The sequence below is a fragment of the Mesocricetus auratus genome, unplaced genomic scaffold (assembly GCF_017639785.1).
Source record: "Mesocricetus auratus isolate SY011 unplaced genomic scaffold, BCM_Maur_2.0 Super-Scaffold_100027, whole genome shotgun sequence".
Lineage (NCBI taxonomy): Eukaryota > Metazoa > Chordata > Mammalia > Rodentia > Cricetidae > Mesocricetus > Mesocricetus auratus.
This window is the reverse complement of record NW_024429208.1, coordinates 7,177,382-7,312,413: the sequence shown is the minus strand read 5'-3', so window position 1 is coordinate 7,312,413 and position 135,032 is coordinate 7,177,382. Positions and strand designations below refer to the sequence as shown.

At 50.7% G+C, this 135,032-nt stretch overlaps 4 protein-coding genes and 1 long non-coding RNA gene across 7 annotated transcripts; 3 read left to right on the top strand and 2 right to left on the bottom strand.

Moving 5' to 3' along the window:
• The first annotated feature begins 12,499 nt into the window (after positions 1 to 12,499).
• On the top strand, positions 12,500 to 15,206 carry Tff2 (trefoil factor 2). Its single transcript, XM_005070871.3, is given in 5 exon segments — positions 12,500 to 12,654; positions 13,264 to 13,413; positions 14,292 to 14,398; positions 14,400 to 14,439; positions 15,043 to 15,206. Coding segments are annotated over 5 exon segments (390 nt in total). The 5' UTR covers positions 12,500 to 12,575; the 3' UTR covers positions 15,057 to 15,206.
• A 13,474-nt stretch (positions 15,207 to 28,680) lies between these two features.
• Positions 28,681 to 32,773, top strand: LOC101828538 (trefoil factor 3). The gene is made up of 3 exons (XM_040732398.1): positions 28,681 to 28,827; positions 30,573 to 30,719; positions 32,589 to 32,773. The coding sequence occupies exons 1-3, from the start codon at positions 28,746 to 28,748 to the stop codon at positions 32,600 to 32,602; spliced, it is 243 nt and encodes an 80-aa protein (XP_040588332.1). The 5' UTR covers positions 28,681 to 28,745; the 3' UTR covers positions 32,603 to 32,773.
• A 9,677-nt stretch (positions 32,774 to 42,450) lies between these two features.
• LOC101828269 (trefoil factor 3-like) lies at positions 42,451 to 46,419 on the top strand. The gene is made up of 3 exons (XM_040732260.1): positions 42,451 to 42,572; positions 44,341 to 44,487; positions 46,237 to 46,419. The coding sequence occupies exons 1-3, from the start codon at positions 42,491 to 42,493 to the stop codon at positions 46,239 to 46,241; spliced, it is 234 nt and encodes a 77-aa protein (XP_040588194.1). The 5' UTR covers positions 42,451 to 42,490; the 3' UTR covers positions 46,242 to 46,419.
• Positions 46,420 to 51,728: 5,309 nt separating this feature from the next.
• Positions 51,729 to 106,915, bottom strand: Abcg1 (ATP binding cassette subfamily G member 1). 2 transcript variants are annotated; one of them, XM_005070670.4, is made up of 15 exons: positions 106,758 to 106,915; positions 100,685 to 100,928; positions 75,159 to 75,276; positions 72,515 to 72,647; positions 69,280 to 69,330; positions 64,643 to 64,788; positions 63,231 to 63,354; positions 62,699 to 62,813; positions 60,872 to 61,020; positions 60,664 to 60,765; positions 59,750 to 59,918; positions 58,502 to 58,602; positions 58,134 to 58,292; positions 56,590 to 56,708; positions 51,729 to 55,564 (listed from the first exon to the last, which is right to left on the bottom strand). In XM_005070670.4, exons 1-15 carry the CDS (start codon positions 106,797 to 106,799, stop codon positions 55,336 to 55,338), a joined length of 2,001 nt encoding a protein of 666 aa, XP_005070727.1. In that variant the 5' UTR covers positions 106,800 to 106,915; the 3' UTR covers positions 51,729 to 55,335. The 2 variants fall into 2 exon arrangements, with proteins under 2 accessions (XP_005070727.1, XP_040587978.1); XM_040732044.1 differs by lacking the exon at positions 106,758 to 106,915 and adding an exon at positions 101,167 to 101,309.
• Positions 105,264 to 106,265, bottom strand: LOC121134222. Of its 2 annotated transcripts, none has more exons than XR_005871269.1 (2): positions 106,199 to 106,265; positions 105,264 to 105,603 (listed from the first exon to the last, which is right to left on the bottom strand). It is a non-coding gene; the product is annotated as an uncharacterized LOC121134222 (long non-coding RNA). The 2 variants fall into 2 exon arrangements; XR_005871268.1 differs by having other exon boundaries at positions 106,173 to 106,246.
• Positions 106,916 to 135,032: the final 28,117 nt, after the last annotated feature.

The window sequence follows — 135,032 nt, the reverse complement described above, 5'->3', positions numbered from 1 at the left end:
ACCAAATGAAGGGGCACAGCGGCCTCTTTGCAACATCTTCACCCCTGCTAGGGCAGCCACGCTAATGCTTTTCCTACCCCTCGATGGAAACTGCCTTAGGATGTGAGCCCGCAGTCACATGACTGAATGAGTTAATAAAAAGATGGTGTGGTCATGTGGTCCTGTGTCAAACCAGCCCCCAGCAAACAAACGAACTGGAAAACAGATTAAGAGCCAAGAGACCCAGAGGCTGGCTGGAAGCCCCTTCCTCACCTTAGCTCAGACACAGCCCAGATAAAGGGACTCAGGGTCACCTGGAGCAGCCAGTGCCATTTCCAGCCTGGTACGGCCGTGACAGACGGGCAGTCTCGTTGAGGGCGATCACAGGTGACACTAGCTCTAAGAGCTTTCATGGGGTAAGGAAAAGGGCCTCTTGGAGGCCGTCAGCCCACTCTGGGGAGCACAGCTAACCAGTCTGGGGGCATCCAGATCCCTCCTCCCACAGGACTCCTAGGTGTTTATGGCTCCCAGGGGGAGACGAAGGGAGGACGGAGCCCTGGGCCACCTCTCTCTTTACGTTAGTCAGACATCAGGATGAGGAGGAGAGGAGTGAGAGCAACCAGAAGAACTTGGGACAGAAGGAGTCTGTCTCCTATAACAAGGGCACACAGTCATCCTTCAGTGTCTCTGGGAGACGAGCTCTAGGAGCTTCCAAGGACAACAAACTCTGTGAACTCACAATACGCTTAGGTGGAATGGTGTGGCAACCGGCACAAGACCGACATTGTCCGCTTACGTGGCTGGAATATCCGGTTACTCAAAACACCAGCAACAGTGGAAACCCAGTTCTAAGTGGCAGTGTTACCATATCTTTTGGGAAATGATGACAATATTCCGAATCAGAGCTCACGGATACGGGCAGCTGACGGCACCCATGCTCTGCAATCGCATGTTCTGTGTCATGCATGTGCTGTTGGGATCAGAGGGGTGCTCCTCACCTCTCCGGTGTCTGGGGACTACCTAATCCATCCAGTCTGCATTAGTTATCTTGTTGCTGTAAGAAAATACCTGACAGAAGCCACTTAAGGAAGGAGAGCTTCATTTGGGCTCGCAGTCCATCACGGTGGGAAAGGCAGGGTGGCGCGAGCTCAGGGGTCACATTGCATCTGCAGTCAGGAAGCAGAGAGAAAGCTTCCTGCTGCTGCTCACCCAGCTTTCTCCTCTCTATTCAGTGTAGGGCGCGCCCTGAGAACGCTGTCTTCCGGTTACGGCGGGTCTTCCCACGTTGGTGAACCTAATTTAGAAACTTCTTCGTGGGCATGCCCGGAGATTTGTTTTCATGGCGATTCTAAATCCGGTCAAGTTGACAATGACTTTTTTTTATTGCTGTCCTACCAAGGCAGTTTATAGAAGGAAGAGCGCATTGGGCTTACATTTCCAACGAGATGAGTCTATCACGGCAGGGAAGCGTGATGGCAAGACGCAGGTGTGGCGTCGGGAGCTCCCGTTTTTTCAAACAGGCACGAGACAGAGCGGACAAGCCGGAGGTAGCACGAGGCTTTTCATTTCGAGTGATACGCCTCCTCCAGCAAAGCTGCAGCCACCTCCTAGACCTCCCCAAAGACTGACGCCAACTAGGGACCAGGTGTTCAAATGCCCCAAATGGGGACACGCTCATTCAAGCTACCACAGGCTCTGCTGCTGGCGAGAGATGAACCACCTTTGGTAGGACCCCACACACCTCAGACGGGGATAATCTAAGCAGCCTCTTTGGGCCACAGTCCTGGGTCAAAGAGCTGAGGGTGTGCATCATGCCTCTGCCTCCCACATTTTGCTGAGTCATGCTTGAGGTGACTGCTCCAGAGTCCTCCGAAGGCCAGCCAGCAGGTACACCTCATTCTGTCTCCTCCCAGCAGCTCTTCAGCGGCAAGAAGGGGGTCCCCATGGCATCTCGCAGCTGGTCTGTTCTTGGGTACTCATCTCCCACATGCTGCCTTCTTTCTCACTCAGCCTTCACTCAGGGAGAATGAGGAAAATTACCCCCTTTCCAAATCCTCTCAGCTAGCGGCATTCCTGATCCAAGCGGGCATCTGTGTGAAGGCCGTGTGGAAGGAACTTGGGAATTTTCTACCTTGTTGAAGAAACAGTGTCCCCCGGGTCCCTGGACAGCCCTGAAGCCTGCCTTTGGCTGCTATGGTATGGAGGTATAGTGTGTTGCAGGCAGTCATTCTGTCATAATGAGTTGGAAGAGCCCAGAGTGAGAGTCTGAACTTCCTTGAGCTTTTGACTCGACCTTACCACCACACACTCCCAGACTTCGTGTTAAGTAAAGTCAAGTGTTGTTAGAGCTTAAATCATTGAATGCTGGGATTTCTGCAGGAACTCAGCACATTCCCAAGGCCTGCATCTTCCTTCATAATTGATGAAGTGCACCTCCCCCTGCAACATGAGCAGATTTGGCAAGTCACATGGCCAGCGTGCCTGGCAGATCAAGGTGACTGAAGATAGATGTTTGTCTTTTGTTTGTTTTGTTTTGTTTTACATAGGACCAGTGTGTCAGCTTCTTACACTCAACCTTCACGAAGGGTCTGGTCTGATGGTGCAGCTGCATGGTGAGTGTTGGTGAAGCCATTTGGGGTTTCTTTTAGACTGTAGAGCCTGTGCAGCAAAGGAAGCTGACCTAAGAGCCATCACACCTCTGCAAGCTGAGCAGCTGATGGCATTTGACACTGATTCTTAGGACTGGACATGCTCAGTGCCGACCTTCATTTGTGAAGTTGCAATGTACTGTTTCCATCCTGGTCCGCCTGTTCCTGGGATCTGTGCTATGTGGCGTCAGTTCTGATGAGAGGTTCTCCACTCCCAAGAAACAGTGCTTGGATTTTGCTTTTGAATTTCCTTTTCCTTTTACAAACAGCATTACTGATGGTGTTAAAGCCACACTGTAGGCCAGCATCCCATCTGAGGGGTGACTTGATAGCCTTTTAAATTTAGTGCAAACCATGGATAACAGAAAGGCTTATGTTCTTTTCCTAAGAGATTTTATGTGTGTGTGTGTGTGTGTGTGTGTGTGTGTGTGCGTGCGTGCGTGCGTGCGCGTGCGCACTTGTGTGTTCTGTGTGCAGGTGCCTTAGGAGGCCAGAAAAGGATGTCAGATCCCCAGGAGCAAGAGTGACAGCTGTGAGTCCTGGGCACTAGATTCGGATCTTCTGCAAGATCAGCAATCGTTCTTTATTGCTCACCCAGATCTCCAGCCCCAACTGATTTTCTTTAGGGTTTATAGAGCTCTAGGGTGCTCTATGATTGTGCAAGTTACTGGCATAAACACACATGTTGGTTCAAAGCCCTGGGAATGGTTTTTATTTTAAAATTCTATTTCAACGAAATTGCTCTTTGGGCTCATTGTCTTGTCAGAGTTTGAATTAGCACCTCTCATGGCAGGAGTAACTTCCCCATCTGCCAGGACCACTGCTGTGATGTCTGTTTAATTAAAGCACACTGTCCCACCTTCCATGCACTTAAAAATCTACAAGGTTGGCCCCAACTAACAATCTAAGCAATAGTCGAGAGGCTACCTTAAATACCCTTCTCCAATAATGAGATTGATGACTACCTTACATGCCATCCTAGAGCCTTCATCCAGTAGCTGATGGAAGCAGAAGCAGACACCCACAGCTAAACACTGAGCTGACCTCTGTAATCCAGTTGCAGAGAGAGAGAGGAGTGATGAGCAAAGGGGTCAAGACCAGGCTGGAGAAACCTACAGAAACAGCTGACCTGAACAAGGGGGAGCACATGGACCCAAAACTGATAGCTTGGAAACCAGCGTAGGACGGTTCCAGACTCCCTGAATGAGGATGTCAGTTTGGAGGTCTGGTTAATCTATGGGGCCTCTGGTAGTGGATCAGTATTTATCCCTAGTACACGAATGGACTTTGGGAGCCCACTCCACATAGAGGGATACTCTCTCAGCCTAGACACATGGGGGAGGGTCTAAACCCTGCTCCATATGATATGACAGACTTTGAAGATCCCCCATGGAAGGCCTCACCCTTCCTGGGGAGCAGAAAAGGGATGGGATAGGGGGTCAGTGGGGGACAGGGGAGGAGGGGAGGGAGAGGGAACTGGTATTGTCAGGTAAAACAAGCTTGTTTCTAATTTAAATAAAAAAGGGAAAAAACACAATTACAGTCATGCTTTCAAACACGGTGACTGGTTTCTAATGGCAGTTTCCTTTGGCATATGCGGTGACACACCCCTAAGTACAGGGTGACATGGCTGTGTACACAGGCCACCTCCTCGGGGATACAGAAACAGGGTTCTGATTTTGAGTGACACAGTGCTACTTAAGCTATTAATGATGAAAATTAATAGCGTGTTGTGCAATCGCCACGTCACCCAGTCATTAATCTCTGCAGCTGAGTCGATCCTGGGGCCCACCTATCCTTTGTGGTCAGAGCTCTGCCCCGTGCTCGTGGCCCCTCTGCTTTTTTTGGCTTCTGTTCCCTACTTTTCAAGGAACCTGAGGCTTATGAATGTGAACTAGGGAGTCAACTTGTCGTCTATTAGATCATGCAGAATTCTCAGGATCTAGGACTTTAAAATCTAAGATCTGTTAAGAACTAAACACCTCCAACAGGCGCCCGAAAACATGAACCCCATGGTGGAATAAGCTCAGACCCGCACACTTGATCTTAACCAAACGCCAAGACTTACATATCCTTAAAGCCTGTTGGCACAGTTACACATGGGAGACCACTTCTGGTGCAGTGAACAGTTTCACGAATAAGTCACTTTGGAAACAACGAAGTGAATGAGAAGAAGATATTCTCTCCAAATGCAGGCAGCTCAAAGGCATTGGGGTCATGCTTTAGATTGTGGATCAGGGTCATGGAGGACAAGCTCAGCATACACTAACCCAACCTGGTGATTCAAACCTGGAATCACAGCTATCTAGGAGACTGAGGCAGGAGGACCACGAGTTCAAGGCCATCCTAGGGTACTTAGTGACTTAAAACCCCGGGACCCTGACCAAAGCACTCATCAAAGGTTTGATGTCACAGCTGTTTATTATTTCAGACTGGCTAACTCTCCAACAAATGGGACATCTGTAGAACGGAAGAGGCATGGTGTAGACAGTGGGCACCCAGAGACATGTGTGAGGCATGAGTGACATTCCTAAGATTTGTTCCTTGTGGACGACAAGTGAGTTGGTAATCTCTAAGACTTGCCAAATGTCAAGGAGAAGGAAGGAGTCAGCAAGACAAAAATGATGGAAAGGGTCAGGCTCAGTGGTCCATGTCAGTAATCGCCACTCTTCTGAAAGTCGAGGCAGGAGGATCATGAGTTCAAGTCCTGTGTAGGCTACAGAGTGAGTGCAAGACCAGACCAACTAACTTGTTGAGACATGTCTCAAAATAAAACATAAAATATAGACTGGGATTGTTCAGTGGTAGTGTGTTTGCCTAGTATATGAGTGGGCCCTAGAATCCCCAGCACTGAGAGAGACAGAGAGACAGAGAGACAAGAGAGAGAGACAGAGAAATGGAATGGGCCACAGCTTTACCTTGCCTGTGGTAACCTCACATCTGGAACCCACCAAGGCTGCATTAGGGCCATGAGTACTCAGCCTAACACTCAGTGTAGAAGTCCGGTGCCTTGTGAGTCATGGCAATGACTTGGCATTCTTACCCCCGAAGCAGGGGTGAGTTGAGAGCATGGCTCATGTTCCAGGTTGGGCCTTTGACTGAGTCTCCACTCTGGAGCTTGATCCCATAACCCTGGGGCAGGAAAGGACCCATGAGTATCCCATAGCTAAGAGTTCAGGTGTTTCCATCCAGGTACCTGAGCCCCAGAGAGGACTGTTAAAATATTCTTCCCCTCAAGGGTGATATAACACACTGTGTAGTTTGTACCCTTGCTTGGTCTGTGAGCCCTGCTGCTCCAGAGCACTGAATCCAGGTAACTCGCCACACAACCCTTGGGCTTCTATTCAGTGTCAAACGGAGGGTCAGACCAGGAACTATCGCTCAAGTCAAGTTGTGGCTTTTCATCATGTTTGTAGGGTCATTTGTAATGATAGCACTAACTTAAGACAACATCCTTGACTGCGAAGGTGGGGAGGGGCCACATGTTGAACTATTTGCTGCTTGGGAGCCTGGTGGGACATTAGCTGAGGAGGAAGACATCAACGTGGCAAGTGCCAGCCATGGAGTTCCTTGGAAGGTTTGGACAGCCACCAGATTGTGGCCAGGGGCCCAAGGACAAAGAATGGGACTTCAAAGGTGTGTCTTGACCTCTTTCCTCAGTTCTTAACACTGAGCTGGTCTTTTCTGAGGGGCAGACAGATTCAACAGGCAAAGCCATCACATGTATGCACACATGTGCTGGGCAGGAGTGAACCTCACTGGAGTTAGAGGAGACCTTGGAAGGGCATGCCTGAACCCTTTCAGGAGGTGAGTCCATTCAGTCTGAGAAGGGCCAATACTTCATGCTGCTTTATATGCTGACAAGTCAGCAAGGTGGAGTGTGTGTGTCAGAGCCTCTCCAGTGCTAGCAGGAGCCTGGCTGTTCCTGGGCTAGAGGCAAAGGCTTTGCTGCTTGTTGTCAAGCAACTAGCACCAACAACACAATGCTTGGGATGCTTCCTTGGCCCTGTACCACCTCCCTAAGATGACAGGACAGGCTTAGGGGGCACCTGTGTCATGGGGGTGGAACCCTGCCCTTATGGACCCTTTGAGACATCTTATCTACATTCCAGGGTTATCTGTTCTACAAACATCCTTGAAGATAGTCCAAAGACAAGACTGCATAGCTCTCTGGAGAGGGAGGGACCCCTTCCTAGAGCACAGGGTTGGTCAGGCAACCTTTTACCCAAAGTGGAAGTGAGAACAATGAGTTTGTGACTCACACACTTACGATTGGGAAAGAATGACACCGCACTCTCGCAGGGCCACATGGGGAGGGGCTCAGGCTGGTGTGACTGGGATCCAGGCTCTGCAGCATCAAGGTGCGATGGCCAGTGTTTCTGCAGATGGACTGCATTAATGTCTTTAAATTGTTCTGTGGGTGGGCAGCGGGCTGGAAACCCAACCAGCTACTTCAGGATGAGCATGGACAGGTGACTGGTCCTTCGAAGAGAGGTACCTGTGAGCAAGAGGAAGTGGCACTTGTGTCTGGGCCCCTAAAAACTCCCAAATCCAACCAGGATTCACGGAATCCTTCAACCTTGAGCATTAATTTTAGGTCTTACATCATGTGGGTGGCTTTTCATGTGTAAGCCCGGGAACCACGAGCCAAATAAACCCTGCCTGCTGTAAACTGCTTTTACCAGCTCTTTTGTCGCGCCAACATGGCAAAGAATTGACATATTGGCTTGAAACCATGGCACTAAGGGTTCTGAACAGCAAGGTGTCAAGTGGGATGAGAAATAAAGAAGACAAGAGGTAAGGAAGACAAAGGCAATGACTGGGACCTCTTGCATAAGCAAGAGTATTAATAAATCCAGCAGCCTATATATTATTTGTGGTGTGTGTGTGTGTGTGTGTGTGTGTGTGTGTTGGCCAAGATCAGCAGAGAGTGAAATCAGATAATGCCAGCAAAGAGAACATGGGATATCCCAGACACAGCTGCCTTAGGGCTGATAACCACAGTCCAGCGAGAATAAGCTGCCACATTGAGTCCTCTGAGGCACCGGTTCCAGCCACGGACCAGTCTTCCCAAGTCCACTCCTGGACAAGGACACAGAATTAAAGTTCCCTTTGTCTCGAGAAAGTCACAGGTCAGCCTGGCTCTCCACAATGTACAAACCAAATAAGAAACTTACAGACTTTATTAATCTGTATATTGAAAGCTAACAGAGTCAAGCAGGTGCCGTCACTGAGCCGGCTCAGCCTGAGGGTTGGGAGAAAGGCTGGGTGGGGCAAGGTGGAGAGGCTTCAGCCTGGATTCCACGTGGAGTTCCTTGGAGTACAGGTTTGCAAATAGCAACTCCTTCTGTACATCTAAATACAACACTCTATTCTGAGGGATGTTTTCACAGAGTGTAGTGCTCTAACTTGGTCCAGCTTTTTACAAGGTTCCATCGCTTCTGGTTTTCATTGTTTAAGGAAAAAGTCAGCCGTTTCCCTGGCCAGTTTAAGAATTTTCTTAATTAGCACTTTCCAGTAATTTGATGCATGTTTTTTTCTTTGAATTTATCTTCCTGAAAGTTATTTGAGTTCCCAGTATTTGTGCATATATACCTTTCTAACGGTTGTTGGATGCAATCTCTTGCTTTGCTGTGTGTATGGTAGATTTTGATTTTTGTAGTACGCATTGTCATAGTTTGAGTCTGAAATGTCTCTTACAGGTTCAAATGTTTGGACACTCTCTGGCTTTGGAGGTTGTGGGACACATGAGAGATGGTGCCTGCCTGGTGGAGCTGGGCTACTAGGAGAGGCTGTGGAGAAGGATCATCTTCTGTCTTAGTCTGAGGCCTCTGACTCCTGGTCTGGATGCCATGTGAAGAGTTCTTCCACACACCCTCACATCCGTGAAACCACTACACCACACTTGCCTTCTTTGCTAACACAGATTAAAACCCTCCTCACACTGTGAGTCAAAGTTAACATTTACTTCCAAGAGTTGCTTCTGTCAATATGTTTTTTTCCTCTCCAATAGGGAAATTAACTAACACAAAGACGGTATGGAGAGAAGCGTCGTGATTAAACCTGACCTCGTGGGTCACAGCCCTTGCCACCTGTCTGAGAACATTGTAGAGGAGTTTGTAGATGGCATTAGACACATCCTGGAACGATGGGTTCAGAATCCCTGCCAGGAAATAGAAATGATCACAGAACAGACATGCTCCTGAGAGCTCAGATGAGAAGAAACCTCACTTGGAATTGAGCTAGAGTCCATTTATATTCTAACCTGCCAAAGACTTTGGATACATTCTTCCCATGTTCTACTCAATCAAGTGACTCTGAACTCAAAAACATGGACTAATTTTCTTTGGTGGAGGAAATTTCAAGACAAGATATCAATCAGGCTATGGTGTGGCTGTTACTTGATACTCTTACCCAAACTTACGGTGAGAATCCAGAGCAAAACAATAAGAACACTGTGGAGTTTGGTGAGGAAAGGAATGCAATATTTAAAGTTGTACACAGAGCAAGGCTGGAGGAAGCACATTATTGCCAAGGAATTTAGTGCCACCAAAGTCTACATTGGAACAACAGAGAGGGTGACCACAGGGCAGGATCCTGCCCTTCAAATACTCCCGAGTGTGTAGTTGCAAACTCATTTGAAGACCTCATTAGAAAGAAGAGTTGCTGCAAAGGGGGAAGTTTACAGGAGAGAGGCCCCAGGGTCTGTTGTTCAAAAAGAGCCTTGGGAGAAATCAGCTCCCAGGTTCAGCTGTGTAGGCCCTGGGGGTCATGTTAGCAGTGGTCCCAGTGATCATGGCTACATCATCAGTCCGTCGGCTGATCAATCCCTTGGTCACTGCTTCTGTAAAGTGCAGCATGTCAGAGTCATGGGACCATGGAGGCTGGCACCAAGTTTCTGGGAGGAGGGGGAGAGCCTGTGAGGCTAGGCAAGAGTCTCTGAAGAGAGGCCCAAGGGGCTACTAAGTGAGTTGGTAAAACAGAAATGTGAGTCGCAGTGGAGACCCCTCAATGTTGGAGATGTTAGCGATAGAGGATGTCTATCAGGGAGCACTGCAAGCTGTTAATAGAGCTGGCCAAGAGAAAGACTGTGTGTGCTTTTTAATAAGTAGGGCTATTAGACGGAGTGGTCCAATCTGATTAGAACCCCAGTGATGACACCACTGGTGCCAGGCATAGAGTTGTTGGACTTTATGTTAGCCTGGCTAGTTCCAGGGTTTTCTTTGGCCCAATTTTCTTCCCTATAACCCCTTCCCCTTTTAGAATAGAAGTGTTGAGTCTATGGCATTGTATACTGAAAGTATGTAATTTTTAAAAAAAATTTTCAGGGACTCACAACTGAGGACCTTGAGTCTTGGTAGATACTTTGGACTTTTAGACAGTGTTGGGACTCCTAAGACTCTGGGGACATTTGGAGTTGGACTGAATGCATTTTGCATTACATGGTGGCCATGGGTCTAAAGAGGGCCAGAAGAGGAATGTTGTGACTTGAATTTGAAATGTCCCTCACAGGCACATGTGTTGGAAAACTTGATCCCCAGCTGGTGTCATTGTTTGGAGGTGGAGGCACAGAGCTTTTAGGATATGTGGCCTATCCGGAAGAGGTGGGTTGCTAGGGGCAGGCCTTGAAAGTTAAACCATTTCTAGTTCTGTCCTGAGCTCTCTGACCACCCCTGAGGAGCCCACATCCCACCGCCATGGACCCACGCTGCCAATCCTGCCTTGTGATGCTGGACCGAAATGCCTCTGAAGCTGTGAGCCAAGTTAGTAATTATGGGTCAATAATTAAGTCAGAGATAGCCAATGAGAAATAGCAAATGGCCAACAGCTTCATAATAAATATAAATATGTGTTATTTGAGGGCTAAAGTGGCAATGGGACCCAGGCAGCTGGCAGGAAGACTACACTTTACAGCTATGAATATAGTTGAGCAAATGTCCTTGTGGTGTGAATGTGCCTCCTTCGGGTACATACCCAACAGTGGTATTGCAGGGTCTTGAGGTAGGTTGATCCCTAATTTTCTGAGAAACGGTCATACTGATTTCCACAGTGGCTGTACAAGTTTACACTCCTGCCAGCAATGGAGGAGTGTTCCCCTTACACCACATCCTCTCCAGCAGAAGATGTGATGCCCCCAGACGATCCTTTACTGTACAGGATAGTTTTGGCTACCAGTGATCAGTTCTTAACAATATGAGATCAGCTGAATATATTGTGATGCCTAGAGTATCATTTTCAGGTGCATACCAGTTTCTGAGCAATTTGTATGTCAACTTTATTACATGGGTTGCAGTTATAATCCTATTATTTATAAGTTTTCAGAATAATGATTAATAACTAACTCTTTATCTATAGAGATTAGGTTTCTTTGTTCTTCCTGGGAATTTCTAAATGTGCTCCTTTAAGGGAAACTAGAAGTATCAATAAAGAAATCTAAAACTTCTAGTCCATATATTCAGTTCATATCCTGGTGCCAGAAAAATGTCTGACCTTTCATATCTTATCTCTTTTTCCTTCTGTGTTGCCATGAGATTTTTAATGCCATCCTTTAAGAAACCATTTTCTTGGTACTTAAGTTCTTTGGAATATATTTATCTCTTTTTGGTATTGAATAAGTACTAATCATTAACCTTAGTGAGCTCCTCCTCCTTATTCAGGATGACTGCAAAGGCAACCACAGGGATAACTGGGAGAAACTGGTTTCTGTAACAGATCAGAGAAATTTGGTTTTTCTGTAAAAGCTTTTGTTCCCAATAAACACTGACATAATCACAACTAACAAGGCAGAACCAAGAGTTTCCATGAGAATAAGCATAGTGAAAGTTAGTGAAGCCTGAAGTCCATGAGCTCTCTAAGATCAGTGCAGGAGTCTACAGTATAGTATCCACAGGTCCTTGACAAATGGATGGGATTCTCCAAAGGGCCTTGCCATCTAAGGTGCTGGATGCATTTGTAACACACCTATGCACCGCCCCGAGGGTGACAGCATGGCTTCTGCCAGTCTGCTCTCTGCAGCCTGGCATGAGGTCAAGGCTTTCAGAGTCTGTATCGCAATCACGGACCCTGCAGCCTGTCACCCACAGCTAGGCAGATCCCTTCAGCCCCAAGGAATATGCGCACAGCTCCTCTCTCCTCCACCCTGTCATTTCTCTTTTGAGTTGCCACGATCCCCTGGCTTCTGTTCTCTGTGTGCAATTTACAGAGCCGTCCTCCAGGGTAGCTCACTGTGAGCATCTCAGTGCTGGGCACCATCCGAGGGAATGCAAAGTATTCCTGTGGGAGAAAGGATGTCCAGTTTCAGGGGTTAATAAAAACTGCCAGCCCCGACCGCTCCTTTGGGCCCTGTCAACTGATCTCAGTGGACAACAGTCCTAGAGGCTGTCAGGGAACAAGGTGAGGCAGGGTGTGCCCTGCCTCAGGGTTGCAAACTAGGTACCTTGGAGGTGCCTCCCACAGACCTGTGAGATGCTCTCCCCCACCCCTGCCCAGAGAGTCTAGGATGGAATGTCCTTTTACCACATAGCCTCACTCCAAATATTTCAAAACAAAAACTCAGTTGTCTCTATGATAGCCACAAACTTTATCCAGGGTAACGCATGGCTAATCCCTTCCTGGGTGTGACCCTGAGAGTACCCAGCTCCAGCTGCACACGTGGCCCATTCCCCCACGTCAGTAGCCTGGCACGGGCAGGGGGCAGCTGCTTATGGAGGCCTGCCTGTCCCAGCCTGGAAGCCTTGTGTGGCTGCACAAGGTATTCCCCCCCCCCCACCTCCTCCAGGCCTCCACGTGGAGCTATGTCACCTCCTCTGCACAAAGGCTTCCAAAGAGCTGGGGCCACTGGTAGGGGGTGGTTATCAGAGCCCTTGAGTAAACAGACGGGAGCCAATAAAACACCAGCCAGTGGGGAGCTGGGCATTGTGCGGGCTGCCCAGGTACAGTGGAGCAGACATGGGACCTCGAGGTGCCCCTCTCCTGGCAGTGGCCCTTGTCTTGGGGCTGTGTGTTCTGGTGGAGGGCCAGAAGCCTTGTGAGTAAAAGTGTATGGGCGACCCCGAGGATGGGAGGTGAAACCTGTTGAATGAGAGGTGGTGGGCTATAGCTCCTCCATCACCTGCACTAGGTGGCGCTTCTCTATATGCCCCCTCAAAGGATAAAAGCAAGGTGATAGTTTTCAAGGAGCTAGACAGCACCCTGCAGTCTGGGTGCTGCTGTGTGAAGTGCACCCAGAGACCCTTACTCAGAAGGGCCATGCCCACAGGTGTCAGCCTGCTCAGGAGGACAGGAGGGCCTGCCCTCTGCCGTCTTGATCATCTACCTCGATCTCTGCCCAGATTCCCAGGGCCACCCATCATCTTTACAGAAGATTCGTGTAGCCTTTCTTTCTTTCTTTCTTTCTTTCTTTCTTTCTTTCTTTCTTTCTTTCTTTCTTTCTTTCTTTTTTCAACAAATGAAGTTGTTTCATCAAAAGCCTGTGGTTTCCTCGGAGGAAGCCAGACAGCTCTAACATGAGCAAAATAAGACCCCCGCGTCACTCCTTGGGCCATGGGATTTTAGGAGGTTCCCGATGTCCCAGGGCAGGTTGGGGCAGGCACATAGTGCACTGGGCAGGGCTGACCACGGATGGATCTATTCACAGCCCCCTGCCAGTGCTCCAGGATGACACCGAAAAACAGAAAGAACTGTGGATTCTCCGGCATCAGCAGTGACGAGTGCTTCGATCGAGGGTGTTGCTTTAACTCCAGCGTTCCTGGGGTCCCCTGGTGTTTCCAACCTCTTCCAAAGGAAGGTAAACTTTGGAGATCGGGGTCTTCTTGCCAGCTGTCAGCTCAGGATCTGGCGCTAGGCAAGGTCTAGAGCAAGTGCTTGGGAGCCTGGCTGTTTGTCTAGAGCTAGCCCAAGCCAACCGAAAGGAAACCTTAGTGCCTCTTCTATATCCCCCATCCGCCCCCCTCCCCCGTGCCCCCATACCCTGTATCTACACTTGCCTGTGAGCAGACCCAAATCCCATCCCTCCAAGATTTAAAACCATATTTCCAAAGGAGCCTCAGGAAGGAAATGAAGGCAGCAGTTAAGATGCCATTATCATCCCTGCAAACCATCTTCAGACATGAAGAACGATGTTGAGGCTTCTATAGCAGCTCTTTTGGAATGCGTTTCAAGTCAGGGCAAGCTGTGAATACAGCGTGCACAAGGCTATCTGTGTGTGTGTCCACCGCAGGCACGGACCTTGCCCTCAGGGCACACTCATGGTGGGGAATGCTCCCCCCTTCAGCGTGCTTTATATATAAAAGACCAGGTAGGTGTGTGGCTGCGTACAAGGGCCCTTTCAGGATCAGTGTCTTCAAGCCTCTCCTGGGCTTGGTACAGTGGGCTGCTCTTATTTCACAGAGCTGAACACTGAGTCAGAAAAGGGTAACCTGGTTTTCCCCCCAAGGTTCCGGTTCTGCAGATAGTCCCACCTGTGATGGCCTCCCCATTCAAGTGCCCTTCTGTGGGAAGGACAGCCAGGCCCTAGCTATTACTGTCCTGAGAGATACCAACCTAAGGAGTTCCTTGAGACACACAGAGGCTGCAAGCCCAGTATCTCTGGGAAGGCCGGACTGGTGGCCCTCAGTGGGCAGCCAGCCTGACAGAGCCTTGTATGTTGTTTTTTCCCATGACCAGAATCAGAGCAGTGTGTCATGGAAGTGTCAACCCGAAAGAACTGTGGGTTCCCGGGCATCAGCCCCAAGGAGTGCGCCTCCCGGCAGTGCTGCTTTTCAGACTCAATCCCCCGAGGTGCCCTGGTGTTTTTACCCACAGTCTGTGCAAGGTAAATGGTTGCGGGTGGGGTCCACCTGGGGCCTGGCATGAGCCGCTCCCACCCATCCCCCCCACCTGCTGAGGGCCCCTCCCTCGTGTGTGTGTGTGTGTGTGTGTGTGTGTGTGTGTGTGTGTGTTCACAGGTGTGGGGTGGCCGGAGTTTGACATCGGGTGTCTCCCTTAGCCCCTCTCCATCATCGTTTTCAAGACAGGGTCTCTCTTTGAACTTAAGAGTTCACTGATTGGCTAGGCTGACTGGGCTGTGAGCATCAGGGGGGTCTGTCTATCCCCACCCCACCCGAAACCAACACGAGGGTTATAGACATGCCCCATCTCACTTGCGTTTTATGTGGACGAAGGGGATCCCCGAGCTCAGCCATCCCCAAGTGGTTGGCTGTGTGACCACACACGCGGGTCAGCAGGCCCTCCGTGTGAGAAATTTCTAATGGTTTGGGGAGGACGAGTCCTCAGAGAGTGCTGAGGCTTGGGCGTCGTCCTTCTCCCGCTCTGTCCTCCCTCAGACTCTGTCAGTTATGAGCGACCGCACTTCCGAGGGCAGGCACGTGCGGCCCCTCGGCATTCTTTACCAACCGCCCTGCTTTTCTGCCCCCAGATTGTCATTACTGAGAGACACTGCCGCCCAGCCGCTGTTTTCCCCGGGGGCTACAAACCAGAAGAAGAAAGCCTCAACCAGACTCTATCAGTTTCTGGGTTTTCACAAACCGTCTTGACACAGCGTTTTTTCCAAGTAAAGAAAACCTTCAAGTCCTGGCAAAATTTTATTTTGGTTTCATCAAGACAGTGTGTATGTGAGTGTGTGAGTGTGCCCACATGTGTGTGGGTGTGTGTTTGTGCTTGGGTGTGAATACATGGTGTGTACACCGTATATATATATATATACACACACACACACTCACACACACCATGCACGTACATACGTGTGTGCGCAAGTGTGTGAATAAGCACATGTTTGTAAATACATTGGTGTGTGCACATGCATGTGTGAGCAACAATGTGTGAATGTGTGCATACACACATGTGTGAGAGGTATAGTTTTAGCACACTCTCGTCCCCTCTGAGAGCAGCAAGCCACTGAACACTTCTAAGTCACTCCAGTAACGACAGTGCTCTGCCCATATGAATTTCGGCGTCGGCCGTCTCTGTGGTCCCGCACAGGCCATTCTCTTTAAAGAGCTCAGTGGACTCAGGCCCCAGACCCTATATTGGAGTAATGCATGATTTCTGACCACAACTCCCCAAACCCTTCACTTGTACCAAATGTTCCGAGAGCTACTCTCTTTTGACAAGGGTCCCTGTCCACTGCTTGCCCCCTGATGTGAACAAGAGAAGTGGGGGCCTGGAACATGGGCATGCTCCCTGAACTGTGTTTCTTGGCCCAAGAGCATCCCTTATAACACACTCCAGTGGAAGTTGCTGAAAGAGGAAACAGTGTGTTACAATTTCAGGCAGATCAGGGCAGGAAGCCTCCAGCAGGAACCCTGTCCTTACTGCATTTTCTAAGGCTTCATTCTCAATAGGTCATGATCCTATTGGCAAAGCTCTATCTCCAAAAATATTTCTATTACGATTCACAACAGTAGCAAAATTGCAGTTGTGAAGTAGCAATGAAAATAATTCTATGGTTGGGGGGTCACCACAACACGGGGGACTGTATTAAAGGGTCACAGCGTTAGTAAGGTTGAGGACCACTGGTCTGAGGACTGTTGATGGTATCCAGCTGGCACTTAGTAGGGTGTGGTGATGGCATGAGGCTGGCTTCTGATAAATTTTTCATCCCCTTTCCTTTCCCCAGTCAAAGTATACTGGTTAGCATCACCCAGCAGCCTACTTCTGCTACATGGGGGGCATCCTGAGTTCCAGGACTAAGGCCTGGACCACTGGTTTGCCCCACTCCAACCCCTCTTCCTTCTTGGGAAACTCCCAGTGAAATGATTCCCCCAATCTTGGAGCCATCATACTGAGCTGTGAGGCCATCCAAGAACAGCGTTACAGTTTGTTTTTCTGTTGCTATGAGAAGACGCTGGCCAAAATCAACACGGGAGGCAAGGGTTTATTTAGCTTATACATTCCGATCATGGTCCATCATGAAAGGAAGTCAGGGCAGGAATTCAAAGGAAGAACCTGGAGGCAGGAACTGATGCGGAGGCCATGGAGGACGCTGCTCATTCATTGGCTGGTTCCTTCTGGCTTGCTCAACCTGCTCTCATTCACCCCAGGACCCACACCAAGCTGGGCCCTCCAACGTCAATCACCAATCAAGAAAACGCCCCACAGGCTTGACCACAGGCCAGTCTGATAGAGACCTCTTGTCAGTTGAGGCTTGTTTTCCAAGATTACCCTGACCTGTGTCAGTTTGACCAAACACGGCACGGCTGTCTTCATCGTTCTGGCTTGTGCTTGTCGGTGGTAGGCTTGGAGCCTGCTCATTCCATCTCGCTATGTCCAAATTGTGTCACTGGCTGCCTACCCCAGAGGGCCACCAACAGGCTCCTCTTGGCTCTGGAGCAATAGAAAATCAGCCTCTTTAACCACGCCCCCTCAAAGGTTGTCTTCTCCACCTCGTCTCCCGCCCCCACCCCCACCCAAGATCCCTCAGTAGCCTGGGCCTTCTCTGCCTGTCCTCCGGTGCCACCCGCCTTCATAGGCATCCTCTGTGCCCGAGATGGCATGGAGTACCTCTGAGAAGCAGAAAGGGCAGCGCCAGGTGGGAGGGGTCTCGCAGCTGTCAATCTGATACGAAGCTGATGAACAAGGGGTTTGCGAACCTCAATTCACCAATTCACCTGCCCTGGCTCTGTGGGTCTTCACCTCACCCATGTGTCTCTTCTCCCTAGTCACAGCCTGCGCACGGGAACACACACACACACACACACACACACACACACACACACACACACACACTCTCGGCCCTTCAATACTGTCAGCTGTCACCCTTTCCAGCCCTGTGGAAACAACTCTGGGAGGCAGTCCTGGCTGTCCACGGGACAGCTTTGGTTTTGGCTTCCAGGTTAATCATAGATTGGTAAAGAAGAGACCCTTGCTCTGCTCTGCAGCCCTGCTGGAGGGGACCCACCCCAACCTCACTGGGTCTCCTGGGGGCTCGGAGGACAGGGCACAGTCCTCGGTCATTCACAACTGCCAGGTTTCCCCAAAGGCTCATGGCCAGTAGCCCCCTTATTTATTTTTTGCGCAGCACTCATTGATGTGATATTCATGTAGCGCAATTAAAAAAAAAAAAGTGGCGATGAAGTTTCCCACCTGCCAGCCACTGTTCTTTGGTGCCCTCTGCTGGCCGACTCAGGGAGCAGCCTAACTTCGATCTTCTCAGTAGCTAACCACCCTGTTACTAACATAACCAACCCAGTGCCTTTTCACTAGTGAACTCATAGGGGTAATAGTTATACCATTGCCTTTTATTTCAAATCAGATGTGTTAACGTGTGAGTTATGTGCATTAAAATTTAAGTAAGTAGCTGTCCAGCACTTGGGAGGCAGTGGCAGGTGGATCTCTGTGAGTTCGAGGCCAGCCTAGTCTACAGAGCGGGTTCCAGGACAGCCAGGGCTACACAGAGGAAACCCTGTCTCAAAAAGCAAAACTAATAAAAATTAAGCAAGCAAATTCAGCAAGTTTGAGAAACGCACACAATTGTGTAAGTACTATCTCAGTCAAACATAGACTACCATTTTGCACCCCAAGTAGAGCCCTGCGTCTACTGCCTGCCCCTCCAGGAACCAGATAATCAGCTTGCTTTCTCCCTGGCTCTGTCTCTTTCAGAGCTCCCTGTAAGTGGACCCTGCAGCCGTGACTGTGCTTTCTCGTAGAGACCCCTGCCTTTCCACTCGCCAGGCTGCTGCACGTAAGGAAGCTTTGTTCTTTACTATGGCTGAGCAGCCCTCCGCAGTGGGGTGTTCGGATGGACTTTTGAGTTACATCCAGATCTTAATTATACAGGAAGCTGCCAGGAGCTCCTGGGCCCCAAGTCCTTGGACTTATTTTGGTAAATGATTGACGACTAGGATAGACATCCATCATTTCTAGGGGTATGTTGAGCTTTGTAAGAGTCAGGACAATTGAGGTCACACCATTTCTCCTGCCCACCAGCAATGGATGAGGGGACCAGATGGCCTCCGTGTTCACCCAGCTATCTTGGCATCATCAGTGCATGTGATAGGACAGCCCCCTTTTATCAATTATGAGTGGTGTTGAGCATCTCATGGGCTTTTTATTCCTTTCTTTTTTTAATGGTAGTCTTTGGCAAAAGTGTCTGTCTAGATAGTTTATTTTTATTTTCTTGACATTAAAAATATTTTTATTTGGTCATGCACATACCAGGGCAGGTATGTGGAATTCAGGAATTGGTTCCCTCCTTCCATCACGAGAGTCCTGGGGATTGAACTCAGGTCCTCAAGCTTGGCAGCAAGTGCCCTTTCCCACTGAGATATCTTTCCAGCTCCAGCTCACACATTTTTAATTAGGTGTTTATTTTCTTTTTCTTTCTTTTTTTTTGCTGTCAGTGTTCTGACATCCTACATACAACTCCTCTACCAGAACCGAGTGTGGGGGTCCACCTGAGTGTGGGGGTTCACCCAAGTGTGTGGGTTCACCCTGTAATCCCTGCACTTGAGAGGCTGAGGGCTCGGTGGCTGCGAGGTTGAAGCCAGCCTTGGCTGCAGAGCGAGTTCCAGGTCAGGCCGGGTTTACACCCAACAAACAAACAAGTCCCCTCCCTATCGCTGTGTGGTGAGCAGATATTTAATTCTGGTCGATGGCTCATCCTTTCATTTACTTTGGCAGTCTCTAGCAAAGAGTAAATTCCTCTAATTTGGTGAAATCTAGGTGTGTGCACACGCGCGAGCGAGCGTCTCACTCTCTGTGTCCTATCTGAAGACATCTGCCTAACCTGAGGTCCAAACACTTCCTGTTACATTTTCTTCCTGGAGATCCATGCCTTCAATGCCCGCATCTCCCTTTAGGGAGACCTGTGAGTTTATCTGTGGTTTCCTCTGGAGCAGCCATTGCAGCATGAGGACTTCGTGGTGTGTAAAGCCTTCAGGATGCCCAGACACTCTAAGCATGGAGACCATGAGGGGCCTTCTCCTCAGAACTCTGTTTGCTGAGTATCTTTCAGCCCTGTCTCTGCTGGGACACTGGGGTGAAGCTATTGTCTTTTGAGGAATTTACCCATCTCACCCTTTATGAAGTGACTATAACATTTCCACATTATAGAATTTACTGTTTTCTTTGTGAACAAATATGCCATTAAATGCTGGGGATGTAAGAGGTTGTGTTATTTTGGGATTCGAGTCTGATGTACACAAACACAGGCTCAGCTTCCTGATTACACTCTATAAATATGTTATGTAAATACGTTTTGTCCACTTAGCTTCTCCTATCTCAGTGTGTTTCCTCTGACAATGCTGCTTTTGGACCATTTCTGTTCCAACCTCATCGCTCCTGGATTACAGGGCAGATGGGCTTTCTCCAGCCCCCACGAGCAGGATGCTTGTCACACTTTGGCTGTAGCTGTCTGTCCCTCTTTGTTAAGCTCCATACTGTGTTTGCTTGACTTGTGTCTTGTCTGATACGAAAACTGCAGCCCCTGCTCCCAGCTCTGAGGCCTCTGGTGATTGGATGTTTTTTAAAAGCCTTTCTTGGTTATTCACGGATGCCAGTTACTCAGCATGTCTCAGGAAGAGCAGAGAGGGAACGGATTGCTGGCCAGGAAACACACAAGCTCTAACGAGGAGTATGATCACAGCCCTCCTGGTGGTCACACCGAAGAGGCGCCCAGGAGTTTCCAACAGGCCAGTTCTCCGGCAGATGGACTTAAAACTCTACAGCCTAGCAAAGTGTCCCCACAAAGGAAAATGGGATCCTGATACAAATTACATTTTGGATGAACCACCTCAGGACTCTTTTTGTCCTATTTTATGCTGTGCCACAAGTCCCTGTGTGTGACTTTAGGGCACTTTGCAAGGGTCTGAAGATCTTTTGTGTTCGTTGCTGTGAGAGGCGTGTCAGTGCAGGAAGGGTGGGCACGCCCGGCTCCTCCTGCTCCCCAGTCCTTATCACTCAGAAGTCTCCTAATGACCCACAAGTTATTTATCACCATTTCTGTTTTATGGCTACGTTGTTTGCCATGTCCCTGGGCACACAAGAGTATCAATCATAATATCAATCATAATCTAATCTCATAGCAGCAGAGGGAGCCCATCCAGGATCCTGCCTGCAGCTGCTTCCCTGGGGTCTGTCAAGACAGAATAGCAAGCAACTGTACAGCCTTGGAGACAATGTTCTAATCCCCCAGGAGCCCCATGGCTGCTCAGGGGCAGGCAATCGCTGATAACTAATATCCGCTTTTACAGTCCAGCGCTGGGACTTTTGATGTGTGTGCTTTGGGCCAGGGCATCAATGTTTATTACCCCAGCGTATTTATTCTGCTCACTGAACCCCTGCAAAGTCTATGCTCTGTCTTGTGGGTCACTAGGGAGGTGAGCAGGGAACAGCTTCACCCTCCCCCAGTAGATGAGGCTCAGGGGAGAAACTCACGGACAACTGAGGCCAACGCTCTGCCCAGGGAGGGAAGTCACTGTGGTGTGAAGAGTGGGCCTTGGCCAGCACAGTGGGGCAAGTCTATGGCCCTCATGTTAAGTGTCTGCGGAGCTTGCTATATAGGACGTCCATAACCATACCGAGTGACGGTAGCACCCCAGGGCTTTTCTGCACACCCTACCATCATCAGGTTCCGTCTGACTATATGGAGTCACGTGGCCTTGTACAATAAGCCCTTCATCTTTTAAGTCAGCGGTTCTCAGACTGTCCATCTCAACCCCTTTGGGGGTTGAATTACCCTTTCACAAGGGTCACCTAAGACCATCAGAAAACGAAGATATTTACATTATAATTAATAACGGAAGCAAAGCCACAGTTACAGCTATGAAGTAGCAATGAAAGTAATTTTATGGTTGGGGGTGTCACCACAACACGAGGAACTGTATTAAAGGGTCGCAGCATTTGGAAGATGGAAAACCATTACATTAAGTTGTTTCAGGTATTTAGACACAACAATGACCAAGTAACTAAACAGAGTTCCTTGCTTTTCCACCTCTCTCAAGGGAGGACTCAAGGCTTCTTTGTGAAGAAATCCTTCATGTAGACCCAAGCGCCTGTCTTACTCTCTGAGTTTTGTCTGCGACATCTTATGTGAATATGAAACTACCATATTACCATCTAATGAGATGCGTCTGCCTTTCTCCTGTCAAGCATCATGATCATGATCAGCATCTTCTTCCTTTTCTTCCTCTCCCTCCTCGTCTTTCTTTCAAAACACACAGCTCACATAGAAAACGACCATACGATAAAATGATTTGATATGGTTTTCAGCAGAAGAAAAGGGGGACATCTTCACATTATAAAACTCCTGTCCTTAGAACAAATTTTAAAGACTCACTTTTTTCTAAGCGAGCCAGCATCGACAGTTGCATCCAGTGACTGGTCATGTCTCATTTTTATCACACTGATGGTCACTGGGACTAAAAGGGAAGTCCAGCCTGGTCGGTTACATCCATCAATCCTGGGGACAGCACCAGGTGACACATGGGGAACTGTAACTTCCCCCACTCAGCAAACGTGAACGACGCAGGCCCTGACTGCTGTGTCTTGGCTCTTGAGCTGGGCACTTCCAGCCTGGGTGCCTTTCCACACTTAGCTCTGAGTCTCTCCCTCTGGGTCCTCCCATGTCCCGGGCCTCAGTAGCCTCTCCTGTTGCGTTCTTTATCTCGTTCCTCGGTCACAGCCCTTCAGCTCAGCAGAACCAGCTCAGAGCCATCTCCCGGATGGAGTGACAGGCTAGTGCCAAGGCCACATGGCCCTGATCTTTCCCTTCAACCCGCGGCACGCGTTGTGAAATGAGCATGTCACCCACTCAATCCTTCCCGATATATCAAGCTACCAGAGACCAGGGACCCTGTGGGTGGAATTGGTGCCCGGGGCTGGAGTTTGAGATGCCCCCCCACAGTCGTCATTTTATCAACAGTGGCCACAAGGTCGTCTTCTATCTCCCACAGCACCTGGATGGAGGCTGTGCACATGGCGGTGGCTAATAAATATTGACTGTTTGTCCTTTGTTCAATAGTATTTCTGCCTGCAGGAACTCGGCAAATATTAACTCACTGGTAAAACTCCCCCCAGGACATATAAAAACCAGCTGGCCATGAGGGCTCTGGGAGTGTGGCTAATCTGTGATGGACCTTGGTGAGCAGGTGTGAGAGATGGGACAGTTAGGGTACAGAGACTGTGCAGGTACATTTGTGATCAGGAGCGAGTTGACCCCAGACCTCGAGATTTGCTTCAGTTCCGTGGTGGGGTAACCCAGGAGAGAAATCATCCTTGGAGACGGGGGCATGCCAGTGAGTGGGAAGAGATTTAAGGTTCTCCAAATAAGTAAGCATCACACAGCAAAGTGGTTGTAGTCCCCAGTGCAGCATCTTAGCAGGTGGGAGCCATGAAAAACTTCTCCCACAAGCAGAGGTAGCCAGTGAGCTTGTCCTGAGAGCCAGTACAAAGCTGCCTGACAGGAGGGCTTGGTCCCTCTGACTCATCCTTTCTATGGCTGTGACATTTTGGCATTGTCTCTGCATTCATTTGCCCCTGAACTCAGTAAAACCCTCTACCGGGCTGTACAGCTGACCACTGCCGGCGCTGTTGGGGAAGATTCTGGTACCAGATGTGGTGGATGTTTTGAAATGCAAGGGAGTTTCCCCGCCTGCTCTTATTCTACATGAAGACATAGTTGGCATCTGTCCTCCTGTGTCAACAGGCACTCAGCAATCTTCTGTTTGCTCTTGGGACAGTGAGTAGCATTTTCCTAGAACTCAGAGCAACCACCCTGTTTTGCTCTGCGTGACTCACGGGGATGGCTCCGAGCGAGGCTGACACACCAAGGTGCACTTGGTCCAGAAAGTCTCAGTGTTGAAGGCAATCCCAGCTTCTGCTTCTCCACTGCCTCGCTAAGTCATTCCATAGTCCAGCACCCCGCCAGCTCAGGAGTGCAGTCTGGGATTCAGCTGATACAGTCAACAACAGGACAGGATCTCAGAAATACATCCTTGACCAACTGCTGTAAAAATGTCACACAGGGCACTCTCCTACACAGACTAGACGGCACATTCACTCAGTGTGTTCCTCGGATGCCACGCACACGGTGAACACGAGATGAAGGAGCCCAGCATGTTATGGCGATTCCACTCTAATTAGCGGAAGGGTTACATCTGTACTGGTTTTTATGTCAACTCGACACAAGCTAGAGTCATCAGAGAGGAGGGACCTCACCTCCTCTCTAAGATCCGGCTGTAAGGTGTTTTTCTAAGGCTTGGGTTTCCTCCTGCATCTTAGAGTTCTACCTGATTTTTTTAAACCATTTTCACTAGTATCATTTGGAGAACGGGACAATTGTCCTTCGTTTCTTGGCCAGGGATGGCCTGGTTCTGAAAGTCAGGCGTATTGCACATGGTGGCCGAGGAGAGAACAAGTCGGTTTCTTTATGTCAACCTCACCCTAAGCACACGGATGGCATATGACACCAGGACGTTTTCAACTCCATCAGCATCCCATGAGGCTGTCCTACTAAGTACCGTCTGCTGTAGATGAATGTGTCATTTCCCAGTGCATGGTGAGAGAGAATGCTGAGGTTGCCCTAAGGAGGTCCCAGGAATCAGGAGGTTAAGTAAGATCTGAGACAACTCTCTTCCCTGTGTGTGAGGCTTGGTGTTGGGTGGGACCCTCACTCCTGACAAGATGAGACTCTGGTATTGACCAGTTCTCCAGACGGGGATGTAAAAATAACTTTAAACCAGGACCCGAGCCTAGGCCTGGCTGGTCATCAGAGACTCCCCTGCTCCACCATGCCCCATTGCTGGGATTTGTTCAACGTAAACTTTAAATTTTTAAATGTGTTTCCTCAAACAATGTGGACCGCTATCTACAGGGATGCTGGCTTCTGCTTTATCTGTCTTGATGGCTCTTAATGAAGAAATGGAATCCTGAAAGTGCTTTGCCACTGTCCTTGTTTGCCTCTCTGTTGCTGTGATAAAAACACTGACTTCAAGAGCGGAAATTACATCATCTTACATTTTAGAGTCTGTCCTCGAGGGAAGCCAAGAGGAACTCAAGGCAGGAACTTGCAGGCCAGAGAGACCACAAGGGGACAGAAGCTTCCAGGCTTGCTTCCCCTGGCTTGCCCAGCTTGCTTAATTGTACGGTGCAGGCCCACCAGCCTAGGGATAGTACCGCCCGCAGTGGGATGGGCCATCCTACCTCAACCTGCAGTTTAAAGAACGCCCCACAGACGTGCCCCAGTCAGGTGGGGCAATTCTTCAGTTGAGGTTCCTTCTTCCTAGGTCTGTCAGGTTGACAACTGAAGCTAATGATGACGGCCATTTTCCTCCTCCCTCTCCAGAAGCGCTCTGAAGGCACTGCGTCTCAATCCCACATTTAATTATAAGCATCAGATGGTAATGTTTGCTAGGCTTTTTTTTAATTACCAGAAATGATGTGCAATATTTTCAATGTACACTCATATTTAATCTTTGAAATTCCCTTACATCAAGAAAAGTAGATTCGACACATTCGGGTGAACACGGGTCTAACATGCCTTGGAGCTGACTCTCTGCTGACAGACAGTTCGGGTGTGTTGTTTTCCATTTCTTCCTATTGGGACACAGGCTTGTCCACGTAGACTGTTGTCAATGTGCCTGACAGAGTGGGAGTCAACCGCTGTCTCCAAGCACCCGCACCAGCGTGCAGGCAAGGGTGTGCTGACTCTAGTTATGTGATTCCGAACTGCAAAATGAGGCTGGACCTCTTACTTACACACATTTATAGTACATGTTCCATTTTTTGTCTTTTAAAAATCATGCTGTATTTTCCCTATTTGTAATGTAGGTTCTTTACAAATTCTTGACCAATGGTCTGGGTTTCAAGCATTTTCTTTGAAAGTTCAGAGCCTCCATGATCACATGAATGTGGGCAGCTCTGTTTACAACTTTAGAGGTCATCCATTCATCCAATGAAGAGTCAGCATAGTTACCAGGGAACGAGAGACAAAAACAGGCATTTGATGGTTCGAACCACCAGAGGAGAGGCCCTAGAGGGGAAGCCACCAGAGATGAGCCTTGGAAAGCACCAGATGCTTTGACCTCCTGCCTGGAGCAGAGGCTGATGTGGACTTAGGGTCACTGGCCGCCATAAGAGGTGGGTCGCCTCACAGAGACTTGGCTCTCCAACCCCGAGGCCCATGAGTCCAAGATCAAGGTGTTGGCAGAGCACTGCTCCCTGCACAGACTCTGGGCAGAAGACTTTGCTTCACTGAGACAGGGTCTCACTATGTAACTCTGGCTGTCCCGGAACTCATTGGGTAGACCAGGATGGCCTCGAACTCACAGAGATCCGCCTGCCTCTGCCTCTCTAGTGCTGGGATTAAAGGTGTGGCCCACCATACCTGGTTCAAGGGGCGGGCGACGCTTTTGCTGCTCTTCACTCCTGGTGGCTGCTGTTGGCACTCCTTGGCTTGTGAACTTGTCCCTCCCACCTCTGTCCCATGTCCCTTGTCCTCCCATGTCACTGCATGCATTGTCCTCTGTCTCTGCGCCTTCCCCTCCTCTTAAAAGAACGCCCATCACTTGGAGTTAAGGACACTCTTCCCCCTGTTTGGTAGGATCACTGTTTACTGGATTGCATCCACGAGGACCTTATTTCTGGCCAACCCAGCACATTTCATCTTGGTTCACGGAGGTGAAGACCGGTACCCTAGAGAGACAGTGGCTCATCTGGATTGCTGGTGGGCAGCCCTCATGCGTAGGGGTTTCCCATCCCATCTGTCCAGGGGCTTTGACCCCACAACGGCTGCTTTGCTTCTGTGAACATCTGAGAAAAGCTGTGTGCCTCCTGGTCTAGGAGGGAAGCGCCCTTGGCTTCCCTGAAGACTCAAGGTCCCCACAAGGCCACACAGACTGGCTCTTCTGAGGTGGCTGCTGTCACTGCGTGAACGTGCAGGGGAAAGACGGGGCAGTATGTGTGATTCGGTGCCCTGCTGCCCGGCTGTCAGCTGCTGTGTTTTAGACTTATCTCTTGTCCCATGAGGTATTCCTGGGAGATGGTTCCATGCCTCAGCCCCACCCACCTACAAACATCTAGAACCAGGGATCTCTGTGTCGAGTCCCCCAGGGCGGCCAAAGCCAGAGCCCTGAGTATTCTTTAAGTCGGACATTGTTGTCCTAGAACACCAGGGCCTATACCTTCCTGACGGTGATGGGTGGATACTGTCTCCGTACTCAAGGCAGGAGACTCAGCCCTATGTGGGGATCTCCTTCTGCAGCTAGTATATCACATTGGCATCTGTCACCAAAAGATCGGGGCACCCCTGGACCAGCCATGGTGTTTGCCTCCCCAAACGTCCACATCTAGGTCCTGATGACTCAGAAGGGCTGGGAGGCCAAGAGAAGAATTTACAGGGAGGGGGGACCACGCCCAGAACAGCTGCAGATCGAGCGACAGGTGGCCAGCAGGAATTCCTGGCAGCGTTGCTTGGCTTTTGCCTTCCTCCACCTAACCGATGGCTCAGATAACCAAGAGCGGTAACTTGAGGAAAGGGAGAGACGGCACCATGTTCTGCCTTCCCTTGCCTCAAGGACTACATTTTTTGTGGGATGCTGGTGTCACCAAGCAGGCCGGTACCACTTCTATGCCCTTCTCATCTACGGAACTCATACCGATGCCTCAAAACCCAGTTAGAGGTCACCTCATCCCGACAACTCTTTATGTCCCAATTCCTGCCTTAAGGCTTTTTACTCCTCTCCAGGCTGTGATCTCCAGGGCACTGTTGGGTGTCATGAGGTCTCAGTATCGGCAGGCTGTGCCTGGCCTTTGATCCAGGTCCTGTGTACTCTGACCATGCTCTCCCCATTCTGTGCTCTCCCCATGTGGGAGGCTGTATCTCGGATGCCAGGACCGGACTGCAGGCTTGGATCTATCCATCAGACCCAGCACACAGAGCTGGTTTCCACTGGTCAGACAGCTGAAGATGACTCCTGGATATCCCTTTGGGTACCCATTCTCATTTGTGACCAATGTGGATGCCAAGTCAGATGTAGCCATTCTGTGGGATGATGGACAAAATGTGCCAGAGGGTTCGCAGGTGGCCCCTGTGAAAGCCTATGGATGCCACAGTGCCGTTCAGGGAGACCAGGCAAAGAGGAATCATGCCGAACTGATGGCCTGCCTCAGAGCTGGCCTCATTCAGGCCTCAGTTTCTTCCTTCAGGAGCTGGGTCTACTCATACCAGCCTCATCCTCACAGGCTGCCAATTATTGAAAGTAAGGCAAGGCAGACAGGAAAAAGATGATGCGTCTGCCCCTTAGGAGAATCAGGAGGGTGGCTCAGTGGTTAAGAGCACTGGCTGCTTTCCTAGAGGACCCAAGTTGGCTTCCCAGCACCCACAGAGTGGCCCAAAAGTGTCTGTAACTCCAGTTCTATAGGACCTGATGTTACTTCTAACTTCTACATGAGCCTGCATACATGTAGGCACATACACACACACACACACACAAACACACACACATACACACACACATTCACACTCTCTCTCTCACACACACACATGTAAAATTTTAAAACATCCGCTTGACTCTAGAGACCAGAGGTGCTGAAAACTCATGTCTCTTGACAGGAAGGGGGGACTTTCTATTATTTAATTGTAAGCACCAAATGTATACTATTTTTTATTAAAGTACACCGGATAAATGTAATTCAGGTATTTCTTAAAGTGTAGCTAATAATACAAATGGCTTTCCTGGAGATAGTGCAGAGCCAGGGTTTCTGCCTTTAAGAGCGACAGATGAGGGAGAAACCAAGGGACCCAGCACAGTTGTCACTTGATTTCAGGTGTCAGGGTCCTTTGCATTGCACCTGGGAGGTGGTTGGGACCACAAGACTGAATGTCCCTTGGTCTCTTGCAGCCTGATACAGCCTTCTTCCACACTAGGCTCATACAATGACTGACAGACCTTGCTCTCAGGCTGGACTCTGCAGTGGCTGTCCCCACCCCAGCCCTGTCCCTCTCCCTGACATCCACCCCATCCCCTGACTCAGTATGGGGGAGGAGTCTTCTGGAATTCTCCAGGACAGAAGGTGGTGGAGCTCCAGGTCAGAGTCCACAGAGCCCAGCAAACATGGGTATAAAAAGGCCTTCACAGTGACCCTGCACATCCTGTGTGCTGATCCTGAAGCTTGCCCGCTGCCATGGAGACCAGAACCCTGTGGCTAATGCTGCTGGTCCTGCTTGCAGGGTGCTCTGGGATAGGTGCAGAGTATGTGGGCCTGGGTAAGTACCTATCTGGGCCCCTGGGTGCCAGGCTGGGAGGTCTTAGCAGGGGGAGGGACACAGAACACCTGCCTAGTGCTACACCAATTTAATAACTAATTACCATTCACCAGTCACCCTTTTTCTTGCAACAGTTCTACGGAATGGCTCTTTAGTCCCATTTCACAGTCAGGATAATGGAGGCTCATTGAGATTGAACATGCCTCTCTCCTCAGCCAGAGTCTACAACTGTGTGGGGAAAAAGTTTGGGTTGGGGGATGGTTGGAGCTCATTGTCTCTCATTCCCTTCTTTACCGGAGATTTCTGAGCCGTGATGGTCTTTTCTGAGCCGTGATGGTCTTTACACACCATCCTGTTACCAGAACAAAACGGAAGCAGTTAAGAAGGTGGTAGAAGCTCCAGATAGTTTAGAGAAATGACTGAGTCACAGATCTGGGGGAGAGGAGGCCAAGAGCAGAGACATCGAATGTGACCTTCGCTGGTCACACCTGACCAGGGTGAAGACATATCCCAGGCATGTAAAAGCATCCGGTAGCTGATGCCAGGTTGAAGCTTTGAAAAGGCCACTTAGGGCCCCATTTCAAGGTCTGGAGTAGCTGAGGAAGGCATGATGGATCCAGTGAGGTGGGGGAGATGGAGAAGGTTGCTGGGTCTCCACTTTCACAGGGGAAATCAGTTAGAGGGTTGGGGGAGGCAGGCTTCGGGTCACACATGGATAAACACACGGCCAGGAAGCAGGAACACTGGAGATGGAGGAAGGTCACAGACTGACCGGGACAAGCTAACTGCCTTGTGGTGCATTTTGCAGCAGAGACATTAGAGTAGTTCACATGGCCACCTTCCCTGTGGCATGAAACCTCCTGGGACACTTTCCACTCTGGAGGGGGAGTTCTAATGGGTCAAACAAGGACGGGACTGTGTTTTGGGGTTCAGGAGCCCCTGGATTCCCATGAACAGTGACAATTGTAGGGCATCTAGATTCCCAGGGACTCTGCCAGTTGAAGGGTGTGGAGACCCGTTTATGACTTTCTGACCAGGTGGAATAGTTAAGCCAAGTGAGGGGCACTATGCAAATCTCCAAGTTCCTTGGGTTAGCTTTCAGCAGTATGTGCAAACCACAGCTATCCTCCCGAATCCAGGAGTGTGAGCAAGTTCAAAGCCAGCCTGGGCTACATGAGATGCTGTCTCAAAAAAAACAAAACAAACCAAAAAAAGATTTATCACAAGTCAATATGAGTGACTGTGGCCAGGAAACTGTCCCTTCCACCATGCAAGTTGCTGCAAGAAGGTCTGCAGAAAACAAAAGACTGTCCTAAACTGAGGCATTTGTGAAGTTCACAGATGGGGATTTCAGGGATACAGCAGAGGGTGGGAGCTTGGCTATTAACTGATGGCATTCTTGGTTTTGGGGTTGGTGGCAGCTAGGGGTCTGTTAAGGCAACACACTCCAAAGGTTTCACCTGATAGCCAAAGGATCTAGTCAGTTGCAGGGAGGGGTGGTAAACAACCAAGAAAGGAACTAAGGGCAGCCCCGGAATGAGTCTAGCTCAGGATCTCCACTCTCCGCTGTCAGGGAGATCCAGGGAGCCTCACTTCATAATGAACTGCTTTTGTGTAGGCATCCCCTATGGGGCAACACTGTCACTATCTTTGAAATCAGGAGGACGGGTGGAGAGGGTTACTCAGGAAGCAAGAAGGCAACCCAAACGTGTAGACGGGCAGCTGACTGGCTTCCATTTGCACAGCTCCAAGTCAGTGTATGGTCCCGGCGAAAGCCAGGGTGGACTGTGGCTACCCCAGTGTCACGGAAGAGCAGTGTAATAACCGGGGCTGCTGCTTCGACTCCAGCATCCGGAATGTGCCCTGGTGCTTCAAGCCCCTGCAGGAGACAGGTAAGGTCACCCGGTGGTACCCAGGGCAGCCCTGAACTTCCCTGTGGCTGGACCTTAGCAGGACAACAGCATTGTCACTGTTCCTTGTTGGAGGACTCACATGGGAGACCTCCTATCAGGGGCTTTGTGCTCAGGGCAGCAAGGGGCCAGGTTGGCCCTATCTATAAAATATAATCATGTGCTCTGAGGGCCTGGGAGAGGACCCAGTCAGTAAAATGCTTCCCACACAAGCATGAAGACATGAGTTTGATTCATGAAACCATGTCAAAGAGCCATGTGTGGAGGGTCATGCTTGGACCCTCATCACTGGGGAGGCAGAGACAGTCAGATCTGGTTTGATGGCAAGCCTAGCCTAATGGAGACATCCATGCCAGTGCAGACCCTGTCGCAATAGCAAAGCATGACTATTGAGGTGGCTCACAAGATAAAGGGGCTGCTGCCCAGCCTGAGGACCCGGATTCCATTCCTGAAACCCACGCGATGCTAAAAGGGAACAGACGCCACCAAGTGTGCTCTGACCTCCATCTGTGCACTGGCATGCTCCCCTTCACATGCGCGCACACACAAATCAAATATATATAGAGACACACATGCATGTACACACACACACAGACACACACACACACACACACACACACACACCAAACAAATGTCTCCTGAGGAACAAAACTTTAGGCTGATTTCTGCCCACCCCATTCCCCACACACATACATGCAGGCAGGCTCTCTGTCTCTCTGTCTCTCTGTCTCTCTGTCTCTCTGTCTCTGTCTCTGTCTCTCTCTCTCTGTCTCTCTGTCTCTCTGTCTCTGTCTCTCTCTCTCTCTCTCTCTCTCTCTCTCTCTCTCACACACACACACACACACACACACACACAAGCAAATGTCTCCTGAGGAACAAAACTTTAGGCTGACTTCTGCCCACCTCTCCCCAACACACATACATCCAGGATGTCTCTCTCTCTCTCTCTCTCTCTCTCTCTCTCTCTCTCTCTCTCTCTCTCTCTCTCTCTCTCTCTCTCTCTCTCTCTGTCTCTCTCTGTCTCTCTCTCTCTCTCTCTCTCTCTCTCACACACACACACACACACACACACACACACGGTGGAAACTGGTGTGAAACAGAGACACCTTGTAGCTGGTCTGCTTTTGAGTCTGTTATAGTGAACTTCTATAGTCCCTGGTCACCTGTGACAGGCTCACAGCAGATCAGCACCCAGATGACTGTGCTTGTGCCCTGGTGCCCCCCACTCTCCTTCCTCTCTTACTCCCTCTAGGGGTGGAGTGTGAGCAAGGAAAATACTTGAGATTCCCTTGGTTAGGCCATGTGCAAACAGCAGATGTCCAGGCACAAGGATGTCTTGCCAATTCTGATTTACCCAGGCCTAAACCGCCGCATCTTAGTGGGACATCTACTGTGAGCCATCTGTCACATCCAAATGCTGGTTCACCTTCTAAGAGGTTGTATCTCTGCATGGGCTGGCACCCATGGAGGCCTGATATACTGTTTGGCCTGGGTAACTGAGCCCCCGCTGAGTGGATGTGTGCTGTGTGCAGGCTCCTCTCCTTCAGCAGAGCCAGGAAGGAGGCCTGAGTATAGTCAGAGGCAGTGGCATGGTCTGTCTACTCCCCCAGGATTGGCAGGTCACTTGCCTCTGGCTCCATTCCAGGTACCATCTCACATACCCTGCCCGGACCATTGGGGTCCAGTTATCTGGTTTGGTGATGCCAGCAAGGATGCACTGTGCCTCTTGCAGGCTTTGGATGGTTCACATCCCCTGAGACTGGGGAAGAAGGCAGTCAGGTGCTGGCCTTGGAAGCCAGAGAGCCCTGGTTGGGGATGACCCACTCATCTTGACCTTTCTTTTGTTCCCAGAATGCACATTTTGAAGCAATCCAAGCTCTGGGAAGGGAGCTCTGCACCCTGGTCTCCTGCTGGAGGCAGCAGCCAAGGCCAGCGTTCATCCCTGCTCTGTTCTCTGCTGCTGCCCAATATAGGAGCCTGGAGTCCTGAAGAATAAAGACCCCACACTCAGCACAAGGCTGCTCTGATTGCTGAGACATCTGCTCTTGTGTTTATTTCTGCGTGTCACTCTTGGGGGGAGGTGGTGGTGAAGGGTCACACTTCACTGAGGACAGGGTTATCCCGGGCCCATGGGGAACTGACCCTGAGTTCCTGCAACACACAGGAGCCCTCAAGGCGAGCATCCTACTCCCCTCTGTAATGAAATGGTGTGATGCAAATCAACTCTGGGGAGGAAGGGGTTGTCTGGCTGGCATTTCCAGGTCACAGTCCCATCACTGAGGGAACTCAAGCAGGAAATTGAAGCAGAAACCAGGAAGGATGCCTCCTGCTGGCAGTCTTGGGTTCCCGACCAGTTGACGTGGTTATGAAGCTCAGAAATAGGGATGGTGCCACCCATGGTGGGCGTGGCCTTCTATATCAATGAAGAAATAAGACAATCCCTGCCCCAGCCCCAGGAAGGCCCATCTGACCTGGGAATGCCCTCAACTGAGACTGCTTTCACAGCTGACTCTAGACTCTGTCAAACTGAGTTAGAGCTGACTAGGACAGCAGGACAGCAGAACCTTCCACACCTCATTTTCTATTTAAGATGAGAAGAAAGCAAACAAATAAACTAACAAACTAATATAAAACACCTCTCCTACAAGGTTTACAAATCTTTACATCTTTCTTATTAAGAAAGCAAAGTAGGAAGACCATCTACTCTTCTGTCCTGGTTTGTATCATCTATTTAACATCTGCCTCACTATAGGTGACCCCCGTTTATCAAAGACACAGAGCAGTGGTCAGCACGTCACATCCCTACCCAGTGCCACAACTGTTTGGTCCTCCTTCGCTGGTCACACCTGACCAGGGAGAAGAGAGGGAGTCACCTGGGGACTGTGCAACTCAGCTGCCCCAGGCTGTCAGTTACATCAGAACATCTTGGAGGAGGAGCCAGGTTGAAGTTTCAAAAGGTCCCTTAAGGCCCCAGGTCAAGGTCTGGAGTAAACAAATAAGGCAAGGTGGACCCGCAGTTTAGGGGAGATGTAGAAGGTTTCTGGATTCCACTTTTATAGTGGAAATCAGTTAGTGGGTGGGAGGTGGCAGGGTCAGGGTCACACGTGGATAAACACAGGACCATGAAGCAGGAACACTGGAGATGGAGGAAGGTCACAGCCTGGATGGGACAAGCTAACCACCTTGTGATGGATTCTGCAGCAGAGACATTAGAATAGTTCAGATGGCGACCTTCCCAAAGTCATGAAACCTCCTGGGACACTTTCCACTCTGGAGGGGGAGTTCTTATGCATCAAACAAGGAAGGGACCTTTATTTGGGGAAAAGGAGCCCCTGGATACCCAGGAACCCTTCCAGTTGAAGGGCATCGAGACTTCGGGGACCTATGTATGACATTCTGACCAGGTGAGATGAATAAGCCAATCAAAGGACACCATGCAAATGGCCAAGTTCCTTGGGTTAGCATCCAGCAGTATTGCAAACCACAGCTATCCTTTTAATTCCATGAGTGTGCAGCCAGTTCAAGGCCAGCTTGGGCTACATGATATCCTGCCTCTAAAAACAAAGATTTATCACCAGTCAAGATGAGTGGCTGTGGCCAGGAAACTGTCCCTTCCACCATGCAAGTTGCTGCAAGAAGGTCTGCAGAAAACAAAAGACTGTCCTAAACTGAGGCATTTGTGAAGTTCACAGATGGGGATTTCAGGGATACAGCAGAGGGTAGGGGCTTTGCCACAGCTTTGGCTATTAACTGATGGCATTCTTAGCTTTGGGGTTGGTGGCAGCTAGGGGTCTGTTAAGGCAACACACTCCAAAGGTTTCACCTGATAGCCAAAGGATCTAGTCAGGTGCAGCAAGGGGTGGTAAACAACCAAGAAAGGAACTAAGGGCAGCCCCGGAATGATTCTAGCTCAGGATCTCCACTCTCCGCTGTCAGGGAGATCCAGGCAGCTTCACTTCATAATGAACTGCTTTTGTGTAGACATCCCTATGGGGCAACACTGTCACCATCTTTGAAATCAGGAGGACGGGTGGAGAGGGTTACTCAGGAAGCAAGAAGGTAACCCAAACGTGTAGACGGGCAGCTGACTGGGTTTTATTTGGACAGCTCTAAGCGAGTGTAAGGTCCCACCAGAACACAGGAAAGACTGTGGCTTCCCTGGCATCTCAGAAGAGGAGTGCAACCATCGGGGCTGCTGCTTTGACTCCCGCATCCAGAGAGCACCCTGGTGCTTCTTTCCTCTGCATCAGACAGGTAAGTGGTACCCAGGGCAGGCCAGTGCTTCCCTGTGGCTGGACCTTAGCAGGGCAACAGCATTGTCACTGTTCCTTGTTGGAGGCCTCACGGGGGAAACCTCATAGCAGGGACTTAGCGCCCAGGCAGCAAGTGAGCAGTGACTGACCCTGTCTGTAACATATAATCATGAGCTCCGAGGGCCTGGGAAGGACCCAGTCAGTAAAATGCTTCCCACACAAGCATGAGGACATATGTTTGATTCATGTAACCATGTCAAAAAGCCATGTGTGGAGGTTCATGCTTGTGCCCTCATCGATAGGGACTCAGAGACAGTCAGATCTCTGGGGTTTGATGGCCAGCCAGCTTAGCCTAATGGCCAGATACATGCCAATACAGAACCTGTCTCAATAGCAAGGTAGGATCTGGAGTCCATTCCTGAAACCCATATGGTTCTGAAAGGGAGCAGACGCCACCAAGTGTGCTCTGACTTCCATCTGTGCACTGGCATGCTCCCCTTCACATGCGTGCACACACAAATCAAATACATGTAGACACACACACACACACACACACACACACACACACACACACGGTGGAAACTGGTATGAAACAGAGACACCATGTTGCTTTGGCACTGGTCTGATTTTGAGCCTGTTATAGTGAACATCTATAGTCCCTGGTCACCTGTGACAGGCTCACAGCAGATCAGGACCCAGATGACCCAGATCAGGACCCTGGTGCCCCCCACTCTCCTGCCTCTCTTACTCCCTCTAGGGGTGGAGTGTGAGCAAAGCAAATACCCTGAGGCTCCCATGGTTAGGCCATGTGCAAACAGCAGATGTCCAGGCACATGGGTGTCTTGCCAATTCTGTTTTACCCAGGCCTAAACTGCCACATCTTAGTGGGACATCCACTGTGAGCCATCTGTCACATCCAAATGCTGGTTCACCTTCTAAGAGGTTGTATCTCTGCAAGAGGTTGTACCTTCCTGGGCTGGCACCCATGGAGGCCTGATGTGCTGTTTGGCCTGGGTAACAGACTACTGAGCCCCCGCTGAGTGGATGTGTGCTGTGTGCAGGCTCCTCTCCTTCAGCAGAGCCAGGAAGGAGGCCTGAGTATAGTCAGAGGCAGTGGCATGGTCTGTCTACTCCCCCAGGATTGGCAGGTCACTTTTCTCTGGCTCCATTCCAGGTTCCATCTCACATACCCCTGCCAGGACCACTGAGGGTCCAGTTATCTGGTTTGGTGATGCCAGCAAGGATGCACTGTGCCTCTTGCAGGCTTTGGAAGGTTCATATCACCTGAGACTGGGGAAGAAGGCAGTCAGGTGCTGGCCTTGGAAGCCAGAGAGCCCTGGGGATGGGAGGAGGGAATGACCTGATTCACCTTGACCCTTTCCTTTCTTTCCAGAATAAACATTTGGACACAGTCCAGCCTCTGGGACGGGAGTTCTATACCCTGGACTCTTGCTGGATACTTTGGCCGAGGGAAGCACTCATCCCTGCTCTGCTCTCTCTGCTGCTGCCCAATATAGGAGCCTAGAGTCCTGAAGAATAAAGACCCCACACTCAGCACAAGGCTGCTCTGATTGCAGAGACCTCTGTGTTGTGCCCAGAGAGAGAGAGACACCCCAAGACTCCAAGGAGTTACTGACACTCCAATACAGGCACAAAAGATTTTCATTCTAAACTAACTAGCTTGGACCCTTCTACTCTATGGGGAGAGTAAGGCCCTGTCTTGGAATTACAAGGCATTTTTAAAGAAGTGGGAGAGTGATCATAAGATTGCAAGTCTCAGTTCCCAAGGATTCCATGGTTACAGAGATTACTTAGCACACAAAGTTTACATACAAGGTTATCAGAAAACAAAGAGCCTTGAAGAACGCAGTAAGTGTCACCTGGTCAGGTAAAATTAATTGGCACATCTTGTGATCTAAAAGTTTTACAACTGGTAGGGAAGAGGCCATCTGGTTTTCAGTTCTCTCAAGACAAGGGAGCAGGGGCAGATGTTGACACAGCTGCTCGTGGGTTCCAGCTTCCTTTCCTCCTGGGAGCCATCTGTGGTCTCTGGTCACATATTCTCTGGTCAAGGGGTTTTCTCTCTTTCTTTGTCACAGCCTAAACGTTTATGTCTTTTAGTTACTTATTTTTCTATCACATCTGCTCTTGTGTATATTTCTGTGTGTCACTCTTGGGGGGAGGTGGTGGTGAAGGGTCACACATCACTGAGGACAGGGTATCCCTGGCCCATGGGGAACTGACCCTGAGTTCCTGCAACACACTGAGAGCCAGAGCCTCCAGCCAGGAGCCCTCAAGGTGAGGGTCCTAGTCCCCTCTATTTCTGTAATGAAACACTCTGACCCCAATCAACTCAAGGGAGGAAGGGTTTATCTGCCTGACCTTTCCAGGTCCCAGTCCCATCACTGAAGTAACTCAAACAGGAACTTGAAGCAGAAACCAGGAAGGAAGCTTGCTGCGGGCAGTCTTGGGCTCTGCTCAGTTGACTTTCTTATAAAGTCCAGGCTTAGGGATGGTGCCACCCATGGTACTGGGCTATACTATATCAATGAAGAAATAAGACAATCCCTGCCCCAGCCCCAGGAAGGCCCATCTGACCTGGGAATGCCCTCAACTGAGACTGCTTTCACAGCTGACTCTAGACTCTGTCAAACTGAGTTAGAGCTAACTAGGACTGCAGGCAGGTAGAACCTTCTACACTACATTTTTCTATAAGATGAGAATAAAACAAACAAACAAATAAACTAACAAACCAACAAAAACAGCATTCATTGTAGGGCGATGGGGGCACACATCCCAGCACTTGGGAGCAGAGGCAGGCAGATCATGTGAGTTTGAGGCCAGACTGGTCTACAGAGCTAGTTCCAGGACAACTGCCAAAGCAACAGAGAAACTCTGTCTCTAAAACAAACAAACAAACAAAAAAACCCTTCTCCTGCCAGGCTTACAAACCTTTCCATCTTTCTTACTAAGAAAGCAAAGTAGGAAAACCATCTACTATTCTGTCCCGGTCTGTATTTCTCTATTTAACATCTGCCTCACTATAGGCGTGCCCTTCCCCTTTGTGAAAGGGCAGAGAGCAGTGATCTGATGAGGGAGGTCAATGCAATATGGAGATTAATATATTTATTTACCAGAGAAAGAACTTACACACAAGCTGTAAGAACAGAAGCATGGCAGGCTTCCAAGAGAGAGCTTACATTTTCTTTTGCTTCCTTTTGTTCTCACCAGTGCCCATCCCTTGACCACGCCCCTTCTGGGCGTGGACTATATTGTGAGCTCACAGCTACAGTGGTCTGCATCTCACATCCCTACCCAGTGCCACAGCGTTTGGTCCCTGTCTTTCTTTCCTTGTGTGTCTTTCTCTGCACCCACTATGGAAATCCGGGGGGTGGAGGCTCCTGCTTGTGCTGCATGGCTGATCCTTAGCTCTGCTCCTGCAGGGACCCTCTGGAGGTCACGTCATCCATGCTACTCTATGTCCCAATTACCCAGCACAGTGGCCACAAAACATTGCTTCTCACTGAGCTGGGGTTCCGTGGCTTCTTCTCCTTGGAAAAGGCCTTGGTCCCCATGAACACCAGTGCACTTGCAATAATGACTCAATGTGATCTCTGGCAATTGAAAGGCCAAAACTCAGCTTTTCACGTTGACAGCATATCAGACTGACTGGAAGAGTGACTGTGACAGCCCCTATGCACAAGGGAAACAGTGTCATTGGCTGTCAGAGTAAAGTCTGGAGACCGATGTTTGTGCCTGCTGCTAGCAAAGCTCCTTCCTCCGTGGCACCTACTTGCTTTTATAAATAAAGATTTATTGGGAGCAGCGTCAGGATTACATTGTTCATGTAGGACACTGTTTTCCAAAGGCAGAGTTTTCACATGTTGTTTGTTGAGTCTGTCTGCGTTACTTTTGATGTTTTAAATGCTGACATCTAACTTGATGGCTGATTTTCTGTGCCTTTCCATGCAAGGTTAACAGGTTACATGGTGCTTGAGCGTGGTCCTTACACTGCTTTGTGACCTTGGACTTGGGACCCCGGCCTAGAGTTCTCAGGGCAGCAGTCAGAAGTGAGATGTCACTGCCCCAGGCTCACACACAACAGGACACAACATGTCCCAAAGCCCTGACATAGAGTGGGGGTACCAGGATGTCCCTGTTTAGAACCCCAAGGAGCCCTTCATGCTGTCCTCCTGCTAATATCAGGAAGGACACTGAGGTTCACCTCAGTCTTAACTACTAAACTGTCTCCAGCCTGCCTCTCAGTTTTAATGCTGTCTGAATTGTGAGCTTGAGCACTGAGCTCTCCGGTGTCCACCCCCCCCCCATTTTCAGGTGGGGTAGGTGCCTGACTTCCTTCACCCTTTTCCTGCTCTGCTTGCTGAAGGCAGAGACCCAGGGGAGCTGGCCAGTAAGCCCAAGTGTAGGGAAAGCTTCTGTCATGTCCCATTGCCGAGGTGTCACCTCAGTGTCTGTAAGTCCAATTAAAGCATTCCTGGAAATAAGAGAGCAGGGTCACAGAGGTCCCCACGGGGGAGTCACCAGTGCCTGCTGTGGTGAATGCATGGAAACTGATAGAGGAGGCCCATGCCAGGGTTAACAGCTCAGGGCCTTCCAAGCTCCAGGAGGGGTCAGGTTCTGTGTTCTCACACACAGGTGGGAGGTCAGATTTGGTTAACCTTGGAGGTTAGGTACCCCCAGGCCTTTAGGAATCCTCTGACTTGTAACGTCCGTGTTTGCATTACACAGATGAATGCAAACCCAGTTCCAGAGCGGCTGTTTGTAAAAAGGACCCATAGGATCTGAACTTCAGGGTTCCAGTTTGGCTCCACTAACCTGTCACGGTTCATCCACACTGCCCACCTTCCTGTCTGAAGCTCATAGAACAACCACACCGTGTCACTCTCTGGTCTTTAGCCAAGCCACATGGTTGCTGTCACTCGAGGGGAGCACCCTTTCTCTGTGGGGCTGGTGCACTGAACTTCTTGCCCTCTTGGGGGTGCAGCAGGCCTGGCCCTCATCTTACTTTGCTTACAGCCCCCCCCCCAGTCAACCTCTGCCTGGCCCTGACCATGGGAACTCAGAGCCTCGGGGAGGGTGCTGTGGGCTCAGCTGAAGGCAATCTGACAACACTCCAGGAGCCCTGGTGTTCACTCTAGAATGTCTGGGAGTGTCTTCCATGCCTTAGTAAAGGCAGCTGTGAGCCCACCAGGACTGAATCAGAAACCATGCATGGAACTCACATGGCTTCACACTGCCCTCTGCTGGCATACTGGAGGAGGGGCTGCTTCTCAGCTCTTGTCAACTACTTTCTAGCTTCCTAAATTTCCCTGTGTCCTGAGAGAGTCCAGCCATGAGCCAACTATTTCCGTGAGAAACTCTGGACTGTGTGTTGTTTTTTATCCCCTCTGACTCTGTGTTTTGAGCCAGCTAGGTGCTGACACTTCCTGGCTGTGATTGACAAGCCCGTTGTCACCCTGTAGCCTGTGATGTCCTGTGGGACCTGTGGGACACAGGTAGGCCAAAGATAGACATCTCCCATCCAAGCCCATCTTGGTGCTGCTGCCTATCTGGTGCTTGGGTGGATTGTGGCTCCGACACATAGTCTTACTGTATTGCCTTGTGGGTGTTTGTACACTTGGTGTGCATTTGTGAGTGTCATATGAAGATGGGGACAAGGCTGGCTAATAGTCCAGAGATGGTGAGAGTCTGTGATGTGCCAAGTGTCCTCCAATAGAGTCCTGCCTCTTTCTTTGACTATCCAGGGTCCTGTGTGCTCATGGAGGCTGCAAACCTGTTTTCATCATTTGAACCCAGGCCCTGCCCTCTATTGCATCCTGACGTAGGTTATGTCCTAGTTTGTTTCTCTGTTGCTGTGATAACTACCAGGACATGAAAGAGCCAGGAGGAAAAGCTGATTTGGTTACAGGTTAATGTCCACCCTGAGGGAACTCATGCCAGGATCCCAGACACAAGAACTGAAGCCAAAGCCATGAAGAAATCTGTTTCCTGGCTGCTTCCTTAGGCTTGCTCAGCCTGCTTTCTCCTATATCTCAGGACCACTGGCCTAGGGGTGGCCGTACCACAGTGGGCCGCACGGTCCCTTGTCAATTAGTAATCAAGAAAGTACCCCACTGATTTGCCCGCAGGCGAGTCTGATGGAGGCATTTTCTCAATTCAGTTTTCATCTTCCCAGAGAAATCAACCTCAAGTCAAGGTGACAGAAAGAATGGAAGCAGGAAAGACAGACAGAGAGAGAGACAGAGAGAGAGAGAAACAAAGAAGAGAGAGAGAAACAAAGAAGAGAGAGAGAGAAACAAAGAAGAGAGACAGAAAGAAAGGAAGAGAGACAGAAGGAAAGGAAGTCAGACAGAAGGAAAGAAATAAAGACGAAAGAAAGGAAGGAAGGAAGGGAGGAAGGAAGGGAGGAAGGAAGGAAGTAAAAATAAAAACAAGAGGGGCATCCTAGGCAGGCAGGTAGCTGTTTTTGTTTTGTGGCTCAGTGTCCTGCATTTACCTAGCCTGGAACTATAGGCAAGGTGTCCATTCCATCACTACACAGCTGGCCACTCAGCATGTGAGGGCTCCTGCTCTTGGTGATTTTGTGCAGGGGCTCTGGCATCTTAGACACCCACTACATCCCCTGGGCCTTGGACAAATACATATTCATTATGTAGTTTATCCCTTCACTTCTCATACTTAACAGGAATGAATGCCCTTTCAAAAGTTTCTGCACAGATAGATGCAGAAAGATCTCTGCATATTCAAAGCCCTGCTTATAGGCTGGGCAGGCCACATAGTAAAACCCTGCCTCAGACAAGCACAAAAATGATCAAACAGTGTGACTATCAACCAACACACACACACATAGTTACTTTTTTACAAATTCACTTAACTCTAGATTCTGGAAGTGCTGAAAAGTATATCTCTGGACAATAATGGTGACTTCCTTTAATTGATTTTTAATGCTAAATGTATATTATTTTTATTAAAATGCATTGAATAAATGTAATTCAGGTATTTCTAAAAGTGAAATTAATAATACAAATGGCTTTCCTGGAGATAGTGCAGAGCCAGGGTTTCTGCCTTTAAGAGCGACAGATGAGGGAGAAACCAAGGGACCCAGCACAGTTGTCACTTGATTTCAGGTGTCAGGGTCCTTTGCATTGCTCCTGGGAGGTGGTTGGGACCACAAGACTAAATTTCCCTTGGTCCCTTGCAGCCTGACAGAGCATTCTTCCACACTAGGCTCATACAATGATTGACAGACCTTGCTCTCAGGCTGGACTCTGCAATGGCTGTCCCCACCCCAGCCCTGTCCCTCTCCCTGACATCCACCCCATCCCCTGACTCAGTATGGGGGAGGAGTCTTCTGGAATTCTCTAGAAGGTGGTGGAGCTCCAGGTCAGAGTCCACAGAGCCCAGCAAACATGGGTATAAAAAGGCCTTCACAGTGACCCTGCACATCCTGTGTGCTGATCCTGAAGCTTGCCCGCTGCCATGGAGACCAGAACCCTGTGGCTAATGCTGCTGGTCCTGCTTGCAGGGTCCTCTGGGATAGGTGCAGAGTATGTGGGCCTGGGTAAGTACCTTTCTGGGTCCCTGGGTGCCAGGCTGGGAGGTCTCAGCAGGGAGAGGGACACAGAACACCTGCCTAGTGCTACACCAATTTAATAACTAATTACCATTCACCAGTCACCCTTTCTCTTGCAGCAATTCTACAGAGTGGCTCTTTAGTCCCATTTCACAGTCAGGATAATGGAGGCTCAGTGAGATTGAACATACCGCTCTCCTCCTCACTCAGAGTCTGCAGCTGGGTGGGAACCAAGGCTGGGGTGGGAGAGACGGCTGGAGCTCATTGCCTCTCATTCCCTTCCTTACCGGAGATTTCTGAGCCGTGATGGTCTTTACACACCATCCTGGCGAGTTACCAGAACAGAAAATAAGCAGTTAAGAAGGCAGAAGAAGCTCCAGATAGTTTAGAGAAACGACGGAATCACAGTTCTGGGGGAGAGGAGGCTAAGAGCAGAGACATCGTGGGTGACCTTCGCTGGTCACACCTGACCAGGGTGAAGAGAGTGAGGGGCTCTCCTGCCCCAGCAAGTCGTTTGAGTCAGAACATCTTGGAGGAGCCAGGTTGAAGTTTCAAAAGTTTCAAAAATTGCTTAAGGCTCCAGGTCAAGGTCTGGAGTAAACAAGTAAGGCAAGATGGACCCGCAGTTTCAGGGGAGATGTGGGAGAGGACTGGGATTCCACGTTCACAGGGCAATCAGTTAGCAGGTTGGGGGAGGCAGGCTTCAGGCCACACATGGATAAACACACGGCCAGGAAGCAGGAACACTGGAGATGGAGGAAGGTCACAGACTGGACGGGTCAAGCTAACCGCCTTGTGGTGGATTCTGCAGCAGAGACATTAGAGTAGTTCACATGGCCACCTTCCCTGTGGCATGAAACCTCCTGGGACACTTTCCACTCTGGAGGGGGAGTTCTAATGGGTCAAACAAGGACAGGACTGTGTTTTGGGGTTCACGAACCCCTGGATTCCCATGAACAGTGACAATTGTAGGGCATCTAGATTCCCAGGGACTCTGCCAGTTGAAGGGTGTGGAGACCCGTTTGACTTTCTGACCAGGTGGAACAGTTAAGCCAAGTGAGGGGCACTATGAAAATCTCCAAGTTCCTTGGGTAAGCTTTCAGCAGTATGTGCAAACCACAGCTATCCTCCCAAATCCAGGAGTGTGAGCGAGTTCAAAGCCAGCCTGGGCTACATGAGATGCTGTCTCAAAAAAACAAAACAAACCAAAAAAAGATTTATCACCAGTCAAGATGAGTGGCTGTGGCCAGGAAACTGTCCCTTCCACCATGCAAGTTGCTGCAAGAAGGTCTGCAGAAAACAAAAGACTGTCCTAAATTGAGGCATTTGTGAAGTTCACAGATGGGGATTTCAGGGATACAGCAGAGGGTAGGGGCTTTGCCACAGCTTTGGCTGTTAACTGATGGCATTCTTAGCTTTGGGGTTGGTGGCAGCTAGGGGTCTGTTAAGGCAACACACTCCAAAGGTTTCACCTGATAGCCAAAGGATCTAGTCAGTTGCAGGGAGGGTTGGTAAACAACCAAGAAAGGAACTAAGGGCAGTCCCGGAATGATTCTAGCTCAGGATCTCCACTCTCCGCTGTCAGGGAGATCCAGGCAGCTTCACTTCATAATGAACTGCTTTTGTGTAGACATCCCTATGGGGCAACACTGTCACCATCTTTGAAATCAGGAGGACGGGTGGAGAGGGTTACTCAGGAAGCAAGAAGGCAACCCAAACGTGTAGATGGGCAGCTGACTGGGTTTTATTTGGACAGCTCTAAGCGAGTGTAAGGTCCCACCAGAACACAGGAAAGACTGTGGCTTCCCTGGCATCTCAGAAGAGGAGTGCAACCATCGGGGCTGCTGCTTTGACTCCAGCATCCTGAGAGCACCCTGGTGCTTCTTTCTTCTGCATCAGACAGGTAAGGCCATCGAGTGGTACCCAGGGCAGGCCAGTCCTTCCCTGTGGCTGGACCTTAGCAGGACAACAGCATTGTCACTGTTCCTTAGTGCCCAGGGCAGCAAGTGAGCAGTGACTGACCCTGTCTCCCATCCAATTACTAAGTACTAACCAGGCCCGACCCTGCTTAGCTTCCCGAGATCAGACCAGATTGGGCGCGTTCAGGGTGGTATGGCCGTAGACGACTGACCCTGTCTGTGACATATTATCATGTGCTCTGAGGGCCCGGGAGAGGACCCAGTCAGTAAAATGCTTCCCACACAAGCATGAAGACATGAGTTTGATTCATGAAACCATGTCAAAAAGCCATGTGTGGAGGGTCATGCTTGGACCCTCATCACTGGGGATGCAGAGACAGTCAGATCTGGTTTGATGGCCGGCCTAGCCTAATGGAGACATCCAAGCCAGTGCAGACCCTGTCTCAATAGCAAGGAAGGACTATTGAGGTGGCTCACAAGGTAAAGGCGCTACTGCCCAGCCTGAGGACCCGGATTCCATTCCTGAAACCCACTCGATGCTAAAAGGGAACAGACGCCACCAAGTGTGCTCTGACCTCTATCTGTGCACTGGCATGCTCCCCTTCACATGCGCGCACACACAAATCAAATACATGTAGAGACACACATGCATGTACACACACACACACACACACACACACCAAATAAATGTCTCCTGAGGAACAAAACTTTAGGCTGATTTCTGCCCACCCCATTCCCCACACACATACATGCAGGCAGGCTCTCTGTCTCTCTGTCTCTCTGTCTCTGTCTCTCTCTGTCTCTCTGTCTCTGTCTCTGTCTCTGTCTCTCTCTGTCTCTCTGTCTCTGTCTCTGTCTCTCTCTGTCTCTCTGTCTCTGTCTCTCTCTCTCAATCTCACGCGCGCGCGTGCGCACACACACACACACACACTCGGTGGACACTGGTGTGAAACAGAGACACCATGTTGCTGTGGCACTGGTCTGATTTTGAGCCTGTTATAGTGAACATCTATAGTCCCTGGTCACCTGTGACAGGCTCACAACAGATCAGGACCCAGATGACTGTGCTTGTGCCCTGGTGCCTGCCACTCTCCTTCCTCTCTTACTCCCTCTAGGGGTGGAGTGTGAGCAATGAAAATACTTGAGATTCCCTTGGTTAGGCCATGTGCAAACAGCAGATGTCCAGGCACATGGGTGTCTTGCCAATTCTGTTTTACCCAGGCCTAACCTGCCACATCTTAGTGGGACACCTACTGTGATCCATCTGTCACATCCAAATGCTGGTTCACCTTCTAAGAGGTTGTATCTCTGCAAGGCACCTTCCTGGGCTGGCACCCATGGAGGCCAGATGTGCTGTTTGTCCTGGGTAATAGACTACTGAGCCCCCGCTGAGTGGATGTGTGCTGTGTGCAGGCTCTTCTCCTTCAGCAGAGCCAGGAAGGAGGACTGAGTATAGTCAGAGGCAGTGGCAGGGTCTGTCTACTGCACCAGGATTGGCAGGTCACTTGCCTCTGGCTCCATTCCAGGTACCATCTCACATACCCTGCCAGGACCACTGGGGTCCAGTTATCTGGTTTATTGATACCAGCAAGGATGCACTGTGCCTCCTGCAGGCTTTGGATGGTTCACATCCCCTGAGACTGGGGAAGAATGGGGCCAGGTGCTGGCCTTGGATCCTACGCATTCCTGGGGGGAATGGCCTGATTCACCTTGACCCTTTCCTTTCTTTCCAGAATAAACATTTGAACACAGTTCAGCTTCTGGGAAGGGAGCTCTGCACCCTGGTCTCCTGCTGGAGGCAGTGGCCTAGGCTAGCATTCATCCCTGCTCTGCTCTCTCTGCTGCTGCCCAATATGGAAGCCTGGATCCCTGAAGAATAAAGACCCCACACTCAGCACAAGGCTGTTCTGATTGCAGAGACCTCTGCTCTTGTGTTTATTGCTGTGTGTCACATGGGGGAGGAGGTGGTGGTGAAGGGTCACACATTACTAAGGACAGGGTATCCCTGGTCCATGGGGGAATTGACCTTATAAAGTCCAGGCTTAGGGATGGTGCCACCCATTTTGGGCTAGGCCATTCTACATCAATGAAATAAGACAATCCCTGCCCCAGCCCCAGGAAAGCCCATCTGACCTGGGAATGCCCTCAACTGAGACTGCTTTCACAGCTGACTCTAGACTCTGTCAAATTAAGTTAGAGCTAACTAGGACTGCAGGCAGGTAGAACCTTCCACACTACATTTTTCCATAAGATGAGAAGAAAACAAACAAACAAACAAACAAACCAACAAAAACAGCTTTCATTGTAGGGCGATGGTGGCACACATCCCAGCACTTGGGAGGCAGAGGCAGGCAGATCTCTGTGAGTTTGAGGCCAGACTGGTCTATAGAGCTAGTTCCAGGACAACTGCCAAAGCCACAGAGAAACTCTGTCTTGAAAAAAAAACCCTTCTCCTGCCAGGTTTATAAACCTTTCCATCTTTCTTACTAAGAAAGCAAAGTAGGAAAACCATCTACTATTCTGTCCCTGTCTGTATTTCTCTATTTAACATCTGCCTCACTATAGGCGTGCCCTTCCCCTTTGTGAAAGGGCAGAGAGCAGTGATCTGATGAGGGAGGTCAATGCAATATGGAGATTAATATATTTATTTACCAGAGAATGAACTTCCACACAAGCTGTAAGAACAGAAGCATGGCAGGCTTCCAAGAGAGAGCTTACATTTTCTTTTGCTTCCTTTTGTTCTCACCAGTGCCCATCCCTTGACCACGCCCCTTCTGGGCGTGGACTATATTGTGAGCTCACAGCTACAGTGGTCTGCATCTCACATCCCTACCCAGTGCCACAGCGTTTGGTCCCTGTCTTCCTTTCCTTGTGTGTCTTTCTCTGCACCTACCATGGGAATCCGGGGGGGGTGGAGGCTCCTGCTTGTGCTGCATGGCTGATCCTTAGCTCTGCTCCTGCAGGGACCCTCTGGAGGTCACGTCATCCATGCTACTCTATGTCCCAATTACCCAGCACAGTGGCCACAAAACATTGCTTCTCACTGAGCTGGGGTTCCGTGGCTTCTTCTCCTTGGAAAAGGCCTTGGTCCCCATGAACACCAGTGCACTTGCAATAATGACTCAATGTGATCTCTGGCAATTGAAAGGCCAAAACTCAGGTTTTCACGTTGACAGCATATCAGACTGACTGGAAGAGTGACTGTGACAGCCCCTATGCACAAGGGAAACAGTGTCATTGGCTGTCAGAGTAAAGTCTGGAGACCGATGTTTGTGCCTGCTGCTAGCAAAGCTCCTTCCTCCGTGGCACCTACTTGCTTTTATAAATAAAGATTTATTGGGAGCAGCGGCAGGATTACAGTGTTCAAGTAGGGCACTGTTTTCCAAAGGCAGAGTTTTCACATGTTGTTTGTTGAGTCTGTCTGCGTTACTTTTGATGTTTTAAATGCTGACATCTAACTTGATGGCTGATTTTCTGTGCCTTTCCATGTAAGGTGAGCAGTTTACATAGCACTCGAGCCTGGTCTCTACCCTGTTTAGTGACCTTGGACTTGGGACCCTCATCTAGAGGTCTCAGGGCAGCAGTCAGAAGTGAGATGTCACTGTCCCAGGATCACACACAACAGGACACAACATGTCCCAAAGCCCTGACATAGAGGAAGAAGTAAAGACCCAGAGAGAGAAACAAAGAAGAAAGAGATAGAAAGGGAGACAGAAGGAAAGGAAGAGAGAGACAGAAGGAAAGAAATAAAGATGAAAGAAAGGAAGAAAAAAAGGAAGGAAGGAAGGAAAAATAAAAACAAGAGGAGCATCCAAGGCAGGCAGGTAGCTGTTTTCGTTTTGTGGCTCAGTGTCCTGCATTTACCTAGCCTGGAACTATAGGCAAGGAGTCCATTCCAGTGTAGTTGTTCACGTGTGGTTATACAAATGCATATCCACTAGACGGTTCATCCCTTTCCTTGTCATACTTAATAGATATGAATGACACTTTCAAAAGTTTGTGTGCAGACTGGATTATGGAATGTAATGTGGAGAGGGTACAGTGTGTGTGGGGGGGTGTTTTATCTGGGGTTCTCTAAAGGAACAGAATTCATGTATACTATAAAGGGGGATTCAATAAATTGCTTGATACATCGGGGCACTTGGGAGGCAGAGGCAGAAGTATCCTGCAAATTCAAAGCCAGTTTGGTCAGACAATAAGTTACATACAGGCAGGGCAGGGCTACATAGTGAGATCCTGCCTCAAGTAAGCAAAAGACGAGCGAACAGTGTGACTCTCAACTACCCCTCCACACACACACTGTTAATTTCCCACCCAGGTAGAATCTGAGTTTCTGTTCTTAGATTTGAGTGTGTACTGCCAGGGTCCTGCCTGTCACTTCTGAGGTGGCTAGCTCCCTTCCAGGCTGACCACGTTCTATTTCCAGCCTTCTTTCTGGGCACAGGAATTGATACTTGTTTTTCTCTGTAGCTGTGCTTGCCAGCATTGGCCTGGTCACAGCAGCCTTTCCAATTTTTAACCCCACCTCCCTAACCCTACCTCCAACCCTAATCTGCCTCCTAGATCTGCTCCACACAGTGTGCAGCCCCAGTGACCACTAGAGGGCACCCTTGGGCACCTACAAGCATTTGTCAATGTCCTTTCAAAGCAGGATGCATCTCACCCAGCAAAGGATATGGCAATCAGGTTCCCTAGGAGGGGAGACTGTGCTGGTGACAAGCCACAGAAAGGCGACTCCGCCTGCATCCCTCCCCCCAACTCCAATTAGAAAAGTTTGCAGGGAACTCTGAGAACTGCTGTACAGTGTGCTCAGGGAAAGAAGGTTTGGGCCAGCGGTTCTCAACCTCAATGCCGTGACCCTTTAATACAGCTCCTCATGTTGTGGACCCTCAAACATAAAACTATTTCCATTGCTGCTTGGTACCTGTGATTCTGCTACTGTTATGACTCGTAATGTAAATATCCGTGCTTTCCGATGTCTTAGGCTACGATCCACTGGTTGAGAAGGACTGTCTTTGACCGGCACTTCTGCATTGAGAGACCTCATTGAAGGAGCTGTGGGTTCATGCCAGGGTTTGCTGTTCTGCCTATGGAGTTGGGTTGGGTAGTTTTATGTCAACTTGACACGAACTAAAATCATTCGAGAGAAGGGAGCCTCGATTGAGAAGTTTCTTCTGTAAGATAGGGCTGTAGGCAGGCCCATAGGGCACTTTCTTAATTAGTGATTGATGGGAAGGCTGGGCTGATTGTGGGTAGTGCCATCACTGGGCCAGTGGTCCTGGATGAGCAAGGCCACAGGGAACAAGCCAGTAAGCTGCATCCTCCATGGCCTCTGCATCAGATCCTGCCCGCAGCTTCCTGCCCTGTGTGAGTTCCTGCCCTGACTTCCTTCAGCAATGAACAATGGAATGGAAACAGGCCAAATAAGCCCTTTCCTCCCCAAGCTGCTTTGATCATGGTGTTTCATCACAGCAATAGGAACCCTAAGACAGGAGCGGACTCATGCCCTTTGCAAGATCTCATGGTGGAAAGGCTGTCCCCGAATGCATCTCCGTGACATTACTCCTGAGCTATACCCGTGGACCTGAAAGGCAGAGGTGGCGGGAGTGTTGTGACAGGCACAACTCTGTGTTAGAGAGCCCCAGAGTGTTCCTGTGCCTGTGACACCTGAAGCCTTACAGAGCAGGGTATGGACGTGCGCAGCTCTGTGTCAAACAAGGGGGCCTCTCTGCTTGCTTTCCTGGCTCTCTGCTTTGCAGTGATCGTCTGAGCTGGAGGGGCCTGGGGCTGCACCCACTGATGACCAGGATGGGGGAGACCCCTGGTTAGACTGTTGTCTTCCTTTGATGCCAGGGACTCTATGGCATCAGGGCCGAAGCATAGCCCCTGCCCCTTGGAATCAATCATGCAGGCTGCACGTGGGATTGGCTTCCTCGCTGGCCTCTGGCACCCTGCAAAGGCTGCAAACATCTGCTGGATGAAGGGGCCATGTTGGCACGGAGACAATGGGAAGTGGAGCTCAAGACAAACTTGCTTCTCTCCAGGATGGAAGCAGGAAAGGGTGGGGCACTGAATGGTCACTGGGGAGTTTAAGACTCACACAGAGTCAGGGGTGTTATCTCCTCATGGCGTCTTGGGCACCTTCTTCCATCCTGTCCAGTTTCCGTTACCCAAGGTCAACCATGATCAGAAAATACTGAAGCTACTTTGAAAGAGTAGGAGGGAGACCATACTTGCCCGACTTTTATTACAGCATCTTGTCAAGACCACTCTAATTATCGGTGGCTAACGCTGTCAATCTCTTGCTGTCTCTAATTTAGAAATAACTTCATCTTGGGTACATCAGAGTACGTCTGGGGGGCATCTGCAGTGGCACTGAGATCCAGGTATCCCCTAAGGGTCCTGAGTGTATTTCCTCGGGTGGTTTGTTTCAGAACCACTGGGAGGCTTAACCCTGTACTGTGAGGTGACCTCAGGAGGCTAGGTGGCCTAGTGAAGCAAGAAGACACAGGGAGACATGAACAGGAGGGCATGCCCATGCCCAGGTCACTCATCAATAGCAGGAGAGCATGCCCACGCCCAGGCCACACTCACCATGCTCACTTGTCACCTGTCCTCCCATGCTGTAGGACACTGCAGGAGACATTGTAGTGTACCCTTTTGACCCACCCATCAGGGTCTCTGCTATGTCCTGGAGATGGGAATGAGTGTTGTTTGAAACCTTGTTCCTGGGCCACCGCTGTTCTTCAAAAGCAAATTCCTGAGAGCTCAGGAGCCCCGATCTCAAGCAGACCACACACAGCCACGTGAAGACTGCCTGGCTAGTTAGCATCTGCTTCCCAGAAGTCAAGCCTAAGCTCAAAACCAATCTCCTGCAGAAGCAGAGCCCCGAGCAGGGTACTCCTGATGCAGCTGCCCCAGTCCTGGGGTGTGGGGGGAGCAATGGGTAGGGCTGTCTTGGCTGTGCCTACGGGGTTGCGGTGGTGGCAGCCTCCATGTTCCAGGGACTCAAGTCTCACCTGGTGCTGCTGGAGACCCCACGATCACAGCAGAGGGCATGGGTCAGACATCTAGGGAAACACAACTTAAGACAGATGCATAGAGGGTGCTGGAGAGAGCAGGCCGACTCTACAGTGGGTCAGACCAAGCAGCCAATCAGAACTCTTACCAGACGGACCATGCATCTTCAGACAGTGGAAACACGATCTGACTCCGAATGCATGTGAAAATTTTATACAAAATATTTTATTTGCAGTCTTTATATTGACACAGTCCACAGTCGAGCTCCCCGGCTGGGTTCTGCCTTTCCGTCACATTCTCATCAGTAGCCTCGATGGATTTTTCCATCAGACTTTCATCTCCGGCACCACAGGCACAGATGAATTTTGTTGTTCCTCCTTGGAGTAAAGGTGGTGGGGAAGCGCCTGGAGGTTGGTGTGTTACTGACACAAGGGAGAGACACAGAATAACATGATCCAGCATGTGTGGGAGTGGGCCTGCACGTGTGCACATATGAGCTTGCACGTGAGTGTGTGTGCAAATTCATGTATAGACACTCAAGCACAAGCACATGGCCACCAGTGTCTCTGACCTGAAGTGGCCCACTACTGTGCCTTGGGAAGCTCAGACAGGAAAGAACAGGACTACCTCCACTAAGACACAGGTGAGGCAGGGCCCCCGGGTGGGCTAGTGACAGTCATTGTGGGCACTTGGATGTAAGTCCCTTAGACAAAGAGTAGACTGGCCTCTTGTAGAGCGAGTGACCCAGCAGACAGCCACTAGTGTTGCACTGACGTCTAAGCACTTCCGGTCTGTCTGCACTGTTTGGACAACGGCAGCTGGAAAAGCCAGACAACGGGGACTCTGATGTCTGACGACGTGGGCTCTGATGCCCCTCAGCACCTTGCCAGCCCCTCCCCGCCTCAGTGCTCCATGGAGAAGGAGAGTGAAGCAGCTGCCCACTAGGACAAGGTCCCTTCCCAGGGCTTGAAGCGACACAGGGAAAGCAGATCAGCGAAGGCTTGGCGGACGGATACAAGACGAAGAAGCCAGAAGAGGCTGCACAGGGCCAGACATACCTAGCTGCTCACCTCCACTGTTTTTCTCACAGACACACCCAGAGGTGTCTCCCCCGCCTCTGTTGTCTGTCCCTGGCTGATAAAATGACCTTTCTCTGGGCTTCTAAGATAGGCTTTTACCAAAAAGCTGTATGTTGCATTCTCTGGTCCTGATGGTGCCCTCCCTACACCCCGTGAGTAAGGAAGATTGTTGCATCTACTACAAGCAGTGCTCAGGGACTCATCCCCTCCCTGGAAGAACCCCTGGAGAGTTCAACTCTCTCTTGACCAGGGGCAGAAGAGGAAGCAGGAGAGGCTGGGGGAGGAGGTGGGACAGGATGGACAAAGGAGGGGGGCTGGACAGAGGATAGCAGCCACACCCTTGCACCCAGCCTTTCTCAACCTGGCCTGGCAGGGCCCCACAGTCCTCACTCTCAGATGAGGTCCCTGCAAATGCTGTCTTTGGACTTTCGTTTTTTTACTCTGCTAGCATGAGGAGGTGGTGTAGCCTCTACCCGATGGAATCCTTCCTCTCAATTGAAGGAACTCAGCTGGAGATAAAAGGAAGGCCTGGGTCCTTAGAGTCACATGGAACCCAACTGCAAGGGAAGTCTGATTTAACATCAGAGTCAGGAAAGGCACACACGGCCGGATGCCTCCTGCCAAGACGGAGACAAACAGGAAGAGGAAGAAGAGGGAATGACCTAGAAATCCAGACTGCGGTTCTGGAATCCAGGCTATGTATGGTGGTAAGCAGAGCCACACACCCGGGCACCTGTGAACACTGGACGAGGGACAAGGATGTAGTATGGCTGTTAGCCTTCCCCGGGTCTGCAGAACAACTGAGCAGTGCTGGCCTCTGGAGTGACTTCTGACCCCTTGTCTGTCTGGTCAATGTCCTTGCACTGCCCTTGTCACCTCGCCCGTCAGCCGTGGACCAGCTCTGGTGTCATGAGCTCAGATTCTGCCCTGTGGAAGGACCTCATCACACCCTCACTTACTCAGGGGTGGTGACAAGCTGCTCACAGTGGCCTGGACAGGAAAGAACTCCTCCGGAGGGGGAGGCACTCTTCCAGATATGAAACATGGACCACTGCCTCTGCCTCTTTGATTGACAGCAGAGCAGTCTCAGAGGAGAAACGCAGCCCCTGGCACATCCTGCCAAGCATAATCCATTATCACTAACCCGTAAGTGGAGACACAGGAGGAATGGGTTCTTTGGCACTGACCTCAACATGTCTAAGATCTGACCACCCAGCTCCCTTTTAACTCACACTTCTCCAGCCGACTGCACACAGTTCCTCTCTGGATCTGGGTGCAATACGATGCCTAGCATCTTGAAATTAAACGAAATTAAATGAAGACTTTGTTTTTTAAATGAAGACTTTTATAAAGGCGGATCGTGTCCCTGGTTAAAAGCTGAATCTAGAAGGCAATGCCATGTTTGTATAGAATAAGCAAACTGAAAATTACATTGTAATATGCACTTCAATTGTGTTCTCTATAAAAGATCTAGGAGTGAAAAAAAATAAAAAGAATCTCTAGATATTTTCCAAAGCACATCCATGCGTTTAAGTAAAATTCGGAACCTTATCATCCTCCACAAGTAAGATATGAAAACTTCAAGGCCACAACCGAGGAATCTCAGGACCAGCCAGAACATCATCTAGTGCAATTACTTACAGGTGTGGAAACTGGGACTCACAAGGGTGAACGGACCTACCCATAAAAATATAGGCTTTTGCAGGAGACTCCAATCCAGGATGGCCGTGCTCTAGAAGCAAGCAGCTGCGTTTTCCTCAACCTCAACAATGTCCCCTTGTCTGCCCCCTGCATTTCGAGGGACACACCCAATGTGTCCCCAGGCCGGTTTCCCAGGCTCAGTGGAGGTAGTTAACGTGATTCATGAAGAAAGGGGAAATGCTCTTAAAAAATCAACAAAGTTGATCTACGTATTTCTTGGGCAAAATGAAAGTGGCCAGAAATATAGGAAGACATCATCTATTTTGCTTAAAATAGGAACGTATGAGAAAGAAAGGCCTGGAAGGAGCCTGCTAGCATCCCCCTCAGCACTGTTGGCATCACTCTTAGTCCCTGCCAGCCCAGTGCAGCTGGTGCGGTTGTCTCCCTCGCCTGGAACCCACGTCTGACCGTCTGTGGTTGTGTCCGTGAGCCGCACTTGATGGTTAGGTGGGACTCTTCTATTTCTAAGCAAAACACACCTTTCACACCCTGAATCAGTCCTCAAGAAGTACTGAAAAGATACAATCTCTCAAAACGAATGAAATTTATCGCCTTTGGCTCGGAAAGTGACTTCATCAGAAAGGAGACGAAAGATGAAACCATAAGAAACGACAGTCATCAAACGGACTCCCACGTGTGTGGACTTTCCCCAAGATAATCCGCCTCTCTGGGGACCAACATGGCCAACACTCCTCATCCAGGGCCAATGTGTCCTGGACTCCGGGGGGAATCTACTGAGGAAGCCTCTTGTCCCCAGCTAGACCACAGGATGACACTCTGTGCCAGCCGTGTTTTAAATCCTGCGTGTAAAAAACCCCCGACTGCCCTACATCTTCCTAGTTAAAGCTAGAAAAGGAAACAAACAGTTCCAACCCGGTGGGCAGAGGCGCTGGGCACGGGTCACCATCGACCTGCGTGGCCTCCAGGTTAGGTTGGGAGAGTCTGTGTCACCAGGCGCTGGTCCTCTGCTGCTTCCCAGCAGGGCCCGTGGTCACAATGTCTGCCTTGCCTCCTTGCGGGCCTGCAGGTGTTTTACCTCTCGGCCCGGATTTTGTATCTCAGGACAAAATAGGCAATGAGCCGCAGGGAGACGAAGAAGATGCCTAAGACGATGAAGTCCAGGTACAGCTTGGCGTTCTCCACATCCAGCTCCCGCAGGATGGCCTCTGACTTCTGGAAGTGGCACGTCTCTGCAATGTCGCAGTGCAGATCCTCCCGGTCCAAGCCATAGATGGAGAGGATGACTCCCTCAAAGCCGTATCTGGGGAAGAGGAGCGGCCTGGTGTGAAGGGCATCCATTGCGGGAGGCTGCTCTGCTGACTTTCCTCTCTCACGCCCCCCCAACCCCCCACCCCGCTTCCTGACTTCACAGCCGTCTTCCTAAGACAACGACCTAGCAGCCTGTTTCCAAACCTGCTTCTTCCAAGGCCACCAGAGAAAATGCAAAAACGGAACGAACCCTATTTAATCCACTGGGGCAATACATTTTAAAAAATAAAAAAAAAGTATTTGGCTTCCTTCCAATCCTGCACACCTTTTCACTGTTAGGTCTAGTGATGGGTTGGATACCCTGGTGAGAACACTGGGGCATTTAATGGAGCCCCTTTGGTCCAGCCTTGTCTTGCAGAACAAAAGCACCAATCTTCAAAAGAAAGGCTCTGGTCTCTGGTTTCCCGGAATTGGCAAGCACAGGGGCAGCTGAAACCCTGTACAAGGGCTTTGTGTCTGTCTTGTTCTCCCTAACAATGTAGAGGGGCCCTAGCTGACACTCAGGAAGGCAGCCCTGTTCCCAGCGAGGACCTTTGTGATGCAGGGAAGTGGCTGCAGCTGGGGCTGGTGGTGAGGACACAGGCCAAGTCCTGAGGATGGGCAGCCTGCAGAGCCACTCAGCGGAGGGGCGGACCTCGGCCAGACCCTGGACCCAAAGAGCCAGGAAACTCCCGCTGGGAGGGGCTGGGAGGTTTCAGAGAGGGCACAATGCGCCTACATTGCTGTGCCTTGTTTGGGCTTTATAATCAGGGTCTAACTGTGGCACTTTTACCCAAAACATGGAAATGGCCAGAATGTGATGGCATGCCACAGCATCTTCAGAGGGTGAGTCCGTGTGCACACGTGTGCACCGGGGAGGTGAGGCACCACCCTGAGGAAAGCGTGAAGCCATATCCTTGGAGTCGGGGTGCAGATTCAGTGGGCAGCCAAGCAGTGAGTCTTGTGAGTCCCCTCCTTCCATGGCCACTCACTCATTTCCTGGGCCCTGCTCCTTCCACCACTGCTGCCCACGCGTACCTGACGTAGGAGATATAGGACATCCACTGCAGGTAGGCTGGGATTGTGTCAAAACTGACAAAGAATCCCGAGAAGAGCAGGACAGGAATGGCAGTCACCGGACCCACAAACGTTGCGACCTGGAGTGAGACAGGATTGGGACATGAAGAATACTCACTGGAGGGGGCGGGGGATATCCCCCCCCCCACTCAGGTGACCCTGAGGACATCCCCAGGGGGAATCTCAAAGGGTCAGTGTCTTCCTGGGCAGGCCAAGACCAGGATGGTGGCCAAGAATGTCCCCTGGCAGGGCCAGAAGTTAATCTCCTGAAGAGGGACCCTGTAACCCCAGCTGAGGAAGGGGACTGAACAAAATAATTGTTATATCCTGAGGGCAGAGGCCAACACTTGCTGGGAATGGCTTCTGAGGGGCTGTAGTGAACAATTTTGCCATCCCTGGAGCTGACAATTGGGTAGAGTCACCTCTCTGGGCATCCCACCTAGAAGTAGAGATGCTGTCACCAACCAGCAGCGGCACCGAATACCAGAGTTAGGTTTCAAGGAGCCCATGGGACCCACTAGAAGGCCCCTCCTCTCAGGTCCTGCTGTCCCTGAATGTTAAGAGCAACATAAGGCAGACTGACAAGCGGCTGATCCCGCTGGCCAGGCTCCGAAGGAAAGATTCAGTGATGCGCACGTTGTGCGTGGTGCGCGTGCTGTACGTACCCGAGCTTAGAGGACACCCAGACCCAGTCAGACACACCCTGTGGGCTCCAACGCTCTAGGAGGAGGGGTGGGGAAGGGTCCGAGAGGGTGAAGTGGGCGGGGAGGGTCAACACAGGGGTAAAGCCATCTACGAAGACAGCATGGTTCTATTATGTGGGCGGGACTAGCAGGATGCATGGGCTACCCTGGGGTGGGAGGGCCACATGGGGGTGACAGACGTTGTTCTGCGGGCCTGATCTGGGGCTGGTATGTCCCAGGTCCTTCTTCAGAGTATTGTCTTCATACAGCAATGCTATAAGGCAGACACCACGGCTGCCCCCACCTCTGAGTGAGGACCCTGGACATGTGAGGCTCAGGGTGGGTGAAGGGTGGGTACCCACCGTTGGCGTGCCAAAGGTGGGCAGAGGACCTACAGAGGCAAGACCAGAGATATGGAGACCCTGACCTCTACACCAGCTGTGCAATGCCAACCAATCAAGGCATCGCTGGTCCTCAGCCTTCCCTACCTGAAAAATGGGGTTCTGGGGTGTGCTTAGTACTACACACATGCCGACACTTGGAAGGCACTGCAGGGCACTCGTGTCTGTCTGGGCATGCGCACTGCAGGGCACTAGTGTCTGGGCATGTGCAGTGTGTAGGCATGGCCACTCTGCAAGTTTCTCACTTCTCAGTGAGAAGGCTGTCCTGAGCACTGAGGGCAGTGTCATTTATTCCTATGAGGACAACTTTGGGAAGACTTCTGGAAGTTCAGGACAGAAGTAAGGGTATGGGGACCACCGAGCCTCATTGAGGCAGAGGCGGAGGGAAGCCCAGTGCTGCCCAGCACCTCCTTGGCTGTACCTGGAGAGATGTGGAGGCTGCTCCAATCAGCAGGCCTAAGGACTGGGCCACCAGCGAGGTCATGGTGCCAAGGGCGGCAAACAGCACAAATCGCACGGCGTCCGACGGCTGCGATGTCATCCAGTACACGATGCTGCAGTAGGCCACAGGGAACATGATCTGCAAGCACAGGGCCCGTGTCCCTGGGGGTTCTGCTTGTCCCACCAGCGGACAGTTGTCTCCGGTGGCCCTTTCCATTGCAGACCCCACAGATCCCACCAAACCCTGCTTTGCCTCTCCGTGGAACACTAGTGGAAACCAGTCCCACCCAGCTCGTGGGTGTGGAGAATTCCTGGTCCCCTACTGCCAGTCACTGGTGGCTCACATACCTGGAAGGGGACGTCAGCCATGGTCTTGGCCAGGTAGTAGGCCTTCAGGCTGTACCAGTAGTTCAGGTGCTCTCGGAGGAAGACACTCATCTCCAAGGGAACTAGGATGGGAAGTAGAAGAGAATGGTTAGGGGGACACAGCCAGCGACTCAGATGTGCACACCAATGACCTTGGGCTGAATCCTTGGCCGTTCTGACCTATGTCACAGTGTGGGCCAACATTCCAATGCCCAGACTTTAAACAAAAGACGGAACCAGATTCACTGGTCTGGAAAAAGAAAATCACTAGCCATTTCCCTAAAGTTACGCGGTGGTTTGAATGAGAGCTGTCCCGCACAGGCTCATGTCTGTGAAGACTTGGTCCCCAGCTGGTGGTGCTGTTTGGGGAGGTTATGGAACCTTTAGGAGGCGGAGCCTTGCTGGAGGAAGTGCATCACTGGAGGGTGGGATTTAAGGGTTTTCAGCCTTGACCTATTTCCTGTTTTTGCCCCCTGCTTCATGTGGCAGCCATTATGGACGCTGGCTCTGGAACTGTACACCAAAATAAATGCTTTCTTCCTTATTTTGCCTTTGGTTGGGATATTTTTTTATCATAGCAGCAAAAAGGAAATGGATCCAAATGGTCACGTGAAGACCCAGGATGGACCATGTCCCTGAGAACACCAAGTGTCCCTGTGGTGGCTGACGGCACCATTCTGACAAGCCCTGTCCCTGCTGGGCTCATCAGCTCTCTAACCACTAGATTTCTGTTTTTTGTTTTGTTTTTTTACCTAGCAGCCCAGAGTGGCCAGAGCTGGTCACCCTAGACTACCTGAATAGCTGAACTCCATTGGTCAGGTGAGCACGGGCAGCAAGCCAGATTGAAGGTCTTCTGGGTAGCAAACTTTGGGGAATTTCTCTCCATTGCCTTCCACCATGCCTCGCTGCCTTTCACTGAGATGCAATCGTCTGTACTAAACACAGTATTTCTGCGTGTACGTGTGAATGCGTGTATGCTATATGCGGGCAGGCACCCACAGAGACCGGAGGCATCGGATTCCCTAAGCTAATGTTTATAAGTGGTTGCGAGTCATTCAACACAGGTGATAGGAACCAAGTACTGGTCTTACGACAGCACAACCTGCTTTGTCAACGTATGAAGGTTGAATTTGGAGCACCGGGGCACTGTGTGCTTTAGAAGTCATGCCTGGCAGAGACGAGGCCTCGGCTGCCATGCCTTGTCCCAGCTGGAAAGGAAGGGACACTCACAGGTCAGAACAGTGGGCATGAGGGCGGCAAACATGAGGAAGAGCATGGAGAAGAACAGGAAGCCGGAGTTGCTCAGGACCTTCTTGGCTTCGTTCCCGATCCCCAGGTACAGCAGGCCAATGAGGAGGCCGATCCCGATGTGAGAGGTGATTCTCAGGTGTGTCAGCACCTAAGGGCAGGCACAGCTCTCATCCAGTGCACTTTCGTGCGTGAGAGAACAAGCCGGAGACCACTGGGGGCATCGGGCTCTGACTCCCATGAGCCACCGTCCCTTCCGTCAGGGAAGTAATCAGCGCCTTATCACTGCATGCATGTAAGCTAAGCACACAGGCGTATGCGCACACATACATATGTGTACAACACTCACGCGCATGCACACACACGTCAAGCTCATGTACTACTAAAACAGAATCACTATACTTTACTGCCTCTCTTCGAAGCTGGTGAACAAGATTAGTCTCCTTTGAAGGCAATGGTGGAGACGTCTCTACTGGAGACCCTCACCCTGAGCTGTGGCTTGGGTTGCTGAGCAGGAACCCATGGTAAGTTACAGGTCTTCCAGCTCAGAGCCCTGAGGCCACACTGGACGTCAGCCTCCCCACTGCCTAGTGCCCACTGGACGGGAGGTGCCAGCCAAGTCCCATCACCCCTGCCTCCCTCTCTGTGTGCTCCCAGACCTGTGCCTCCCTCTAGCATTTGTAGGCATGTCCTTCGGGGTTTGGAGTGAGAAGACAGATGGGGCCACGCCCACCTTGACCCACAGCACATATATGACACCAGCAAGACACACACTGGGTCTTGTGAACACAGACATCTTGGGACCTTTTGTTACTGCAGCACAACCGTGATAGCTGATTAATACAGAGGAACAGCAACTTGTGTTTGTGTAAACAGGCCATCAAGGACACCCTTACCGAGTCCCGCATGATACTGAGGAAGGTCCTCTTGAAGAGGATGCAGAATTGGGTGAGGCAGCTGGCCGAGAAGCTGTGACAGCCCTCCATGGAGGCAGAGTCCTGGCGACACACGGTGAAGGGGTTGAGTGAGCCTCCTGCCTGCCATGCCCTCCTTTGCTCTGCAGGACCCATCTCCAGACCACTCCCATCCCTTCACCTGCTTTACCTCCTCAGCAGGCCGGTGCCAAAGAAATGGGTTCACGTCTGTGTCGCCCCCGAGATCTCTCTTGTAGTCAGAGTCACACATGCCCTCCCGCACGGCTCTCACCAGGCGGCTGTTCTGATCACCGTACTCGCCTGATGCCACTTCCATGACTGCAGGAGATGACATGGAGGGGGAAGTGAGATTGGGGGGGGGCTCGCACCACAGGGCTGATGGGAACTGTGGGCCTCTGTCACTTTGTGATAGCAAGGTCTGTGTGGTAATGAGAGAGCTTTAAAGTGAGTTGTGGTGGTGCCTGAGAGCCGAGGCCGTGGCTGCTGATTGACTGACGTTCGCTTAGAACCCCCAGCGAGCCATTCATGGTGTCATCATGACACCATGTGCATCATGCTGTCAGCTCACCCAGGAAGCAAGGAACGCATGCATCTATGCCATGGCCGTCTGTACAGTGTACACAGAATGCCTGCTCCGGGCCAGCATGGCTGGAGTGGGAGATCAGTAGGAGGGAGTTGGGCTCCTTGCCGAGCATAAGGGGCGGCGGATGGTTCATGGGGAGGACTGCCCACAGCACACACAGGCCCACTGCTCTGAGGCTGGGGACCATGGACCACACCCCTCACTTCCCAGCAGGCAGCCTCTGCCTTGGTTTCCCTCGTTTGTTTACTTGTTTACTCTGACCTTCCTGGACCCCGTCAAGGTCCCTCTGCCTAGACTACTCCTGTGGCTGCTGAATGGTCCCCACTCCATGGTAATGACAGTTTGCTGCTGTCTAGAGCCCTCTGTCCTGTCCCTTCCCCCACCACCTCCCTGCGCAGCACAGCCCTCATCTCTGTACCATGCTGCTGATGTCCAGAGACCCCTCCTCCCCTGAACCCATCAACAAACTAGCAACTCCTTTCCCAGGCGGCACACTAAGCTGAAGCCAGGACACACTGGGCCCCTCTGGAAAAGTGTCACTCACAGCACCGAGCAAGTCCCCACCCAGCGCTGCCCAGCCCGTCTCTAAACAACTCCTTGGGGGTAGTCACCCCACTCCTAAGCGCCACAGTGCCCACCTTCCCTCCAGAGGCCCATCAGAGAGAACCCCCTGGGAAGAGACATCCTCATCTTACCAGACACCTGCCATCTTCCCACCTGTCCCCCTCTCTGGCTGCCACTCCCTTCCCCCGATGAACAGGGCTCATGGCCCACCCTCCCCTCTTACCCTCTCTTGGGAGACGAAGGAATAAGCCAACTACAAACAAGATCTTTCCCTCGGCTTTTAAATATGCCCAGTTCTTCCCCTTAACCTGTCTCCTCCCGTCCCATCCCCTCCCCACTTTGGGGCAGTGTGCTTCTTGAGGGTGAGGAGCATTCCCAGGATCAAGGCCCCCGAACACAATTTGGGAAATGAAATTTGGAGCCCTGGTTGCTGAGTGGCCAGATGTTTGAAGGGAATACAGCTGTGGGAGGGTTGTCCAGCTGGGATCTGAGAGTGAGTGGCCCTGAGTTTATAGAGAAGGATGTTTACAGAGAAGCAGTCATGAATGTAGCGTTGGTCCTAAGTCTAGTGACCAGTGTCCCCATAGAAGGGATGACTAAGGGACAGAGGGCGAGGCCAAGCAAAGCTAGGACAGAGCCTGGCCACTAGACAAGTCCTCCTGGAGAGAAGCCTGCCTGAGCGACCACCACAGGTCGGACTCCGCTCCATTGGTGAGGCACGGCAGTCTCTCACCAATGGAAGTGATGCCTGAGTCTGGTGAGTAACTCCAGACTCAGGCATCAGGTCATGGTGGAACACACAGACTGAGGGAGATTCCCTTTCCTTCCAGCTGGGTGGGCTCTACTCACCAAAGTCTGCAGGGTTGTGGTAGGTAGGGCAGTTCAGACCCAAATCCCTCAAATACGGCACAAGATTCGAGACCTTTCCCCGGTATACGCACTGTCCTTGACTCAGGACGTAAAGCTGAGAGAGAGGAAGGGAGAAACGAAGAGAGAAAGGCATCAACCACAGCCTTCTGGAAAGCAACGGAGGCTCTCACTCAGTCAGTCCTTCCAATCAGTTGTTCAGTCAGCCAGCCAGCATGTCCATTGGTCAGCTAGCTTGTCAATCAACCAGCCAGTTAGCCAGCCAGCCAGCATGCCCATTGGTAAGTCAGCTTATCAGTCAGCCAGTCAACCAGTTATTCAACCAGCCATTCATTAGTCAGTCAACCAGCTAGCTAGCCAGCCAGTCAGCTAATTACCCTGAAAACTAGTAGAAAGAATGAGGACTCCAGGTGTAATTTCCCTAGGCTATCTCTCAGTCCTGTCAGGGATCTTGGGACGGAATCTGGGGTGGAGATCTAGGTCAAGGACTTGGACACGGGTGGGGCCCACGTACCTGGTCAAAGAGCTCAAAGAGCTTGGCGCTGGGCTGGTGGATGGTGCAGACGATGGACCGGCCGCCCTGGGCCAACCCTTTCATCAGGGACACCACCTGGAAGCAGGAGGCGCTGTCCAGGCCACTGCAAGTCAAAGACAGCATGAGAAGCTGAGAATGTGAGAGGCACTGGGCAGTCACCGCTGAGGGAGGGCCTGTCACAGGACTTGTAGGTGCATCCCCAAGGTCACGCTCTTCTCAGCCCATGTAACTAACTGTTCAAGGGTGGCACTTTGGAGTGTGAGCTGTATGTCACTCCTGGCAAGGAGGAATGGCTGTGGGATGGAGGAGGGGACCCCCACCTGCCTTGGCAAGAGACATCAGAACTGCCTGGGTAAATAGCTGGGCTCCAAATTAAGCCCTGAGGCCTGGTCAGTAGTCCCAATGCCACATCCTCGGCCCACTTGGGGGCTTTTTGAGGGGGTGGGCTGAGCGGTGGCTGTGTTTCTTTCTGATATTTTATCGACTATATCGAAGCCTTTTGTGGGGAGGTGGCATCCTGAGGCATGCAGGGCTTGGCCAGGGACATGGCACTCCTGGGCGAATTCTCTTCCCTCCTCTCCTGCTCGAACACTCCCAACCCCATCTTGTTTCTACTGTGTAGCTCCCAAAGAGGAGAATGAGTGACAGTGGGAACCCATGAGCACTCGCTTTCTCCCAGGGCAATGAGCCTGTGAGAGGTCATTGTAAGGGCTCTTGCAGTTGTCTTTTGGGTCCTCCTAAGCACCGCCCACTGTGAGCCAGGCACTCAGCCCAATCCTCCCTGGAGATGGCTGGCACTTAGCCTAACGGCTGGCTCTCAAGTTCAGGGGGCATCCATGAGATGAGCACACAGTGGGAAGGAGATGACAAGGTCTGGAGAGAGTCGGTCGTGGCGAACCGCAACATGTAGCCTACTTTGTTGGGAATGCCTGAATACAGCGTGCTTGGAAGAAAGGTGGGCTGGCTGACTAGTGACCAGTGTGCCCTGGAGACAGGACTCGAGACCAGCATCTCCCCAGATGTAAGCAGGTGTGTCAGGTTTCCCATCGGGCACACGAAGGCAGTGAGCCACCCAAAATGGGAGGAGGGCACTCAAAACACAAAGACATCAGTCCCCTTCCTCGGAATGCCCCGCAACACTAGCCTCCAGGGTGCTGCTCCCCTGGTAACTCCGGAACAAGGGAGAGACGGACACTAGGGGACTGTTTCCAAACTCCAGTACATCTCCACACTCAGTACCCCACCTCCCAAGTGCACACAGGTCTCTGGGCCAGTGGCGTTATCATGCCATCCCACAGATGGGGCAGTGTCTCGTAGCTCCTCCAAGGACACACCAAGACTCCAGAAGAGATTCTTCCCTGTCCTTCCCTGGTCACCAGGCACAGGCTTACCTGGTGGGCTCATCAAAGAACATGACAGGAGGGTTATTGACCAGCTCGAGTGCGATGGCCAGGCGCTTCCGCTGGCCTCCTGAGAGGCTCCCTGTCCGTGTATTGGCACAGGGCAGCAAGCCCAGCGCCGTCAGGATCTCCTTGACCTGCAGGCAACAAACCCAGAGTCTCTATTAGGAAACTATCCTCCAGCCTCATGGTTATCAGGAACATAAGCTGAGCAATCCGCGATGCCCCGCCCTGCTGGGCACAACCCCGCTATCCACACAGAGACGTCTACACTGCTGGGCTGTCCCAGGCCATCCCAAGTGAGTGGCAGGCGCTGTCTCTAAACCCCTGGTCCTGACTGGAGAGACAGGCAGACCCATCAACAGTGCGCTGGGAGGTTCGTGTCAAGGACTGGAGTCCTCACTCAGGTTCTGGCTGGCGACCTGATGTTGCCCTTCACCTCTAACCCGAGCCTAACGTCTGGCATGAAGACGTGTCCTATAAATATTTGGTCAGTGGATGGGCTACTGAACGCACAAGCGGACGGATGATCATGTCTCTGGCTAGCGCAAAGGGCCACCAGCTAGCGAATGCAGGGATGACTGCACAGTGTCCTGTCGGAACACCTGGTGCACAGTAAGAACCACACCAGCTACCACCTACGTTTCTCGTCTCACACGAAGCATGTGAGTGAGTTCCTGACACCCCCGCCCCCAGGCCAGCCCTGTCAGGACGCCACTGGAGACTGAGGACAGGTGAGCTGCTCAGGGCAGCAAGCACATCTGTGTTGTAAGTGACCCAGTGAACACCTGTGCTCGGGGACCCTGGGATGGAGGCTGAGAACAGAGACAGACACAGTTATCTGTATGCAGAGTCCTCTGGTTGGCCCAGGGTGGTGGCCTAGTGCTAGCTCTGGGAGCCGACAGGTCAGCAGGCTCTTGGGAAGAAGAGGCTCCTCATCCAGGTGCCACATCCCTGCCAGGCTCTTCTCCAGGGCACTGGGTGATTCCCTCCAGAGTTTGCTCAGAGGTAGGACAGCTCTGAGGCAGCCAGTCCCTAGTGGCCATACCAGGAGGACCTTGGCCAGTGGCTTCTCTGGGGGAGATGAGGTCATCCAAGAGGAGAATTCAAAAGAAGAAAACTTTCCACTCTGGACTTGTGGATTATTTATACGTGGCAGAACCACTCACGATTCAGCGCTGGCGGGCTGGGAGAAGGTGCAGTGTGGGGTTCCAGGGGCCTGAGATCAAGTCCCGCTCTGTATCCTTGCCGATGCTCTTAACCCAGCACCACCGTCTCCTTCTGGAATGCCATGCCTCCTGGAGGTGACTGTCAGCCTGGGGACAGCTTCAGTGTGGCTGTCCGGGAAGGACCAGAGAGGTAGCACCGCAGTGGACAGGCCTTTCTTTTTGGCATTTTTGCTTCAGCAATGTCTGCTGATCTCCCAGCACACGGCTTCCAGCCTCTTGCGAAAAGCTGGCTGATCTGTCAGTGTGGCTAGAGTCATTTCATCTGTGGGGGCATGCCTTACACTAAGGATACCCCCCCTTCTTCACTTTCATGGCAGGGAAGTGGAAATAGAGGCCACCGCTTGGTGGCCGGCCTTCAGCCCACATGACTATGTTTCTACAACCATCTAGCCTTGTCTCAGAAGTAATACTATCCCGGTTGGTTTTGGTTTAAAGTAGTCAGAAAGAAGAAATAAAAACCCAGCAGGGGTTTTTATGTTTCCCTAAATAAGCAAACCAACAAAAAGCAAAATAAAGCAAAAGAAATCCCCAAGATCACTTGTAATTAAAGTCCTCCTGGGGCCTCACCATCTAGAGTTGTCTCAGCAGCCCCCCGACTGGCTCATGGCAACCTCCCTCTCAAGTAAGCAGCTATACCAGAGGGTTCCTCAGGGCCAAGGTGCCTTTTCTGGGAAACAAGGGTGTCTACGAACAACATTCTCCATCATGTGCTAGAACATTCCATTCCATTGTTCTTCCACAGGCTATACCCAGCATCCACTGAGGTGCTGCTGGAGCTGCCAGGAAATGAGTCAGGGTAGCGTCTAGCTGCAAATCGAGACATCTCTTATGGGCTCTTAGAAGAGGCAAGAACTGTGTCCAGCTCAGAAGAGGGCCATAACAAGTGAGATCTCTGGTAAGCAAACACATGCAGGACACAACAGTGCCTCAGTCCTACATGACTGGCTTACTGCAACACGCAACACACAGACCATGACTGGATGAGGGGATTAGGCCTGCCTCTCTCAGGGACATTTCTTGAACCAGGATGATGGAGGATGTGCACAAGTAAGTCTTGTCAGTCTGAGGCCTAGCTATGACTTTCCCCAGAAGGTTCCAGGCTTCTCCAAAGGCTGCTATCTTCCGCTCCAGCAGCAGAGTGGGCTCCCGAGGCCCAGACAGCACCCACAAGAGGGGCTGGAAGCCAGACTCTGACAGCACCAAACAGCATCACAGGCAAATACAGCACGGGAGGCCAAATGCCTGCCTCACAGGGGTCATCTGCTCAGAGGCCCAAGTCGTGTAAATCTACTCCCCCAGCTACACGGGGGAAAGGCTGGCCATAGCGCCACAGCTGTGGAGAAACAGCCCTGCCTCCGTCTCTCCATCCCACACTCACATTGATCGCAGGGACTTCAAGACTTGAGCCCGACAGGCTGGTGGATGGGAGTGACCGGATGGGGGGGGTGGTCCCAGAGCTACCACGGTCTTCTGATCAGTCACCAGGAACCACGTGGATGCTCCAAGGGAAAGAACTCCGCCCGGGCCCACTTCTGGTCTCCGCCAGTCCCACCGCCTCTCCAGCAGCGTGTGACCTTCCTTCTCGTCAGTGGAAATGCAGGGGCAGGGAGTGCCGGAGCGGATGATGGATGGAGGGCCCTGTCTGTTGGTGTGGCCATCGCAGGCTCATCCTGACACACGGCGTTCTGATGCTTGGCTCCCTCTCTTCCCTTCTTCCATTCTAGACCTTTCCTTTGCCATCGCATTAGCTGCCTTGACTTGAGTCAGCCCAGGCTGCCATGACCACGTGCCCCAACCCGAGGGCACAGACGCTGGAGATGCCAGCTGGGAGTCTGCTCGAGGCGTGGTGGCGGGCACTAGCTCTTCCCAGCCCCTCTTGCCTCCTCTCTTCTGGGCTTGCAGGTGGCATTTTCTCCCCTGAGTGTGCTTGTGCCCAGGCTGCCTCTTCTTGTAAGGACCCTGGGACCGGATCAGAGTTATCCCAATGGCCTCCTGTTACCTTAATCACCCCTGCAAACAGCCTGTTAATTCTGAAGGACTGGGGTTAGAATTTTAGAATGTCCCCTTGGGGAGGGGGTTCAGCCCCTAAGCCTGTCTTTTCCTGTCTTCACTCTTAGGGACAGTGGAGGTACGTAAGAGGGTGGGAGTCAGGGGAGGCATGGGGGGAATGGGCAGTGGTGTCCTTCTCAGCCACACTATTTAGAAAAGACAGGAGGCTGCGGACAGACGGACGGACGGAGGCTCTTGAAGCTCACCCTACATGACAAGGTGACGAGCCCTGTTCTGTTGCCTACATGCGGCCCCCAAACTTTCCACATCTTCTCTGTGTTGGGTGCAAATAGTCCAATTTCCTCCCCCCAACCTCGAAACAAGAGAATTCCACAGGAAGCACTTTCAGTAGGTCCAAGGAGCTGTTTTTCTCTCCGAAATGAGTTCTTCCTCTCCACACTGCACACCCCGCTACCGTGACAGAGAATCCCAGGGCTCTGAGGGTCCCATGAGAGACGGGAAGGGGGAGCCCTCAGGCTGCCCGGAGCTGCTTTTCCACAGCCAGCCTTAGTCTACACTGCATTAGTCACTGGGGGCAGTAACAGAAGGATGCATGTGAACAGTATTTAATGATGTCCAACGATGCATCTCACACCACACGCTCAATGTCCCTGGCAACCATCGAGCAACTGCGCTACCCACATTGCTTGGCCTTGGGGGGGCTTCTGCTACATTTATCTTCTGCAGAGCATTCCAGTAGCACGGGGACAGCAAGGAGGAGGAGGCGGCAAGCTGAGTCTCTCTCCCAGCCTGTGAACTAGGACTGATCCGCACTCCTCAACCCCCAGGACCTCCTGGGGCTCCTGCTGGGTCCTGTGCGCTTCCTTCCCAGCTCCTTAAGGGCTCAGGGAGCCAGGAAAATGGATACGATGGAGGAGAAAAGTCTCAGAAAGTCTGGGAATGTTTTTATTTTCTTTTTGAAAGGCTGGTTAATAACACATAAGAGCCCAATTTCTCCTTGCAAAGGTATGTAGGTGGAGGGGGTTATTTTTAAACCAATGACTAAACCATCTCCATTGTCAGCATTTCATAAAAATATATTTTAATCTAAAATGTATTAAACACCCAAGGGGGTGGAGCCCTTGGCTAGGTCCCGAGGTTAGTATCTTCTGGCCATGGCAGGTAGGGTGGTGGCTAAGGCTGCAGACTGCTCAATCTACTCATCAATCTATCCCCAGAACCATCTCTCCTGGACTGCAGCCACTGCACCCTGCCACACCCCATCACCCACATACGCACCCAGGGAGAGGTAAAAAATCTAGAAGAGAGGAAGGAATACGCCCTCCCCAGCAGTCTCCCATGTGCTTCCATCACGCTCTGGGCCACGCATGGTTGGAGCATCACACTCACCATCTCCCGCCTGCCTTCATCCTTCTCCTGCAGCTTCAGATGTGCAGATACCTGCAGGCAATAAGGACAACAGTGAGGCGGCATCTGGAAGGATGGGTCTCACTGGATCCAAGCAAGGGCCAGCGCCAACCCAGGGTCAACACCACACCATGGTTCAAAGCCACACCACGGTCCACGGTCCCATCAACGTTTTAGCTGTTTGATGGATCCATGAGACACTTTCTCACTCCAATGGCCTTGCAGGGGTGGGGTCCTGGGAGAGCTATATGGGTCTGCTATGCTTCTGTTTATCTCAGGTGTCCCCATGAGATATCTGTTCCTGCACAGGAACAAGGAGACCCCAGGTTTGAAGGCAGCCTGGGAGGGGACCAGTAGTGCATTCAGGACCTCCACAAATCAGGTGATAAACCACTGCTGACTTGAAGTTATCACCCTAGGAGGATCTGCGGACAACAGGTGTGTGACAGCAGGGAGAACTTCCTGGTTTGTTTGCTCAGATACTGTTTACCAGTGTAGCATGGCGCCCCCAGCCTTACAGTATAATGTGGGGTACCCAGCCTTGCAGTATAATATGGGGTCCCCAGCCTTGCCTAGAGAGACCCTGAGACAGACTCATCTAGGCCAGGTTCAGCCCCATTTCAATTATACCAGACTCCGTGTTCTTGGGCACACCTGTGCTCAGTTTCCTTACCAGTACAAAAATGGCTTAAACTCCACCTCATTATTTGGAGAAGTTTCTAAAGGGGTCAGATGAGAGACTGAGATGTGAGGGAGGCCTACATCACCTCTACCAAGCCAGCTGCCTATCTTGTGACACCGAGTGTCCCAAGGATGTGTCCGGATGGACATGAGGCAAAAGAAACACATAAAACACAAAAATGTACAATAGCCAGGCAGTGGTGGTATACGCCTTTAATCCTAACACTCGGGAGGCAGAGGCAGGCACATCTCTGTGGGTTCAAGGCCAGCCTGGTCTACAGAGTGAGTTCCAGGACAGTCAGAGTTGTTATACAGAGAAAAACTGTCTCAAAAAAGAAAAGCAACAACAACAAAACAAACAAAAAACAAATACAAAGATGTACAATTACTGTAGGTCATTAGCCAATGGCCAGGAAGACAGGATCTCGAGGGGGAGAATGTTAAAGAGAAACATCCCCAATGGTACTGTGAATGTCCTCAACTGAGGATCTAATGGTACATGACTCTGAAACGTATCTCACAGCAAGACCGAGAGGAGATACAGTCACCACAGGAGAGCTAAGTGATGGCTCTCACACCCGCAACCACGCGGTCGTCCACCAGTGACTCACCAAGAGCTACAATCAGGTCACCCGACACACAGAGGGTCACTCAGGGACTCACAGGAGTAGCAAGCACATGAAAGATGAGACTTGGGGAGAGGAAAACCTTCTCAGGAGGCTGCCTGCCCTGGTCTGTGTGCAAACCCTTCTGCATCCTCTAAGCCTGCCAAAGCCCCTTGGAGGCCAGGTTGGCAGGCAGATCTCCCTAAAGTCACTGTTCATGGAGGCTGCATGGTGGTGTCCCCTTACTCAGTATCAGAGTGGGAGCAACCCTGCCAGGCCCCCCCCTTTCTGTTTTCCCACAAGCCAGGTCGAGGAGCAGAGCTCAGATCTGAAATCTTAACCCACTTTCCTTTGTTGAGTTACGGCTCCTTTGAAGTCACACAAAGTGCTGTGTGGTGGCCACTGTCTGGGCTTTGCCCATTCCAAGTCATGAACGTAAGGGCAAGACCTCTCCATGTAAGGCCACCCATAGGAACATGGCATCTGCTAACTGAAGTGCAGAGTCTCTGACAATGTCCTCTTCAGGACCAGGGGAGGGACAATCCCACTGGGACTCCATGCAGTGGCACCGAAAAAGCAGAGAAACATCGGCAGCCAGGCACAAAGTGAGCCGTGACAAGCAGAGCTGAGTACTGGTTTGTAAGTTACCCTCTAATGAGAGACATTTTAGAGGCTTCTTCTACCCACAAAGAGATCACGTGAGCTGTCACTGACTCTGGGGTAGGCCTTTAAAAAAAATGATCCCCCAAACCCAGAGTCCCTGCACTGGTGGGGACATGGCCTGTGCAAAGGTGGCAGACTGGCTGTTCTGGAAACCGACGATATAGGCATCATCTGGACACTTGCATGGCCCCAGAGGGAAAGGTATTTTTAAACTCCTCCTGGACTTATGCGCTGGAGTCTCAAGTGAAGACACGTGAGAAGATACAGTAGGAGTGGAAAGAACCAAGGCAGACCTATGAGGCCAGCACTGATGAGCCCCAAGGCCCAGGATGCACCCCACTTTCCTGTGCTACTCATTCGCTCTCCCAAGCAACAGACTGGAATCGTCACACAGATGAGGAAGTCACAGCCAAGGAATGAAGCAACACCATGAAGGAGGCAAGTTAGTGGTGAGGCTCAGAGACCCCACACGGCACTGCAAATCCTGCAGCCCTGCCTCAAGGCTTAACTCACCCCATCCTCCTCCCCAGAGACGGCATAGCTGAGACCCTGTGGGTAGCCAGCAATGGCTGACTCTGTCTTTCCCCTGGCATACGGGGAGTCTGATGAGGCTCTCAGAGAACCAGCAATCCACCAAAGACAGAACGACTCAAGGACAGTGACGGAGGGTATGTCTGCTAGATACTATCAGCTTGACGTAGGCAAGAGTCACTTGGGAAGAGGGACCCTCAGCTGATAAGATGGTCCTACCAGACTGGCCTGTGGGCAAGCACCACTCCTGGGCCTGTGGTCCTGGGTGTTGTAAGAAAGCAGGCTGAGCAAGCCATGGGGAGCAAACCAGTAAGCAGCATTCTCTCACGGCCCCTGCTTTTAGTTCCTGCTTCCAGGTTCCTGCCCCACCCCAGATGATGAACTGCAATTATAAGTTGAAATAACCCCCCCCACACACACACACACCATGCTTTTGGTCATGGTGTTTTATTACAACAATAGAAACCCTAATTAAGCAGAAAGGAAGCTGCTTAGCCCATGGGGAAACAGGAAAGGTGGTTTCCACGGAAACAGTCATTCAGCTTAGTGATCAATAATCGCACACACCTGATTGTGACTCTGCCAAATGAGATCTATTAAAGCCCCTACTCTTGGGGATTGTGTCCCACATAGCTGTGTAAGCAGCAAGCCTGGGGCAGCATCTCTGCTGGAGGGAGTGGACGGGAGGTGGCCGGGAGCAGCAAGTCTGTGTTGTGCAGAGGGCAGGGGTGGCTCACCATCATGGCCTCCTGGACAGTGAGGTGAGGAAGCAACATGTCATCCTGCATGATGTAGCACGACACCTTCCGGAAGCAGCGCAGGTCCCGGGGCATGCCATTGATGAGGACTGACCCCTTCATGCCAGTCTCTCTGCAAAGACAAGGGAAGGTGGCTGTCAACCAGCTCCTTCAGCACCCCATCTTCAGGTGGCTCAGAGAGGCCAACGAGGGGTGGTGCCGCCCTCCCTCCTGGGCTCTTCCCAGCAGGACCATTCACCATGGCAACAGGATGGGGCAGAGGGACCAGAGACCCAGAGCCCTGCACTAGTACTCTTCCGGGAGCAAGTGGCCAGCAGGGAGACAAGCCACACTCCAGGCCTCTCCCAAACGGCATGTTTATCACACCAGATGGAAATGGCTTCTTTTCTCTGCCTGCTGCACAAACATGCCTGGGGATGCCCCTCGGCCCAGCCACAGGGCAAGGATGTACACAGGCTATTCTATCTGCAGCCCAGACTACACCAGCTGCTCCAGGATCACAGGTGCACCCAGCAGGTGCCTCAGGCGGCTCGAAGACAGTACACCAGTCATGACGGTTCAGCCCCATAACTGGTCCTGATGCAAGGGGAGAACCTTCTGACTGCAGGTGAGGAAGTTGGTTGGGAGCCTCCTGCGTCCTGCTAGGGATGGAGGGCCATCACCCTAGCAGCCACCCTGTGGGTTCCTCATGTATGTGCACTCTGGGCCTGCTGCCTATCAGGCACTTCTAAGCATCAGCAGAGCAGGCTCCCAGGGAGCGGGGGATATCTTCCTTTCCCCCCAAGGACACAGCTTCCCAGCTCTGCCTCCCTGTGGCCATGGAGAACAGGAGCATTATGGAATCTGCGGGGACTAATAGAACCATCCTGGGTCCCAGCTTCTCATGGCCCCCCACTGTCAAGGCTGAGGGCCTTGTAGTGGGTCCTACTTTCCTCGCAGGCGGTGGGTAGCTCCCCCGGCTTCCTCTGCATCTCCAGAATGCACAAGCATCCCCAGTCTCCTAGGAACTGCTGTGATGTTCTGAAACATAGCCTGCCGGCCCCAAGAAAATACCCCACTCAGCTCCCTCCCTGTCTTGACTCTGGGAGTTGAGAATTTGCCTTTGATCTTCAGATGCGAATGCAATGGACAAGAACTTGTCGTAGTGACAGTTCTGAAGATCGTAACCTCTGATGTTAAGAAGCAATTAAAAACTCTGTCTCCCTCACCCCCACCCCCCAGTAACTGACATCATTAGTATTACGGTGTCCATGCTTATCCTCACGAACTGTGTTATGCTCTGGCTTGCATCTGAACGTCCCCCACAGGGTGTGCTTGAACTCTTGGTCCCCAGCTTGTTGTACTGAAATGAGGGGGTGGCTGTGGGGCCTGGGTGGTGGAGGTCACTGAGAACAGGCCTTTAAAGACTGAAGTCTGGCTCTGCCCCTGCCTCCACTCTACCTGCTTCCTGCAGAGCAAGGGCACAGTGACACAAACCTGGCTGCCTCAGCTGCCATACCTTCTTTCCAATCACTGTGCCCCCCCCAGACTGTGAGCCCAAACAGACCCTTGCTTCCTACAAGGGATTTGGTCACAGTAGCAGGAAGGTAAGTGACCGAGTTCTAGGTAGATACTGAAACCACGCAGGGTTTTGTATGCTATGTGGACTATGACTTTTTCTACGCCGTGTGTGCTAAAGTTTAATTTATAAATTAAGCCTGGCAAGAAGTTAATAACCACTAGTAAGACAGAACAATTATAAGGGATTGTAATAAAATTGTCAATGTCCGTCCTCATATTTTGGGGACATTATTAAGAAAAACAAGGGTCCCCTGAACAAAACTCCATATATCTCTCGTCAATCTGACAGCCTGGACAGTTAACAGGCATAGAGTGTGACTACACTGATCCATGTCCCAGATGCAACAAAAGTGACGTCAGATTTCATACTCTTTTAAAAAGATGAGTGAAGGTAATGTATGAATTGTTTAGGATGGAGTTTTGATTCTTTTGGTTCATGGTTAGCTATGAGTTATCGCTGCTGCCACCCCTTGCTCCTGGAGAACCTAAGGGCAGGATTTTAGAAAAGCCTTTCGTAAGCACTTCGAAAGGTTCCACTTTAGAATCATTCACAGATGAATGACCTTGTCATGATCTTGGGAACGGTGATCCCTGAAGTCCAGACAACCATGGAAACCACAACAAGCCTTAGACATGGCAGCTCCCCATTTTCTTCTGCCATGCCTTGTCTAACTGTCCAGCACGCGTTCCTACCGGCTCTCTGTCTTCCGACCATTGCTCTTCCCGATCCTGACTCTGGTACACTTTCCTTTCCAGGGGGTAGACCGAGGGTGGTGCTAATTAGGAAGTCGCCTGCCCACCTGCCTGTGGTCTCTTCTTCACATGTTGTGAAGCCATCAGCAGGTGCAGGCTTTTGGCACTGTGCTGTTTCCTTCCTGAATTCTCAAGCTGCACGCACGCACACATGCTAATGTGTGCATGCATGTGTTCGGTTTCCCAGGAGCCCATGTGAGCAGAGCTTCTGGTAGCAAATGCTGTACATGACAGGATGCTCCCAGTGATGACTTGAAGTGGCTCCACCCTCACCCAGCTCTCCCTCCCTCTGCTGCTGGCATCTACTCACCTGTATCCCGCCAGAATGTTCATGAGCGTGGACTTCCCAGCTCCAGAAGGACCCATGATGGCCACCAGCTCTCCACTGTTGAATTTCCCAGAGATCCCTTTCAAAAGGGTCTTGTATCCTGCAAAAATGCAGATTGGATTTGTTTTCCTAGTTGTTGCATGCTTTGTTTGGCCCCAGTGCCGAACTGCTTGGCTGCAGCCAAAGGCAGAGTCTCCCACAGTGCGACACGAAAGACTGAAGTGGTGTTCTAGGCTGGAAGCAGACCTTGGGTCTGTTCTATGCTTCTGTCTGCTTCCCAGAATGACCTCACAGGGTAGTTATCCATGATCAAGGCACATGCATACTGCTTAGGGTTTTCAGAGCACTTGTCCAAATGGCATCTAAGTCTGGGAAGATCCGCCATCCCCATCTCAAAAGGAGGACAGGTGGACAGAGCATATTCGGCACTGGACCAATGGCCGTTTCCTGTGCCCAGTGTGGTGCACAGGCGCCTGCAATGACCTCAGCATTTCATTTTCGAGTTTTTTACTTACCCCTTCTAGACTTACATAAACACAAATAATTTGCACACAATTCACAAGCAATTGCTTTATGATTAAATAATATAATCAATGCATTGTTAACTCCCCCATGAATGATTGAAAGGGCTTATTGTCACACAGTCACATCAAATGTCTAGGGAATGTCTGCCAAGTGTCTTCTGCCAGGATCTTTAGAAAAGGGGCAGGGGGGCAGGCAGGGGGAAAGGCACATCCAAAACAAAATCAGAACACTTGCAATTTTCAAGTTGGCTATGGAAGTGTGCTATAAATGATAAGTGGAAGCCACTGGTTCAGAGATAAAGATGCCAACTCAGACATGTCCCTTGCCATGGTGTCAGATAAGAGCCCACCCTTGATTGACAGGCAAACATTACATTTTCAGCTCCTGTGTGTGTGTCTAAAGAGACCTCCTGAGCCAGGGACATGTGGGGAACTTGCCTGGTCTCCCCAGTCTCCAACGAGCACCAAAAGCTGCAGGTCCAAGAAAGTTCCTCCCCAAGGGAACATTCTACCCACAGTCTCACTGTCTCTCACAGACAGGACACTTCGACATTCCAACCTGTCACCAGGTGCCACCTTAATTTGGACAAGGAGTCCCTGGAGCCTTGTTTAAGTGAGGCAGAGAGAAGCGGAAGCCAGAGCCAGGAAGCCAGTGGCTCTGAGACTGAGTCATTAAGCAGAGGAGGGTGGCTGTCAGCTGTCGTCCCCTGAGGGCTGAGAACCTTCCCAGTGGGGAAGGGGGCCCAGGCACAGAAGGGAAGGACACCCCAGGAAGCTCTAAGCTGTGGAGGAACCCAATTCCCTACATGACGGCACTGGAGAGCAGATGAGTGAGCCATAAGGGCAGGAACTATGTCTGCCTTCAGTGGACAGACAGATGAACAGATGGGCAGACAGAAGCACAGAGGATCCAGGGATGGCAGACACTCTTTCTGCACAAAGCCAAGCTCCCTGTCCTGCAGGCTCATCAGACAGAGTTCTGCCACTTGGGGAAAGACCTGGACCTCCAGGGGCCCTGAGTGACATCACCAAGGGAGTGCTAAATGCCCGGGTGCCTACTCATTACTATACTTATCTATCTAGGCTGGAGCCGGGGTTACTACCGAGCAAATGGAGTTACTGCTTCTAGTTCAAGAGGAACACTCAGTCCCTGCTGAGCCCCCATGAGCTGAAAGCTGCTCAAGCTGGTGACAGGTCACTGAGGTGGCCACCAGCTGGGTGAAAGCCAAATGTGGTTCAAGTCCCCTCTGTATAGCTTACATAAGAAAAACACACAGATGGCTGGACACAGCTGGGCTCCCAGCCTCCGATCAACAGATGGGAGTGTGTATGACCAGACCTAGAAGTCACCTCACACTTCTAACATGGCACGCAGCTGTTTAGAGTCCCGTTTCGACACAGCCAGGGCAGGACTAGTATTTTCTCTTAGACATCAAGACCACATTCCTGTGCCTAGGAACAAATCAGTCCTTCCTTGTAGTGATATCTTGTCTATACTCTAACACATAGAGCTTGCCTGAAGATCAGAGGGCGGAGCTAACCACTAGCTAACTGTAGAGGTCTGGAGGTCTGTAGAGACAGACAGGAAGTGATTTTGGCGGGGAGGAGAGAGGACGTGATAAGGAGGGAGGAGACAGGAGCTCACTCTCCTTTCGGCTGGGAAGTTAGAGAGGTACAGGTGGCTGCGGCTTGCCCCTGTCTCTCTGATCTCTCCCCCTTCCCCCCATCCATTTTCAAGTGCTTGTGTATACGTATGTTCGCATGTGCACAGAGGCATGCATGCATGCAGAGGCCAGAATTGGATGCTGGGAATTCATTCTCTGTCATCTTCCACTTTACTGAGGCAGGCTCTGTCAATCAAACCCAGACATCATGGACACAGCTAGTCTTGCTCTAGCTAGCTTGCACTGGGGATCCCCTCTCTCGGTCTCCCTAGACTGAAATTCCAAGTGAGCCAGTCATGTCCGTCCAGCCTTTACATGACTCCTGAGGCTCCAAACTCTGTCCTTCACGCTTGTGTGAAGCCCTTGGACCACTGAGCCACTTCCCTAGCCTAACTCCTTCCTCTCTAGACAGGAAATCACTCCCTAATAACCCCATGAGCCTCTGCTTGCCAAGTGAGACTCTCATAGGACAGCACCTCCAAGACGAGCTAATGCTACGCCCGAAAGCAGGAAGCTGTGCACAGGCGGAACGTAAGGGCCGTCTCCATTTCCTGCGCTCACAGCGTCCCACAAACTGAGCCTTCTCGGTCCACCAACTAAGGGGAAGCAGGGGCTGTACCTCACGATCTACCTTTGTTTTTGAGGGACGTGGCCTGCAGTGTTCCTGGAGGCAGCTTGGCTCACCGGGGCTGGACATGGCGTCAGCTTTGCTCACAGTGCTCTTCTGTGCATTTCACACACATAGAAGGATTCAGAGAGGGCAGGCGAGGGTCAACTCCACCTAGCAGCCCAGCTAAGGAAAACAAGGCCCCACAGCTTCAGGCAGCCTCGGGCAGTCCTCAGACCTGGGGCTGCCTGCATCTGTGCCAGCCCCGGCAGAGCAGCCTGCAGGTCTCAGCAGCCACTCTCCTGACTCCCCACCTGTGAGCAGACTGTGCACCAAGGGCAGCTGCACTGAGCAGTCTTAAAACACGCTGGCCGGGTGTGAGATTCCCTTTCTAATGCCTGGCGGTCAAAGGTCACGTTATGGCCTCGAGTGTCAGAGGCCTCTCTTCATTTCAAGTAAAGGGCTTAATCCACATAGACGTGTAGGTTACATCACGTCATGTCTGTGTGGATGAAGGGTCCTGTCTGTGTCCGGGTACACGCAAGACACAAGCTCCAACCAAGAAGCACTCATGAGATCAGACAGTTCCAACCTGGCTGCTTAAGGCTGTGGTCATTTTCAGGGAGCTGAAACCATTCTTGGGAAGCCCAAGAGTCACAGGGCTTCTCTGTACAGGGGGCTGTCAGTCTGAAAGGAATCCTGTCCCCAGCATCTGCCCCAAGGTTGGCTCACAGCTGTGAGAACCTGCCACCGCCACGGTGGCTGGGTGGACACTCCAGCAGGCCTGTCTCTGCTGACTGGCATTCCCAAGGCCCAGCAGACAGAGGTCGCCCCATGAGTGGCAGCGAGGAAACCACCCCCTCCTCCTCCATGGTATGCTATTAGCATTTTTGCAGATGGGGTGCCATTGTGGGCTTATGGGCAGCAAGCTGTCCCCAGGTGGAATGCAGTCTACTTTATGACCTCAGAACCCCCGGGGTGGCAACTAGGAAGCAACACTTTGGTGTCTGGGGGTGGGGGGAGGCTGCAGGGGCGTCAGAGGGGTGTCCACACTGCCTCCAGGTCCAGCTACCTCACAGCAAAGGTCACTCGGCGCCACCCGCTCTGCATGGAGGACAGCAGAGAGGTAGGCTCGGATGTGGAAGGAGATGCCTGACAGATGACAAAAGCTCCCAAGGACTGGATCGGAAACCCCAGGCAGACTCCGTGGAGCCAGATAGTCTGAGGTCATCTGCTCAGAGGGAAGTTCAGAGTGTGTGGACCCCTGAGCCCCAGGGGCTGGAGCTGGGAGAACCCAAAGATGGCAGGAAAGCAGGACCACTCCCTCGATGTGTGGCAGAGCCCCGAGTACAGAAAAACAAGGCAAATACAACAAAGAATGACCATCAGCCGGGCCTCGGGAGGCTGCAGACTTCTTCTTATCTAAATACCTCAGCCTCAGGTGGGGAAGAAAGGAGCAGGCAAACCGAAATGCGAACAGCAGCCCAGCCTACTGGGGCCCTCTTCCTGCCACACCCACTGGAAAGAGCTCATGGCAAGTCTGCCGTATGTCCATGTACACACATATACATACGGTCTGTGCACACGCTGCCAGCATGTGCACAGGGACATTCTCCATCTAGACATGAACACACCTTGTGCAATCACGTCCCTTCAGCTTATCACAAACACCATGGGTGCAACCTTTCCCCCTCCACTGAGCATGCACGCATCCATCCCAGACACACACCTGAAGCACACAGGCTGTGCACAGACAGGCCAGGTCCTCCCATCACAGCCTGGGCATCCCTGGCCCAGCATGGGGAAAGCCGGCAGTCACCCGCATCGGTCCGCACGAGGCAGCTTTTCCATTATACAGGATGCTTATGCTTCTGAAAGAGAAGGTAGTTTTTCTCTCCAAGTTTCTAAGCCCGGCTAGAATCATCTGGAACAGAGTTCTCATGTTCCAAATGACTCCACAGCAACTGATGAGGTCTTCGGATGGGCTCCAAATGCTGCATCAACCTTAGCCGAAAGGCTGTCCGGCCAGCCCAGCCTCCACAGCCAAGGCCCAAACTGCCTCTGCATCAGCCAGTGTCCCCAGGGCGAGCCTAACCTCACTTCCCTGCCTCCCCTGCTCAGTGCCCACCCGGAAGGATCTGACTCCCAGACAGATTGTCTACCTTTCTCGATGCTTCACACCCCCTCCTCAAGAGTAAATACAACACCCCAAAGACAGAGGCACACATTCTTTTGTTGCTGCTGTCGTACTCTTACTATTTCATCATCTTCTATGTGTGAGCATTCTGCCTGCATGCACGTCTGTGCACTGTGTGTACATCTGGTGCCCATGGAAGCAAGAAGGGGGCTTCAGATCCCTAGGAATGGGTACTTGCGAATTAACATATGGGTGCCGAGGGAGGAGAATCCAGGTCTGGGGTTGGGGATTTAGCTCAGTGGTAAAGCGCTTACCTAGCAACTGCAAGGCCCTGGGTTCGATCCTCAGCTCTCAGCTCTGGGGGAGAGGGGTGGAGGGGAAGAACCCAGGTCCTCTGGAAGGGCAACCAGTGCTCCTAACTGCTGAGCTGTCTTTTGAGCTCAGAGGTGCACAATCTTTCAATATCTGGTGGCATTCCTTTCTTATCCCATTTTGGGGCCTCCCTGCCTCCATGACCAAGGACTTTAGTCTCCCCTACACTCTCATAAGGCAAGCATTCCCTCCTGGCTCCTAGCGTTTCCCTATCCCCAATGCCAAAAGCTGGCCAACCCACATAACTGCCCCTGCAGTCACTAGGCAGCTTCCACTTTGGGTCCTAGTAACTAGGAAGAGAGGCTCACGGATGTCAGCCAGGCCCTACATCTTTCTCCCTATGAGGCTCCACGCTGGACAGCCTCAACAACGTCATTGCTCTCCCATGTGACTCAAGGGTTTTTTGTGCAGGAGGTCACATAGTTACTGGTGAAGTCACATAGTTACAGTGCCTCATTCTGGACTAGCTTAACTGAGCCCAGCTTTCTAACTTCCAGCTTCCAACGGTGGCCAATGGATGTGCTGGTTCACATGACCTGAGCCTTCAGTCTGTCCCCAGCTCAGCGTGTTCTTCCACAGCGCAAGGCCTGATGGGAAAGCCTGCCTTGATTAAGGCGAGGACCTCTGTGTGCCCTCAGAATACCCTGTGTCTCACCAGCATTGTGAACACGCATACGCCTTGCCCTCTGCATGTTGAGGCTCTGGTAGCATTGATGTGGCATGCTGGGACATGGAAGGTGCCCTGCAGAACGGTGGTAGTGGCGGCTGCTGGCACAAGTCTCCCTCCCTTCCATGGCAACACCTGACACCAGCTTTCCTGCCCTATCCTGGCATACTTGGCTTGCAATGACATCGGGAGGGGTGCTTTCCTGATAGCTTCCTCAGATGCAATACTAAAGCGGGGTTAATATCCAAGTGGTGAGCCAGGCCCTGTAGGACACACCTAAAATCCCAAGCGCTCAGGATGTTTAGGAAGGAAGACCTTAAGTTCGAGGCCTTGCAAGGGTATCTTAATGAGACTCTGACTCAAAAAGAAAGGAAGTAGTCGGGGATGTGGCCCAGTGCAAGATTGCTTGTCCAGTAAGTGTGAAGCCATAGGTTCAATACCTAGTGCTCCAAGTAAACCAGGAAAACAGAACCCCAGTTCCAAACTTCAGGACTCAGAGGAAGGGCCTAGGGAGAGAGGCCAGGCAAGATTGGTATGACTCCCGCCCTGTGGTCACCAAGTCATTTAGGCTCTTGTGTTCCCATGCACCTCTGCTGTGAATAAAGGTTTGTCTTTCAACACGTCAGAGTTGAGTGACATCAGAGCCATGCTCCACTGAAGCGCAGCTACGGTACGGCTTCCAGAAGCAAGTCTGGGCTGGTAATCACTGGGCCTTATCATCACTCACCATTCGCCTGGAATCCATGGCCAGCTAGACATAGATACTCAGGTAAGCTGTATGTGTGTCATGTCTGTGACACACCCCAGTGATAGGTACAGAAATAAATGGCAGCTTAGGTGCAGCCTCCACACAGAACGGGGTGAACATTTAATGACAACACTGTCTGAATCGCCTATACTCCTACACCCTCCTATACCCCTTATACATGCTCCTGTCTCTACCCCCAGTAAACTCACTGGCCCATCAAGCCAGACTTGTGTGTAATCACTGGTTTGTTCTGTTGTTGGTGCCCTATCTGGAGCAGTCTAGTGAGTTAGTTTTGCTGTCAACTTGACACAGCCTAAAGTCATCTGCGAAGGGAGTCTCAAAGGAGGGACTGCCCAAATCAGACTGGTCTGTGGGTCTATCTGCGGGGACTGTCTTGTTAATCGATGTAGGAGGAGGGTCCAGCCCACTGTGGGTGGTTCCATGCCCCAGTCAGGTAGCGCTGGGCTGTACAAGAAAGCAGGCCAAGGGTGAACCTGCAGTCAAGCAACCAAGCAGTATTTCTCAATGGTTTCTGCTTCAGTTCCTGCCCTGACTTCCCCCAGTGATGACCGATGACCTGCAAGAGTAAGCCAAACAAACACTTTCCTCCTAAGTTGCTTTTGTCAGAGTGTTTTTTTACCACAGCGACAGGAAGGAAACTAGAACACAGGGTGAATGGTGTTTGATCACACCTACCCAGGAAAACTCATGCAACAACCAGCCTGTCTGCAGTCTGAGGCGCATACCTCAGCTCCTCCTGAGCCTCAACCCTTCCTCATCACAGTCTCCAAGCCTGCCCCTTACATCACCTCTACTGAATTTTCTGTTTTCCTGTTTTGTCTGTTTTTACTGTCTAGCTGTATTCATCCCTAAAGAGTTATTTAATTTTTGCATGTTTCTGGAATTTATATAAATGGCACAGTAATGTATGTATGTATGTATGTATGTATATATGTATGTATGTATACACACATACATACACACACACTACTGTCCAAGAAACTAGGCTCTGCTTCTTTACACAATTCTAGACTATTACACGGTGAGCTTATGGTTTGTTAACTAACCCTTCTTTCTAGTGATGTCACATGGTGTTAATAGTATTTTTAATTTATTTAGGTGGTATTATGGTTGTTTTCGGGTACACTACTGCTGTATCAGCTGAGGAGTACCCTGAGACATGGGTGTCGAGTTGATTAGTTTTGGGGGTTTTAGTGATGAGTATGTTTATAGAATTAGGAATAACATTTGTAGACTAAGCATTATGAGGAGGTAGAAGTCGTATTAAGTTTCAATAGTAGAGGTGGTTGGGCAGTTTATGATGGGGATGAGTTAGGTTTAATGGGAGAAGGTGGGGCTGGGGTGGCAGTATTATATAGTTGTTCATGGTTGATGGTGGATTCTGGTTGAGCTTCATTTATGGGAATTTTTACTATTATTGAAATTACTCAGGGGAAACTAATAAGATTGGAACTGACAGCAGTGTAATTAGGAAAGATATAAAGTAAAGTTTGATTAAGCCTTTTTGATTGGTAAGAATTTGGGGGGACAGTGCTGACCTCAGCTGACCTAGGATGATTCAGCAGCTGAAGGGACAGCAGTGTTGAGCACTGACTCTCTGGCCACTCATCGTGGGCCTCGACCATGAGAGTCACCACAGCAAATAACTCCATCTTCCCGTCCCTGGGCTGTAGCCTCATTTCTCTTGCCTGTGATGCATGGCCCATCTCAGGCTAATGCTGGAAGCTGCCTGCCGCCGGTCCTGCATGTGACACACTGTGCCTCAACAGCTCTGAGCCTGCTGTGGGTTAAGCCTTCACCTGGTCCCTACGGAGACTCTCCTTGCATCAGAATCAGCCATCTGCCTCCACATTTAAGATAACGTCTCTATAGTTGTGTGAAGCCTACTGTATGCCCCAAGAGTTAATATTAGTAACTACAACTGGAATAAAGGAATGGCTAAAAAAAATGGATACCAACACACAGACACATACATGAAAATAAAAACATACAATTGAAAGCATTGGAATAAAGGAACCTGAGATCGCCAAAGGCCATAAAAGCCAAATTCTGCAGCAGCTGTGGATTAAAAGGGCATGAAGGTAATGTTACTTGTCATTTATTGTAATTCAATCAATTCTGCTGCTCTGGAAAGATACAAACAAAGGTGTCCATCTATGCTCCTGACAATGGGTTCACAGCACTTTGAAATCTACAAAATAAGCATGGCTGGACAGGGGCCTTTCCTAACTTAAAGAGATGTTTTATATTATAAACACAACTGTGCATGAACAGACACACATGTGTCACTTTAAGATGACATTTCTCCCTTTCTGCGCACCAAAATTACAAAGAAAGTGAAACATTCATGTAGTTTTTCAGTCGCTTACTTCAGTGAGTTGGAGCTATGACTGAATCAATCTCTCTCTATCTATCTATCTCTATCTCTATCTCCCTCTCCTCTCTCTGCCCTGGAACAGACCATCTCTGGTTATTGTTTGTGCACATGGACTGAGATTGTTTTATGAAATATTTATTAACAAGTGAATTACTAAGAGCAGCTTGGCCGTTCTGCCAGGATCTCTCAGAATTGAAATGCCTCGATAATAATTCTTTCCAGAGCTATTCTAGACCCACAGAGGACTCTAAGAAGCTGCTTCCTTCCCACAGACACCCTCTGCAGGAGTCCTCCAATTCAGTTCTTTGAAGTGTGTGCATGGCAGATTCACCAGTGGAGAGGCCCTGCGTCTAGAAGGTGAAGAAGCCCCATGATGGCACTAACTAAGGAGAAGTGTCCCCTTCTGCTACGTCTTCACTTCAGCTGTTCACATCAGCTCAGCGTACAGTCCCCGACCTGACCTTCCTGCTCCAGAATGTTCCTGCTGGGACACAGGTCCCGATCAACTTGGAGGTCACCCCAAGAAGAAGCAGACAGGGCTGCGTATTGTTCAACCAGCCCCTTTGCTGGCTTCATCCTGGCCCTTCTGCCTCCACACCCCTCCGCCACACTTCCCTGTGGTCTCCAAAGAGGACAACCCTCAGGGACAGAGAGGGAAATGTGTTTGAGACACTAGGTGGCCCCCAACGCAGCCTCGGGCTGCTCCCTCCTCTGGATCTGGTGGGGCTCCCACATGTATATCCAGACCCTGGGCTTCCCCGTGCTTTATTCTCACGGATGGCATGCTAGCTTCAGTCTTGTTTCTGCTCGGTCACCCCCGTCCTCCTCCTGTCCCCACAGAAAGCCACCTGGCCTGTGCTTCACTGCAAGCACCGACACCCACCGGCATACAGAAGGCCCGGTTGGCCCAGGGCTCTTGAGCATTCCAGGTTAGGACTCTGCCTCTCCCAGCTGTCCCAACTGAGAAGACCGGAGTATTCCAGTTCCTTAAGCATTTGTGTAACTGCCACCCTCGCCCCTCCCACCAGTCACCACACAGACCGAGGCGCAGTTCGTGGAGAGGTGCGCCTCACTAAGCACTGTCTTTCCTTCGGTTGCTTAGTCTGCCCTCTCTCAGAGGTTCTGTGACCGGGATGCTTACTTCATCCCATCCAACAGAGCATGCCATGGGGACTTCTCAGGAGGCCTGGGGTTGCACCAAGGTACACAGGGCCCATCAAACTGCCACATTCCCTCTGGGTACCTGACACCTTCTCTGGGGCCCTGAGGGCAGCTATGGGCCAGAGACTGGGGAGTGCTGTTGCCAGGCACGGGGTCCACACCTGTTTCTCACCTACCCCTCTGTGGAAGTCACCTTCTAGTACCTCCACGAGGCGCTGTGCTGGTTCTGTAAGTCAAGGTACTTCCCCCATGCAAAGGTCACCCGGGGCCTCAAGTGGGTATTTTCCACACTTTTCTTGGTAGGGACATGGGTTGCTTGTAAACAGCCCCAGTCCTCCATCAGCAGGAATAATAAGCCTCCATTGTTGCCACCCCCTCCACTCCTGTCTGTGTTGTGTGTGGTTAACCCCCCCACCCCCCGCGCGCAGTAGGACCACCAGTGTGGCCGTATCTATGGTCCAAGAGCAATCTTTAAAATTCAGGGATTATGATCTGTGTGCATTAGATTCTGTCACTGTTTAAATAAGGAAACTGAAGTTGGTTGCCCAAGAGTGAGAACTACAAAGTTAGAGTTCAGGCTGCAGGAGCTGCAGGAAACTAAGCTTCCAGGGCTTTCACTGCAGCGCTCTGCTGGGGGCCACTGGCTGTGCTAACCGCCTGCAGGCTTTCCTTTGGGTTTCGGGTTTCCTTTTGTGCTAAGTGAGGCACCCAGAACCAGTTCCCGATAAAGAGGTGCTCTACCGCTGACCAATTCCCTAGCTCCGCCTGTTTCTTATCTGATCCAGAGAATCTGGAACACAGGACTGCGGGAATGTCTCCCGTATGTACGGTCCCAATGTGTTACAGTGAAGTTCTGAGAGGCTGGCTACTGGGCTGGGCACTAAGAGACGGGTGAGGTCCAGGATCTGGAGCCCATCTCCTCAACACCAGCCAGCCCCTGCCTGCGCTCCATGACACATCCCCATCCTGGGGCCACCTGAGGCTCTGCAAACAGCTCTGCCACTTGCAAGAGAGGGTGAGTTTTCTTTCAGCCAAAGATAAAAAGATAACGGGGTTTACAGATGAAAACAAAGAACTCCCCAGTCAGAATGGCCCTTCCCTAGGCTTCCCTCCTGACCCTTCTAACAGGAAAGGGCCCTGGAATCCTGGGACAGATGAATGTCCTCCACTCACAGGGCATCCTCTGTGGCTCTCCTCAGCACTAGCTGGTAGACCAGGATGGAGATCAGAGCTCCTCACCTGGGGCTTGGGCAACATGCTTCCCAAACCAGTAGATGGGACCCCCATCTCCTCACTACCACACCAAACCAGTAGATGGGACCCCCATCTCCTCACTACCACACCAAACCAGTAGATGGGACCCCCATCCCCCACTACCACACCAAACCAGTAGATGGGACCCCTATCCCCTACTACCACACCAAACCAGTAGATGGGACCCCCACCCCCACTACCACACCAAACCAGTAGATGGGACCCCCACCCCCCACTACCACACCAAACCAGTAGATGGGACCCCCATCCCCCACTACCACACCAAACCAGTAGATGGGACCCCCACCCCCACTACCACACCAAACCAGTAGATGGGACCCCTATCCCCCACTCCCACACCAAACCAGTAGATGGGACACCCATCCCCCACTCCCACACCAAGGGACACTACAGCAGCTCACTCAAGTCCACCCAAGGGGATTTAGAAAGCATCTCTGGGGTCAGTGAGACAGATAAAATTTACACTCTCTTCAGTAATAGTAACAGGAACTGCTGAACCAGGCTTTCGGTCCCCTCTTAGCATCTGCTGTCCCCGACAGATGCCCTGGGGACAATGATCCTCAGCCCAAGTCCCCAGGAAGGAATGGGGCTGAGCAGGTCCCTGAGTTCGCAGTGGAGTCAGTACCAGGCCCTCCCCTCCCTTGGCGGGCAGCTTCAGCATTTCTCTCTGACATTCTAGTGTCTTCCAAGTGTGGAGGAGCAGCTGACCTGCAGGGGCTGCCCGGACCACTGTGAGTAAGCCCCACCCCACCCCACCCCCACTCCAAGGGAATGAGGAGCCAGGACACTTCTGACTGCTTCTCAGTGGCCCAGTGGCCGTGTACTGATCTGAGTCAGCACATCTCAAGGTGAAGTTCCCCACCGACAGGGTCTGGAATGTCAGGGAGATGCTCCGCAACTCAGAAGAGCTGGAGTAGCACAAAGCCAACTGCACTCCAAGCCCCCAAGACTACACCAGCAAAAGAAATGCACAACACACAAACCAGCTTCCTGGGTTACTGCCCCGTCATGTCCACTCTGACAGCCTATGGGTGTGGGACTGTGGAGCAACATGGATGAGCTCCTGGGGGCCCCCGAGTCCTTCCTGGAGAGAGTCATACTGTTAGCCATACTGTTAGCTGCTTAGCTTCACCATTTCATTCTAGGGTCAAGCTCTATCTAGATGGGTCTAACCTCAGTCCATGGCCCCACACATCCCCGGACAGCTATGCAGACAGCCCAACAGAAAAATTGTAAACTTAGAACACTGCAAACATTTTGGGGAAAAAAATCAAACTTGGCTGTGGAATTCTCAAGCATGAACTCTACAGATGACCATGTCAAAAGGTTAGACATACACCTGTGACGTGCTTCAGTGTCTGGGTTTGAAAAGCCAGCTTTTCCTAAGGGACTCTCAAAAAGTCAAAGTATAGGGTGAGAATGGCATGTGCCTCTAGAACTTTCTACCTCAGCCCTGGCTTTCCAAGTCCCGGGACTTTTCTTCCCCTTCTACGCTTTCCCCAATAGCCTGCTCTGTGAAGCAGGTACAGTGCTGTGGATTCCCCCAGGAAACACACAGGCCTTTGGGTTTGACCTCCCCATGGAACATGCCCTGGTGTACCACCATCCCATTCCCACCTGTGACAAGGGGATCCATTGCACCTGAATGCCTCGATGGGTGCTGAGAGCTGGCAGGTCGGTCAGCCTGGGCTCCACTGGCACATTAAAGAGCTAGATGCTCAACCTATGCTCAACACCCTACCCATGTTCAATACTCTACCCATGCTCAACACTCCACCCATGCTCAACACTCCACCCATGTTCAATGTTCTACCCATGCTCGATGCTCTACCCATGATCAGTCAAATTCCTTCTGAGCCTGCCACAGCCTGATGCCCTCTTAACCCCCCCCATGCCCTCAGTCCTGTGGGTGGAACCGAGGGTCATACTGGTCATGTGTGAGTAAGTATGGAATGTTCTAGTCTTAGTTATTTGTTCTCTCCAAGCATGGCTTGCAGGAGTCACCTGGGGAGACATGCTAGAAGCCTCCACCCCTTGAAACATCCAAAGCTCGCCAAACTTGTCTCTAGGTTCACTGCTTCCTCCTCACTGAAGCGACTGTAGGCAGCAAGTGTTCAAGGTCACTGGCGGCCACGATGCTAGGTGATCAATGACTTTGTCACCTGACCTCACGGGTCAAACAGGAAGAACTTAGTCAAGTCATGCTGGGCTTTGCCATGGAGTCCATCCTGCCATTAGCAGAGTCTCTGAAACTTCATGCTGGGGTCTCTTCTTTGATCGGGTGGGCATGGTGCTCTACAGGGTTGCTGGGAGACAGCCTGATTGGCATCCTAGTCTTACCTAACCACCGTCTTCAGCTGACTTCCTCTTCTACAAAATCCCTTTCCCCTCACAGCTCAAGATGAGTGCATGCATGTGCGTGTGTACACACGGGTCTCAGCACCACGGTTCTCAGCACCATAGGAGGGTACCACCAACTATTAGGACCTGGTGCAGAGTTGATGGGGTGTCATCATCATACACTGCTTCTGGGGGTCTGATTTGAGGGATGGGGTGCTAGAGGCCTGGATGTCACCAGATACTTCCAAATGACCAGATGAATGTTCTAGAACTTTGCTGTCTAGCTCCTTGGCTGTGAAGATACTACTGGATGAAAGATCCTTACTTGAATGCCATTAACATCTGCCTGTGGGAGCTGCATGGTAGGTTGGCCATGCTGGAGGATGACCGTTCCAACAACAGAGGCTACTCTAGAAGTACAAGTTACACGTAGACATATTGAAGTAAGGATGGAGAGTGATCCAGAACTTGGCAGGGAGCAGCCCCGATCACTCTGGGCTCTCTACCACACACACACCTTGGTCAGGTCTTGAACATATCTCTTATCACAAACTCAGTGGTAACACATGGAATTTTGAACACACATGTTCCATGAAAGGCTGAGCCAGGATCTGCCAGCAAACTATGCCCTGGCTCTTTGGCTTCTAAAGCCTGGTATTGCAGCAAACTTTCTTCTAGAATGACTAAAGGGCTTTTAATCCATGTGTTGGTTCTATTATTATTGGTTCCTGATGTCACACACAATACTGTTTATCCAGTTCTTCCTGGAACACAATGAGTTGTAGGTGTGAAGCTGTTTGCCCCACTAAGATAAGGCTTATTGCTGTTATGACTCCCTGTTTTATAGGGAATGTAAACTTACCCAGTGTCCTGCTGGAGAGTTGAGGAGTAAGTCTTACACCTACATTCCCAACCACTAGACTCCTCATTTGGCCTTTCCTTAACTGGGGTGGTGTTAAACAGTGTTAAGACTCAGGACCATTTTATTAAGAAGAGAGACAGAGAAGTGAAATTCAAACCAAATTCATGATGCAGTTTATTTTAGTCATCTTTTTGATAAAAAAAAGAGAAATGCATTTTCTATAAATTTGTAAGAGTACGGAATTTACTGTAAACATTTGCGAACTGTGGCCTTGGGTGCTGAGGCTGCTCCTCTGCCAGCTCTATCGCTGTCCCCATTGTGGCTGCCAGTTAGAGAGTGGGTACAGCCCCTCATGTTCACTCATGAAGATCCAGCCACAAGACAAAAATACACAGGAGCTGATAGTCTCACATCCTCCCTAGATGACCCACATTAACCTCTCTCAAGGAGGCAGATCCTGAAGTGTAATGTTGCTTACCCAGCTCCGTTTCAACGGCAGAAATTTCCACCCAGCCACTCACAAATGGTGAGAAATAGAAATAGTCTCCAAGATGCAAAACTTATCATCCAATGACCTGAAAGTTCTCTGAGGGCCTCTTAGGTGTGACACAGCTATGACCTGTCCTGGATAGGGCAGTGCCAACTCTCAAGTAAGACATGCTCATCAACAACTCTGAAAGGAAGGCTGATTTGGTTTTGATATTTGCCACCAGGAAGACGCCAGCGTCAGTCTTAGAAAACCAGCTGTGAATCTCTGAGAACATGAGTTACAGTTGTTAGGGACAGAGTCCCATCCCTGGTGGTCCTAACAAGCCATGCTCAGACACCTGCCCCAATGTGCTGATTAAAGAGACAAAATAACAGTGAAAAGTAGAGAAAGGAGACTTACTGATTCAACACAGCCTCATTGGAAAGAGGCCCAGTGACCCCCAAGTGCACCCTCAGGCACTGACTAGAGGCTTAGGTATAAGCAGAGGGCAAGAGGTGTGACCATAACTCAGCAGTCCAGGCCACCCACCACAGACCCATCATTGTCTGGGCTCTGGGCTCTCCCGCACGGTGGTCTGGTACTTCCAAACTGTGTGAAATCCAGTCCTGGGGGACAAGTCCCTCCTTGACTTTATCCTTTTCCTGGCCTGAGATTCTTGAGGAAATGCCAATGTCTTGGGGACAACTGCTGGGCACAAGCATCTCCAGGAAGCTCCCCAGGTCTACTCAGGGAATAGAGAGCTCAGAGTCCTGTGTGGCACAAGGCTCCAAGTCCTAGCATCTCGGTCCCTCACTAAGGACACCTCCACCAAGGGCTCTGGGCATGCCACATGCTGTCACCATGTGTGCCAGTGTCCTCGGCAACCCTGCAGTTACCACACACACACACTTCCTTCTTTTGACAGAGGCTCCTGCCCGCCTCCCCAGCCCCCCTCCGCCCCGCCGGAAACAGAAGGGGTTCACTGTATAACTGTTCACTCCCCACCATTAAGCTCCAGCCTGGTTCAGTCCACTGTCAGTTCAGATGAACTGGCACTCTGGAGCTATTATATGTCTTGCAAAAGGTTAACTTTACAACCACAAAACGAGGTAGAAAAAGCAAGCAGGGAAAACACAACCCAGAGAAGTCACCAGCCCCAAGGGGTGGCCTTGCATTTGGGCGCGAGCTCCAAAGGTTGAGTAGAACAAATGTATGATAGTACTTAGCACTTTACAAGATGTCTAAATTAAGCCCAGAGGAGCTGGTATCTCAGAAAGGCCCTGGTCCCCAGGGAGGGCATGATATGGTACCTCCTGTTCAACCTATGTCCTGGGCCTTCCAGTTATCCAGATGAGAGAAGCTGTACTTTTCTTACATCTGTGGGTTCGCAGACAGCCACAGACGCTACAGAATGCACTCCTCATTCTTTGCCATGCCCAGGTTGGAAGTGACTCAGGGTAGGGAAGTCCTCTGGATTCCAGCTGGCTTAGTAGATCCACAAACCAGTCTCAAAGGGAAATTCCAGGGTTTGGGAACCCGCCCTGGTCCTTTGCCAGAGCTGGTCACAGAGAGGAGGTCTGCCACTTATACCTTCCCCTGCCCTGAGCTTGAAGCAAGTAAGACTATTTCCAAGGAGTCACAGACAGGCAGTGTCTCGTGGAAAAAGGCACAACCTGGAGCTGTGAGCTCTCTTTGACTGTAAACGGCAGCTTCAGAAGCCCCCCACCCCCACCCCACCCCATCCTCAGCCTCCACCTTAGCGTGCAAGGCTGATCAATACCTGAAGGGCATGGCCAGCACGCAGAAAGGCCCGTAGCATTCTGGTATCAGCTGTGTTATTCCCACCAGCCACCCTCCACCCCCACTCCTCATTAAGCTTAAATAGGAAACAACCCTGTGTATCATCCAGTAATATGTTCCGCTTCATCTGTATCAGCACCTTCCTGTTGGAAGAGTTCTCAGTTCCGGCTGCCTTCTGGATCTGGGGTTGGGGGGCCGGGGGCGTGTGGCCAGGGGCTTTGCACTCCCCAGGGAGGTCCTAGCATCAGGACCACTTGAGCCCCCTAGAGCCGCAGCATCCCAACATCGTCCTCTTAGCAACAGCGCTGGGTGCGCTCAGCCAATCGCACAGCTCCTCACTGCCTCCAGCTGGAGGTTACTAGCGAGCATTGACCGATAGTAACCCGAGGAACGCTGGAGTCGGTGACGCGCAGGCACGCCCTGCGCCTGCGCAGCAGCTCATACCTGCCCCGCCTGCACCTGCACACTGGAGGAGGCAGCGCCTTGCTGTGTCTCCTTTCAGTCATTGAGAACACAGTTTCCTAAGAACTCAAAAATCCTGTAGGCAGCCTCCACTGAGCCTGCAGCCAGGGTTGCGTGTGAGCGACGGAGCCAGTGTGTCCTGGCCGCCTGTAGAATGCGCACAGGACCAGAGAAGGAAGGGCTGGCTGGGTGTTCTAAGCAATAAAACCCGTGATAAGGCTGTCACTTGGCCAGTGCCTCCAATACTGGGCCAGGAAGATGACAGTCGGCTGGAATGAACTACTCATTCATATTCTTATTCATCCCCCCCCTCTCACACACACACATGCCCCTTGGAGATCAAGCAGAGAGGCAACCTGTCCAGCAGGCAGTGATGCGGTTCTGGACTCTGGGCAGATGCCCAAGCCTGAAAGATTTTGTTTTCCCCCAGGACCCCCACTGACAGCAGGCAAAGCAGGCCTTCATGTGGCCACCCCGAGGTGTTTATATCTCCTGAGCAAGAACACGACACAGGTCATCGTATGTGGGTCTGAGCCTTGCAAAACATTTTGAGGCAGAGAGTTAAGCTCTGGGGTAATGAGACAATGTGGGAAAGCAAACAGTAAATAAACTATTTTTAATTGCAAGTACGCACGACTCTCTCAAAAGCAGGAGAAGAGGCGCGAGGCTGAGACCTCCCACAATCCGAGCCCAGCCCAGGCACTTCTGGGCAGAGCCACCAGTTGCCTCCTGACAGACAGGGAGCAGGTGACTCATGCCTGCTTCTGCACCGGGTACCACCCTTACCAGTTACAGACAGCAAGAACCTTCTGGGAGGAGGGCTCGTCTCTGGCCTGCCACCCACGAGTGTCACTGCGCTGTGTAATCGCGAAGCAAACCTGGGACCTCATTTCCCCACTGGCCACGTGTTCCTCGTCCTTCTATCAAGGCCGCCCACCTTAATGCACTCGGCTATTGTTTCATCCCTGGTCAGTTTCTTACACTGTCCAGTTTGTGAGCTCATTTCAAGACCAAGGTGACTTGTTCCACAGAGCTGCAGAAACAGGACCTGGGTCAACTCCGGAGCTAAGGTTGATTTTAGCTCCCAAGCATTTTCTGAGAATGAGCCTTGCGCAAGAACCTCATGCTGTCCAGGAGTCTCAGCCTCCTGGTGACTTAAGTGATCAATACTGTCGGGCAGGGGTGGGGCAGACGGCTTGTCCCCACACACGGGCGTTCAGACCAGGGCAGGCCCAAGGCTCCTGTTGGCTCCAAGATCTAGATTCTAAATATAGGTCTTGACTGTATATAACTATAGCCTTGACAGTCCTTCTAGAATACCTTGATTTTGACACAGAATGCCATTTACCCCATAGCACAGAGGTGGCTAACAACACAGCTGGTTCACAGGGAAGTGAAACTGTTGGCTCTGGGTCATGTAGGATGGAACCAGCAAGCACTTGAGGCATCCTTGACTCCGCAAAGCCCTTTTACACATTTTTTTTCTCACAGGGACAAGGCACCAGCATCAGACACGTTTGATTTGAAGACACATCTTCCCCTACACAGCAGGGGTTTTATCGTCTCATGAGGAACGTGCCTTGTGACCATCACCTTAACTGTATGGTGTAGTAGCCTTAACTATATTTAATCTGACCCACATGGCTACCTCTTTTCCTTAAATAGGTGGATCTGTTGATACTGGAACGGAGCTCAAAGGGAGCAGGTGTGCGGTTACTAAGCATTATTTTCCTGCCAGTTTATAAACAAAAGAAATGGTTTTATGTTCAGCAAGCTGTCAGCTGTAGTTATTTCTTGACCCGGGAGGCCCGGCCGGTTTAAAAGGACTTTCGTCTCAGAAGGTGGATGTATCTGGACACAAGCCCACACTGAGGTGCTAAATGCAAGCAGGACACAGGGCAAGCATGGCAAGAATGTCCTTGGGAAAGGCCTGTAAAGCCTGCAAAGCCATCCTGCAGAGGCCAGATGGCTCAAGAACAGGGACATTCTTGGGAAAGTGACAAGGAGGTCACATGCCCAAAATAAAGAAACTGCCAAACAGAGCACTCAGGAAAATAAGAACTCGGGGCCAATGTCACTAGGATGTCTGACCCATGTCCAGAGGTGTCAGCCCTGACCACACAGCGCTTTGGGACACACACCTCTCACTCCAGATCTCAGCTGGAGAGAGCCAGCTTCTCAGGTGTGTGTGGGGGGGGCACTAAAAGGGGCAGGCAGAAGGCAGGAGACAGATCCTGGACGCTGAGAGGAAAAACTGGCAAGTCAACGACACTCAGCAATCACCATTCTAGGGTCTGCCCTGGGAGCTGCCCGTTGCTAACAGTTCCTCAAATTCTATTCTTAGCCCACTAAAGAAGTTCTTTATCACCAAGGGTGCTGCTCTCAGGACCCTGAACAGATGGCCTACCCATCTGTCCCCAGGAGTCACCAAACACTGAAGAGCTAAGAACTGGTCTCTGGGTTCACCAAGGCAACAGATGGCCATTGGGGCACTCTCTGAAATGCTTAAGCCACAAGTGTCTCTACAAGCAGTCTGGGGCTATACACTGCCTGAGAGGGTTAGCTATGACAATAAATAAAGCAAACAGTGTGTTAAAAGCAATTTCCTTTTGGACCCAAGAGAAAGTCTCGTACAAGACAGGCCATGAGGCTCAAAAGAATTCCTCCATGCTAGGGGACTGTGAATCCCCCTTGAAACCTGAGCAACCCATCACTGTCATGGGGCTTTCTGGAACCTCCCCTTTCTGTGCTGGATTCCCCTGCCCATCCCCATTCTTGGGCACTTGGTTGAAGTTCAAGCTTCCTAATGGAATTCCTGAAAGGGGTATATTAATGGCACATTCCACTTATTTTAGTCAGCTTGTAATGACAAGCCTTGTGAAATGATGTTGGAAATTAAGAGAAAGCAAATCTTAATTTGAGAAGGGTGTTTACAGGCCTTTTATAACTCACAAGCAAACCAATACAGATAATCAGGCTTGGAGCTGCCCAGACTGCTTAACTCCTTCCTGTGTGGGTTTTTTCCCCCAGGGTTGAAACTGGAGGACTCAGCTGCAGCACAGACTGTGGTGTATTCTACTCTGTCCACGGAGTGCGGCATGTGCAGACATGGCCTGGACTGGCTGAAGTTCGGACATTAAAGAAAATGTGCTTAAGCCCCAGGTGTGATTGGGTTTCTTCACAACCTAAACTCTGCCAGGTGAGCTGTGCAGGTGTATTTAATTCCTAAGAGCCAGTCATGTGCTGGGGAGAGCCCATTCCCTGCCATCAGCTCCCTTCACCGACGAGGACACAGGACAGGCGCATCTCGCCAGAGGAAGGTGGACTTGAAAAGCCATCCGGATAGCTTTATTAATCTAAGCAGGCCCATGAGATAGGAACCAAGGCAGCCACTGATAACATCATCTGTACTGCAGTTGTCCAGGGTGAATCCCTCCTCGGGGGTGATACTCATGAGGCTGCTTGCAGGTAGCCAATCATAGTTTGAAATCCCACAGGCACGGCTTCAGGTTGGTCTTTCCTACTGTCGTGACCTTGAGATGGGTAGAGGGGTCAGAACCCCTCCTGAACCAGCCTCATGAGTCGAGCAAGCTGAGAAGTTCCCTCCTACAGCCATATGCTAGGTTGCCAGAGGGGACAGTCTGCAGGGCACTCCAGCCACTCCCCCTGTGACATTAGCCAATCCCATCCTAATGAAAGAGAGACCACTGTGTGGGGGGCATGGGCCTCCATCACTCTTATCTTCTCAGTTTTGCCATGTGTGTTCTCTTTGGGGGTTTCTTGGCCCAGGCTGTCTTCCAGAGTCACTCTGGCCTGAGGAGTGACGGCTCCCATCAGTCCCCTACCACAACAGCCAGCGTGACGGAATCAAAGGAGAGCTTGTTCCAAGTCATTTGTCCCATCAGCTCACACACTACGTGAGTGGGTTCCTTGAGGGAGGGTAATTACCAGACCAGAAGCCGGTGAGGTGCTCCTTGGGGTGCTGCGTACTCCCGAGACTGACTCCTTTCACAATTATGTTCCCTACCAGGAATCTATTACATGATCTAGTTTTTCCTCCAAAGACATCATTAATTCTTAAGATGAAAATGTGAGTACAATTGAAAACACACGTTTGCTTAAGCACCCCCGTCAGTGCTTAGCAGTCCGTCAAGCTTCTAGACGTGAGCCAGAGTGACCCCAAAAGCAACGGATACCGTCCCTGCCCAAATCCCCTTCCTCCCAGCAGAACAAATTTCACATCACTCTGCCTGCTTTCTTTAGGAGGACAGTGTATTCATAGTGTTATTGTCTTCAGAAGGCCCAGTGAGGTAGCACCACGTTCAGGGAGAAATCTTCGGAGGAAGTGGTTTCCACGGGGTCTGCAGAGTGGTTCAGCATCTGTCTGGGTAATGGAAGAGAACTGGATCCCCTCCCTGGCTTTGACTTTGGACAAACAGCCTCTGCCCCTGGGTTCCTGTCACCTCTACCAATCTATAAATCTGGCAGGCTGCTGGCTGCTCTCAGAGCTCCTCATTCCTACAAGCCGGGAGTCATCCCTCCAGCCTTGCTGTGGCAGCCTGCCCCAGAGGTACAGTCAGCCCAGCACATCAGGGTGAATTGTGAAAGCCGACAACCAATCGGCTTGATATACAGACAGCAAAACTAATCAGGCAGCGGCAGGCAGCATGTCAGAAGCGGCTTCAGCTCCGAAGGTCACCTTGGAGCCACACGGAGCGGAGGGCAGATCCAGAATCACTATGATGGAGGAGAAATGGGAAGAGTAGCCAGGAAATGACCTCACAGCCTCCAGTTACTGCTGGAGCCTGTGAGGGTCACCAGCCACCGGAGGGACAAAACAGCAAAGGGCACACACGGGCACAGAGGAAGCAGACTGTGTGGTCATTCAGGAGCAGAGGTGGTGGTGGGGAGTCATGTGGGAAAAGCGTAAGGAATCCAGAGGTGTAGGGAGCATGTCAGTCAGCCTGATGCCTGGTCCCGGGTACACTTCATTGACTGCCTGCTACTGTGGTGGTTCCGAGTTGAGGAAACTGGACCCCTGGGTTCAGAGTCACCAGCATGTAGCAGTGAAGAACCAACTGGTGCTAAGAGAGAAGTTATCAGGGTGTCTGCAGCGCACGCCACTCACAGATGATGGGACAAATGACGGACTGGGCTTCCTTCCTGCAGCCTAAGGGACTATTCCCAGAGCACCCCAGCCTCCAGGAAGAGCCCCATTTCCTTGCTGGCTACATGAAGATGATCCACATGGTTCAGAACTAGGCAGGCCTGGCACCATGTTGAACTTGACAGAGTTAGCGATCGCCACTGTGGTCTCAGGACCACATCTCTCTACGCAGGGGTATGGCCAAGCCCCTTCACCACTCTGCCGTAGGTACCCCCGTATTCAGTGAGAAGAAAGTGGGCACTAAGTTTTACTTCACACTGGCATGGTAACGCATACAGATTCTGAGCTGTAGGTCTGGCGACGAGGGAAGGACAAGGCACACAGTGGTGAGGGCACCTCAGAAATGCCCCTGCAGAGGAGGAAAAGGAGAGCTGTGGAAGGGGTCAGCAAGCCACACCTCGCCGGCTGAGAAAACAACAACAGGGACACACCAGACTGAGCATATCCTGTCATCCCCTCTGACTCATGGGCAAGTCCCGCAGGGTTCGAGTTCAACTCCTCCCATCCCGGAACCCACAGAGGTTACTACAGGGCAAGTGGCCACCTGGCTGAACGTCCATGAAGGCACAGAGAATGGACTCTTGTCGGCTGACTGATGGTGACGGTAACCTGTTTACTACCTGAGGACATGAGACAGACGCAGCACCTGGAGGGCCCCCACTCCTGGGCCAAGTTGTGCGTGCTGTGTTTCAACTCAAGATGCGGTGGTGGCTCATCGAATGCCAGCCTGACAGGGTTTAGAACAGCCATGGCAACAAGTGTCTGGGCACTTCCGTGAGTCAGGGATTACCTGTATTATGTTAACAGAAGTGGGGAGACCCACCCGAAAGGTGATCACAGCACCGTTCCAAGGGCTGGGGTCCTGGGCTTCACAAAAAGGAGAAAGAGAGCCGCGCTCCGGTGCTCATCTCTCTCTGCTTCCTGACTGGATACAACTGACCAGCTGCTTCAGGCTCCTGCTGCCATGACTCTTCGGTCACAACGGGCTGTACCCTGGACCTGTGAGTCCAAACAGATCCTTCTTTCCTAAGGTCTTCTGTCAGGTATTTTGTTATAACAAGTGAAAAATGTGACACGCACACAGGCTTCAAACATCCGAACCCCACATGGCAAACTACCTTCACCTACAGCATGGGTTTTCAAAACCCATGACAACACCTCCAAGGCCACACACGATACACGTGCAGAGATCTCTGTGTGCTTCACAGGTCTGCCATGATTTACCCACACTAACCAGCAAGGCCCACTTGGTACATTTTTCTGTAAAGCCTGTTTATCTCCATCTTGCCATTCTAACAGGCTCCACAGAATGGGCCTATGGCTGAGCTGGGCGTAATTTCCTTCTTAACAAGGCAGGCTGGTATCTGGAAATGTGAGTATCAGGTAGCAGTGCCTTACAATCAGCCCTTGAGAGGGGACAGGGCTTGTGGCCTGGCTGTGCAAACCCAAACATAATCTTCACAACCACCGACGAGCTCAGCAGTCCGGGGGATTGGCTTCTCAAGTTTCCAAAATTTTGTTTACCACCAAGACCAGACTGCCCTGCACATAATCTCACAGGCTTAGCTTCAGGAGGCAGAAAAACAGAACAAAGGGAAGAGAGGGAGAGAAGATGAAAACCACAGAGGCTCTAACTTAGTCCTCTTCGAAAGAAAGGTTGTGCCAATATCTAAGTTAAGAGTCCCCCTGTGCCCCCCAAAATCGGTCTTCTGGTGGCACCTGGTTCACTACTTTGGACTTCCCAAGTTCCTTTCTGATTTCCGATTTGCACACGGTGATTCAGTAGACGGCAGGAACCGCCTGGTCTGTTCTGCAGCCACCCTACTTCAACAAAGAGCAGACTAGACTGGGAACCAAGATCCACCCAGAAAGGCGTGTGCATTCAAACCTCAGCAAGCAAAGAACTAGGGGAGGTGGCTGAGCAACTGGGACTGTTAGTCCCAAGCCCCTTCAGCACGTGACAGGTCCCTCATCCGATGGTGCTCCAGCGGCCTCCCGTGCTCCGTCCTCCCATTTTAATGGCACAGCTCAGTTTATGAAGGGCTGGTTTTTCCCTATACACCACCAGCAACACACACTGAGGAATCCTCCCAGGGTCTCAAAGACAGTTGGTTCCCAGGAAGGTCATGGCAGACCCTGGAATGCTCCTGAACAACTGAGACTTGGGAGGCAACACACACTTTCTCTGAATGGCTGGCGAACAATTCCACCTTGAAAGACAGACATAAGCTGAGTGTCCTCCAGGAAGGACCCTCAGAGCATAATCACTGATGCTGGGTGAGCACCATGCTAATCTTTATCCAGGCCCCATTACAGGAAATCCAACTGCATAAACACTCATTTTTCTGAGCATTGCCAGTGGAAATTTCCATGTGACTGCATGTGACAAGTCACCATCAGAACACAGATATATGAGACAAATGCATAAAACTACCTTTGGGTGTATATATCATAAGTTGTCCAAGAAACAGATGTATGTCATGGTTATGTTTGGGTCCTGTCTCCAAGGTACCTCATTATGGCTATGTACATATTCCCCAAATCCAAAATATATATGTAGCTAGAAGCACTTCTGGTCCTGAGCATTTTCAACAAGGGACACTGGATCTGTACCAACAGCACCAAAGTTTAGAGCCACTGTGACTTTGAGACTGTCTAATGCAACCCATGTATTTTCACAGGAGAGAAGTCAGCTGTGGATCAGCGGAAGGAAATTAGCCAAGGCAGGGCTGCGTCGGAAGAGAACGTGTATCAGCCGTCCACCTACAGACCAAGATTCCCCCAAACACCATGTGGCCACCCTCGCAGGCTCCCCCAAGCACAACTACCACCAAGCTGGTGGTTTCACTCCCTACCTTTCTTCCTCCACCAGGGCCCCTCAGGAACGGAGTAGGAAAGGTCCTTGAATTCAATGTTCACAGCTGCCCTCCGAGGCAACGAGGAAAAGCGCTGGGCCTCTGTGAAGTTGTTGTCCACCTTCTTCAGGTGCCCATTCAGCAGGTCTGTCTCAACGTCATCCACGTTGCTGGACACGACCTCGTCCACCGACACGCACACGGACTTGGGCTCCGTCATGGCTGCAGAGTAGCTGCTGGCATTCTAGAAGGCAAAGCGGAGGCGGCGATAAGATGTGTTACGTGCTCCTCGGAGACAGAGAACTTCAAGGGACTTGCCGCTGGGCTCAGGGTCATCGGTTATCCATAGAGATAGTTTTTAGACTTTGAGAGTGCCTTTGTCCCCAGAGGAGAGAGAGGCCACCTGCGGGAATTGTCCCAGCTAACCAACCATCTCTTTTGCTTCTCATAAAAAGACACCAAAGATAGGATGCCAAACACACCTACAGTCTTCCTTCAGAATCACAAAATCTGATCATAAAACTTTAGTAAGTGACTCGCTTTCCTCTATAAAGAAGGGATGAGCCACCATGGAAAGTGATCTCTTTCTGGTCTACTCATAAAAACCTCAGCGAAGACACACGAGGCTCCAAAGAAGGTACAACTGGAAATGGCTTATTTAAAGTACACTGTTGTCACGTGTTCCCAAGTCATCATCTCTTGACGTGTGGCTAGGGCAGCATTGCTAAAGCCCTGTGGGGGCTGGTCATATTTTACTGTCGCATCTTCTAGATCCCTTGTAACTTCCCACCATTGTATCTTCCTAATAACATTAGAGGGTTGGAGTAGTTTGTATATGTCTCTGTTGCACAGGCAAGGAAACTGAGGCACAGACTACTTAAAACACAGTGCGGTGCTGCCTATATTGCAAAGGCAGCCCATCGCCAGTGTAGGTAGGGCTACAGACAAGTGCTGCAGCGCTATATTATAGGCATAGCTTTAGCTTTAAAGCCTTCCACAAGAAACCAAATGCACACAGCGGGTGGGCCAAGACCCAGGAGTATTTATGCAAAGCAAGGGGTTTGCTTTTCTAATGGCTTGGCAGCCCTGGCCTGATCAATAAGCTTCAGGAACCTCCAAACACAGCAGAGCCCTAAGGGGACAAGTTGTACTAAAGTGTTTCTAGCTGTCTCCTGAAGCTTGGGGAAACACCCAAAAGCATGGGCTTTCTGCAGGCTCAGCCAGTTGCAGATAACCTGGGGGGGGGGAAGCCCACCCCTAACCACTTCTGGTCCCCAAGGCTACAGAATATTCCAGGACTGGTGAGGAATTGCTGTTGTCCTCTGTTCTAGAGAGGACACATATGCCATCTTCTGCTTTTGGCTTATTAACTTTCTCTAATATTGCTTATTAGTTATTGTTATTTCTTAAAAAAATAAAATACAACTATAGCGGATTATCCACAGAAAGTCTCATAAAGGGCTGGGGAGGTGACTCAGTTGGTTGGATATGCTTGCCTAGCATGCACAAATCCCTGGGTTTCTCCCCAAGTACCCTCGAACTCTGGCACTTGGGAAGTGGAGGAAGGAGGGTTGGAAGTTCAAACTCATCCTCAGCTGCACAGTGAGTTTGAGGCCAGCCTGACTACACAAGAACTCTACCTCAAGGAAAAGCAACCCAACAACAAAAATCCCTACAAGCCCAGCAATTCAAGCCTCCCTCCCACCCACCCACTCACCCACCTAGAATGTGCAACTGATCATAGAAGAGCTGGGTTTACTACCAGTGTGGCATTTGGGGGTTCAGAGCCGAGCAGTAAGCTGGGGGGGAGGGCGACTTGGGGATACTTAACACAAATGGGACATGGGAAATGTAGACCGGGGATTCGGAATCTCCTAGTGAAGGAAAAAGGAGCTTGCACTTAAGAAAGCGATGTGTGAACCACGAACGCCCACCCACCTTCACGAGCATCCCTAATTCTCATGGACACGCCTCCCGACTCAATGAAAACGAAGGTACACAGGGTATTGTTGAAGTCTAGCCTGGGCCAGCAGGCACGAAGCAAGGATGCTCTAAGTGGGTTCATACGGGCCCAGAACTATGCCAGTGCTGAGACCCACACAGCCCAATGGAGAGCTGCTCCCCACCCCCCCCACAGCCTCAATGTGCACTCATCAGGTGCCTGCCCTGAAAGGCCTCTTGGAGGGGTTAGGGTCACTCTGTCATAGCCCAGTGGTCCTGTAGGAATGCACCCATGTAACTCAGAACCTCCCCAGCGGGCACAGGGACCTTCCCAGGACCCACCCACTGTCCTTTGTGGCTATAACTGCCGTGGCAGGTTCAAAACCACAAGGGCTACGGAGGGAGCCTGGGAGGCACAAGGGGCTGGCTTCAGGAGGCGGGGGGGGGGGGGGGGGGATGTCATATGGGGAAGCAACAAGGCAGTCAGCTGAAGCCAGGTCCCTCCCACCCCACTCTGCCATGAAGGGGAAGTGCCACAAGCTTGGCTCCAACCCTGAGAGAGGTGGGTAGCCTTTCTCCATCACGGCCCCTTGAGCTCTACCCCTCAGGCCCCACCTGCTGTGGGTAATCCCTCCTCCCCTTCACAGGCCCCCAACATAGGTGTCCAACCCCAAGGGAGCCAAGAAGAGATTGCCTCCTTCCCTGTTGAAACCCCGCAGGAACAAGGGGCCTCACAGTCACCACCCCACCCTCTGGTTGTGGCAGATATCAGCCAGGCATCCCCAGACTCCAAACCTATCTATGCACACATTCATTCCCTTGCAGACTGGACACCAGATAAAGTCAGTCATCTAGTCAGACACAAAAGTGGACTCTGGCCCTAGCAAGCTCAAGTTCAAGGCTGAGGCCAGTGGAGAAAGCAGCTGTCACAACAGGATTAAGAAAGGGTCATGGATGCAGACCAGACCCCTGGGGTGGGGGCCCAGAACAAAGTCTGTCTGCAGAAACAGTCCAGGCTGAGATTAGTGAGATGACACGGGGAGGAGCCCCCCCCCCCCGCACGGGGAGAACAGGGCTTTGTGTCCCACGCTCCATGTAGGGGGCCTCTGTGAACAGCCAGTATGGAATACGGAGACCTGAACCTACAGTAGAATCAGACTGAATGTGGGTTGGGGTGCAGGGTAGGAGAGGAGGGATGGAAGCGGGGTACCTGGCATAGACGGGATGAGAGAGGCAAACTTTAGAAAGAGATCATGAAGATCAGTGGGGACCAGGAGAGGGACCCCAAGCCTGGAGCTCCAGGCTCGGAAGACTGCAGCAATCGCCTGCAGAGCTAGGGATGGGAGAGCTTAATCAGCAGGTGGTAACGGGGTTGGAGCCCATTACACCAGCCAGCAGACCGAGCTGGGTGACTAAACTGAGCAGAGTCAGCTACTGAGGATGGGAAGTGTGCAAGAATAAAACCACGTGCATGCGCTTGCTAAGTAAGTGGCTGTAAACACCAGTGACTAAGACTCAGCATGCTTAGTTCACTCCAGCCTGCACTCTTTGCTTTTGCACAGCCCGAGGTGGGGGGGAGCGGTGGGGGTGGGTGGGAGGGAGGCTACCCAACTCCAGTTTGGAAGGGGCCAGGAAAGCAGCGAGGTTACCCACCAATCTGACTCAGGACCCCTCAGTCAGGAGGGGTCCAGCTCCCTGAGACGTCCAAGTCTGAGCTGGCCTTCTTTCTCCCAGCCATTTGAGTACTGCTCACGGCATACAGCACAATAATCCTTTAGAGTAACCTGCCCAGCAAACAGGAACTCAGGCACCATCCCTGCCCGTCCCCCTCAACAAGGACAGCACCCCCACCCTTTCTCCACTGGTGTCCAGTGGCCTCACCCAATTAATAAAATCATGAAAACCTATGTGATGAGGCAGTGGCCTGTCACTCCAAAATAGACCAGCTCTCTGGAAACAGGTCCTCCGAAGAGAGCTAGTCAGCGATGTAGGTTACAGCGGAGCCCTGCCTCGGCCTCCTGAGCTCATTAAAAATAAAACAAACACCTATTCCCTCCCGCTCTCCCCATCGGCTGGTCTGCTTCCCTGCCTTTCCTGCCTGGACTCTGCCCTCTCCTCATGGAATGTGTTTTGCTGACAGAACAGATGGTGAAGGCAGGAAGTCCGTTCCTGGGGACTTTGTGCAGAGGGGAGCCTGTTGTAACCACTGCTGGGGGCTGTTGAAGAGAGTGTTTCCTTGGCACAGTGGTAGAGTGTCCAGTGAGGGCTGCAGGGATGCTGGGCATCTGGAGACACAAGAGTTAGGCGTCCAAGATCAGACAAGATCACTAGACCCAGAGTGGTATGATCACAGACAGATAGATATTTTTAAATTAAAACAAAAGTGCCAACTTTCCAGGAAGAAAATTCTCTTCAAATGCATCAATAGGTTTCCTGGGGAATAATAATAAAAAAATATGCCCAAGCCATTATGTTATCTGTAACCTCACAGCACAGGTTCAGGCTGTATCAAACCATAATGTTGTAAATTAGCATAAAATGTGTACCCTACAGCATTCTGGCTCATTTATCCACATGGTCAAGCCAGTTCTAAATGACAGCATGTCCCGAGCAGAGAGAACCCACCAAACTTCCACCATTTGCTATGATCATCAATTATCTTTAATTTTCCGTTGCCAGCATAATCCTCACAATGATAGATAAGTGTGCAAGGGACAATTTTTCAGTGTTACTCAAGCAATCAGCTAGATAAAAGCAAATTATCTTGAGGAGAAGCGATTCCTGTTTCCATTGGCTCTGACGTGTGGGAACCAGAGCATACCCCAAGGACGAGAATCAGCTGGGGGGTCTTCCCGCCCGCCTCACCCCACGCCCTGCTAACCACCACTCCAGTGCATCTTCGCTCCACTCTGTCGGTTTACACAAAATCATTACATAATGAGTCGGCGGGCTGGGCTCGAGGCGAGTTCTACAGTAACCTGTTTGGAATCATAGGATGCAGTTGTCAGAGCAGAGCATGCGCACAAAGCCTAGTGCTTTTTTTTTCCCTCTAGAGCTCAAGGCAAGAGGTAACTGTCGGTCAAATCCTACTGAGCCCTGCTGACTTCAAATACAGGATGCTAAAAATGAAATAAAGGGGAGGGACTGTGCAATGTGGGCTTCCAGCGTATGGGAAGGAGCAGGCAGGCTAGTAACAGAGCTAGGAGGCAGAGAAAGGGACGATCCGGGTGGGAATACGGAGGGTTTGCTGTTTGTACTTCACACAGTCTGAAATCAGCTTAAGAGCACATTATCCGCAATGTCCGCGGGTTAGGCGGAGCCAGCAGGGCCAAGTGTGAGACCAGACGGGCGGTGGGCTGTGGTTTTGTTGTATGTTCGCTTTTTTTTTTTTTTTCTGGGTGCACTGAGGGACCACGTAAGAGGAGACGCTTGGCCACCTCTGGAAACAGCGCTTGTCTAGCAATTAATTCAGAAGCGCCCGGTTTTTGCCCTAAGACTGGTACCTGGGGTGGGGGTGGGGGAGTAAATGCCCACACCCGGTCCTCACCTCTGCAGGGATCTGGGCTCACCCACCTCTGTCTCCCCTGGGACTCTGGCACCTCCTCCGAGAGTAGCTGTCCCTGGTGAGCGCGGGAGAACAGGCTCCGTTTCGTGGGGGCACAGCTTCGGGGTTTTTTTTTTGGTCCCCCACTATGTCCAGAGCTCCGGAGGGTGACACAAGAAGTCCCCGCCGCCCGCCTGCCCCGCAGAACCCCCCAGGGATATCCGACCCTGGCTTCCTTCGGGCTGGACCCGAAGTCTCTTCCCAGTGCGCTCCCAAGTCCCGAGCCCCGAGCCCAGAGGCGGACAGTCAAGGCCATCTGTTCACTTGCGAGGCTACTAGCTGCCCCGAGCCCCATTCCGGGTCGCTCCATCTCCCCGGCGCCCTAAGCCAGTGCAAAAAGCATCCTGAGGCTCCAGGTGGCCGGGGCGGAGGCGAGCAGAGCGGGGCACCTCTCCAGGGCGCCTCAGGTCAGCGCTCAGAGGACGCGCTCCTAGGCGGCTGGTGTGAGGACCAGTGCGCCCGGCTTTGTGTTTCCTGTTTCCCTAGAAGATAAAACCCAGGCCCGAGTGCAAAGGATGTGCGACTCACCATGGCGGTGCCGACCGAGAAAGCGGCCATCAGACAGGCCATGCCCCGGGGGCGGCGGCGGCGGCGGCGGCGGCGGCGGCGGTGGTGGTGGCGGGGAGGAGGCTGCGGGTGGCGGGGACGAGGTTGAAGGAACCAGGCTGCGCTTGCTCCAGCTCCACGACCGCGCTCTGCGCGGGTTCCGACTGAGCCCCGGCCCCGCCCCGGTTCATGATTGGCTGGCCTGCGCGGAGGGGGCGGGGCGCCGACAGGTGCGCGTGCTCTTGTTTTGCTCCTGTTGCAGAAGGGCTGGAGGATGCCGTGTACTGGGAGCCATCTGCTAGGCCTCTAACTGGGCCCTACCTCCTGGGCCTGGCAACCCCAGTACAGGGATCCCACAGGGGCTGGGCCATCGCAACTCTAAGCGAGCCAGCGGGGGCACCATACAAATCATTGGGTCCCTGTTTAGGGAACCTCCTGGGGTAGCTTGAGGAGCCAAGGGGGAGAAGTCAGGTCACTCTTTTCTTTTGCCTTTGTTATGCATCGGTCTTCCAGGTGAATGCCCCAAGAACAAAAGGAGAGAAGACTGCTGCAGAGCCCGCCCCACAGCTCCAGTGTGGGGCGATCCCTATCAAGCAGCATGGGCGTTCATACAGGCCTCCATCAGCACCACTCCACCCCCAAATAAACCACAGGGGTGTTTCCTGTGTCTTACACAGACATGTTCTTGTGTCCAGAATATACTTGTGTCCCCTATTATTTTTAAATGGGCCGTTTCCCTATGACCATGGTGACATTCTTTAATCCCACCCGCAGATGCTAAGGCTTCTGCTGAAGCAATGCTCTTTCACCCCAGCGCGATAGAGCCACCTGCTCCAACATTTGGGTGTGCCAGGACACTTTCTGCTCTCCTAGGAGGGGGCAGGCAAACGGGTGTCACTCTATCAGATCCTGAACCTTAGCCAAGGTTTTCCCTGGAATCACAGAAAGGAAAGTGGGCGTGGCTGAGTTTGGAGGGAAGAGGATGGACTAGGGGCTGTCCTTATCAAGAGGGCTGACAAAGCCATGGCTTTCTCGAAAAGTTATGAATACAAAACTCCCAGGGGATGAGAAAGGTTTCTGGGGTCTGGGACTGTAGTCTACCCTGGTGTCCACCATTGCTCCAGGTGGACAAGAGGAGACTCAGGTAATGTGACCAGCACAAAGGCCATGATGTCAACATGCCTATTTTCACAGATATCTACAGCCTTCTTGGTATCTACTCTCCCTGTTTCCAGAAGTCTTCCCAGAATTTTCTTCTGGAAATTTTCTTTCTCGAGCCCCCTCTGCTCAACCCTGCAATCCCTCATCCCACCCCCATTTCTATGCCCCTTTGATTTGAAAGACCCCTACCCAGGACCCCCTAGGAAAAGAGAAACAAGGCCAGGCTGTTGCCTAATGAAAGAAACCCAGACCAGGTGTCTCACCCTCAAAACAGGATGTCTGTGATCACTATAGCAGTCATGGGACCCGGATAATAATTGCTGACGCGTGCTGGGAACTTTCATATGACAATACTAGAAACCTAGTCCTTGGCAACTACCCTTGCCCCCAGTTGTGTCTATGATCACCATAGTAGTCATGGTACCTGGATAATAATTGCTAAAGCGAGCCAGGGTCTTTCATAAAGTAATACCAGGAAACTTACTCCGTGGGAACTACCCCTGTCCCCAAGATGAGCCAATGAAATGCCTGTTACTTATGTAACCATTAAAACTCTATAAATATTGTACTCCCTACAAGCCCGGTATGCTCTGCACCCGAGTTGCAGTAGCATCCGCAGGCGCCTGTGTACTCAATAAGTCACCTCTTGCATTTGCAGCCAGTGGTCTGGCCCCGATTCTTGGGCAGAGGGTTCGGTTCAGTGCCCGGCGCTTTGATGCCGAGGTCTTTCAGATTCATGTACAGTTGACCAAACTTCAATACAAACGTAGGACACAATTAGTTCCCATCACAATTAGCCAGCCTGGCACAGAAGATGGTCAGAAGCTGAAGAGAGTGAGCGAGGAGTCAGCATGGAGCCTGAGGATGAAGCCAGAGAGGGCAGACATCCATGCATGAGGTCCTTGTTGATACGGCTTGGGTCACTGTGACAGTTCCCACTCCCGTGTGTGTGCATGGGGTAGTGATCCTCCGGACCACGGTGGACCATGGATGGGTGCTTTCTACCTACAAAAAAGCATCTGCCTCCCCTGTTTACTGATGCCGTCCCACTCATGCCCAGATGCGGAATAAGTGAGTGGTAGAGTTGAACAAACCTGTCTTGTAAGTGACAGAAAGCCAGCTTTGACTGGCAGAGGATGTATTGCTTTCTGGAAAGGTTCAGGGACACTGGCTTTAGGTCTGACAGGGCCGAGGACGGGCACACACACACACACACACACACACACACACACACACACACACACACACACTCCTCACTTTCTCCAAAGCTCCACTCGGGAAATGTTCCTCCTTCCAGCTCCCCATCCTACCAGCTGCACCCAGCCATTATGCCCATTGGTGCGTAGTTAGTCCTGATGGGACCTCCCAGCCTGCATCACATGGGAGGAAAATCATCAAGTAGCGGAGTGCGGGGCCACCACAGGAGACACTGCAGTCCAGGTGCTTCTGTTGTACTTGGAGGCCTTATAAACATAGGTTTGGGTATCAGGCCAGCAAATGTGCAGGGAGCACAGGGTAGCACTGTCCAGTCGAGACACAGCCCCAATGAGGAGTTCTACCAAGACGTGGCCATAGATGGGCCTGATTAGCCTTGAGGACTTCTGGTAGACAGCCACTTCCTGTTCCGGCAAGAAGGCTGTCTGTTATTAAATACCGTCATCCTTGATGTATTTGGGAAATTGGTTCCCGGACCCCTATCCAATGCCCAAATCTGTGGAAGCTCACATCCCTTGTATGCAAGGATGTAGGGTTTGCTTATAATCCACCCACCCTTCCTGTGTTCTCCGAACCATCAATGACTCACTTCTAACATGATGCAGTCACATCTAGCGAGATGCAAGTGTCATTTTAATGCTGGTGGTGCTTGGAGGAATCCTTCTTAAACTGTGGGTCCCTACTCCATCTGGAGCTGCATGTCTGAATGTGTGGGTCATGGAGAAGTTGGCAGAAATTAACCCAAAATCAAAAAGATAATAAACCCAAGGTGTGTCTGTCAACACTCGCCCATGTTGCACCATAGATGTCACTGCAGCTTTGTTCCTTCACATACAACATACACACTTTGCACTACACAGGCCATCATACTACCCAACACTACCTGAAACACATTATTTCAGATTTCAGGAGACCGTATGATGAGTTTTTACCGTGCATACAAAGATGTGGGCTTTCATGGAAACATAATGGTTTCATTATGAAAAACAACATCTCTTAACATTTTCCTGCCATCGTTCATCAGGAGGTATGATGGTTAGTTTCATCAGCTGGACACAAATCTAGAATCAATTGGGAAGAGTCTGTACAAGGGATTGTTTAGTTCAGGCTGACCTGCAGGTATGTCTATTGGGGGCTGTCTTGACTGCACTAGTTGATATGGGAAAACCTAGCCCGCTGTGGGAGGTACCATCCCCTAGGTCCTGAACTGATAGGGATAGAGAGAGAGCCAGCCAAGTACTAAAAGCATTCATGCATTATGCATCCATTCTGCTCTGCTCTTGACTGAAGATGACTTTTCTGCTATGGAAAACTGTAACCTGGTATTATGAGCTGAAATAGGCGCCTTTCCTTTTGAGTTGTGTTTTGTTTTTATAATGTTGGGAAGCGAAATCTGTGCCCCAGGAATGCTCCAAAAAGAGTTCTACCACTGAGACACACCTCAGCCTTCCTTGAGTTAGTTTTTGTCAGGATATTTTTTTTGTCACTGCCACAGAAATGAGACGAGGACCACGTGGAGGTATCAAATCCGTATACCTCAGGAAAGGAGTAAGTTAGGAGCACATTTCTCTCAGGTGTACCCAAATTTGCTTTTCTCTTTAATAGATGATAAGATGATATATGCAATGGATTGTTTTAAAACAAAGTTGCCATTTATTATTCATAACTGTTTATTTTGTATACCTGTTTTATAAGCGTATATTCCCGCGGTCATGTAGAAATGTCTCAGCTGGAGAGGGGCGATGAGTGGGAAACAATTCAAGAAGTTATTTTAAAGACTAGCATACAGATTTGCTGTCACAAGGCTATGTGGTCGGTTGCCTCCTGTCTGGCACCACAAACCCCAGTGAGGCAACCGAGCTATAAACCATCTGTCCAGGCCTCTATGCCTCCGCCCAGTGTCCACACGCCCAGTTCTCCAGCAAGGCTTGGCAGGACATGCCTCCTGCCCCTCCTTCTCTGGATATGTGCCAGTTTCTCAGCATCCTTTGTGAAATGCTGGGTCTACTATGGAATGCTATTCAGTGTCGTCTGACCAGGACAGGCAGAGTGGCAGGACAGCCCACTCTCAAATCTAGATACTCTATTCTGCTGGTAGAGCCCAATCTGGGCTGATGGTGTGGACAGCTGCAGCAGCCAGGTGGCCTTGAGTGACGTTCTGCCAACCAGGGCCAGGTCAGGGCCAAGAATTGCTGCTCTTATTCTCCTCTGTGGCAGACGTGTGTTGTACTTGGTTTTCATAGCCTTTTTCAGGCTTCACACTTACATCATATGAGCACGTCTCTAAATCTCACACCATCTCCATGCCCAGGCTCCAGGATGGTCCCTGTATGATAATGACTAGTTAGTTATTGAAAGCCAAAACCTACATCCATGGCCACTGAGTTGACACCTGTGGTGTTCGTAGGTCAGCTGAGCCTCTGTCATTTAACCGTAGTCACTGTCCTTCACATATAGACTCCCAGCCGGGCGGTGGTGGCGCACGCCTTTAATCCCAGCACTCGGGAGGCAGAGGCAGGCGGATCTCTGTGAGTTCGAGATCGGGCTGGACCGATAGCCTCCAAAACAATACAGAGAAACCCTGTCTCGTAAAAAACAAAAAACAAAAAAACAAAACAAAACAAAACAAAACACATATAGACTCCCACTGGTCTGGTGTGTACTTTATACTACAGATCTCCCACCAAAGAACATGGTTTCCCCATGCTGGACAGGCAGCTGCTGCTGAGAGTGGGGTGGAGAGGGGGCTCTGAGGATGCAGTCTCTGGTGTGAGAACTCTACAGCTAGTATATGGTATATATGTGTCCAACCAAGACAGGCACCCAGGATCCTCCACAGGGCTGTGGCTTCCCTGCTGAGCATCTGCAGGCAGTTGGGCAAGCATGATGCCACTTGTCCCTTTCCTGGAAAGCTCCAGCAACAGGTCCAATGTGCCTCCAGAAAGATCTCATTGCGCCAGTTCTCTCGTCTGTCCCCAGTCAGCCAAGGAGGGCTCAGATGAGTTATCTCCCATGACCGTAGCCTTCTTTGCAGTGATTGGTTGACATTGCAGGGAGTGAGGCATGCTGCTCTGGATGGATAGGAGAAAACTCCCATTGGCTGTAGAGCTGTCAATCAATGGCTCACTTTCCTCTGTCGGCTGTAGAACTGTATCAATATGAACAACTCTTCCTGACTAAGATCCTGTCTTGGGCTCTATAAATCCAGATGTGCTGGGTACCAGGGTTGTTGTTCTCAGCACTGGGGACATGGGTGAACCACACAGAATCCCATCCTCAAGGGACACTAAGGTTTTAAAACCAAATACCTATCTCTGATGCCTTCCAGGAACCTAGCAGTCTGGAATCTAGCAGTCTTGGGGCATCTCAGCTTAGGGTGGGGGTGTCCTGTCTCTCTCTCTCTCTCTCTCTCTCTCTCTCTCTCTGTCTGTGTGTGTGTGTGTGTGTGTGTGTGTGTGTGTGTGTGTGTGTGGTTCAGTCAGAGGCAAGCTGAGGATGTGGGTCTCTCATCTCTGGCATCCCCATCCTTTCAAGTCAACCTTGCATCCATCCTGGGGACTTGATCTCTGGGGCTATCTCCTGTAAACTGCCTCATCCCTATGTAGCATTCTTGTAATCTGTGAATGCATAGCATACTTTAAGTCAAATGTAGCGGTCATCCTTCTGTATGTAAGCCTCAAGGTGCAGGCACGTTTATCCAGAGGCAGGTTCCCATCATAAGGCAGTGCCATCTTGGGGAAGGATTCTGCCTGGGCTAGACTGTGTGAATAAACCTTGTACCCTCAGACTCTCTGATTCCTTTACTCAAGTAGTTACTCTCCCACCAGTGTGAACTCTGCTACTCAGGATGGATTTGTGGTTGTCAGTGTAGACACACATGTCAGCGTAGACACATACCCGTTGCTGTAGATATACATGCCTCTCAGTGTTAACATACTTCTCAGTATAGACACATCTCTGCCAGTGTGGACACTGCCAATCCATCTGTACACATACCTTCGGGCATGTGTGGGTGTAGACACAAGCTGGTCAGCATGGATGGTACATGTCTTGCTACTGTGTGCTTCGTGGGGACATTTCTTCACTTGGCCACCCTCCATATTGTGAAGGAAAACACAGGGCCCTAAGCAGTGTTGCTCACTGCTCATGACAGTATTAGGTATGGCGGACTGGAAGGTTATCTTTTTGTCTCCAAAGCCTCAAACCTAGGCAAGAGGGCGGGTCATGGGGGAGGTGTTTGCAAGTGCACTTACGAAAGTTCTGCCAGACACACTTCACCTCCACTCCCTACCACACCTTACAAATACCCAGATGAGCCCCATCGTCCCCAGCACAGATAAGCCCCTAGAAGGTCAGTGGAGAGGGAAGAGGAGGAACAGGGCGCATGGGAAGAGGCTGGACGGCAGAGACGGGAAGGTGAGATTGACTGGGGAATGAGGAAATATATGTAACATACTCTTCAGACCCAGAAAGAGGCAAGCTGCTCTCTGCTAAGAGCTTGTTTCTGTTCTTCTCATTAACCTGAAACTCAGAATGACTGGGAAAGATCCAGAAACTGGAGTCTTCGAACGAAAAAAGAAGAAACACCAACTGGCAATGAGATGACCGTCTGAGAGGAAGATTAGAACACACAAGCCAGGGACGGACCCTGGAAACTTCCTGGAGGCTACCCCCCACACATAATTAGAACCTCCAGTCCCCTTTGAGAGGTCCTTGCTCGGAAAGCATTGGTTACCTACTTTGGTAGTCTTCTAACCTGACTCCCCGGACACGTTCCAGAGCCTGGAAGCATCCCACAACTCCAGCATTGCTGGGGCCCATAGATTTATAAGGCCAGAATGTCTTCAGCTCTCCAGAGACTAGCCTGGTCCCCAGAAGGAGTCTTAAAGGCAGATACAGTGGCCCTATTGCTTGCCCTAAGAGCAATGTAGAGCTGAGAACAAGAGAAGGCAATGTCCCCATCTCCCCAGGGCACTCTTTGCAAGAGTTCCTGGTTCCTGGATGTCTGAAAATATGTACCCTCTCTAGCTGGTTTTTCCTATCCATCGCCTAGAGCAAAGTTTAATTTATGAATTAGGCTCAGTGAGAAATAAACAACAGTGACACACAGCCGTGAAAGATTTACACATGGACACTTTCCTCCGGAAGGGTTAATATGACCAGAATGCCACAGTTCCCACAGCCAGACAGCACAAATGCCAGTGAGCAGAGACAGGGCCTGAATCTTTAAGTCGTGCTTTGGTGAAAGAGCTGTGGATCTGTGAAAGCAGAATGGTTTGACACCCTGAAAAATTGCCTCCAGCCTTCGGGGTTTAAAGGGAGGGGACAAAGGTGGTCAGTCATCCTGGAGACAAATAGTTCTCATGGGGTCAGTCAACAACAGTTTCTGAGACTGTTCCTGCTGTCTGTGTCTGTCTTCTTATTCCCCCCCCACACACACACACACATACACTCTCTTCCATCTCTCTTTACACATCTGAGCTCGGACACTCTGGAACGCCAGGTCTAGTTAGTGTCTGCGGATATCAACCCTGGACCCTCCGGACTGGAGAGTTATCCCAGAGCAAGCCAGTCACCATTAGTGTGTATGACCCGAGTGGCTGATAACATTTATGTGTGGCTATGGGTTGGAATGTTCACCATCGCCCTTATCTACCATCGTTAAGACAAATAAGAAATGTTTTCAGAGCACAGGCAGTGGTGGCTACCTGAAACTTCACAATAATAAACCTCATAGTTGTCTGTGTCACCATGGCTCAAACACATCTCTTCTTTGTTCTTTGACAGTTTTACGCATCCATACAATGTATCTCCATCCTATTTCCTCCCAGCTTTTACCATCGTTATTCAATAGTGCTAGGAATAGTAGCCTGTGTGACAAAGCAAGAAGAAATAAAGGGTGTATAGGTTGATATCTGCATAGGGAACTCACCAAACACCCCTGGAGTGATGCCTCCACGTGGGTTGTGAGCTTCAAGACAAACATAAGAGGAAAAGAGAGAAATCTTTATCTTCTAGAAAGGAACACATGAACACCGACAGTAAAAATGCTACAGCATCTACAATTGCTCAAACAAAACTACAACACACAGGGCTAACCTCAATACAGACCTGGGCCTCACAGAATAGTAATTTCAAATTCTGCTTCAAAGTCAGACAGTAAAAATGTTTAAGGAAAAAAATTAGGAAAAAAACAATTTAAGTTCCAGGGACAGACGAATAGTTCTTAAAATTCACAAAGAGAACAATCCACAAAATGAACAGACTGACTAGACTCATTAAAATGAAAACGGTTTCCAGGACAGCCTCCAAAACAATACAGAGAAACCCTGTCTCAAAAAAAAAAAGAAAGAAAGAAAAAAGAAAAAGAAAACTGTAGACTCCGAGGGCCTGAGTTAAAAAATGTTGAGAAGATGAGTCCTAGACCAGCAGAAAGTGTCTACAAACCTCGCAGCCAGTGAAAGGCTGGGGTTGAGAATAAGGAATCCTCCAAGGCTGGCAGTCGATAGTCACTTATTATAAAACAAGCAAAATGGACCAGCAGACACTTTATGGAAAGTAGCCTGATACTGATGAGGCTAGAAGTCCAGCTTCATTAACCACTCCAGGAATGCACAGTAAAACATAATGAGACAACAGAATCTACACCTATCCAGATGCTGAAATAAAACAAAAGAAAACACTGCGATTCTAAGGCAACAGACACAGGTGTGAGGATGTGAAAACCCCGTTGCCCAGGCATTGCTGGAGATGTGAGCATTGCAGTCACTCTGGAAAAGCCTGACTGTCTCTTTAAAAGCTCATACAATTACTGTCAACCCAGTTCTACGCTACAGAGATGTGGAAGATCCTATCCACACAAAGCCCTGGACACCTATACTTAAAACAGGGCTATTTGCCATAACCAGAAATTGGAAACAGCCCAGCTGTTGCTCATACTGAAGAGTTAGCTTCGGTTCACTGAGGGGCAAAGAGTACTATGCAGTAAGAACTCTAGAAACAAGACACAGACTGAATGAATCTCCAGAGAATTCACAGGGAAAAACCGAACCCCAAGAGTACATGCTGTAACATTCTTGAAATGAAGGTGTCACACAGATGGCACATGTTAGGGATTAGACTTAAAAAGGAAATGGAGGCCGGGCATTGGTGGCACATGCCTTTAATCCCAGTACTCGGGAGGCAGATCTCTGTGAGTTCGAGGCCAGCCTGGTCCACAGAGCGAGTTCCAGGACAGCCTCCAAAGCAATACAGAGAAACCCTGTCTAGAAAACAAACAAACAAACAAACAAAAATCAAAAAACAAAAACAAAAACAAAAAAAGGAGATGGAGGTAGATGGGGAGGGTGTGACTATTAAAGGTGACAGGAGGAATCCCTTCAGGGCAATGCGTTCCATCTCTAGGCTGTTGTCAACAGTCTCTAGGCTGTTGTCAACGACAGTATCCTGATTGTGACATGATATTACAACTGGGCAAGAAGTTACTGTTGAAGAAACTTGGGCAAAGGCTATGTGCCTGGTACAGCTGCTCTTTCTTAAACCTTCGATATGAACTGAAATCACCTCAAAAGTAAAACTTCAGCATCTGAAAAGTCACAGGACATTGAGGGAAGCCTCACGCCCAGCCTGGAAAGAGTAGACATCACATGGGTGTGGGGTCGGGACAGGGGGGAGGAGCTGCTGGGGATAGGGGAAAAAGCCACCAGGTTAGCCAGGACCAGACTAGGTGGTCTCTGGATCAGTATTTGAAAGTGGCACTACCCAACTGCTAAGAAGGCCATACTCACAGGGGACACATTCACTGGACCCCCTCCTTAACTGACTAGGGGTTAATGAGGTTCAACGGCTATCCCTGAAGATCTCTCTGGAAGGGCTCGGGACCTGTTTCTGGGACCTTCTAGGGACGGAACAATCCAAAAGGTCATGCTAGCTTTGCTGTTTCGCCAGCTCCCTTCAGATGCCAACACCCCCGTGGCAGGGACCCCTAGACATCTGACCTGATTAGACTCGTCCATACCACACCAAGCACAAGGTCCTCACTCCACAGCCCAGGTCCTCAGGGGCCCCCTTTCTCCTCACTCTCTTCAGTTTTTTTCTCACTGGACCACTGAAGTCTGTCTGTGCCTTCCTTCTGGGCACTTCTCACTGTATTTGTTGACTGACTTATAGGAGTCATAGATCCTTGCATTGCTGCCTAAACTGGGACCCACAACTTATAAGCTTTCCCTGACCACATCTAGTTAGTTATTTTCTTCTCTTTTACTAAAAATTATTTTACCTTTAGCTCAGCTCAGCTATTTCTCGGTATATTGCACTGTGGCAAGTCACCTCTGCCATCCATTGTAGGACTCGGTAAGCCACCAAGGGAAGGAGACCCTCCCTTTTAGGTGGGACAGGATTTCACTTTTGGCCGCTGCAGACATGCAAAGCAAACCCCAAGCCACCCACGAGGGTTCCGCTTCTGTTCTTCTGCTTCGTAGAGAACAGTTTGAAATGAGCCTTGTGCAGTCACGTGTGTGTGTGTGGCATTGCCTAATGGAACTGTCTCTGCACAGGCAGGAAGGGCTGAGGTTACTATAGGGCAATTCGGAGGCAAGCAAAGCTGGTTCACATCTCCAGAGCCACGGGCCGAAAGCCACCTGTGCCCTATTGTCGCACTCTCACTTAGACTGTGTGCTGTGAACACGACAGTTTCCACACGCACTGTAAACCAGTGGCTCTCAACCTGGGGGCCACAACCCCTTTGGGAGTCGAACGACCCTTTCACAGGGATTGCATATCAGATATCCTGCATATGAGATACTCACGTTATGATTCACAGTAGTGGCAGAGTCGCAGTTAGGAAGTTAGCAGTGAAAATAACTTCATGGCTGGGGTTCATCTTGAGTCTTGCCGCTGCTCTGCTGCGTGAGCTGGTCATGAAGGCTGTCTGAACTACCTTGGTCCAAATATCCACCTGCACTTCCAGAATGTGCACCCTGAGTGTCCATTCTCACTGGAACACTCTTTTTGCCCCCCTTACCTAGCTTTCCCATTTAAGGATGTCACCATTATTTCTAAAACTTTGACTGCTAGCTCCGTTCTCTGCACCATACTCCACTTTCAGACTCCAAGCACACAGGCCCTGTCTGCTGGAAGAGCAACAGGCCCTGTCACCCACAGCCGAGTAGCCTCTCACCCACTCTGTGCTTCTGTTTGTAATGGTTTCGTCTCTCTCTCTCTCTCTGGTTATCATTTCTCAGAGCTGTTGCCAAATACCAGGAACACAGATGGTAGATGCAATATCCCCCATTGCATTGAGGTCAGCGGCCTGTGGCTCAGAGTCGGGGGATGCCCACCCTCTCCCACAGCCAATCTGGGGGCCCACTGTGAGTGTGCCAACAAGTCACTTCTGCCACTTCCCTTGAATTGGCCTGTCCACAAGGAAGATCACCCGCCTACCCGATTACATAATGAGAGTAAAGTGTTCTTTATTTTTTAGAATTGATCTGAATTGACCTTGGTGGCTTTTGCGGTTTTTATTTGCTTGCGTGTTTTTGTTTTATTTCATTTTGATGAGACAGGGTCTCATGAAGTAGCCCTGGTTGGCCAGGAACTCTCAGTGTAGATCAGGCTGGTTGCAGTCAGCGGCAGTTTAATCAACAGAGCTATAGTGTGTGCTCTAGACCCTATTCCCTTAGAGCGAAGGCAGCATCCCACACAGCAATGTGTGTCTGTGATAAAGGGAAGTGGCATCCGTATTAGCCCAGACTCTGAGGCAGCCAGTCAGTCCTGGGGCCTGGAGGCTTGTGTTCGCTACTGAGGCAGTGCCTGGAGGAGTCCTTTAAGGATTGTGGTGACTGCAGACGAGCCCGCACACATGCTCAGTGCGAGAGGAAAGCCTGACTCTAGGAAAGACCCCTGAGTTCCCCCATCTCCACGTTGCACAGCTCTTAGCCTGATGCAGTACAAGCACTTTCCAGTTCATTAGACTGTTTCCGATCTCAAGCCGAGAGAGATGACTGTGCCCAGGAAGGAAGCAGGTGAGAAAATAGCAATCAGTTTAGGACAAAGCTCTGAGACAGACTTAGTAGGGGCTATGCTGACGGCCCTGAGGTGGGCGTGGCGATGCTCACTAACCGGAAGCCTTTCTAGGCTGATGTTACCAGGACAGACTCATCCTCTATGGTTTGAATTCATCCTCCAGAATCCCAAGTGTTAGAGTATGACAGCAGGACCTGTAGGAGGTGACAAAGCCATGTGAGCTCAGCCCTCCTGGATGGGTCAATGGCCTTACTGTAGAAGTGAGCTTCTGGCGAAAGGGTGGGCTTGACCCCTTCCCTTCCTTTCCTGTCACTCAAGAACCAAGTGCTTCCTGGGTGCTGCTTCTTGATCCCGGACTCCTGCCTGTAGGACAGTGAAATAATACAGGTGTGGATGGATTTAAAGTTTGTCCAGTCTAAGGCATTGCATTACAGCGGCACAGAACAGACCCAGACACCAAACTGTCCCGGCCTTGCCCCTAGCTGCAGACCAGCACCTCATCATCCCCAGGTTTCCCCTGGGCAGCTTCAGTGAGACCACGTGTGCCTTCTTCGTCTGTCCCCCATGGACCAAGCTGTCAGGCCACTGCTCTGCAGTCACCCTGCTCTGGAGCTGGCCAGACATTCTGCCCCAATCACACATACACAAAGACACAAACAATAAAACAACGAATGGGCACTGAACCCAAGCGATTAATTTTTCTCATTGCTCCCTAAGTAAGATGTGCAGAAAGGCCTTGACCGGGCATTTGCATGCTCGGTGTGGTCAGGAGCCCAGAGATGACTCACAGTCTACAGAGGATGTGTGTAGGCTCTGTGCAAGTGCCACACACTGATACAGGGGACATGAACATCTGTGTCCCGAGGGTACCTTGATCCCACCCCTGCACAGGCAAACTCCACTAGGGTGGTGTGGCAGGCCAGTCTGTTCCACAGAGCAGAGCTGCAGAGCTGTTGCCTCCTCTGTCCTCCTCGAGCATCACTAAAATCCACTCTGCCATCAAGGCATTGACTTCCAAAGGTTTCTGTCATCTTTGAGAATCATGGAAGCTTAAACCACAAGCTGAAGTTTAGGGTCTTCCCAGAATGTGCTGGAACACTGGGGGAAGGGCCCCGAGGAGCTGTCACGAGACCTTGGTGGCCCCCAACATCTCATCACTCAGGTTCCAGTACCGCTCCGTTCTGCAGTTCACGCAGGCGGCACCGTCAGCTGGCTCCTCGGCCCATGGGCGATGCCTCGTGTCTATGCCAGGGCACCAGCCATCCCTACACAGGCTTGCTAGTGCTTCCGTGGGCGTTTTGGTTAGAATGCAGCACACATTTTCCCATCGGGTGGGGGTTAGGTTCCCAGGCCGGCCCATAAAAGCCCTGTTTTGTTCCATTTGCAGAGGGTGTCACTGTGACTCTCTGTAGTGCTGAGCTGTGGAAGTCAGTGTGGGGAGGGGCACAGTGCTGCATCTGTGGGAAAAGATGCCAAACCCAGGCTCCTGGAGGAGAGGCCCAGGCTCCGTCCCCGCCCTAGCACAAGACTCTGGCTGCTGAGCCCAGTTGTCTAGGATCCACTTGCTTCGGGTGGTGTTTGGTGTGTGGCCAGTGGGGCACAACACCCAGACAGCATCCCAGGAGTGAAGGTGGTCCCAGGGCCAGAGAGGACAGGGGAAGGACAGGTGAGAAGAGACCGGCCTCGGGCCAGGTACCCATGGCAGCAGAACTTCAGTTATTCCTGCAACTTCTCAAGGTATAGACATAGGTACTGTGCAGGTTTTAGAACCCCTACATGGATGAGATGGGGAAGTGAACCCAGACAGAGCTGCTGGCCAGCACAAAGGACCAACCCCGGGCAGGAGGAGGCAGAGAGGGCTCATCCTGCATGCCTAGTCTCATCAATTAGAAGGGCTGCCATTTGACCCCAATCCACACTCAGCAGGACCCAATACTCTGATCAATTAGTGATGTCTGCCATGGGAGAGGGCAGGGCAGTGTGCTGGGTATTTGCCAGGCCTGTCGAGTCTCACTGGAGAAGGCAGGATCTCTTATGGCTTTAGGACAGCACCCCTCTCCTGTCCTCTTACACACAGACACATGTGTCCCTTTCAGAGCACAAGTGTCAAGTGATATCAGCGGAGTGTTAGGGGTTTAAAAAGTAGTTATGACAGGAGAGACGGCTCAGTGGTTAAGAGGCCTGGCTGCTCGTCCAGACCACCCAGCTTTGACTCCCAGCACCCACATGGTGGTTCACAACCATCTGCAACTTCAGTTCTAGGGGATCTGACGCCTTTCTCCAGCCTCAGCAGGCATCACTCCAGGTACTTATATACATGGAGGCAGAACACCCATACGCACAAGATAGAATAACTTAAAAATTAGTTATACTCCGAGGAAAAAGCTATACTCTTGCTTCCCATGCATGTAGTCAAGTGCTACCCGCATAGCTGAAATCTTGTGTGGGAAATTAAGTTTCTTGACTGAAGTATTCAGATAGTCACTGCTACAGTGTTACAGTGTTCATCCACTGTGAATCCCACTTGGTTTCCCCGCCATAAATGTATCTCTTCATGCCTCCTGCTCCTGAGACATTAGTATATTCCAGAAACATTGTCACCAAATGTTACAGTTCTACCATTATTTATTTATTTATCTATGATAGAGTCTCATGTCTTCCACCAGAGTTTGAGGCTAGCCTGAAACTCGGTGTGTAGCTAAGGATAACCTTGAACTCCTGGCTCTCCTGCTCCTAAGTCCTGAGTGCCGGGATTCCGGCCAGCACCACTACACCCAGTTATGGGAGGCGCTGAGGGTGGAGCCAAGCTTAGCGTGCACAAGGCAAGTGCTGCACATTCCTAGCCCACAATCCTAACATCACTTAAAAGTGTTCTGTGCTTGCACCTGTCCCTAAAACACTGCATGTCAGTGTTTTGGGGAACTTGCCCAAAAGCAGCTTTTGGGGTGCCACGAGATGCTTCAAATTCTCAAAGATAGTTCGAGTCCTGGAGATTTCAACATGCAGGATGTCTCACTGCGGGATGGTTCCATGGCCTCCTCTGCTCAGCACTGACAGGGGACACAATCTAGAAGCATCCACAAGCCTGCAGCTGGCTCTCTGAAGACTTCCATGCGCAGAGTGCAGAACTCAACTAGAGAGTGGGGCTGCTGACTTCGCCGGTGTCGGCTTACTACTGAAACCTTTTCTGTTTAAAAAGAACCTTTAAGTCAGTTCCCTGAGCTCAGCACGTGTGAGGAGATGCCATGCGGGGCATGTTTCTGAAGGAAGGAGGGACAGGTGGGTGGGTGCTTAGAGAGCAGGGAGATGGAAGAGGAGAGAGTCTGGCCCGAGCCCTTCCTGCTGGCCCTGTCTCATCTTCCCGCTAAGTTCTCTGTGGCAGCCATAGCCCTGGCTGTGCAGGTGGGGAGAGTCGGGGCGGGGCGGGGGGGGGGGTTTCAGGCTTACTCAGCATCATCAGAGAGCCTCCTTCTAGCCTCCAGCTGCTGGTTGGCACCATGAAGGTCATGTGATCTGACGTTGAGAACACTGGCCTTGTCACTGAGGCTCCCAGCAGCCCTTCTCTTCCTTTGGAGGAAACCCATCATCCTCTGGGGCTCTTCCTACCCCCCAAATCCAAGGCAGGCGCTGGCTGCTTTCACAGTGAGCACCCGCTGACTGTAAGGCAGGTGTGGAGGGGACAGGGCAGGGGAAGGCGTGTGCCCTGGCAGCGGCCATCCTTTGCCTTCACTGGCCCTAGCAGGCTAAGAGAATATGAACACAGGCTTCAGGTCATCGCCAGGACTGGCTTGTTATAATCAGGACCTGTCTCCAGGCTTTGCCAGTTTACTTTCCTAAGCAAAGGATGCTTGTTAACTGTTTCCATCTCAGAAATAGTCTATGCTTTCACACCTTTTTACTAGGCACCCAATCTCCCATCAGACCGGCAGTGCCAAAATCCATCCTGTCTTTACTTCATGTGTTGACATGAAGTTTGTTGCCCATATCTTTTTCTGGTGCAATCCTAGCTCTTTCCTTTTCCTTTCCCCCTCTGGCTCAGGAAATGTTCGGCAGCATCCCATTGTTCTGCATTAGCCATGGCCTCGCTTACATTTTAAATGTTCTCTAAGAAATTGGCACTTTTCTCTCTGGCATCAACTTTTTCCTCTTAGACATGAAGTAGTTTTTGATTTATCTCTGTGTTAGCTACTTTTCTCATTGCATGCCACAAATTATTGGCCAAAGGGTCTCAATGGAGGGAGGGTTTACTTTAGCTCACAATCTGAAGGTACAGTCGGCCATTGTAGGGAAATAATGGCAGCAGGAACTTGAGGCAGCTGGTCAGTTGCATCCTCAGTCAGGAAGCAGAGGAGTGGGAGTGAGAAGGAGAGAGAGAGGGAGACAGGAATGCTGGTGTTTGGCTCGCTTTCATTTAGCCAGGACACACATAGGCTGGTGCCACTCACATTAAGGTGGGTCTTCCTTTTGCAAATCAACCCAATCCAGAAACTCCCTCAAGAGACTTATCTCCTAGGCAAGTATTGATCCTGCCAAGTTGGCAGTTAACTACCACAGCTTGCTATTGAGTGGTTGCCTTGCTTGTCCATAGTTTAACTAAGCTACTGAAACACATTCTGCTACAGTGTACAGCTAAGCATTCCGCTACACTATACAGCAAGCATTCTGCTACAGTGGTCCAGTTAAGCATTCCACTACAGCGTACAGCTAAGCATTCCGCTACAGTTATACAACTAAGCATTCTGCTACAGTGGTACAGCTGAACATTCCTCCACGGTGATACAGATAAACATTCTGCTACAGTGTATAACTAAGCATTCCATTACAGTGGTACAGATAAACATTTTGCTACAGTGTATAACTAAGCATTCCACTATAGTGGTACAGCTAAGCACTTGTTATAGTTTGAATATGAAATGTCCCCACAGCCTCATAAGTTCAGGGCTTGGTCCTTAGCTGATGGTGCTATTTGGGACTTTCTGGAAACTTTAGGAAGGAAGTAGCAGATCATTGGAGGGCAGATCTTTGGCAGTATCTTAACAACCACCCCCCTTCCTGTTCATCACTAGGTAGAGAATCTCCCACCACCAACTCCTGCCACTAACCCCAATGCTCTGCCCAGGTTCACGGGGCAAAGCAACCATGAACTGAAGCCTCTAAAACCATGAGCCAAAATAAAAAGTTCTCCAACAGCAGGTGAGAAAGGAGAGGCCTGGCCGGTCTACCTGGTACCCAGCTAGCAGGAACACACAGCTTTGGCACTCACGTGCATCGCCCTTAGAAATAACCAACTAAAGGAACAGCATGCTCACAAGCAGGCTTGATACACAAGCTGTTGGACTAGACAGATCTCTAACCAACATGACCAAGAAGAGATAGAAATGAGACAGAGAGAGAGGGAGGGAGGGATGGAAGGAGAGAGAGAGACAGAGACAGAGAGAGAGAGAGGGAGGGAGGGAGGGAAGGAGAGAGAGAGACAGAGAGAGAGAGGGAGGGAGGGAGGGAAGGAGAGAGAGAGAGACAGAGAGACAGAGAGAGGGAGAGAGGGAGGGAGGGAGGGAGGGAGAGTGCACATTAGGGTTAGTAAGAATAAAAGGTGGATTTAATCACACTGAAGATCAAAAGCCACTGTAGGTTGACCTTGGAAAAGAAAGAGTTGATGGCTGAGCATAACTCAGCTGAGGGAGTGAATTACCTCAGCTGAAAGTACTCGCCTAGTACACACTGGTGGTCAAAACTCCACAGTCTTACCGGGGGCCTCAGACAGGTTTTTATCAAATCTCCAAGAAATAGACAACGGTGCACACAACTTAATTATTTCAAAGGCTTACAATACTGCAAGATGCCGGTATAAGGCTAAGATGGAGCCTAAGTGGGCTTAAAATCAGACTGCCTTAGCTGCTCAACCAACAAGGCTCAATGTCTAGACTACACAAAGGAACACTACCACTCAGTAGAAAACCCTTCAGCCTTGTGTTTAAAGTTGTGCACAGGATGCTGACTAGGAAACTCACATACGGAACCCAGACATCCAATAGACACACAAGATGCTCAGAGTGGCTAATAAGTACTGAGCTGTAACGGCACTGTCACCTGCCACTCATTCATACGACATTAGTCAGCTTTCTGTACTTGTAACAAAATAGCTGAGGCAATCCAATTTAAAAGGGGGGAGGAAAAGCATTCATTTGTCATATGGTTTCAGAGATTTCAGGCCTTGTCAAGTCTGAGGAGAGGCAGCAAAGGGTGTTGGTGCACATGAGGAAGCCTTTGCCTCCTCAGGGCCTTGCAGAGAAGGCATAGCCCCTTCAAGGGCACACCCCAATCAATGACCTATGATTGCTTACTGGGTTCTACAACCTTGAAATGTGGTCACACCAAGTGGCTTTTGGGGAGCACATAAGATCTCAGTCCCAGCACCCCTACTCACACAGATCCACATTGAGCACGGGTCCCAAGCGCACAGAGGAACAGCACTTTTGCCAGGCTCAGGGGCGCTCAAAGCGGAGCCACCACTGTGTAGGGCGCCTTGGTGGCAGCGGGTGGTTGTGACTTCTCTGTCAGCTGGTCCTATCAGAGATCAAGGGTAGGTGGTCCATAAGTCACCCCGGCATGGCACGTAGATGTCAAGGGTATAAGGTCAGACGTGGGAAGGCACAGCTGCACTTAGGGGTCTGCTCTAACCATGAAACCACCCAGCCTCTCAAGATCGGGGCTGGCTGTGTGACAGGATGCATCTCCAACAGCTTTTAGGCATTTCCCCAACTCCAAATTTGTTCACCCTAGTGATTTTTCTCTCACGATTCGGAAAAGAAAGAAACTTGCAACATATGTAATTAAAATAGAAAAATGTAGCCATCAGATGTCAGCCGCTTGAGTATCTCCTTACAAGGGATGCCACCATTACAAGCACAGGAAAACCTGGTGGGTGTGTTTTCAGCTGGATGTTAGCATGAAGCATTCCTCTCAGGCATGTGAGCATGCTTCCAAGAACACTTTCTCCACTTACGAATGGCCTATTTTCTAAAAAGAATCCAGGACTTTTGTTGGAGGAAACCCACGTTTCTAAGAAGACAATCGGATCTTTCCATCTGCCAGGGCTGCTCTGGGAATTCCTCAGTGGTCCTGCAAACACGGGCTGTGCTCCTGAGAAGCAGGGCTTTGGGTGAGAGGGAGCATGGTGGGGGTGGGGGTGGGGGTGTCATTTTGGCCCACCAGATGTCCGACTTGAGTTCCTGGTTAGCCATGGATGTTGGTGTTTCCCCAGATACACGTGACCTTCCTCAGTCTCTGACTGGCATATCACCATCCCTTCTGGGAAAGGCTCAGCAATTCCAAACCCTGCCAGGAGATGTGGAGACACAATAGTGTTGGGTATTGTGTGCTTGCATCTTGAAACAAGTGTGAACCACTTAGGGGTTCCAGGAAGTCACAAGAAGTCACCTGAATGTGTCCTGTTGCAGCATCACCCAGACCCTAAAGGTTGAGGGGCTGAGGGCCCTAAGGCCACTCGACAGTGGGAGTTTATGACCTGTGAGATGATGGGTAACACTACTCTTCACATTTGCAAATGTCGAACTTGGTGCTGGCACTGTGCACCTCCTGCCTCCTACGATGGATGGTGTACACTGAGGCAGGCACTGTGAGGCGTCCAGAGCTGTGCAAACCCTGTCCTTAGTCCAGGGCACCCACTGATTATATTATTCTAGAGATTCTCTGGCCAACAGCCCCAAACTCTACCAAAAGCCTGAGAACCTCTTGGTTAGTTTCACCAACACGAAGGCCCTACTCCTTGGCCCAATTTTCTGTATCAGTTCCTTTGCTTATTTTTATGACAAAAGTCAGTTAAGGAAGAAAGGGGCTTACTTTAGATCACACAGTTTGAGGGTGCAATCCACACTGACTTGGATGGCACGGAGGATGCTGCTGGCCATGTTGTATCCAGTGAGGAAGCAGAGGGTAATGAATGCTGGTGTTAAACTCACTTGCTCCTTTTCATTCTCCAGGCTGTGGGATGGTCCACTCACATTCAGGGAGACTGTTCTCTGCTCAGTTAAACCTTTCTGGAAACACATTCACGGACACAGCCAAAAGTGAGTTTCCATGGTGATTCTGAATCCCACCCTTCTGTCAACGAAGACTGCCATAATAACTTTTAAAATAAAAGTCAAGTCAGCAGCTCAAACAGCAATTCTAAAAACCACACATTCTAAACCACACAACCCGATTTGAAGATTTACGGATTTGATTCTTACTTAATTAAACCATGATGTCTCTGCAAGAGCAGGAAACTTTGTGTGTGTGTGTGTGTGTGTGTGTGTGTGTGTGTGTGTGTGTGTGTGTGTGTGGAAAAACACCTCCATCCATAGCATACACTTGTTGGAACCCTGAGCCGAGGTGTCTCAGGCGAAGCTGTTGCCATTGCACGGACAGAGACGTGAGTGTGTACTGTGTCTTTGGGACCAAGGCTGCAGTGAAGTCATGTGCTGCGACATGGATGAGTACTTCCAGAAACGTGTCATTCACTTGCTTAAAAAGATTTGTGGTCACTGAGCACCCAGGAACCTTTTCCTATTGCCAAGATTTTTAAGCAAATCAATTACGTGATCTGCAGACTAAGAAGTCATGGCTTGGAGATAATTGAGAGATGACTTTGAGGTCTCTCTTGGAATTCTTGAAATCAAATTTGAAGCCTAAGAACCTCTTCAACATGAAGGAGGAGAGTCAGGCTGGACATCACCGGGAGCAGGCAGGCAGCAAAGCTTGGGAACACACCACAGGTGCAGCTAGCTGTAGCTCCCACGCTGAGACCTCGCCAGGTAGACCATGAGCTATTCTCAGACTCATCAGCATCTGGCAGTTGCTAAAAGGGCGGGGAGTGACTGTGACAGCCCCCCAATTAGAGCCAACCTTTTGTCATAGAGGTTTCATCCTGCATTAAAGCAGCAGGCCTGGTTTCTTGCTAATCCATGGTCTAGACATAACCAATAAGAGGATTCCTGCTACCGGCCACACAAGAGGACTGGTTATGCTCATGTGACCTGGGTGAAGCCAATCAGGGCCCTTCTAAGTTTCTGACCCTGGAAGCAATGGGAAAGGTTGTCTGCATCCAGGGATATGGTTAGTCCAGGTTTGGGTATCGGGACTCTGCCAGCGTCCTCTCCAGCCTGGCCCGAGAATCCCTTTGAGGGACAGGAAGACAGGAATGGGAAGGAGACATGAAGACATGATAGTGCTCCTTACCAAGGGGCTTCAGGGTCCCCTTTGTGTGAGCCAAGATCCACCTGCCCCCGAAGCCTGGATGATGAAGCTGCAGTTCTGAGCCCGGCTAAAAGGAGCTGCAGCGGGGTTGAGGAAGCATTCTAACAATATCGTAGCTGATAACTCCCCTGACAGAAAGAACTAGCTGCTAATTCAGGTCACTCAAAAAGAGCCCAAGTGATCTACATCTGAGAGGCCATGGGCGGTCATGTTTAAGTGTAGTTTTCTCAAGTTTGTATTCACTGTAGAGAGAAGTGTTTTTCTTGCCAGCAGCTTAGGTCCCCCCCCCGCCAGTCACCTGGGCTCTGCTGCGTTGCAGTCCCCAAATAACACGCCAGACGCTGTATTAATTATGAAGCTGTTGGCCTTGCTTGTTTCTTACTGGCTAGCTCTGACTTAAGTATTTATCCCATAATTGTTAATCTAAGTATTTCTCTTACCAGAGAAGTTTCCGGGCTTCTTATCCCTATGGCGGTTACATCTTGACTCCCTGTGTTTCTCCTACCCAGAGTCCTCCTGGACTCCTAGTCCCACCTATCTTGCTTCCCTATTGGCCAACAGTGCTTTATTGACATATACACAGGACTTTCCCATCAATTCACTCTTGTACTTCTCCCTCCCCTCCCCTTCCCTCCCCTCATCCCCTCTCTCTCACACACGCACACACACCTCAGCGTATTATGAGATGAAATCAGTTTCCTCGGATGCTGGCATGTCATTGAATACCCCAGAATAGTAATTTGCTAAATGGCCCCCTGATCATTCTGGAAGAGCTGCTAAAACTTCACAGACAACACCTGCCTCACTTTCTCAGAGTCATTTTCGAATTGGTTACACAGAATGCTCCCCTTCCATCCCAGCTCACACACTTAGGAAATGAACGGGGGAGAGGGATGAATGTCATTTCCTTTTACACGTGGAAGTGCATCTCCTGACCCTTCAAACAAGACTGTGTGTCTGCCTAAAGATCCCTCTGTGAAACAAGTTCTCTTCTATAATAGGGTAGAACTCTCCAGAAGGGGAAAATATTATTCCTGGTCTTTAATTTATTTATGTAGAAACTTCCAATAAAGCACATTGTGAGCATTTTTCCTAGCCATTTCAACATTTCAAGGCTTAGAAAAATCACAGAAAGGTCAGCCAAAGCATGCTAAAAGCCATAATGCTAGAATTGTTCCGGATTCAAAATGCTAGAAGAGAAATATTTCCACATCCTCGTGTTTCAGAGGAGTTGAGAACATTGTTGCCTATTGTCAGCAGCCTTGGCCTCGTCCAGCCCAGAGCCACCCAGCCTCTTCACACGGCCACCAGCAAAGATCAGCCTAGCACGGAGGCATGCCTTAAAGCAGGAATCCTAACCACATTGCTAAGAAGGCAGTACACTAGTTGAGTTCCAGAATATTCTTTGTGTTGGATAAAGACACCAAGCTACCTCAGTTTCCCCAGTGAAATCAGGAGCAAGTATGAGGCTCTGAGTCACTTTCCAGGGAAGCTAGAACATGGGCCAGATGTGACCCAGTCCCCTTCCCTGACCCCTACCTACAGTCACATCCATTCTAATGCAAACACACCCAAGGGCTCTGGACTCATTACACACTGAAGTGTCTGGAAGGAGGCCAAAGTCAGGACTGCCAGAGGCCTCATTGCGGTTGGGGACATTTTATAGGTAGGTTACTGGAGCCTACTGGTCTCCCTCTTGCTACATCTTGCATGGGAGGTTGCTGGTGAAGGCAGAGACGGGGAGACGATACACCTAAGTGTCGTTACCTGGTCTGTCTGCTGGGACAGGTCCAAACCAGTGTTTGGTGTTTGTGTTTCTGCGGCGTCATCATTCCATCACCCTGTAAGTCATTTGGCAGGAAATGAGCGATGGCCCAACATTTGCTGAACTCCTGCCCAATACCAGGCATTGTGCTGAGTTCCAGGATGAACAGATACTGCTTTGTCTCTCAAAAGAATGACAAACAAATAAAAACAGCCTTAAAACAATGTCACAATCAAAGTACAAATAGTGCACTCCAGAAGCAGGAGAAGAAGCCGCCTATTCACTATGGCATCTTGGTGCACAGCGACCATGACAGAGACACTTAGGAATAGTTGTCAACTCAACTGAGACTTCAAAAGACCTGCTTAAAAACCGATGTCTGTGTGCTGCCCGGCTCCTAACACGGGAAAGGGAAAAGAACACGAACAACTACATAAAAGACGGGCAAAGACCACGGAGCAACAGGTGAGGCTGCAGGGCTCTTACCCTGCCCAGGTGAGGAGGCAGAGAGTCACCTGCAGGTGGAGGATCACAAGCTACCAATGCCATCGGGCACAACATTGGACGTCAGCAGGGAAACCACTGAAGGACAAAACAGAGCTACTGGGTATCCCAGAGCAGAGAGCAAGACTTTGTTTAAACTGAGCTCCGTGTGTTTACCTCAGTGTAAGAGTGTAAGGCTGACTCACTGCTCAATGGACCGAAACGAAGGGGGAGATAAGCAATAAGGCAAAGGAAACAAATCACCCCCAAAATGACCTTTGCAGAGCATTGAAAGGACAAAAGAAGGAGGGTCCAAACTGACTGTGCATCCAGTTTACTCAGAGGCCATGACAGAAAGAAGACACTTCGGAATGGCAGGGACGAAATTACCACAATGCTGTGTCAGTCCCCAACATCCCAAAATAGAGCTCCAGAACTGCACAAGGGAGCTGGGCATGTGGCACACACCTTAGTCTTGGCACCCAGAAGGCAAAGGCAGGTGGATCTCTGTGAGTTCAAGGCCAGCCTGGTCTACATAGATGGCTCAAGACTGGCCACACACACACACACACACACACACACACACACACACACACACACACGTCTGTGTGTATGTATATACATGTGTGTGTGTATAGTGAGACTCTGTCTTCTCTCCCCACCCTCCAAATACATAAAGGAAAAGCCGGCAGATGTATAAGGAGGTGTAAGGGGCTGGAGGCGGAGCTCTCTGCGTTTGAAGGGATGCAGCTATGTGAACTGATTTAAGCACACAATGGGAACAGGTATTGAAGTGTCCTGTAGTGCCTGTAGCCATTTAGATTGAAAGTGTCTATGACAGACTCGTATGTTAAAAACCTATATCCTTAGCTGGTAGTATTCTTTTGGGAGACTCTAGGAACTTCAGGAGGTGGGGGGTCCAGATGGGAGAAGGTCACTGTCTGTGAGTCCTTCAGTCTTTCAGTCCTTCTCCTTCCTTTCTCTTTCCCGTCTGTCACAAGGTGAGCGTCAGCACCATCCCACCCCCTCTTTGGAAGATTAAAAAATTTAACATTGATTTATTATGTCTGTGTGTTTGCATGCCACAGTACATGTGTGGCAGTCAGAAGATTAAAAAAAATTAAAGTTATCACTTCTAACCCGTGGGTCCAGGGTATCAAACTCAGGTTGCCAGGCTTGGTGGCAAGTGCCTTTACCTGCTAAGTCGCCTTGCTTGCTGGAGGATCAGTTTCCGCCACATATTCTTGTTATTGTTATATCCTGCCCAAGTGTATTGATCCAGGAAACTGTGGAACAAGCCATCTAAAACAGGGAACCAAAACAAATTCCTCCTCCCTTGACAACTATTCTCTCTACTATTTTGGCCATAGCTACACAGAAGTTGCTGATACAGAACACTGGTACCCAGGAAATGATGCTCAGCAGAGCACAGCACACATGACCATGGGTGTGAAAAGACTCGGAAGCTAGGAGATGCAGGATGGAGGAGGAGCAAGGCATTAAAAGCAGTACATAGTGGGAGCTTAGAAGGGCAGACAGGACAGCTGTGGTCTTAAAGTTCCAGGTAGAAACAAAGACAGCTGGGAATAAAACTATAGACCACTTGTAGAACAGTCTAGCGAAGTAAGTATTTGTCTACATTCCACCCATGTTCTGAGATTTGGAGTAAGATGAGTTTTAAAGACATGGACTAGTGAGTGGCATCAGAAATCTCAAGGCAGAAGGGCATTTGTGCTGTCATAGGCATTGGCAGCTACCTTTAGTCAAGTTTCCAGAGAGAATTTACAGGGGCAGAAGGATTTGAAAAACAAACAGTTTGGTGCATGTCCAAAGTATACACAAAGAAGGGATGGTGGTTAATATCAAATATCAACTCAATGAGATTAAGAATCACCATGGAAACAAACCTCTCATCAGATCTGTGAGGCATTACCTAGATGAGGTTAACCAAGATGGGAAAACCCACCCTGCATGTGTGCAGTACCATTCCACGAGCTAGGGGTGTGTGCCCAGTATTGAATTTAAAAAGAGGAAAGCATTTATTGCTCCTTGATTCCTGACTGTGGCTTCAACATGATCAGCTTCCTCAAGCCTCTGCCAATATGACTTCCCCCACCAAGATAGGCCATGTCTTCAAATTCAGAGCCAAGAATGGACCTGTCTTCCCTTATTTTCACCAGCCTTCCTGCCCCCTATGGAAGCAAGTCAAGTAATTAATGAAGAAGGCTTGACTGTTACAGACACTAGGTCTACTAAAAAGAATCCAGATGTTTTCTATCCAGACAATAAGAAAGATGCTTGACAGTCAGCTGGACCCCACTCCTGGTACCAATTTTCTGTGCTAGTTTTGTAACTGTCATGATCAAATAGCTGGCAGGAACAAATGGGTGGAGGAAATATTAACGTTGGATCATGATTTCAGAGGTTTCAGCCCACAGTCCTTGGTTCTGTTGTTCTTAGCGAATGGTGAGGCAGAATGTCACAGTGCGTTGAGCGTGGAGGCAGAGGCTTCTCAGCATAGGTTGTGTAGGACACAGAAAGAGTGGAAAAAAGGCCTAAGGACCAGTGACCCATTTCCCCCATCTAGGTCCTACCTCCTAAGGTTTATACACTGTCCTAAAACAGCATCATCACCTAGAGGACAACACATTCACCACTTGAGACTGTGAGGGACACTTTACATTCTAATGATACTGGTACAAAGTTTAAAGACAATCAGAGTTGGAGATTTAAGTATTCCTTCCCCAGTGCCCCGGTAACTGACAGACTAGCAGAGAGAAATTACTAAGACTTTCCTTCATGCACAAGAGCAAAGTTTTAGCTAGTGTGGACCAAGCAGCTTGCACTAGATTGGAACACGCCTCCCCACTGTGCCATTTCAGCTGTAGGATTCTAAAGTATTGTGAGCAATTGTCAAATCAGAGCTGAATTGGAAATGAAAGCGTTTCACACACACACACACACACACACACACACATCTTTGCAATGATTCTGTGTAGTTTAATTGGCAACACAGACTGACGATAGAAGTGTCTGTTTATTATTTATAGATTACACACATTGTTAGAAATAAATAGAGTGGGGGCTAGAGAGATGGCTCATTGGTCGAGAGCACCTGTTGCTCTTCCAGAGGTCCAGAGTTTGGATGCCAGCATCATGATGGGCAGCTTACGGCCTGTAACTCCTGCTCCCGGGAATCTGATAACCCTTTCTGGCCTCTACGGATGCTGCATTCATGTGGCAGACAGACACATACATGTGAAATTAAAAAACAATCTCTATGAGAGGTAAACCAAAACAGCATACACACACACACACACACACACACACACACACACACACATACACGTACAGGTGTTTTCTGTAGGGAGCTAGTTGTAGAAGTTTTCACACACCACTGCCTTCCCAGATATCCCCTGTCCAGCCTTGTCTTCTGAGCCATTCAGATGTCCCAGCATCCTGTGCCTCTCCATGTACACACTGGCTCCCGGCAGCAGTTAGAGCTGGAGTGGGGATGCTGCGGAGTGAAAGTTGCGGAGGAAGATAGGAGACAGACCCCAGCCTCCAGAGAACGCAGCACTCTAGCCCCTTGACCGTGGCCCAGCAAGCTCGCAGGACCACTCACCAAACCCCACCCCTGAACTTGTAGTCGTTGGCTGTAGCGACCTGGATCCCTCCAGTCCATGTGATTCTGGGCTCTCAGCCATGATACAACAGGGCTCTAGGCTAAAATGGACCAGCCCTGCTACTCTGACCTGTCGGGGCCTTGGGAATAAGGACGGCAGTGACCTCATTAGATGGTCATGAGGATTAAATGGGAGCATAAGGGGAAGGGTTGTCATGATACTGGTGATGAACCACTGGGTACACAGAGCTGAGTTCTCAGTGCCAGTGTCAGGGAGGCAAACGCCGTCCCCCTTTCCCGATGTAGCATCAGCAGAGTGTCCCCAGAACCTGCCACTGTGCATTGTTCCAGAGGCAGCAGCTTGCCCGCTGCCTTCTCTGGCTCATGGCCCTGGGCCAGCGGGGCTGCTGTTTCTGCATTCACTTTTGTCCTCCAGCAATGAGCTGAAAGCCATCTTAGGGTGTGACCACTTCACAGAGTGGTCACGAGGACCCCTGTCCTCACTGTGATGGGACTGTGGGTACTTGGAACTCCCCAGAGGGTACAGATGACACCTTGCACGCCTGCGGCCCTGCCAGGATGTGCACCAGAGAACAGGTAAGGGTGACACAGAAGCTACAGCCACCACCAGGGCCCAGAGGCTGGGCACGGGCAGGGGCAGCTTGCCTTTACAAAACCGTTTCCAGAGAAAGGAGGCTAAAAACCAGGGCCAGTCCACACCAGCAGA

Excerpts from the sequence above, each read along its gene's own strand:
- LOC101828538 (XM_040732398.1), top strand. The coding sequence starts at position 28,746 with ATGGAGACCAGAACCCTGTGGCTAATGCTGCTGGTCCTGCTTGCAGGG. Across the intron at positions 28,828-30,572 it reads TGCAGAGTATGTGGGCCTGG|CTCCAAGTCAGTGTATGGTC; the intron begins GTAAGTACCTAT and ends CCATTTGCACAG.
- LOC101828269 (XM_040732260.1), top strand. The coding sequence starts at position 42,491 with ATGGAGACCAGAACCCTGTGGCTAATGCTGCTGGTCCTGCTTGCAGGG. Across the intron at positions 42,573-44,340 it reads TGCAGAGTATGTGGGCCTGG|CTCTAAGCGAGTGTAAGGTC; the intron begins GTAAGTACCTTT and ends TTATTTGGACAG.
- Abcg1 (XM_005070670.4), bottom strand. The coding sequence starts at position 106,799 with ATGGCCTGTCTGATGGCCGCTTTCTCGGTCGGCACCGCCATG. Across the intron at positions 63,355-64,642 it reads TTCTTTGATGAGCCCACCAG|TGGCCTGGACAGCGCCTCCT; the intron begins GTAAGCCTGTGC and ends TTTGACTTGCAG. Across the intron at positions 58,603-59,749 it reads CATGCCCACTGTTCTGACCT|TTCCCTTGGAGATGAGTGTC; the intron begins GTGAGTGTCCCT and ends TTCCCATCCTAG.